General features: G+C 41.8%; 1 protein-coding gene and 1 long non-coding RNA gene across 2 annotated transcripts; one reads left to right on the top strand and one right to left on the bottom strand.

Moving 5' to 3' along the window:
• Positions 1-41670: 41670 nt before the first annotated feature.
• On the top strand, positions 41671-136894 carry NDST3 (N-deacetylase and N-sulfotransferase 3). Its single transcript, XM_069459083.1, has 13 exons — positions 41671-42651; positions 66093-66180; positions 69226-69380; positions 85462-85647; positions 90436-90564; positions 112370-112552; positions 114821-114917; positions 120229-120352; positions 123568-123742; positions 126609-126779; positions 128424-128533; positions 134743-134845; positions 136528-136894. Exons 1-13 carry the CDS (start codon positions 41671-41673, stop codon positions 136645-136647), a joined length of 2622 nt encoding a protein of 873 aa, XP_069315184.1. The 3' UTR covers positions 136648-136894.
• Positions 134064-138501, bottom strand: LOC138375484 (uncharacterized). The gene is made up of 4 exons (XR_011231523.1): positions 138366-138501; positions 136930-137022; positions 136235-136392; positions 134064-134406 (listed from the first exon to the last, which is right to left on the bottom strand). It is a non-coding gene; the product is annotated as an uncharacterized lncRNA (long non-coding RNA).
• Between the last annotated feature and the right edge of the window lie 5678 nt (positions 138502-144179).

The following is a 144179-nucleotide window of genomic DNA, read 5'->3' as shown; positions in this document are numbered from 1 at the left end:
GTGTGGTCTTACAACCAGATTTTAGTAATAATCTATAGAGGAGGAGAAGTACTGTGTCCACCTTTCAGGAAGTGTTCTCACTGGAAATTCGTGGCCGCCTTCTTGTTTTCACCCTGTTGTTGCACAGACGTAACCACACTCAGCAGCTGTGCCAGGTACCGCAAGGCCATCTTCGGGTTTGGTGATTCACTAGCAGGACTCGCCAGACCCAGAAAAGCTGTCATCGTGTGGTTTATTACAGCCAGAGGATACAGATGAGAACCAGCATAGAAAAGGGGCGGATAGGGTGAGTGTAGGAGCTACAGGGATGAGGTAGCTTGCTGTGGTCTCTTTTAAGGAGTGCAAATCTCCATCCTTTGGACTCTGCCCTCGTGACATAATGACTTCCCAAAGCCCCCACCTCCCAACGCCCGTCACCTTGGGGGTTTCACATGGAAATTTGGAAGTAATGCAAATATTCATACACAGCACTCAGCTTAAAGCTTGCAGATGAGTGATACAGAGGGAAGCTTTCTTCTGCAGAGCTGTAGGGCAGGGAGCGGCGTGCAGTGCAAAGCAGAGAGGAAGTGGGAGGCTCTTGGAAGAAATATTAAAGTATTAATGCCTCAAGCCTGAGGTAAGCTACTTGGAAACTATGAAATGAATTTGTTCAATCGGTTGGAAAAGAAACACATTTCTCCAGAATTCCTTTTGGGGAAAGCGTGGTATTCTATCCGAAGCAATTCCTCGGCTGATCCTTTGGAGTAGAAGCTCAGACCCTGGGGCGCCTACATGGAGGCAGATCGCCTGAGACAGGGGAAGCATTTGTTGTTCCTGGGAAGGAAGGTGGCAGAAGAAAGTGTGGAAAGTGGCTCTGAGAGATGATAAAGACCACAAGCTTCAAAATGAGACACGCGCACACACACTTTCATGTAGGTTGCTAAACTCACAACATGCTCGAAGTTAACAGCTGGTCCTCCAGGGACAGGAAGGGTAGCGCTCCGTGTGCACATCACATTGACATCGGTCCCCAAGGCAGGCAGGCCCTGAGTGGGGTGCAACAGAGGCAAAGGGAAACATAGGGAGCACTTTGCAGAAGCTGGAGGAAGAGCGCCATGCTGCCACAGGCCGAGAGCCAATGTCAAGTTCTGCCACGGCTGGGAGGGGAGGAATTTGCAGTGGTTGCCAGGCAACACCTGGATACCACCAACATCAGCAACATGGCAGCGGGGACGTCTCCGGTTTCCATCACTGGGACTTGTGGTTCATGTCAGCGTCCACACTCATTAATGCGACCCGCATCCCATTTGAATCCCATTTGCTTTGGATTCACTAAGCTTTCCGACCACTTTTGCTATTACCTTTTTAATCCTTTACAGCATAGAATACCCTTTGTCTTATGAAGGAACATTCATTTTTTTTTTCCCTTTTTTTTAAACACACGGCAGTTAGGCATACAGGGACATTCATTTTTATCATGTTCACAATGACCAGATCTACTCTAAGTACCTGGGGAGTACACTATTTTCATTGTTGGTGGTCGTTGTTATAGTCAATTTAATTTACAAGATGTTTGTGTATAGATTTGTTTTTCTACATGATACACAAGCACTGGAACTGATTAAATGACACAGTTGTTTGGGGATCATGTGTATGACAGCCAGTCTATGTTCTCCTGATCACTCTATTTAAATTGCAGCTGCCCAATTTCCAGCTCCGACTGTGTCATTCTCTGTCTCCTTTCCTTCTTTTTCCTTTTTTCTCCATTGCACTTATGACAAATGACATTCGATCTATTTTACTGATTTATTTATTGTGCATTGTCTGTCTCACTCCACCAGATACAGGCTCCATTTCAGGTAGAAAATTTTGCCTATTTTTCACTATTATATCTCCAGTGTTCAAAACAATGCCTTACATGTAGTATTTGTTCAAAAATATTTGATGAGTGAATGAATATTTGTTAAATATTATTTTCTAGTTAAAATATGATGTAGAAAGTTAAAAAAAGGAGAAACTCTGAAAATACAAAAGAAGTTTTAAGATTCCATGTCAGCAAAAGATCATCTTAACAAATATGTACCAAAGTTATGATCAATGGGTAGAAAGCTTATAGAATAGCATCACTGTCCCTACTTATCTTTAGAGATAGAAAAATGCTGAACTTGTCCAACACTGAAACAAATTTAGGGCACAAGACAGCTTGGCAAAAACATTCTGCAAATTCTTTTCTTATAAATAGTGCAAAGAATTGAGCTTAAAAAAAAAGTCTTTTTTTAAAATCACACACAAAGAAATGAGTTACAAAGGGTTGAAAATAGTGTCACTGTTTTTAAAATATATTTAGAAAGCTGATTCTTTCACATAAATTACATAGTAAGTGGAATGACTGTGCAAGTTCTAACGCAATTCTAAAAACAATGTCCATATTGTTCTTTAAGAAACAAGCACAGTCTCATTCAAATGACGGAATTTTATGCAAACCGAATACTTTAACAAAAAGATAAAAATACACTTTTTTTTTGCCAGGACACTCGTCTGGCATGTCTAAAAACACTTTGCGAAATAAGAGAACAAGATGACACAATCAGCTGCTTCTGAAGTGAACGTTTATGTCTAAAACACTATAACATTGTTTTGTTTAGTTAGAAAACTAAAACGCAGTGGTATTTTCCAAACTTTTATTCCAGCATCTTTAAAAAAAATAGTTTTACATAATAATAACAACACTCTACCGAGACACGAATATTATTACTACCATCAGCTTCCCATGCTAATACAGATAAAATAATGAAATACAGCCTTTCAAATTTGGAGCATCAATTATTAATATTATTTCTCAGTATTTTTTAAATGTCCTTAGACTTACGTAATGGGTACTTTTCAAACCATTTTCAAAATCTCTTATTTGTTCCTGGGCTCGAACAGCCTAATACGTAGGCAAAGTAGGGAATTGCTTAAGTGCCTGTGATTTGAAAAGTCTCAGAATTGCTCAGTAATCCCCACCTATACAGAAACTCTTATCTGTTAACCAAAGCTCTTTCAGTTGCAAGGCCCAGAAACTCAACTCACACCAACAGGGAAAAAACAAGGCTCACTGTCTCACATTAACCAGAATGTCCTGTGTGTGTGTTTCTCTCTCTCTCCCTCTCGTGTGGGGGGGGGGGGGCGGATAATCATTCCCACTTATTCCCTCTTCTCTCTCTCTTTTCCTTTCTTCTTCCCTGTATGCCTCGCTCCCTCCATATCCTAACAACATTTCAAATCTCAGGGAAAAATAAAATACTTTCAGGTTCATTAAAGATGTGAATTAAAACATGCTGGTACCTTTCCCCCTTAAGAGCAACCCTGGATGAAGTAGAGAGAGAAATAAGAGAAAAGTACAGGAAATCCCCAGGGGAAGAGGCTGTCTGAGTTGTGTTGAGAAGGGGCAGAAGAGCAGCTGCCTTCTGCTCCTGCCCCCTCCCCGCCCCCCCCCCCCCCCCCCCCCCCCCCCGCCGTCGCAGGAGAGCTCAGCAGACTCAGAGTGGCCACCAGGTAGGGGAGCCACAGGTAGGGCAGGGCAAGCAGGCGCCCCGCTGACAGTCTCTTTAATACACGGCACTTGGAAAACTGAATATATCCAGGTGCTGAAGAATGAAATTGGACCCTCATCTTACACCATACATGAAAATGAACTCAAAATGGATTAAATCTCCCATGTAAGACCCGAAGTTATAAAATGTAAACAAATATAAAACAAAACGTAGAGAAATAAATTTTGACCTCGGTCTCGGCTATGACTTTTTGAATATGACTCCAAAAAGCACAGGCAACAAAAGCAAAAATAAACCAGTGGGACTACATCTGGAGCCCCATGGAAAGCGTGGCCCTAGGGGCCGTCACCGCGCCTCCTTGCTGGGACCGATGGCCTCTGCTCTCTTTGGTCAGATGGTGCCTACGCGTCCTTCCTGGCATAGCTCCAGCATTATTTCCTCCAAGAAACTTTTCCCGATCTCTCTCACTAGGTCAAAGCCCCTAGAATAGTCTCTCCTGGTGCCTTGTACTACACATGTCGTGATCTCAGTTTCACATTTCTTAGTGAGACGACTTATTCCCATCTCTCCGCCGCACTAAAGTGTAAGCTCTACGAGGACAGACTGCCATCAACTGTGCTCCCACTTTTTCTCCTCCAGTCAGTAGAGGGCTTGGCACATAGTGGGCACTCGGTAAATCTTTGTTAAATTAATTAGCAATATTGACAGATCCATAGATCTGTATGATGAGATGGCACGGCATGAGTGGCGACCCCTTTGGATTTTAAAAATAAATGGTTTTAAGTCTTTGAATTAGTCCTTAAATAGATTTCTCCTCTTCTTTTAACTCAGCTTTCTTTTTCTGGTACCCGTAATAATTTTTTATTAGACATCTTGGGATTCATATTCTAAGTTTCTTATCTTTTCCCCATGCTGTTAGATCTCTTTGTATCTTGGGCTACTTTCTGGAAGATTTCTTTGAATTTATCTTAACAATATATTTTTTATTAGTTATGCATTTTTAGTATATAAGCATGCTCTGATTGTCCCAATGTGGGTTTTTTCACGGATAAACATTGTCTCCTTTCAAGTTTTCTTCTGCCCCTTGCATTGCCTCTGTTTTCTTTTAATTCCATTTCCCATTGATTTGCTTTTGGTTCCCGCATTTCATCTTGGAGGCTTCTCAAAAATGTTTAATGATTATTTTTGGTTTATTCATCTTTAAGAGAAACTAGCGGGCAGATTGGAAGTTCTGCATGAATAGGTACATTTTGTTTAGTGGAATCCTGCCAATTTGTTGAGATATCCCCAAATGTCAGTAGCCATCTGTCTTTCCTTGGGAGCTACACAATTTCTCCAAGGAAGAATCTGCTGAGTAAACTTTAATCTACCAGCAATTTTGTGTCAAGAGGCACAAATCCAAAAGGTACAATACAGCTGAATCATTCAGTGTGTGTGTTTCCACCAAGTCTCTTTTTGGTAGGGCAACTCTTGCTTATACTCTGCTATTCCTTCTGACCTCGGCCTGGAGTCTCTTGGTTTCATTTCCCCCAAGAAGAGACCTCCAGATTCCTGCCAAAGTCAGAGAGGGGCAGAAAAGTCTAACTGACCTTTGAGTTTCAAACATTCCTTTGTTTTCAGTCTTCAATTCGTGTCTTTAAGAATTTTCATTACAATTATTACCACTATCTTTTTGGGCAAAAAAAAAAAAAAAAAAAAAAAAAAAATGCTAAAGGAAGTGATTCTGTAACTTTTCTAACGACTTTATTCTGAGACTAAAAGTGCCTTTACAGTCAATAGTCATTCAGTGGCACTGTCCTCCCTATGGCTACAATGACTAGCTGTTAACACCCGGTATCCACAGAAGGTGGGTTGTTTCACATCTTTCCTTAGGTACTTCTTCTCTGACAGTAGGTACAATGTATGCATTTAGGTTTATGCGACCCGATAAGGAAAGCCACTGTAGCTAGGGTATTATTTTTTTTCTTTGAGAATCAACATGGACCACTGAGAAAAAAAATATCAGATTGGGAACAAAAAGACCTAAGTATTAATTCTCACTTTCTCAAAATTTTTAGCTCTGTGCCTTTAGACAGCTCCCTTAACTTTCCTGGGCAGTTTTTTTTTTTTTTTTTTTAATCTTTTTATTTGCTTTTTTTTTTTTTTATTCTTATTTCAGCCTATTGTGGGGCTACAAAAGTTTAGGTTAAGTATATTGCCCTTGTCCCCCCCCCCCCCCCCCCCGAGTCAGAGCTTCAAACGTGTCCATCCCCTAGACAGTGCGCATCGCACTCATTATGTATGTAGTTTTCTAATCTGTAAAATGGTGAGACTGGATTAGTGATCTCTAAGGTCCTTCCTGTTGTCAGCATCCTAGGATGGAGTACAGTGAGGTGACTGAGTAAACTGCAAGGAGACACTGGCATAGTGACCTCCGTGAAGTCATACAATGGGCACTGGTATCACCCCGTTTCCCAGATGGGGACATAAGGAGCCGCCAAGTGTCACAAAGACAGTAAGTGGCAAAACCAGCACTGCCAACCTCAAGCGTGATCTCCACATGTTACGCTGCTGTCCCTGCTGGCCAGGCTCTGGGCGTGAGCACACTCGCCTTGTAAACAGATACATCCGAGGAGTTTATTAAAGGCCAAAATTAACTAAGGGTTGAGAACCAGTAAGTACTGGATCCAGCGCTCCACAGTTCTTCATTCCCAGTATCACTTTTAGATTTCAGAAGTAATTTTCATTTCACAACTTAACTCGTCACATTTGACTACACTTCTGTGTTAGTAGAAGTCAAACCTACGTGTGTTACGTCTAATATTCCACAAGGTTCTGACTAGACTACATAGTTAATGCCAATGTCTAAAATGACGGTATCCCACAATTATTTTACAACTCTTCTGTATTTGGATTGGTCCACAAACTTGGAACACCAACTGACATTGAGGTTTGGTTTTCTATCCACACAAAGCAACACATCCTTCTCCTGTGTAATGTCCTAGTGTCCCAAACCTTAAAGGGACACGAACCACTCATCCGTCGGGAATCCCATATAGATCTGTAGTCCTTTCAGAAGTCTTGTCACAGTGATGGGTTCGTGTCCCTCCTTGTCTCGGATGACTCCCCTTCCTGGGGCAGAAAGATCACATCCTCGTTCCCTCTGCTACTCCCATTAGGCTTTAGAAGTTCACAGATAACCTTCTTGAACTGTCCGTGGTGAACATTCAGCGTAGCATCACCTTCTCTCCAAAGAGAAATGACCTCTGTCCTCAGAACAAAGCGCTCACGCCTAGAAATGAGTCACCGGAGAATGTGATCTTCCCCAAGAGTCTAAGCTGTCCATGTCACAGACGCGAATTGTCATCGAGAATTCACTGAAGCCAGCAGTACATTGAAACAGAGCACTTCATCCCACGCCCCCGTGAACAATTCCCAACCACAACTCAGATCCTTCAAACGTCATGTCTTTCCTACGAACAGAAAGTGGTAAATAAAATTATACAGTAAAATTTCAAATTTTCACCCTGTGAGATTACCTAACAATATAGCAAAGTTTTTGGCTTACAAAGACCGAACTGTCTAGAATGATGAGTGATAAAGTGACTTGAGACAGTCACTTAACAAAGCACCCAGGATCTGTTTCCGCCCAGTCTCTGCTGTTCCCCTGCGCGAAAGCCTCAGCCCCGGGCTCCACCCAGCCCCCGCAGTGCCCTCTGCGTCATGGCGGCAAAGTGCCTGGGGAGGGTGTGAAAGCCACGTCCTAGTGTCCCAGCAAAATCTCCTTCCACCTCGTTAGCGCCACCTGCCTTACTTGCCCATCCGCCAGCAGCTCTCTGCTGAGAGTAACGTGACCACTCCTGAAGTCAGTCCAACCCCATTCAAACCCTGTGGCTTTGGATGACTATTTCCCAAGCTATCGGTGACAGACCATTTGTGGGTCTATAGATGATAGACCATTTGTGGGCCATACACTCAATACAATGGGCTGCAAGAATAGACTCATGTAAAGACAAAGGAAAAAAAGAATAGACTAAAACAGAACAGAGATAGAAATATCAGAGTGCATAGCCATGAACAACATTTTTCGCTGAAGCTTGCTTAGTTTTTTTACATAAATGTATATATGATGGGTCGGGAGCGATGCAATTTTTTTTTTTTTCTATGAACTGTAGTGGAAAAGTGTGAAGGGCGGTACTTAGAGGAAGAGAAATTTGACTTCTCCCAAGAAAAATCAGGTGTCAGTTGGAAATGGGAATGAATGCTGGATAGCAGCCAAGAGATAAATATATACTTTATGGAATTTATTTGCTACCTATTGATTTATAATCTTTCTAATATGTAAATTATTTGCTTTTTTTTTTTTTCTCTTACTAAAGTTTGCCAGAGTAAGAGCAATAGCAGTTTGACAGATGTTTTCTGTGAGTTTGGGAAAGCAATATTTTTTAAAGGCCATTTAAATCTGTCATTTCTGGCATCTGGAGTAAGAGGTACGTTTCCCCAGGCAGCAGGACCTTCAGTTCTAAGGGCCTCCTACCTGCTCAAATACCAGGTGATTACTTAACAATCCTGGTCATTTTTATTCTTGGTGGTTATTTTGATTTTAATCTAGAGACTTCCCCACAACCAGTCTCTGGATAGTGTCTAAAAAATCATTAGGAGGCAGAATGCAGCTGGTTTGTTGGGGGGTTGGTAGGGGGAGGGGTGTCTACAAAAGGCCACAGACAGAGCTCAGGGCTGCAGGACATCAGAGGTCCAAGCAGACAGCAGTAGAGCTTGGTGGCCAATGTGTGGGATTATGGGAGTACAAACAAAGAAACTAAAGGACCAGGAAAATTATTAAGATGTCACTTAGATTATTAAGGCAGAAAGCACTTAATAAAACCAGGGCTCTCGAGGCACAGCTGTTGTCAGGAACCAGAAAAAAAGTCTTAACCTGCTCGAGGTCAGGGCAGACCTAGGAGAAAAGACCCCAGAGTATTGGACTAAGTATGTAATCTATTCCAGAACCTGTCTTAAAAAGTGAGCTCTGTGAGATTTCTGCTTCTGGGAATATAGACCATTAATTCTGGGGACTTCCAACTTTTAAAGAGAAGACAAATTTCGTGTAAAATTATCACATATTCAATGGTGGCTACCAATTCAAAACCGAGGAACTGTTCACTTTAAAGTTACAAGTTACAGGATTCAGCTGTATAGACTGCACATTCAAGAGCAGAAATTAAAAGAGGTTGTTACATCTAAAAAAAAAAATCAGTAAGTTGCATAGAAATAGATTCACTTTTCTAATATAAGGAAAAAATTACTTTTAAATTAGGATTACAAGAAAAAATACTTATATTTGTGGCAAATGTATAATTTGGCAAGGGAATATGAGATTATTATCAGTTGGTTACAGATATTTTTAATATAGCCGTTTAGGGTAAGTATATTTAACTAAAATAACTAGATAGTCAATAAAGATACTGCCCGTTAAGAAGTAACAAGAAATATCCGAGTCAGGTGAAAGATAAGGCCAGATCTGAAATCTGACAGTCAGCTCACAGAATATGGGTTATAGATTTTTCTAGAAGCTGTTCAAATCCACTATGGGCATAGAACGTTCTGGACCCGAAGAAAAGTGTCACGGACATCAGGTGCTCTCACTGTGTGTGACACTTAAGTCTGTCGCTCTTTCTAGTCAAACAAAGAACAACGAACACATTCCTCTGTCCTAGACATGGAAAACTAATTTTCTTTGAAAATGACTGAAATATTCTGAGATTAAACTTTTTCCTAAGTTTTGTATCATTTTCAGGTATGGTATAATATAAAAGTCATACACCAAGGAACGGAAGCTAAATGGAGCAGGGCATTCCCATAAGAACACTGACTGAGCCCCGGAGGATTTGCTTGTATATCAGATTATAATGCATTTCCACTGGCTCTGAGCTCACCACCATATTAAAATCAGATTGGACACCATCACCATCATTTCATGTCCCGCATTATTTTCTGAGTGGTACTGTCTTTTATCACAGAAATTGTTGACAACTCACCTTTGAAAAGATAGGATGCCGTTAAAAGAAATGTGATATAATGAAATATTAAAACTGTGAGCCAACGTGAGATGGTCACTTTGACAATGTCTGAGAGATATACACTGTGCTTCGTTCAATTTTGACACAAATTCCCTTTGAATTCGCCAGGGTACCCCGGGTGCCTCAGCTCCGAGTTTGGGAACTGTGGATTTTGACACTAATCTCTAAGGAGAAACACTGCAGGTTTCTGAGCAGAGGAACGACCTAACCAAAGCAATGTGATAAGACTTGTTGAAGATCGAAAGACAGATTAGGTTGAAAGATAAAAAAAAGAAGGCTAAAGCATAGAGACTCAGAATAAGGTATTTAATTTTGCTAAAATATTTTTTGTAATAATTGTTCTTCAGGATGTGTGAAAAATGCTCGTGAATGGAGTGCTTTGAGTTGATTGGCAAAAGTAGGGGCCTGGCATGAATGACAAAAAAAAAAAAAACAAACATCATGCAAGAAGCACTGTCTTGGGTTAGAGAATGTGACTTGGACAGAAGAAATATTAGAATGTAAATAACATTGCAAATCCCTCATTATCCTGAAAGTGCAAGAAAAGCCAGAGCTCAGCTTTCTGCAGCCTTCCCACGTGGAGTGCACATTTGCTGAATGAGCTAGATAGCACAGAAAGCGCCATTAAAAATAATGTCTCGAGAGCCAGTGTCATTTAGGGTACAGAAAGATGACCGGATTTCTGCTTTTCTGTATGATGCCCCCTTTTAAGAGGAACCATTTGCTCTAATACTGGCAGAATGTGCTAGACTCAGAGTTTCAGGCGGCCAGGGTCAGGGGGAGGGATGTCAGAGGGAATAGGGATGGCTGCTGCTTGCTTGGCTTTCAGGGGAAATTTGAGGCTTAAGAAATTTGTATAAAAGGATTTTTAGAAACGTAGCACTAAACTTAAATATGCTCTACAAATAAAATACCCTCTACGTTCTGTAGCTAAAAATACCTTTTAATAAGGATATTCAAGGATGATACCCTAAGAACAAAAAATAAAAATCAGTTTTACCAGAAAAAAACTGGAGACCAAGATTCAGGAAACGTGGTTCTAGAAGCAGCTCTGGGGCTTATACGCTGTCATCTCAGACAGATCACTTCGCTTTTTTTGAGTGTCATGCCTTTGTCTATAAAATAATAAAAGGATTTGTATTAGGACTAGAGGTCACAAACTGGCTGCTCTAGGCTGGCTATGACATGCAAACAACTGTATTTTGCTTGGTCCACTATGTTTTCATTCCTTTAGTTTGAATTAATTTTCAGTGCTATAAAGAGTTTTCACATAAAACTCTAGGTATCTGTCTGGCTTCTTTTGAACACTCATCCTAGGTTCTTCCTCGAAAATCAGCAAGACCGAGGTCACAGTTGCCCTCTTTGGAGAGGTCACACACTATAAATGGAACCCAAACATCGTTGTTTGATTATGCTGTTAGTCTGACCCTTGTAGGATTTGAGTTTATAACCCCTGATGTATGTGATTCCTGCTATATGGTTCGAACGTGTCCCCCAAAGTTCATCTGTTGAAAACTGAATCCGTAGGGCAACAGTGTTGGGAGGTGAGGCCTCATAACAGGGGATTATATTTTGGGTCCTCCGCCCTTAGGAATGGATTAATGCCGTTACTGAGGGGACGGGCTAGTCATCTCGAGAGTGGGCTTGTTATAAAAGCTAGTGAGACCCTCTACTGCTCTCTGCTCTTCCACACTCTCCTGCCCGTCCACCACGGGATGATGCAGCTTAAAAAGGCCTTTATAAGATTCAGGTCCCTCAACCTTGGACTCCCCAGTGACCAGACCGTAAGAAATTTTTCATTATAAATTACCCAGTCCGATATATTCTGTTATAGCAGCAAAACACAAACCAAGAGAATTCCTAAGCTCCCAAAATTTCAGGGTACCCTGAATGTACACCAAAAAGGCTGGAATGTGATTAGGTATGTTTGTGCATATATGTGCAGATTTATTTAATTCCGTAAGTAATTTATTATTTTGATTATATATCATTTTCTTGATCAGAAAATGTGGCATTGCTTTGCAATCTTTTCACTATAAAATTTAACTGCCTCTATGATTATGTATGTTTGCGTGTGATTTTGTTGTAAGCAAACACAGACATGTTTTGGAAATAGAATGAATTATAGGTATTTAAGTAGGTGAAATGCACAGAACTTGTTTTATGAGATAAGCAAACTTAAGTGATGTGCTGAATCACACGTATCTTCACAGTAAAGTCACTGAAACACCCCAATACCGCGTGTGTTTTATATAGTGCTCTGAATCCACGATGTTAAATATGAAGTGGATGGTGCTTGAGCTAGGAAATATAAGAAGGAATTATCTTTTCACGAATATTTCAGTAAATCATCAATAAACCATTAGCAATTAGCCACGAAAATGCTGTACACACATTTAAAACATTAACAGACATTTTCAAAGAAAAAAATGTATAATTTACATGTCTAAAACCGGTTATTTCTGCATTTTAGCTTTTATTCCAGGATATGTCCATATGGACTTAGATTTATAGTTGCGGTAATAGTGTACATAAAATTTTGATTTTTTGCTATTTAACCTGACATCACACTTTTCCGTGTTGAACCATTTTCATAATTTTTACTTAAAGACACTTTAATATGACATTACTCCTTGATTTAATTATTCTCATGCTTTTATATTAAATTTATTCTACCTTTTTATTATAATCATTGCTGTAATGAGCCCCTTTATATTCAAAGGTTTTTTTTTTTTTTTTTTTTTATCTGAAGAGTTTCTTTGGAGTAAATTACCAAGAGTGGAATCATAGAGTCAAAGACTATTAACTTTTCTGTGGTTTATGATATATAGCACCAAAGTGTTTTCCTAGAAGTATATGAATTCCCATTTAATCTCCCAGCTTTATTGGGAACTTGCCAGCATTAAGCTATTATCATTTTTAAAGTTGATGCTAATTTAAAAGTTGTTAAAATTACCCCATTATTGTTTAAATTTGCATTCCTTTGACTATTAGTAATGCCTAGATTTTACCATGGGACTTGGTTCACTGAATCAAGCAGTTAGATAATCAATTTTTATTTCCCTAAATGAAAAGAAGTGAGATGCTCTCGTAATGAGTACTAACACCATGGAAACGCTAGAAAAAGAGAAGAGATTGAGAAAGAACATCCTCAGATTATCCCAGTATGCAAGACTATAAACATAATCATTTGTCATGAAATAATCCATCCACATGGAATTATTTTCTAGAAGTGACTCCTGTAATGGGGCATTCAAATATTCTAACTACACCCAATGGTTAAATAACCCTTTGCTGCATAGTATTTTCATTTAGTCCTGAAATAGTTCCATATACTTGAATAACAGAAATAAGATCCATTTAAATTTCTTTCTTGCGGCTGCCTTAAATAAATAAAGTACCTTTTTATTCACTGGGTTCACAAAAACAAGGAAACAACTCAGAAAATTTTAATGCAGTTCCATTTAGAATAGCAACAAGCACAGAATATTATTAGAGGAGGGAGAACTACTAAGGATGAGATATTTTCATTTGCCCCCACAAAGCCCTTACTTTCTGCTTTTTCTTCATGTGCTATTGCAGTTAGATGACTCTTAATCTACTTAATTGCGGCTCTGTATATTATCTCTCTGATTTCAACAACATCTATTTAACTAATTTTAACTATCAGGACTTTATGAGAGGAGTGTATTCCCTCCAAATGAATTAGTCACAGTAAAAACTCTTTGTAACGCCCCCAAATTATTTTTCTGTCTAGTTTGCTTTAGCCAAAATAACAAATAATAAATATGATATACTTAAGATAAATGTCATGAAATTCAGTTGAAAAAATAACTACTCAAGTATTAATATTAGTTATTGAAATTTATTCTCCATTTTCTTTAAAATAGTGCTTTGAAATGGACTGATGATGATAAATATATCTTCATGATGCTGAAAAGGAGGTAAGTTTCTGCACTAAGTATGCAATTTGCAAAAACTGTTCTTTATTTTTGTTTGACTAAATTTCTACGTATTTTGTCAAATAAAACTTAATTGCATTTTGGGAGAATTGTCAGTTACAACAAAGCTAGTTCCTGTAATTTTGTACTGCAGGATATGTTTTCTAGAAAAGTTAACACAGTAAGTATTTTACATGCCTTTCTGAAGAATATTCTCCCCCAAAATGTTATCTAATCAGGGTCCCATTTCATCAGCTAACATTATTTACAGTTAAAGATTGAAAGTATTAATAATAACAGAGTAGTCCATAACAGACACAGAATGTATGTTTACTGAGGAAGGGAAGGAGAGAAGGAAGGGAAGGAGGGAGGGAAGGGTATTTCAATAAACATGAATTTTGTATACAATAGATTAAATGAATAAATCAAATTTAAAAATATAATACTATCCCAGATGTTGAAAAGCCTTTTTCTTTTGATTAAAAAGAAAAGTAAGTTAAGTTTTGAATAAAATGAGTCATCTTTAATGTGATAAATACAAGGTATCACAAAAAATTACCCAAATACCAAAGACATTCCCATTCACACTTGAAGGAAGTCAAGGTTGTTGCCTATTAACACTAAAAACCAATATTACCCTGAAATTTCTTTCTAGTGTCAAAAATAAAAAAGGAAACAACTTACATATATTTCAATTGGAAAAGAAAGATCAAAATTATTATTTTATTATATGATTGTTTGTCTAAGAAACTTAAAAGAATCAACTATGAAACTGTTAATTTAAAAATTCAACAAAGTGGCTAGATAAAAATGCACAGAATTCAATACTTTTACTGTTCATATTACAATACAGTAACAAATTATTTTAAAAGACCTCCATGGACAATAACAATAAGATATATGAAATGTGAAAACACAAGCCTAATCTGACAGACACGATATGAGCAACTGTACAGTTTTCTAGCAATGGAATATACACTACTTAAGTTTTGAAACAAGTAAGCCTTTCAGGATCGAAATTACTTAATTGTCTTTCCCATTTGACCTTTCAGCACATCAGCGGAATCAAACACGAAAAATCAAAGGACCTCCACAACCCTAAACTTAAAAGCATCAGGAAACAGATTATATGCAAACTATTTCCCCGAGGCTGAAAGTGAGATCACATACCCTTCTTTGGCTTCTTTAGAAGCTCTGGATTCTTTGCCCGGGCACTGTCTGATAAAACAGCAGTCAGACTATGAATGATAACACTCAACAGAGTGATAAATTGGAGCTAGCTGTCCATTAAGCCACAAGTTAGTGTGCATTTATGAAGTTGATGATAAATGACCCTTTTCTGTATTAATGCATTACTTTGTTCACTATAATTATTGATCCCTAAAAGCCATCCTTTGTGCCAAAGTGCTTTAACCAGAGTGCCTTAATACAAAGTTCAGTAGTGACCTCATAAAATGACACACACAGGCAAAAGAAATATAATTAGAGGAGTTAAGTCACAGAGCAAAAATCTGAATATGACTTACACCGTTGGAAATCTTTCAGCAGAAATCCCACGTGAACAAATAATCTAAAGCTTGTAAATACTGGGTTCTGTCCACAATGGAATACAAGCCAGATCTCCTGCAGGGGTACTGCAACGATCAGTCATATAGCAGACATCAGAAAGTAGGAAAAAACAATGGTAATACGTTAAAATACATTTTTAGTAGACCTCAGACCAAGCCCTGAAATACTGCAAATAATGAATTTCGAGGGGAAGAAAGTGTCCCTTCATGGTACAGTCATTCTTCTTTATCTGATCAGGTATGTGGCACACTCAAATATGCATAAATCATGCTGTGTTTGTTCCATTTATACTACGTGTGGCTTCATAGGACCACTTGGGACATGGTTGACATCAAAGAGAAGAAATGTTACAGCGGTTAGACAAGGAAAGGTTCTATTGTATTCTTTTGCTAAAGGCACAGAATTCACATCTACTATCTATGAGGAGGAACAAGTTGCAAATGACTGTTGGAATTAGAAAGATTAGATACGATGTAACTGGAAATTTCATGCTCAAAAAATACCTTACGCTAGTAGACAACATGGCTTGGTAAGCATTATGAAACAAAAGTGTTTCAAATTTCTAACTGTTTGAAATTTACCCCAAGTAATATTTTATTAGGTAATGTAACAGTAGAGACAAATTCAATTAATCATTTTTTATGGGAAAAAGTCTTGCAATCCCACCCCTTATATACAATCAGCTTATTATATATTAAATATTTTTTTAATTTGATGCTATAGCTTAAGTGTTTATCCTTGAGGTTTTTTGTTGTTCTTTTACTGTACTTCTGTCTTCTTGTCAAGGCATTTCTTGGAGATCTGTTTTAAAGCTCTTATGAGAAGTATTAGAAGGAAATATATTGTAGAAGGCACATGTTGAACAATATTGTGTGTCTCATAAAGAAGTCAAATAGATTGATGAACTCTTTTAAAAGGACACTTGGAAAAATTACCCCAACTCTGCTGCTTTTTTTCAGTGCTATCTATTGAAATTATTTATCCACTTTCACAAAAAGAATGCTTCTGACATCTAACCCTGTAACAACCCTAGAGTCACTTTTCTTTTTTAACGTTTGGTATAAGTCAATATTTAAGCAGTGATAAATGTACTCTGAAATGTCGGTAAGCATATTTAATATTCAGATTTAAGTTATTCGTTATTTTAGCTATGCATTTTAGGAGACAAGAAAAATCATTTCCTTCTGAATTGGTAGCCAGTGACTAAAGCTGAAATCTCAAATCTAACTCAAGATCCAGGTTCCAGGCCGGGGGAGTACCAGGCTGGCAGAGGCAAAAGGAAGATTAATTTCCACCCAGTGCTTCTTACAAATAGCAGGTCTACATATTCGACATTATTCCCAAGACAACACTAATTATACTCTTCCTTCTTCCTTCCACATAAAAGCCTCAGGCTGAATGTCCTGACGTTTTTATATTTCTCCCATTAATACAATGTTTGATGAAAAATTCCAGTCTGATCTCTCCAGTGTAATACCTTGGGCACATGAGCTATAGACATATTTGGGACGTGGGAACGGGAGAACTCACAGTACGATTGGTCCCAGGCCTTAGATGTTATCTCAGATAACCATGTAAATTAGACTTGATTGCAAATCTACATCTTCCTTTCTTCGTCGGCATTAAAAAATAAAATTCTTTCATACTGTAGTTTGTTTTTTTATCTTTACAAAGGAATTATGTGTTTTCCCCTTGCAATTCAGTCAGGATACTATGGGAGGAGAAAGAAAGATGTTAATAAGAAGTAGTAATATATTATTTTATTTTTATTTTTTTTTTTTTGAGACAGAGTCTCACTCTGTTGCCCAGGCTAGAGTGAGTGCCGTGGCGTCAGCCTAGCTCACAGCAACCTCAAACTCCTGAGCTCAAGTGATCCTCCTGTCTCAGCCTCCCGAGTAGCTGGGACTACAGGCATGCGCCACCATGCCCGGCTAATTTTTTCTATATATATTTTTAGCTGTCCATATAATTTCTTTCTATTTTTGGTAGAGGTGGGGTCTCGCTCTTGCTCAGGCTGGTCTCGAACTCCTGAGCTCAAACGATCCGCCCACCTCGGCCTCCCAGAGTGCTAGGATTACAGGCGTGAGCCACCGCGCCCGGCCATATTTTAAAAATCAAGTTAAAATGCTACTCAGGAATTTTATAAGAATCTGCTGCCCCTCTGAAGCGTGGGGCTCCTACAGGAGTGAAGATTCATCATCATCATCTCATTTTAGTACCTCACTGGATAGTTTCATTTTATTATTCTCTTCAGGGCTCTTCAATCATTCCAGTTTTATTTTCATGTTTTCCTTCAGCAACAAAATCTTGCCGAAATAAAACCCGACGGTGGAATCATTATAGGATTTGTTGGCAGCGTGATCGTTAAGATTGTATGAGCACCATCTTCATCTCCACGATATTTCCATTCTTCTTCTAAGGGCGTAGCATAACATTAGTATTATACCTTTTATGGGAAGAAATGTTTTTCTATATGTCCTAAAACAGGAGCCAGGGAAATCACGCAGCACGAAGTCCCTCTGAAATTTTAGGCCAAAGATAGCACACATTGGTAAACAAAAGATGGCTTCAAGCTCTATAAGATTCATAGTTAACTATATTTATAGATTATAGTTTTTTCATCTATAGAGGTGAGAGTAGCTTAAACAAAATAACGACCGTGCCCCGAAGTATGGCACTTAAGGACTAATGGAATCAAAAGAGCCAGGGAATAAAAAGATACTTAAAATTCCTAAATATTTGATGGCTTCACTTTATAGATAAGGAAAGTTTAGAAAGAAGAAATAGGAATAGAGGATCCTGACCTTCAGAGTGCATGGGTCTCACTGAAAGTGACTGGTAAAAATGCAGCCTTCCAATGTCCCATCAAAGATGCTAATTTAGTAAGTCTAGGCAGAATTTGGGGAAATCTGCCTTTTAACAAATATTCCCAATGACTCTGACTCAGAGAGTCTATCTGAGAAACACTTAAATAAACGGGTAGAACTCTGGTCCCTGGACTCCAAATTCAATACTGTTTCTGCCGCACTACAAGGTCTTTGACTTTTATGGATTTTTCAAACTCAATTTTAAACAAGGTGCTATTGAGCCTGCTACTTAAGTTAGACACATCAAAACTCCAAAGTGTCCACTGAGTTTCGACCATGACTCACAGTAACTAGTCACTAGAAATGTCATCCTCTCTTCCAGGGAGTACTTTCCTCCACCTATTTAATATGTAGCGATACAGCAGCACTCTGTTTCCGTATTACTGAGGTTCTGGCTACAGAGAGGAATCGCGAAGATCTGATTGGTCAGATCCGAGCCAAGATCCAGGTGAGGACTCAAAAGGTGACCCTTGGGCTAGAAGGGAACCAACGCGTGGTGGGGAGATTTACAAGGGTAGCATCACCTTGTACAAGAACTGCCCCGGGAACATGAGTGATTGGCAGCATTTGATTTAACAACATTAAATGGGCTCTGGTTAAAAAAAAAAAAAAAAATGTTGCACTTCTCTGAAATTGGAAATTATTCTTAAAATGGCAAATCACTGAAATCTTTTACATAGAAACTTAGAAACTAAAACTGCAGCAAAATGGAATCTGGAGTCCTACATCAAATGCATGAAGCAATTTGTCTATAAAGAGGAAAAAAAATAAATTTCCCACCTTCTACCAGCTTCCTACTTAACCTCCTAGGGGCAGAGCCTCCTCCTGCCCGTTCTACATGAATGAATCAGGAAAGCAACGAAATCTAAAATTGTGTGCAGAAAACACTGTAGAAAGTTTCTTTTATTTTCAAAGAGTGAGAGAAAAAGCAGAGTTGTTTCGCTTAGGATAATTATCAGCTGTTTGCAATTTAAATAAGCACAGAGCTTTTTATTCTTTACTTTAATTATCTGGCATGTTTTTAAAATGCCACACTACCCCAAATAAAAGTTCCTTTTCACAAGAACAAGAATGAGAGTAGTTTTTCCAAAGGAATGAAATGACCAAAGTTGGAGGCCTCATTTTACCACCAGTGTGAACCTCCAAGAGCCTCAGCTGCTTCACTTGTGCATGGAATCATCTAAGAGTTTAAGAATTGGATTATAAAGGTATTTGCAAACCATAAAGTCAACTTCTTTTTTCTTCTTGAGACAGGGTCTGGCCCTGGTTTCTCTCCTAGAGCACCATGGCATCATCATAGCTCACAGCAACCTGAAACTCCTGGGTTCAAGCCACCCCCTTGCTTCAGCCTCCCAAGTAGCTGCGACCACAGGCACACACCACCACACCCAGCTGAATTTTCTGCTAGCAAAAATCACAGCCTCTATGTACAAGTTTGAAAGTTCACTAATGATCCTCAGAACCATCATTGAATACAAAATAACCCAGATAACGTGGATACCTAAAATAAACTTCTACATCAATAGCCAAAGGCTGGAAATCTGGCTTCTTTCTATGCTTAGTTATTGAGGTCACATTTCTGAACATATAAATGAATGGTCTAAATTGACTTTTTAAAAAATATGGCCAAGTGTAGTGGCTCATGTCTGTAATCCAAGCACTTTAGGAGGCCAAGGCAGGAGGATTGCTTGAGGCCCGGAGTTTGAGACTAGCCTGGACAACATAGCAAGTCCCTATCTCAACAAAAAATAGAAAACTTAGCTGGGCATGGTGGCGCATGCCTGTAGTTCCAACTACTCTGGACGCTGAGGCAGGAGGATTGCTTAAGCCCAGAAGTTTTGAGGTTGCAGTGGGCTATGATGATGCCACTGCACTTCAGCATGGGAAGCAAAGCAAGACCCTGTCTCAAAAAAAAAAAAAAAAAAAAAAAAAATTAAAATGCTTAAATTTAATGAAAACAATGGATTAGACATTTTCTCTCTTTTATGCCACATGCTTGTTTGATTGGAGTTTTTACATTGCAGCCAGATGTTTTAAAGTAATTTTGTCAAAACCTTTGTCTTGTAGACATAGAACCCATGACATTTAAATGTCACAAATATTTGCTATCGAGGTCTTCATTTTCAAAACCTGACATCATAATACTAAAAAGAAGTACAGCAAAATGTTAATACTGGGTGTCTGAGTGTAAAGTAACGGGTAATATTTCTTCTTCCATAGACATTGTACTTTCCAAATCACCTATAATAAACATGAATTCTTATGACAGTGAACAGTAAAATAAAACAAACGCCAGTTAACAATATCGACTGCATTAAGGGATACAAAGTACAGAATAACAATGGTGGAAACAAGATAAATGCTTATGTTCAGATGAGTATCCCTCGGGAAATTAGATCTACTCCAGCTCAAGCGCCCGCCATCCTGAAGGTGACTCTCTACTTCTTGGTCCAATCAAATTGTAGCCGAGCTCTACGCAACAAGATGGCAGAAGACATAAAAAAGAAAGAGCGAGCAAAGAGCACGTGCCAGCTGTGTCTGAAGGAGTGTATCAGTTATCTACTGCTGCGTAACAAATGACCACAAACAGCAAAGTAAACAACAGACACTATCTCCTGGTTTCCAGGGCTCAGGAGTACAGACACAGTGTAGCGAGTTCTCTGCTTACGGTTTCACAGTGTTGCTATCAGGATGTGGACGGAACTGCATTCTTCTCTGGGAGGAGAATTCATTTCCAAGCTGACTCAAGTTATTAGCAGAATTCAGTTGTTGTGAGTGTGGGACCGAGGGCCTCAGCGTCTTGCTATTGGCTCCTGGCTATTGGGTGGCGGCTTCCCTGGCATCCTAGAAGTCACGGCTCCTAGAGGTTGTCCATATTTTTTCCTGCAGTTCTTTGCCACATGAGCTTCCCCAATGTGGCCACTTCCTTCATCAAGCCAGAAAGGGGCAGCCTCTGGAGCTAGTCTGTTAGCAAGAAGGACTCTCATGGAACACAACCACGTGAGTGACATTCCATCACTTGTGCCACATTCTGTTAGTTAGAAACAAGTCCCAGGTCCTGCCCACACTCAAAAGGGAGGGTGTTCTATTTTCCAAGGGCCTGAACGCCAGGGCATGGGGACCGTGGAGGGCCCTCTCGTGTCTGTCTGCCACTGGAAGGTTCCCAGAAACAATCCCACAGTCCTCCCTCTTACAGCCCCATCAGCTAGATCTGAGCCACACCTCGTTGGAAAATGTAGCCTTTCTTTCTGCATGGCCACGTGTCCAGCTACAAATGCCATTATCATGGAGTAAGGAGAGACTAAATATCCGAAGTCAGCTAGCAGACTTGCCTTCCAATCAGAGACATTCCAATCAGAACTTTTGTAGCAATGAAGTGAAAGGAGGAACATGGCAGTATTTGGTCTAGTGTAGAAGGTAGTCAAATGATGCTCTGTGATCATATCTACTAAATCTAATACTAAACGTAGTTGGATTAATGGAAGAATAGAGACTAAATTCCCTTAAAAGAAGAAGGAAGCTGGAATAGAAAATCATGTTCAATTCACTTTTGCACTAAAATTTCAGTCTCAGGTAAGTTCATTATATCTAATCTTATAGCTAATTTTTTATTCTTACCAACATGACCTGTTTGATAATACAACCTTTAAAAAATATATCTGTATATCCCTTTGCAAATTTCATAGCATTTTCCCACATATTTTATTCTCGATTCATCCCCCTGAAGGGTCCACTGCTCTCCTTGACCAAGCAAGGTCAAGTGGCAAGTGTGAAGCTAAGAAACTGCCAAGTGGGCGTAGCCAGAGTGGGGACCCAGGTCATCTATGTCCACATGGATTATATTATATTATGAAACTGATTTCATTTAAGAACAAAAATGTGAGTATATTAGGCATTTCAACAAACACTAGATGTTGGTCATGTGCCAGAAATGTGGCGATATCCAGATAATTAATGAATTTTTGTGTATGCGCTCTCTCTCGCTCTCTCTCTCTCTCTCTCTCTTCCTCCTCTCTGCTTGCTGTGTTTCATGTAGCCCCAACTGGAAGAACTGACAGAAAGAAAGAAAGGAGAGGAAGGTAAGAAAGGTCAGAGGGAGGAACAATTAATTACTAAAGGGTACTTAGTACCCTTTGAAAGGACTTCCACATTTGAACGAGTCACTGTGAAGAGAATTTTTTTACGTCAGGAAAATGATTCGTCACATAGTTAATCTAATCTTCAGGACAATAATTGTGTTGGCTCAGGTGGCTGCAGACACAGGAACCTTTCCGAGATAGATATTGCCGGAGCGTTGACATTAAACTCTTTCACTCATGGTCCCTGCCCATCACTGTGACCCCAGGGGCCTTTGTGGCTGGGGTTTTTTTTTCCCTAAAGGACAGCAACAGCAACAGGAAAGAAATTCGACTGGGCATCGTGATTCACTGACCCCAAACCTCCCCGACACCCCTGGCACTCCGACTCCCTGCACAGACCAGGGCAGGTCCCCGACACTTGCGTCCCCTGCATGTTTCACTGTCACCTACAATCGTAAGTGACAACTGTAAGTCATGCTGTAGTGACACTAACTGTGAACAACAGTTGTGCAGTAATAAAGCGAAAATCACCAGGCTGGGGACTCCTTTATATCCTTCTAGCTCATCACTGCATTTCTGCAGCACGTTACAGACACATACGTAGATACTTCGTGCATATTGCTTGACAGTATGAGATAAATTCATTGGAAAAGCATCACATATGATGAAATGAGTCTGTGTCGGAATAAAATTTCTGCCTTTCATCTTTTTTTCCCTTTTCTCTTTCCTCCCCAAACCACACCCAATCCACCTCAAAGGTCACCATCGGTATTTTTAGACTTTGGAACATTACTTACGCTTCCTAAGCCTGGTTTTCTCCTTCTGCCCCATTATAATTATACCCACTTTGTTGTGCTCTTTTATAGACTGGATAATGCAGCATATACAGAGCTGTGACACTTGACAAGGGCTTGTCATGTTCTGCCTCATTGTCATTCTGTTGCTATTATTGTGTAAGGTTCCATTATTGCTATTTGTCAAAATGGCTACGTTCTTAGGTAAATAACTGTATCAAACAGATACAGATGGATACGTATATGAAATGACCAGGACTTCAATAAATCTCATATATAGTTTATTACTTATAAAGCAGTACAAAATTAAACCGGTAGCAATCTTTTGGCATCCTTTGGCTTAAATTCTATCTGATACTGAAAAGTAACAGTTTTCTATACTGAACTACAGTTAAGGTTTTTCACAGGGACAGAAAACTGTTGCCCCCCGTGTAGTCAAGTTTAAATGAAAAATAACTGTTACCACTTCATACCCTTTAATCCAGGTTAAAATTTTTTGTTCACTGTAAATACAAAGCTGTTGTAAGTTGTGGAACTCTAGAGGGTTTCTACTAACATTTTACCCCTTCCCCAAAAAACAGAAAATTAAACTCTAATTGTATAACTTATCTATAACACCATAGGCACCTAACAGACTCTTTCAAAGATTAATTCTTAAATATATTTTACCTAAAGGGCTTAAGGAAAAGAAAATTTTAAGAGTCGGATTCATTTGTCCAGTCAATACTTATTTTCCAGAGGGCTGAGCTATATCCTGTGGAAGAAAAATAAAATGATAACGGATCCAATGATTAAAATGAGATTTTGGAGAAAATGATTTCGTGTTTGACCATTAGTTTCTGTAATGTCATTTCATTTAGGTGTATGTGTTTGATTTCAAGTGTGAGTTTTAAGAAAAATAAATAAGGGCATCTACTGCTGTCCTCCCAGAATGCAAAAGGTGCTGAGTAGTAGCTTAAATTCACTGCTGGGTGGTGAGTAGATTTCCATTGTCTATTTCTTCTGTTACTACCGAGGGCACCTGTTCATGTTTGAGGGAGGAAAAACCCAAATGCATAATTTTTCCCTCTTTCCAATTAAATTTCCATCTTTATACTCATACCTCTCTAATTCAAACGTATGGTGGAGAATTCAGTCCAAAAGCCTCAAGCCTAAGAATATTGAATTTGTCAATCCATGATGTACAGGGCAGCTCAATTTTCTCTGCTATTTCTCTTTTTTTCCTAACAACTTCTCCTATCACTATTTCAAAAACATACTTTCAAAGGAGCTAAACAAAATTAATTCATAGAACTCCTACTTCTTGAATATTTATTATTTTCTTTGATCTCTTGAAATCCAAGGATCGGATATAATGGAGAAACAGCATAGCAAGGTGGTAGGAAAAATATTCCGGGGTGTTTATGAAGCCTGTTTTCAGACAAATTGAGAGAGAAATCATCCATTTTATTCTCGAAATGAATCTCTCTTGTGCTACATGGCACGAGGCCAAGCTACGAAATGATGTTTTAATGTTGCAAGCAAGATCAAAGGAACACCTTAATGATATTTGGTCCTGCCTGAATATGATGAGATAGTTTTGAAGACTTACACAAATTGTTCTACAATCTGATGATTGCTCATATTTCCCCATTAAGATGGAACAAAACAACAGTAATTTCAATAGTTTATGCTAAACCTATAGATCAGAATATGGTTTTACTGCCAAATAGTTATCCCCCAATGCTTGTAACTAACTACCTACCTTATGATCAACACATGAGTTTAAACTAGTCTCACATAGGGGAAAAGCTATTTTTGAGGACAAAGCATTTAGAAATTAAACAGAAATTATAAAAAACAACTTGAAGAGGTGTTCTTTTCAACTAAGACATTTTGTTTTAATAAAGACAGGATAAAAATAAGGTTATTTCCTTCAGCAGGGAAATCATCAGCTATTATAATAAGAAAATAATTTCTTTCTCTTCAGTGTGTTTTAAATGACCATGCATGTACGAGGCACTGTACCTGGAACAGGGAAACCACAAAGTGAACAGTGGTGGACGCAGCCCTCAAGAGGGTAAGAGTTCAGCCTTTGTTCTCTGATTCCTATCCTTTCTGCTTTACTGTGCCAAAGGCCTCATATTTTTAAACAAGGCATTTTCTTTTCTTTGCTAGTTTACCTAATTGATTATATGGAAAACCAATGAAAATACTGAATTTACTGTATGTTTATTTTGACAAACAGAAAAGTAGTTTTGAAAACCAAATGTCTTATTAATACAAAGTGATAAATGTTTGTTTTTATAGACTCACATAAAGGCACACTCTGTGTGCTCAATAATGCTCGAATGCAGGGCCCTCCAGTGGGGTCTCAGATGGCGCCATGTGCATCCCCTGGGAACTTGTTGCCGTGGAGATTCTCAGGCCCTACCTGCCCATCTACTGAATCAGAACTCTGAGGGTGGGACCCGGCAATCTGTGATTCAATAAGCCTTCCGGTGATACTGATGCCCACCCATGCACACTAAAGTTTGCTCCAATCCGGTCCCTTAAACATTAAATTGGCATTTCATACAAATGAGACTTCCATACTACCAGTTCAATCCTGTTTACTTTGACAGGCAATGTCTGCAAGGAGACTTAGAAGTAGCTAAAATTCATCTTTCTGTGGCTTTTCAGCATCCTGATAACCTCTTCCACTTCCCTTCTTCCCAACCAATCATTTTGCTGAGATTTTGGTTTTGCTGTATTTTCACTTTAACGTCTCTTGAGACAGTCAAATTTGGAGTACATTTCCTTGGACTGAGTTAGCAGTTCCTAGGCACAATACGATTTCTGTTTAATCCTCACCCCGTTACCTTTAAACGGCTTAACAGTGTCATTAATGACTGTAAGCTAAAGCTGAAGATTTTTAAAGAAATTGTAATACTTAAACTTAATGGATGTTTCAGATCAGAAATACTGATGTGTCCTTTACAAATACTTGTATTTTTTTTACACTTGTCATAATAGAATAATATATGGCTTTAATTTAGACATTGAAAAATAGAAGAGAACTCTGAAAGTTGAAATGAGTTTCCCAAAAGTCTTTTGTTCATCAGCACCCTTCACACAGAAGCATGTAGGTGAAGGACAAAAACTCATCTAAAGATACAAATAACTTTTAATTTATATGAAGCATAAGTTATTAAATTTCTACATCACCATGAGTTGCTATTCAATGCCTTCTATCTAAATACAAAGATAAATTATATCAATATACAAAAGTGCATAGTTTTGTTCTTTTTTCTTCTTGTTAATGATTTCTGTCGGTATTTAATTTACAGGTAGATGCTTCCATTTGCATTTGAAGTTGGGAGTCTGATAAAAATATTTCATATTGTCTCAGGGCTTCTCAGAGGTTTGCAGAAGCCTGAGCCTCTTCCATGTTTTGAGATTCCCGGTATTAATGTAAGCAGTAATAACAGAAATGCCAAAGGTGGTTACAAAAACTGTGGTATAGCCCAAAAGTTTAAACTAAACCTAACCCACCTATCATATTAAAAAATATTGCATAAGCTCATTTGGAGATGTCTACATTTGAGGCCCTGGAACAGGTGGTCGGTCTCTCCACGTCTACCTGGGCACCACCACAGGTTTTTGTTATCTGTAACTAGTGTCAGACTAAATTGGAATATCTGAATATTCCCTGGCCTTCATGTCCCTGCGTTAGGGAAAGCAGAGAGGATGGGGGGGCTACATGGGGCAGTGGCTGACTGCCTGTCCGTCCTCTTCTTACCTCTCTGCTGGGTAAGTAGCCCAGGAATGAAAGGAAATATAGGCAACCTACTATGACACTGGCTTAAATGTCATATGTGCTCAAATGGGATCTTCTGGAACAGAGCTAAAAGATTTGACGACCCCTTGGGAAAAGATAGCATAGGCCTGAGCTGTTTGTGCGTCCAGGTGGATGGTTGGAAGCAACAGTAGCTAGAGAAGGTGGCAGCTCTCACTAAGTAATGGGAATCTCCGATCCAGCTCAGCTGAGGAGAACCTCAAAATACAGTTATCAAGGCACTATGTTATAGAAGAGCTTTTCTGTTCCGTTCCGTTTTATTTTGCTTTTGCTTTTGTGCGGGGAAGATAGGGAGGAAAAAAGAAAAAGAAAAAGTGAATGCCATTTCTGAACCTGCCTACATACCCTGAAACATTCAGGAATTTATGATTTGTGGATTTATGAGTCTTGTCCCTTCTCCGAAATCCTGTGGAAGAGCCTGACCTCCTATAACCTGTATGACCCTGGAATCATACATTACAGGCAGCTGAAGGGCAGCGCAAGTTCCCACTTTTCCTTTCTCAAGATTGTACTCCCAGAGCCATTTAACAGAAATTCAGTAATTTTTTGGTGACTAAAATGATGAATGTGTGGACGCTTGGAAGACAGGGCAGGCTCTCTGGCACAAGAGGTATTAATACAGAGAAATAAATGTAGGTCCTTAAAATTCCTGAAAGGCACAAGACTCGCAGGGGAGACTCCAACTAAAAAATAAAGTAAATAAAACCAATCTCATGCCTATCACCTAGCCAAAGAATTCTACCATCCTGACATCATTGTAGCTTCCAGAGGAGCAACTGGTTCAGTCACTTCTGTAGCCTGTTAAACATAGAACAAGGACATACAACTTCCTAGCTTTAAAAAAAAAAAAAAAAAAAAAAAATTCCAACTCAGGACGTTGGGATCTCACTGAAGGTCTCGCTGTAAGAATCTAAATGCTCTCATAAAGTCAATAAACAACCAAATGTTTTATTTCTGTATCGCTTGGGTCTCTTTCAGTTCCAAGGGACTGAAAATTCAACCCAAGCTTCCTTGAAGCCAAAGCGAATTTATTGATTCCTGCATGAAAACATGAATCAAGGTAGAACTTGTTTTAGTCACAGCTGGATCCGGAGCTCAGAAACCTCCATCTGGGCTCCAACTCCCGGGTCGTTTTCAGACGTGACACGGTGACAAAGCAGCCTTGGCCCCCATCTTCGTGACTCCAAGTCCAGGGTAGGAGGTGGCACTTCCTAAATAAGGGAGGCAAGACCAAAACCAGTCCCGGAGCCCTGCCTTGTTGTCCCCGATTGGCCAGACTGAGTCACAGACCCGCCACCCCGGCCGCCAGGGGGACGAGGCGCGACAGGCCCCGGCCCGGACCCGGTGCTGGGTCCACCGCGAGCGGGAACGAACGGGCCGCGCGGGGCGGCGCGGGGGTCGGTTCCCACCAAACAAACGGGATTTTGTCCCCAAGAGCCGATGCTGGGAAGCAAAACCACAGATGGCCACTGCGAGCTCGCATTCTCGGACCCCACTTACAACAGCTCTAACATACGTTGGTGGAAACAAGTGAGATTTAAAACAAACACCCTTCCCATCTGGGCTCTGATGAAACTACGGTTCTGGCGACCTCACACCTTGCATGCAAAGGTCTTCCCCCCGGTGGCTTCGGCGGGGCCCGGCAGGCGGCGGGGGCGCGACCGGGGACCCCGCCCCGCCTCGCCCGGGGGCGCGCGCCCGGCGACGCCCCCCGCGGGGCCCCGGCCCTGCCGCCTGGCGGGCGGGCGGCCGCGGCGATGCAGGCGGCTCCGGCTGCGGCTCCGGCTCCCGCCCCTTCCCCGGGCGCGCGCGGGCCGCGAGCGGGAGGCGGCGCCGCGGTGCGGGGTGCGCGGTGCGTCGAGTCCCCCGCGCGCTCGCGGCGCTCGCCCCGCAGCCGCTGCCGCCGGCCGCGTCCACGCGGACCCGGGCGCGCAGGGGAAGGGGGCCGCCCGCGCGTCGCCGTCGCCGGACCCCGGACCCCGCGTGGACCCGAGCGCCGCCCGCGGAGCCGCCGAGGCCGGACCGGGAGGGGCCGCCGCCGCCGCCGCCGCCGCCGCCGCCCAGGTAACCGCGGGGACCCGGCCGCGCGACCCCGCCCGGACCCTGCCGGGCCACGGGGACCCCACAGGCGGCGCCGCAGGCGGGACAAGTTCCGGTCGGGTTGGGCCCCGGAACTCGCCTCGTCTACCCAGCCCTTCTCCTCCGGTTTTAAATAAGTTCCTGTAGACAATGGGGAAAAACAGCCTCCCGGGCGACTGGGTTTGCGAATTAACCCTGAAAGTTTCTCCGGGTGTGGCCGTTTGCTTAGGCGACATCGACTCACCTGTTAGCCCTCCGGCCACTCGGAAAAGCGACATCTGAAATATTCTTGGAGGAACATGACAAGTTTGCCGTCGCGTTCGGGCATCGCGCTATTCATCAGCGTAGTTAGCATCTGCGTCCCCAAGCGGTCCCCAGCCGGGCCTGGGCGACAGGGCTTGCATGTGACACTCTTGCCCTCTAGTGCCTCGCCGGCTGGGTAGCAGGGGGACGGCCAATGTTAATAAAATGTTGCATAACAGGAGGGCGCTGGGCCCGGGCTTGGTGCTGCTGCCGCTTGTGAAGCCGAAGGGCCTGAGTCCATTGCAGCAGCGGCTGCCGTTTCAGCCTCTTTTCCATCCATCGAAACTTTCTCCAGCATTCTCAGCATTTTGAACTTTAATTCCAGGTAAGTGCATTTATTCATGTGCATTGCACATTAATGCCTCATGCATAGACAGAGGGGCTTTTAGGAAGACATAACAACTTGCACAATTAATGGAAGAATTAATTCCAGGATCGAACAAGTGCTCCCTTTTATTCTTGAAAAATAAAAAGAGCATCTTGATTAAATTCAGCGAAATGAAGGACTATCTTATCATTCGGGGAAAATTTTAAAGCTTCTTTTTTCCATAAGATTGAAGTATCAGGGAGATGACTTCTTGTAGTTAAGATCCTCGCGGACAACTTGTAATTATTCTGCAGTTGATTTCTTAAGCAGACCACGTCTGTTGCCCTGGCAGAATCCTGTAAGCAACATCAGAGATTTTAAAGTAACTACCTGCCCATCCATGCAGCAGTCGTCCAGGACAAAGCTTTCTGTTTGATGCAGTTTATTTTAGAAACATTATTTAAAATTATAGAATTAAAAACATTAACTGTAACTGGAAAGAAGTAATCAGCCTAAGTATTGAATGCTTTAAATTGAAAGAAAATAGATACATCTTCTATTTAATATATTCACCTGGGGGTTGCAGGAAAGAACCAAGTTGCATTCTTTAAGAGGTTTATCCATATCATTTTCCAAGTAGATATTTTTCTAATATCTGGATACTGTTTCAGCCTCAAAGTCATTGAAAGTTGGAACTATATCTATGTTCTTTACAAACATATTGGGATATAGCAACATAGATAATCTGGAAGAGTTTTGAAAAAAAAAAAAGCTTCGAAACAATGTAAACAGACGCATTCTTAATATTATATTAAAGTACAAATCAGATATGGAGACAGGCGTGAAACTGATCTCAGACCTACTCTTTTTTTGCCCTTAGAAAATATCATATTATCAACTCATGAACAATGCCATTCACCACCAGAGAGCAGAATGGTAGGGAAGAGAAACTCTCAAATGTCTGATATGCAGCTGAAGGAAATATCATATTTGAGAAGACGATTGCAAAAATATATTGGAAAGAGATTCCTTTTGAAAATAGTACTGAACGTATAAAGAGGCTTGCCCTCACAGTTCTTTCTCTAGTTAACACAGTGTCTGCCATCTCTATGACATGGTTATTGTTTTTCTTTATGGTCTAGATGGTAAGACACAAGACTTGTTTCTCTGCGTAAATAATTGTTAATTTTAAACTAGTAGCATCAGTTAATTCTCTTCGTTGTCTTTAAAATGAAGGATTCTCATGGTACTAAGATGTTTTACATAAAACAAAACTTTTGTCTCTATCTGGAGAGATTTGTTTTAGCTTAGTTTGAGTTATAGTATACCTTCTCTTTTAAGAAATTTTCTTGGCCGGGCGTGGTGGCTCATGCCTGTAATCCTAGCACTCTGGGAAGCCGAGGTGGGTGGATCACTCAAGGTCAGGAGTTCGAGACCAGCCTGAGCAAGAGTGAGACCCCCGTCTCTACTAAAAATAGAAAGAAATGATCTGGCCAACTAAAAATATATATAGAAAAAATTAGCCGGGCAGGTCTCTACTAAAAATAGAAAGAAATGATCTGGCCAACTAAAAATATATATAGAAAAAATTAGCCGGGCATGGTGGCACATGCCTGTAGTCCCAGCTACTTGGGAGGCTGAGGCAGGAGGATCGCTTAAGCCCAGGAGTTTGAGGTTGCTGTGAGCGAGGCTGACGCCACGGCGCTCACTCTAGCCCGGGCAACAGAGTGAGACTCTGCCTCAAAAAAATAAATAAATAAATAAATAAATTTTATTAAGAAAAGTATTATTCCTGGCCATTGCACCACATATAGAATAATTTTTGTTGTAACTGAAAGATTTGTTGAAAAAAATATAGTAGAAAAGATAACCAGACATTTGAGGTTCTTTTTCTGGACCGTATTTTCTGCTGAAGAAGTTATTACAAGCTAGAATCTAAATATTTCATGGTTGACTTGTCATTTCAAAAGTGTGAAACCATAAAGAAATTACAAATTTTTCTTTTCAGGGAATCTGATTATGTGACTTCCTTGAAACTTGATTGAGTGTTGGCTGCTCTTTGGAGATTAGGTCCAACTTCTAAACTTAAATCTGCATCTGTGGAGGTATAAAATATGTTTCTAAAAACTACATTTAAGTACTTTGTGATTTGTATGGACTGTAAAATTAAAGAAATAGAATTAAAGATAAAAACACTATTTTCAACTAGATGAATGCCTTGGATTTCTAATTGCTTAAGAGTTTAGACAATAGGGAAAATCAGTGTCAGTTTACTCTCCCTGTGCTCTGGCTAGAAATGAGCATTTGCATTGAAATGCATGAACTCTGAACACCTGTCCAGATTAGGGGACGCAGCCAGGCCACAAAAATAATGGCCTGCATTATACTGAAAGTTTGAACAATGTTCAAAATTATTTTATAACTGAAGTTTCTCGTAGCAAAGAACTGGTTTTATAATTTGTTGGTTTGTCTGTTTGTTTTGAATAAAAAACTATATCCTCAGGCACCTGGATATCCCAATAAGTGAATTATCCATTCATGCTACTCTAAACGTTTTTCGTAAATTTCATGTAAGTTACCTGACTGGGGGAAAAAAGTAGTCAGGCCCTACGATAATTAATTAATGTCCATAATAAACCATTTCACAACATCTCCTACAAATTACTGAGGGCTATAACTCTTGGTTACCTCTTGCCAAACGAGAGCTTAAGAAAATCAAATATTGTAGTCCTGTCCTAAAACGTTTAAGCATCTCAGTGATGAGTGTTCATTTCACATAGGTTGCATTTTTTTAGTCTGTTTGATTGCAGTGCTTGAAAATAACGTGAAGTAGACCTGGATTCTAGGCCTGGCTCTTCAGGGACAGGGGTGGCTGGGGCGGCTCCCTGGCTGGCTCTGGGGTTTGGTTTCCTCACCTGTGAGATGAGGATCTCAGAGACCATTTCCTGTCCTGTCTGTTGTCCAACCTTGTAGAAATTGCTCTGAAAGAGAGGACAGATACACATGAAAAACGCATTAGAGAATAAGACAAAACTTAACTTGTGGATACGTGCTATTGTCTAGGTTCTTACGAGTAAAAATGTAAGTGAGGCCGGGTGCGGCGGCTCACGCCTGTAATCCTAGCACTCTGGGAGGCCGAGGCAGGAGGATCGCTTGAGGTCAGGAGTTCGAGACCAGCCTGAGCAAGAGCAAGACCCCGTCTCTACTAAAAATAGAAAGACATTATCTGGCCAACTAAAAATATATATAGAAAAAATTAGCCGGGTGTGGTGGTACGTGCCCGTAGTCCCAGCTACTCGGGAGGCTGAGGCAGGAGGATCGCTTGAACCCAGGTTGCTGTGAGCGAAGCTGATGCCACAGCACTCTAGCCCGGGCAACAGAGCCAGACTGTGTCTCAAAAAAAAAAAAAAAAAAGTAGGTGATTAAAAATAACAATTAACACTCATAGAATAGTTACCTTGTACCAGGGACTGTTCTAAGCACTTTCCATATTGATTTATAGCTCATGTACTCTCTACAAAGATTATTGGAAGTGAATCCTATTCCCATTTCACAAATGAGGAAACTGAGGCACTGAAAGGTGACCGACCTGCCTCAGATCAGATCCCTGGCAAGCGGTGGGGTTGTACTCAGTTTGAGTCTGGCTCCGGTGCACATTTCTTTATTATATGGCGTTGTCTCTGTATAGGTTTTCAGATATTTATGGCTGATGCAGTGGAGGCTGTCCACTTCCAGCACTTGCATTCTCAGATGTGAAATAAGCATCCATTCACCCAAGAGGTATTTACTGGGCACCTACTTCTATGCCAGGCGTGAAGCAGTGCCCAGGACAATTAAATGTGATGCTGTCCCTAGCGAAGTATGCGCAGTCTAGTTTGGGTGATTTCTTTCCCCTCTGCTGATACCCTAGTTGGGTTGAATGTCACTTGTTCTAAAGGGTGCCCAAGGTAACAGAGGAAGAATTTATCTGGCTTCGTGGATGTACCATAACAGAGAGAGTAGTACTGTGAGTAGAAACAGGACCTCCAACCTCCGCAGGACTCCCCGTCATATTTCTCCATTGCTCCTTTCTGCGCTTTTTTCATCATCTTCTCCCTGCAGATTGGCTGCCTTTCCTTCTCTTGTTCCTGGAACTTGCCCTACTCCACAGCCAGACACTGTGCTGTGACTTTGCATCTCATGGCCAAGGCAACCAGGGAGAGGTTGGGTTAACACGCCGTTGTTCCCGCGATTCTGATGCAAGACAGAGATGCTAAGGCTCGTAGTAGATCCTCAAAGCTGCGCTGGCCGTAGTCATCACGCCCTGCTGTCAGGCAGCGATCGATGCCTACGTTCTGTGACTAGTTCAGTGTCAGAGTGCGGGCACCCTTAAGTCACACAGCCAGGACAAGCAGCCAACGGCAGTGGGGTGGTTTCTTCCCTTACCTCTCTGGATGGCGTAACATAATCTTTCCTTCGTAATTTGTAAATAGAAGAGGAAGGGAGCATCACAATAGGGACTCATTTTCCATCTAATCTACCAAACAAAGCTAAAGCCTCCAAGTGCAGCCTTTCTCCCTGCGTCCTTTAAACACTGCAATGGGGGGGGCAGAGTGTATTCTTGGTCGTCCTCCATGCAAATCAGCTTCTTTCCTACCACCGTAGAGATCAATTAACGGGACACGGTTTCACACATTCTTTCCCGAAGAAAGGCATGTTCTTTGTCAATTTTTAATATCACGAAATTACTTTTAGCAAATTCCTGTGGTGGTCTTGGAGGCCCACAAACGGATTTCGCAGCACTATAAAATATAGTTTCGTCATTCCTTCCTTTTTCGAGAAAGGGGAATATTGTCAAGATCTTTTAAATATCTTTCATTTATGGTAAAACCTGAAGCTCTTTGGTTATTAATACTCGTTTTCCAGATGGTAATCTTTTTTTTTCACATTTCTTACACTGCCAACTTGAACATGATTCTGTTTCCTTTGGAAATTGATTTTTTCCTTTGGGATGATGGTGGGTGTCAGTGGAAGAGAAAAGATAGGTCACGTTGACAAGTGAGCCCTTCGGCTTGCAGATCGTGCGATACTTGGCCAAGTTCACGTTTGCATGTATCGGGTTCGTCACGAGGCATATGGAATTGTCTGTGATCCCAACAGCTAATGTCTCCCTCTGCCTTTTGTTCGCGGTAAATAATTAGATCTAATTGCTAATGTTCCCTTGGTGGAATCTTTTTAAAAACAGATGCGTCGCAAAGCCATTCTGTTCGCACTGAATTCTGAAAAACCTCAGAATGGGAAAAACAGGTAGTTGAATAAAAGTCAGCGAAAGGCACAGTCTGGATGTGCTTGATGTATGACTCTGATCGAGATGGTCACCGCCATTCGCATTGTTTTGTTACCGCCTTGACTGTTTGAGGCCAATGTGACTGATGGAGGTATCTGCTCATGGAAGATGGTTTGACTTAAGTACTGCCCTAGTTTGTGAAGGCAGCTGCTATTTTTTTTTTTTTTTTTTTGAGACAGAGTCTCGCTCTGTCACCCCGGCTACAGTACAGTGGCTTCAGCCTCGCTCACAGCAACCTCAAACTCCTGGGCTCAAGCGATCCTCCTGCCTCAGCCTCCCGAGTAGCTGGGACTACAGACATGTGCCACCATGCCCGGCCTATTTTTTCTACATATATTTTTTTAGTTGTCCATATAGTTTCTTTCTATTTTTAGTAGAGACGGGGTCTGGCTCTTGCTCAGGCTGGTCTCGAACTCCTGACCTCGAGCGATCCTCCCACCTCGGCCTCCCAAAGTGCTGGGATGACAGGCATGAGCCACCGCGCTCAGCCTTTAAAGGCTTTTAATAGTTTCTTTCACAGTCCTCATTAAAACTCTAAGTTGGTACCACAGTATACCGTTCTCCTATGAGGAAACTGCAGTGTCTACAGGTGACAGCTACCCGGTGGCAATTCCCTGCTTGTTCCTAGTGGGGAAGGGATGTGTTACAGTTGTCTTCTCAGGCGTGTGGCATTTTTGATACAGGCTGTCAAAGTTCAAATTTCGGGTCAACCTGTACTCGCTGCGACGTCTTTTGCAGGTTACTCAGCCTCCAAAGGGTCCAGCACAGTGTTGGCACTTAGTGAACGTTGGCTGATGTTGCCTGTGTTGCAATTGTTGTTCTACCTTCCCACACGGTGGTATTTCCTTCACGGTGCCTTGTAGGAGATCCTGACCATGTGGTGATGTTTGTAACCGGTCCAACTTCGTAACGGTCCTGCTCCTAACTGTGTTTATTCCAGAATGCCTGCCTAAGTGGTTCATTGATTTTCTAAATTTCATACACGGTGTCTTAGCCATTTAGCATATGCCTCATTACAAGTGGAACGGGGAAGAGAATTCAACCACAACCATCAGCTCTCTACCGTTCGTAAAGACAGCTGTGTCCGGGGAACTTGGTGACATGCAGGCCACTGTGCTTGTCCTTTAGTTACTCAGAGCACCCTGACCGTGCAAAAGTCTGTAATTGTCAATGTGTTTTTGTAAAAGCGCTTCAAAAACACAATCATCACTATACCGACGTGTCTATCGGTTGATCTTGTTGGCCTTTATAAATGTCTTTACCCTGTTTCTCATTTGAAAGATTACTGGGAAAAACGTGAGCCCTGTACCCTTAGAAATTTCAGTCTTACAAAGAAGAGAGACCTTGGAATATGGCTACTAGTGTTAATATTTAGTAAGAGTCGTGCTAAAGTCTCCAAGGGGGGCCCAGGTCTAGAGGTGGGAAGGTAGCGTTGGTCAGGAAAGGCTTTTCTGGGGAATTGGTTTCAGGCAGCATGTTGAGGTTTACCTGCAACCCACCAATTTCAAAGACTTCCTTGACTCTTTTATGTGTCTACATCCAGCAATTTTGTAGAACTTTGTGATTTTGCTGTCTCACCATGCGTGATCTAGTTGCTCTGCCTAACTGAGTCTGAAGGGGGTATGGCCAGCTCAAGCCAGTTGCCACCTTAAGCTTTGTGTCTCTATTACCGGCACCTGTATCTTCCAGTCCCCCTACCTGCCGCCTCCCCCAACCATAATTAACAGTAAGCGTGTCCTTTTCTGCTTTCTCCCCAAATGTCTCTCCATTTCCATTTTCCCTGGCAACCCTCCAAGTCTGGACTCCCCACCATGCCAGGAGGATGAGGGGAGCAGCAGCCTCTTGGCTGGGACGGCTTCGCTCTGACAATGTGACACACGCTCTCCGTTCGCATGAACACTCGCTGTCTGTTCTGGGTGTCGCCGCCACACGATCATCTGTAAACAGTGTTTGTATCAACTTTCTCTGTTCCAATACATCCAGCGTCCTCTGTTTCTAGGTTGACACATCCATGCTTCACGATCACTTCCAAGGACACGCACTAATCTGCAACACTATCTCAACCAAATATTGTTTCCATCTTCAACCCACAGTGTCTTGTAATTAGTTTAATTTCACTGGGAGGGAAACACATTGTAACCATTTCATTGTTTCAGCCTGGCGGGGGATTTCTGCCTGGCCTCTTGTCCCACCCTCGTATCTGCGCCCAGGCCATTATGCCTTGTCCCCCTCAAGCACCGTGGCTCTTAGAATCTGGCACTGAGTTTCCTAAACTTCATCAGTCTGTCTGTCTTCTGAAATCTGTGACAGATATCGTCTGTGTAGCATCAATCTCTGTTTATGTGCAACATAGTGTTGGCTGTTGTTTCACAAGTCTTATTTCGCTCAGTAGAATTCATCCTTCCAAAGAAAAGAATCATTCCTACGATTACTTCTGTGCTGCCCCCAAGCACATGGCGCTGCACTAATCTCACAGGTGTTCCATGAATACCTGATGACCGATTGCACAATGATTAATTGATAGATACTTTTCTGTGGGTGAAGGTTTACTATCTACCATAGATATCACAATATTAGATGTATTCCATGCTGGGATGCTATGATTCTATTAGCTTGGCATTTAATGCAACAGAAGTGAAGTCCAGCAAATGTATGAGAAATTATAATCGTATTTATAGTCATGTGTAACCTTAAAAAAATGAGTTGGGACATTAGAAGAGACTAGAAGTGTCCAATTAACCTACAGGCATCATGTGCCGTTGTATTTAGCTAATTCTAAAAACAGTCATTGAGTACTTACTCTGCTTCTGGCACCAGGGGCGCAGTGAGAGACAGAAGAGGCCAGCTCTACCTTCTTGGAGCGGCTAGTCATACAGGGAGGCTGACTGTAAACATAATTTTAATTATAATGGTGGCGTTAAGTACAAAGGAGAGGTGCTTTTCGCAATGACTCTGTGCACCTGCGGAGTGGAGGGACAGAGAAGGCATCACAGGGGACTGAGTGGCTGAGTTTCAGGGTTTCATTCCGCACGCCTGTCTGTCCTGGTGATGCCCCACCGGTGACGGTCCCCGAAGGCTGTACCTTTGCCTCTACCTGCTGCGGCAGTGCCACCCGCTCCCTGCAGGAGAAGGAGCGACAGCCACAGTTCGGGCCGTCCTCGGGTTTTCAGAGCCACCAGAAACATGGCAGCTGTCTCTGCATGAGGTTGCAATGTGAACAGCAAGTTCTGAGCGTGCCCGCCAGAGACTGGAGTTGGTCACGGTAAAGTGAGATGTGGAAAAGGTTTGCAGAAAATGGGAGAATCTTCACGTATCCCTTTGAATATGTTAGCCCAAATCCTCACGGACATACGCTGGAATTTTCTTTGCCTTCGGGAGGAAACTTGAAGAGTTTAATGGAAAAGAAATGTCCTTCAGTATTTTGTACCTGCCAACAGAAAGGGTAGCTTTGATGGGTTGCTCCTATCTGTCCTGCACCGTGAGAGCAAACCCTCCTCACCACTCCGCCCCGTCACAGATAAGAATCGTATAAGTTACACGCCTTTCCCTCTCGACAAAGGGAATCCACTGTAAAATGCTGCTATCTGAAATGGAAAATGCGGCAACACATTTTATAGCCAGTCAAAAACACTTCTCAGCTCAAATGAAACATAGAAAGGGGAAGGTGTGAGGCTTTGCGTCCTGCTGGTATATTCCAGAATAGCACAGTCGTAAACATGTACATAGCTTTAAAAGTGCAGTTACTTATCGAACTCAATTAACTATAGCTACAATGGAAACTGTCGTCCAGGTAATTTTATATTTGCTTACATTACGCCTAGACCTATGCTAGAATGTTTCCAAGGGCAGGATACATTGTTTATGTTAGATTTATTTCAGAGCATCTCAGATCACTTGGTGGCGTTTATCTGGCACAGGTGCCACAGACCTCACGTGGCATATCAAGCTCTCTTCCTCCTTTACGCACAGTGTTCCTCAGACTTGTCCCCTCCCCACGTTCTGCCTTAACTGTGATCATTAACGGTTCGTGACTAAATGGTCGGAAATGAGCCCGCACTGGATTACTCAGCTCTCTGAGATTGCTCTGCGATCTCCTCCACGATGTTGATTAATTCTTGTTCTAGAACAACCTTACTCTCACGTTCTTCCCTAATCAGGAAAGTAGAGTGTCTCCTCTCTGGGTCTGTTTTATGCCACTATGACAGAATCCCACGGGCTGGATAATTTTAAACAGTGGAAATGTGTGTGGCTCACAGCTCTGGGGGCTGGGAAGCCTGAGAGCAGGTGCAGCCTCTGCTGGGGGCCGCCTTGCTGCGTCGTCCCACGGTGGGGAGGGTTGGAGGGCAAAAGAGCATCCCCAAAAGAGCAAGAGAGCAAGAGTGGACCGAGTTCACTTTTGCAACGAGCCCACTCTTGAGATAACTTACCCACTCCCTCAATGATGGATATCAGTTCACTCACCGGGGCACGAGGCCCCCCCAGCACCACTGTGCTGAGGATCAAGTCCCCAACACGTGAACTTCGGGGGACACAGTCAAGCCGTAGCCTCGCCCTGGGAGGCTTTCTCAGCCATGAAGTTCTGTGTTATCAAATCTTTCCGGCCAGGCACGGTGGCTCACGCCTGTCATCCTAGCACTCTGGGAGGCCGAGGCGGGAGGATGGCTCGAGGTCAAGAGTTCGAGACCAGCCTGAGCAAGAGCGAGATCCCGTCTCTACTAAAAAAATAGAAAGAAATTAGCTGGATAGCTAAAAATATATATAGGGGAAAAAAATGAGCCAGGCATGGTGGCACATGCCTGTAGTCCCAGCCACTCGGGAGGCTGAGGCAGGAAGATCGCTTGAGCCCAGGAGTCTGAGGTTGCTGTGAGCGAGGCTGACGCCACGGCACTCTAGCCCGGGCGACAGAGCGAGACTCTGTCTCAAAAAAAAAAAAAAAAAAAAAAAAAACTTTCCATAATCTGGGTTACCCATATGGAGTCACATTTATTTTTTACGTATCCCTAAGTCTTTCCTTGCACTCGTCATCCTTGTCTCTTGGCCAGTAGTGTGCTCACCTCTGTAACATCTCCTTTATCCCAAATGTCTATTCAGATCACCCTCAACCGTCAAGTGTCTGCCCTAGTCCCACCCCCGACTCCTGGTGACACATTTCACAGATCCCCCCCTCCCCCGCCCGCTTGCCATGGGCTCTTTCTCCTCCCACCCTGTTGCTGTCATTGTCGCTAATCCACAGCTCACACATTGTCATCATTCTCATCACTGTCCCTACTAAACACGACTCAGAAACTTTAAAAGAAAGTCGCTATGCTGAACATTTGTATTTTACCTGGAAGGGTAGCCGTGCCGTAAATCTGTGAGTGAATGACATAGCCACCCTTAAATATTTGAATGAATAAACTATACTATATAATTTATGGGACAAAAGCGTCATTTGCCCTGTAAATAGAATAAATATCTTGTAAATATTTTGCAGTTCTATTCCAGAATATATTATTCATAAAGATAGACACATTATTCAAAATATTGTTCAGTGCATATTTCACAGGTGAATATCATAGAATTGGAGATCCAGAATGTTCTGGGTGCTCATTGATTCTAACCTCGTCATTTGACTTGAAAGGTACACGGACACAAATGGCACAATAAGAGTCAGAGGCGCAAAATACCCCACTGTTATGGCAAACATCAAATACGATATTTTGCAGCAATGCTCTTATCTTACCGGCTAGCTCTTAGCCTGCCTTCTGGACAAGAACAAGACCTGTCTTAATTTTTTTTTATATATTCCATGATATTTCTTTGCAAAGTGCCAGGACTGTAAGACTCTAAAAAACTTTTGCTCCAAGAAGCACAGGTTTCTTTCGTATTATTTTTCAAAGTCACTGAATTTTCAAATGGTACTGAGACTTGAAAGGAATTTGAAATTATTGCATAACAAGGGTTAGCTTGAAGTCTCAGTTGTTTTCACTGTGTTTTTTCAGAACACTTTTAGAGTACTTTCTTGTATAATGATTGAGCTCTTCCCAGAAAGCAGAAACAGAATGGTACAGAAAGTAAATCGTAGGTTAATACGCTCTTCCCCAAAAGTGCATTGTGCCCTGTGGCCTCGTGCCAGAGCTGGAGGAACCAAGGAAAGGATTTTACGCCTCATGTTCTTCTTACTACATGACTGTTTAGATTTTTGAAAACCCTGTAAATATACAGTTCTAACATAATCCGTTGGGTGGCAGAACCATTTGTGCTTTTTTTTTTTTTTTGAGACAGAGTCTCGCTCTATTGCCCGGGCGTCAACCTAGCTCACAGCAACCTCAAACTCCTGGGCTCAAGCGATCCTCCTGCCTCAGCCTCCCAAGTAGCTGGGACTACAGGCATGCGCCACCATGCCCATCTAATTTTTTCTATATATATTTTTAGCTGTCCATATAATTTCTTTCTATTTTTAGTAGAGACAGGGTCTTGCTCTTGCTCAGGCTGGTCTCGAACTCCTGACCTCGAGCGATCCTCCTGCCTCGGTCTCCCAGAGTGCTGGGATGACAGGCGTGAGCCACCACGCTTGGCCTATATTATCCACAGAGTTTGATGCAAAGCTCAGTGAGTACAATGAAATTCCTTGTTAGACCGATGTCTTGTCTGCACTAGGGGTAGAGACCAGCATTCAGGGGAACCTCTCCCTCATTTTGTCCTTCCGTGTCCTTGTTCAGAGCCGGGAGAAGGAAAGGGGGTGTCTCGGACTGACCACACACCTGGTCATCTGCCTCGTAGTCTAAGGGTCTGCCGCTTGCGCCCATAGCAGCAAGATCAGAACTCGGTCATTTTAATGCTGCCGACTAAATGTTTTATGTTCTCTTCTATTTTGCAGACTGTATTTTCTGCCAGTCCTGATCAAGTGATACCCATGTGCTGCAATGGTGACATAAACTGTTGACTGAGACTGGGAAGGTCGCTGAAAAACCTTACTTTCTCGTGCTTTTTTATGGTGCTTCTGTTGGGACCGTCCGGGAACGTGCACACAGCATGAGTTTTATCATGAAACTTCACAGACACTTTCAAAGGACGGTTCTCCTGCTCGCCACGTTCTGCACGGTGACCATCGTCATTTCCGCCTACTACCTGTACAGCGGCTACAAACGGGAGAGCGAGCTCTCCGAGCCGGCGTCGGAGGTGGACTGCGGTGACCTCCAGCCCCTGCCTTACAGACTGCTGGAAGTGAGAACGATGAAGCTTCTTGAGGCCCCCAGGACGGACCCCACAGTGCTGGTGTTCGTGGAGAGCCAGTATTCATCCCTGGGTCAAGACATCATCACGATCCTGGAATCCAGCCGATTCCCGTATCACGTCGAAATTGCCCCTGGCAAGGGAGATCTCCCGGCCCTTACAGACAAAAATAAAGGCAAATATGTTCTCATCATTTATGAGAACATTTTAAAGTATGTAAATATGGACTCCTGGAATCGAAGCCTTTTAGATAAATACTGTGTGGAATATGGCGTAGGAGTCATTGGATTCCACAGAACTGGTGAGAAGAATCTACAGAGCTTCCAGTTGAAAGGGTTCCCTCTCTCCATTTATGGAAACCTCGCCGTGAAAGATTGTTGTGTTAACCCTCATTCCCCGTTGCTTCGCGTGACCAGATCGTCTAAGCTTGAGAAAGGTTCTTTGCCTGGAACCGACTGGACGGTTTTTCAGATTAATCACTCCGCCTACCAACCAGTTCTATTTGCCAAAGTGAAGACCCCCGAAAACCTTTTTCCTCCAGGCTCCAAAGGTGCTTTTTATGCCACTATCATACATGACCTGGGGCTTCACGATGGAATTCAGCGAGTTCTTTTTGGCAACAACTTGAACTTCTGGTTGCACAAACTCATCTTCATAGATGCCATCTCCTTCTTGTCAGGGAAGAGGCTGGCATTGTCCTTGGACAGGTACATCCTTGTGGACATCGATGACATATTTGTGGGAAAGGAGGGCACGAGAATGAACACCAACGATGTAAAGGTGAGGCTCTATTCTCTCAAAGTTTCAAAGTTTAATTTGTCTCGCCGTAGGGCTACCAACTATCTAGTTTATGCTAGGACGAAGGAGTTTCCCAGGACATGGGGCTTTTATTTTATCAGCAAAGTCAGGCAAGCATCTCTCACCATAGATTGACTAAGTAGATAATATGTTTCTTTCTGAATCAAAAAAAATAAATGAAGATTTTACTAAAAGATTGAATGTAGCAGGATCCAAAAATGGCTTTCTACAGAGTAGAAATTATTTGTTTAGCTATGTTTCAGAAACTATCTACCTTAGGAAACTATTACTAATCTAAGACTTGGTTCATTTAAACGTGAAATTAAAGTGAATTTGTCTTAATGATAATAAATACTCCCACAGATTTTCAAGAATTACAGATCTCTTAAGAAGCAAGTTCAGATATTTTTGGAAGTCAAATATGCAACTCATTTTCTCTTACCATGTTTTTCTGAAACTCTGAAAATTAGCATTACTAAATAGGGTGAGCTATTACTGTGTAAGCATATTTATTCACATATAAACATAAGGATTTAACTTGATTTCAGTGCACATTTCTGGCACATACATGAAGCTCATCGTGCTACATTTAAGTTGCATTACATTTCTTTTTTTTTTTTTTTTTTTTTGAGACAGAGTCTCACTCTGCTGCCCGGGCTAGAGTGCCGTGGCATCAGCTTAGCTCACAGCAACCTCAGACTCCTCGGCTTAAGCAATCCTCCTGCCTCAGCCTCCCGAGTAGCTGGGACTATAGGCATGCGCCACTATGCCCAGCTAATTTTTCTATATATATTTTTAGTTGTCCATATAATTTCTTTCTATTTTTAGTAGAGACGGGGTCTTGCTCTTGCTCAGGCTGGTCTCAAACTCCTGACCTTGAGCGATCCACCCGCCTCGGCCTCCCAGAGTGCTGCGATGACAGGCGTGAGCCACCGCGCCTGGCCTGCATTACATTTCTTACTGTGTAAAACTGCTGCCCTTAAACAGAAGATAATTATTTGAAGATAGTTTGTTATTATTATGAATTGATTGTGTTACATAAACAACTGGTTGTTCAATATTAATGAAGTTTAAAATTAAAATTATATACATTTGTCTTAGTTTCCCACTCAGAATGCCAGAGGATTTCTCATAGAAGTGAGACTTTTGATATATAATTTTTTATTCTCTACGTAGAGACTTTGACCTTTTGGTAGAATATCTAGAACTAAGTCAGATGGCAAAAAATATATCTGGAAAACTGTGTTCTTCTCTCTAGTCACCAAGCATCTGGCAAATAATAGTAATGTTCATCACACTAGTTAAATGAGCTAAGAATACCAGAAGAACCATTAAATGTTACTGTAAGAGAGTGTGACGACTAACAAGAAAAGAAACTCTCATAGTCTTGGCATTATTTTAGTCTTTTCCTTTTAGCTCAATGGAAATTAGTTAATAAAGAAGTTGTATTGGCCGGGCGCGGTGGCTCACGCCTGTAATCCTAGCACTCTGGGAGGCCGAGGTGGGCGGATCGTTTGAGCTCAGGAGTTCGAGACCAGCCTGAGCAAGAGCGAGACCCCATCTCTACTAAAAATAGAAAGAAATTATATGGACAGCTAAAAAAAATATATATATAGAAAAAATTAGCCGGGCATGGTGGTGCATGCCTGTAGTCCCAGCTACTCGGGAGGCTGAGACAGGAGGATCGCTTGAGCTCAGGAGTTTGAGGTTGCTGTGAGCTAGGGTGACGCCACGGCACTCACTCTAGCCTGGGCAACAGAGTGAGACTCTGTCAAAAAAAAAAAAAAAAAAAAAGGAAGTTGTATTTAAGTTTTCACTAAGTCTTTTGAAATTTAGTTTTGAAAGTGTAGCTAGATTAAAACCCAGCTGGTACTTTAAGCATTTATTATGTGCTTGAAGATTATAAACAATACATAATTCTCCTTCTAATTTTTCTATTTTAAATTATTATGATAAAATGTTTTCTCTCTCTCTCTCTCTCTATATATATATATACATATATAATATTTCTGATGTAAAATTCTTTAAAACTGCCAGATGTATGTATTTGTTACGGCATTTCAAAACATGCTAGATAAATCTCTGAGTTTTCTGTACAACGCTCCGCCCATACCTCATATCCCTTAATATTATACAAAACATAAAGTGCCTTTTGTGTCCTAGAGGTTAAGCCATGTTTTTAGGGGTACCAAAAATGGAAAGGCTTACTGAACATATTCAAGAAGAATGTAGCATGCATACTTTATGAATTGCTAATATTTAGATAGGAATATGTTTTCTAAAGCCTTTCAAAAAGTGTGTTTTGAATTATCTGAGTTTTTAAACTGCTTCTAAATTACATCTGTGATTGCGTCTCAAAACACTAATTGGCTGCGATCAGTTGCCCTGAGAGTACAAACATTCATTCATTGATTCCGTCACTAGTTATTAAGTGTGTCCTGCGTGTGAAGCACTTATGGGGCTTTATAGATGGCGTCACCAACCATGGTCCCATCCTTTAGGAGAGGGGATGAGGAGAGGGTGTCCGAGGAAGCCACCCTGCACTGCACGTGGACATCTGCCACCCTGGACATGGCCAAGCACAGGCCAGGCGCAGAGGCGGGCACTTGGAATGCAAAGATAAATAACGTGCCTTGTGGGGGAGATAAATAGGTAGGTGGCTGGCAGCTTGGTGGGTGCAATAGCCAAGGTGTCCGTGCGGATTTATGTAAGTAACGCTGTGGAAACCACTGTCACGCGTGCTGTGTGCTAGACACGGTTAGGCACGTGGGACAGCGTGAAGCTGAGACCAGAGGGATGCTAGGATTCGGGAGGCCATGCAGCGATTCAGGCAAAAGACGGTAAATTTCTTGAAACTAGAAAATTGGAGGAAGGATGGAGAAGAAAGGACCATTTAAGAACTATTTAGGAGGTGAAATGGAACAGCTTAGTAATTGGCTATGTGGACATAAAGACCGTAACCAAGGATGACATTAGGGTTTTCAGCTGAATGCTCGGTGATGCCAGCCAACAGCAAAGAGCAAGAGGGTCGCAGTGCAGGTCGTTAGAGGTCGTGACACAGATTTTGGTTTTATTGAAGTGCACTGGGAGGTACAGGCGTGTCCCAGGCAGTTGGCTCCCGGGAGAAGTCTAGGTGGGAAATATGGATTTCCAAGTCAGCATCCAGCAGGGAATAGCTCCCAGCACGAAAGTGCGTGAGATCAGCCAGGGAGGGGATTTTTGTAGAGTAATAAAATATCACTCTACAAAAAGAGTGAGAAAATCAAAAATCACATTGACTGTTACTTGCAAAATTATCTTTTTTTTTTTTTTTTTTGAGACACAGTCTCACTCTGTTGCCCAGGCTAGAGTGCCGTGGCGTCAGCCTTGCTCACAGCAACCTCAGACTCCTGGGCTCAAGCGATCCTCCTGCCTCAGCCTCCCGAGTAGCTGGGACTACAGGCACCATGCCCGGCTAATTTTTTCTATATATTTTTTTAATTCTCCAGCTAATTTCCTTCTAATTTTTTAGTAGAGATGGGATCTCGCTCTTGCTCAGGCTGGTCTCAAACTCCTGAGCTCAAGCGATCCTCCCACCTCAGCCTCCTAGAGTGGCAAAATTAGAAGGATAATACACAACATAAATTTTAACTACTAATCACTGCATATGTGTTAGCATTTTCCTTATGTTGAACAGAAAATGTATTCCCTTATTTAATGGGAAGATTAGAATTAGCAGTGAACTATCAGCTTTACCTATGTAACTGTTGATTAATATGAACACATTTTACAGAGCTTCAGAGCTACCAAAAAAAAAAAAATTGACATGGCACAAAATGTATGAATCTTTGTACCAGAAAAAGACCAAAAGAAAAAAAAGAGAAAAATCCCAAAACAGACCTAAGTTGGTGTCTTCGTTCGTGTGGGAGTATTCAAACTACAGGCCATAGCTCTTAAAGAACCAAAGAAGAAAATAGCTTAGACAATTAAACTATTCTTCAAAAACGGCAGAATTAATTTCAGTTCACTTGAAGTTAGAAGAAGGGGTGTGTGTGTGTATTTCATTGGACTTTGGACCAGTTTTGTGATGTTCAAAAATGTAAGTTCCTAGTACTCTTGGACCGATCCTTAAATTTCCTGAGACTAAGCCTACAGAACGGGGTTTTGGAAAGGAAAGTGATATTTCTACCATTAAGAAAAGCTTCCGCCATTAAAGCGTTTTAGTTTTACATGAAAAAACTTCTTGACCCAAAGAACATTAACTACCTGTATTGTCTTTTAGAAGCATTAATTCACTCTTGGCCTGAGATCCATTGTACCTTTATACTTAACGGTTTCATGTAACATCTGTGTCCCAAGACAGATGAAAAGTCGAATGGGAAAATTCTGGACAAAGTGGTCTTTTAGGGTTTTATGTATCCCTCTCTCCCTCTGTCCCTCTCTTTCTTCTCTTTCTGTGACAGGCACACGTTGCATGTCTAGCTTTGACACCCTTCCTGACACCTGTCTTAACTTGCGTGTTTGTGGATTAGCCCTTTAAAAAAAAAAATCTACATTGTTAACGTGGTCTCTTGAGAGAGGACAGCTCTTAAATCAATGTCGTTGAGAGACTTTGTCATTATTTCCGTCTGGAACTGAAGATCCCAGGGCTCCTGGGGGAAAGTGTGAGAATAGAAGTAGGAAGCCATAAAGCTGTGAGGAATAAGTGTCATCGAGCTCGGAAGACAAACGTGGCTGGCTTTGCAGTCTGAGGGGGCTGGCCCGGGGGCTCCACGTCACCCTCCCTGGGGACGTTCACCCCCCGCCCCTCCAGCTAAGGTCAAGCCAGAGGCTTCATAAAATCATTGCAAAAGACCTTACCATGTCAAATGCTCGGGAGCAAGGAAGACCACCACAATGCATTGTTTTGTCGTAAGTACAAATAGGAGGGCCGACAGTTCTCCATCCACACGCTCTGCGTGGACCCCAGGGCCAGTACACGATTATTCTGTGCACCCCAAGTTACGCTGTCGAGATCATCACGCTAGCCAATCTTGGAAGGGCTCAACTCTCCAAAAGTCTTTACCACTTTACTACTGTTCTCCTCACCGGGAAATGAAACTTTGCTGGCATGTATATGATCAAATCATTAATTTAGCTTTCTGAATCAGCAGTAGTTAATTGGGGGAAATTAAATTATTATGCTCTTAAACTCTTCATATCCCTGACACTCTGAAGTGTGTGGGCAAACGCTGGTAGGCGAGTAACCCTCTCTTCGCTTAGGTAGCTTACAAAATTTAGCTCTCCAGAGATTGCTCAGTTGGAACAGAGGTGTAGCTATCATCGACTCACTACTTGAGTGGTTTCTAATGTCATGTTTCTAATAGACAATTAGAGACAATGTTAAAAGCCAGTTTAAAAGCGCTGGTTAGCATTTTCATTGTCACCGTTTTCATTATACTTCTTTTGTCTTTCTGTTTTATTCTTTTTGACTTATCTTGTGTTTCTGAGTCTACCTCAGCTTAGGTGCCCTTGCTTTATTGTATTGGTCTTTTCCTCTTTGGAATTCCTATTCTAATTATGCCATTCTAAAAACACAAAGGAATTCTATTCAATCTGTTTATACCCCCTCTCTTTAGCCATCCTGCTTGGAATCTCTGGTGTCTGTTAGTCCACTAGGACTCCTTTTCTCCCCCTTCGTACTTACATCTTTATTTTTATATCACTACCTTTCTCTGCTTTTTTTTTTTCTGTTAACTATATACACTGAGTAGAATGAGCTTACTAAAAAAAAGAAAAAAAAAAACATTGCATGTAAAAATTAAGCCAACTGGCTAGGATGTTGAACAATGATGATCTATCCAAAAAATAGTAATCAGTCATTCACTGTTCTTTATCTTGGATTAAATAATTCATATAACACCAGAACAACATATAACAGAGCCACTCCTCATCTGAGAATCCTAAGAGACAAGGTACTTGAGTTCACATAGAAAGACAACTTACTTGATCTTCTTGACTAAAAGGATTTGAGTGGTTTTGACAATAAACTGTTCAAAGATTAGAGCTGCTGTCAGAGTAGTTAATAGCTGTACCCTGCCAGACTTGAATTTCTGAATATGCTGAAAAATACCTTTAGGAAATTTTGTGTAACATTGTAACAAAAATTACTTGACAGTATTTTCAAAAGAAAGAAGGCATCCTAATGAAAACCCCTTTTCACTCTAGTGTAATTGCTTTAACAAAATAGATTAATAGTGAAAGAATTTTTGCATAATTGGCAAATCTGCAGAAATGCAACAAACATTTAAAGGATGTAAAGGAAGAAAACATCTTCACAATTATTTCTTCTTTTTTTCTTCTTTTTTCTTTTTAAACGTTTTAAAATTATTTTCTATTAGTACACAATATGTATACATACTTAGGGGGTACATGTGATATTTTGTTACCTACATACACTGTGTAATGATCCAGTCAGGGCATGGGCATCGTCACTGCTTTGACTGAGGACACATGAACAAGGGAAAAGGAAGGGTGTATTTTTCACGCCTGCTATTATTTAAAGTACTTAGAACAGTGTCTGTCTGATGGTGTGAGTCACTATTAAGGAGGGGTGGGGACCAGGAGTTCTTTTTTGTGCTTGTTGGGTCTGTGACACCTTCCCATGTCCCAGTGGAGATGTGCGGGCAGTCAGGTATTCAAGCCCAGAGGTCAGGAGGAAGTCACAAGGGAAGATGTAAATTAGGAACTCGTTAGCCTGTCGATAGCGGGTAAAGTCCTGGCGCTGGACGAAGTCACCCAGGAAAAGAGGGCAGGGAAGAGAGCAAAGGAGGACCAGCCCTGGGGCGCGTCACCTGACGTTAAGGTCACGGCGCGGACATACTCAGATGTCACAGAAATGCCTTGAGAGTGAATGAATTCTTGATCGCACTCTTTATTTTTAGGGAGCGTCCTGGTCCTAAGTTAATTCCTGTAAGTCTCACGTGAAGTTCTGGGCCACAAGCTGCCCTCTGTTCTCCATTTCACATACGTGCTTTCCCATCAGATTGTAGGTTTCTCATGGTGACATCATGTGCCATGATTCTTTTCATGTCCTTCACTGTGCCTAGCACAGAGTGATACACGTAGGCTGCCTCAGTAAATGTCTGTTGGGATAATGACGTCAAGAAATTATGATGGGCCGGGCGCGGTGGCTCACGCCTGTCATCCTAGCACTCTGGGAGGCCGAGGCGGGAGGATCGCTTGAGGTCAGGAGTTCAAGACCAGCCTGAGCAAGAGCGAGACCGCGTCTCTACTAAAAATAGAAAGAAATTATATGGACAACTAAAAATATATATAGAAAAAATTAGCCGGGCATGGTGGCACATGCCTATAGTCCCAGCTACTTGGGAGGCTGAGGCAGGAGGATCGCTTAAGCCCAGGAGTTTGAGGTTGCTGTGAGCGAGGCTGACGCCACGGCACTCTAGCCCGGGCAACAGAGCCAGACTCTGTCTCAAAAAAAAAAAAAAAGAAATTATGATGAATATTCTGTCCTTTCCATGGCACCATATGAAGGACTAGCTACTGAGGATGTGAATTATTTTGCTTTAGGGAAGATTATAAACTGAACATAGTTTATTGGGGGAAAATGTGACCCCTTTGGAAAACCAAAGATGAATCCAGGCTCATAAATGAACTTACCTTGCTAGAACCCAGCTTTCTCTACTGCAGAAGGAACAGACGTAAAGTGAAAAGACAATGAGGCTTTAGACTTGGGCAAATTTGTGCCCAAATCTCAGACCCATACGAGTTGTGAAACCTGAACAAGTTACTTAACTCATTTGGACCTGTCTTCTCATCTTTGAAATGGGGGTGATGCTAATACCTACCCCATGAGGTCTGAAGGGTCTAAATGAGTTTGTGCCTGGCATGAATTGGACACCCACACGTTGATTTCCTTATCTCTCCTGCAAAATACACTGCATCTTATGAGAGGTTTGCTGCACTTCTGCGTCCATTGTTCTAAGTAAATAGACCATAATTATGTACATTTCAGTTTGTTTTTAAAATGATACATACAGTGCAATTGGTAGATTGTGTGTGTTAGAGAGAGAGAGAGAGAGAAAGAGAGAGAAATCTGTAGATACAAAAATACATTTTACTATAAAAATGTACTGTTTAGTTTTACATAAATAAATTTACTTCTTTCTAAATGAAAATGTATGTGTGACAGTATCTTTCACATGTAACAGGAGGGATTTGTTACACTGTGGCGATTTGTTGCTTTTAAACAGACTTAGCAACATCCAGAGGCAAGACTGTGATGGGCTCATTATTTCCTGCCCCTCCAGAGGATGAACTGTGTTAATTAAGCACATTTAAAGTGGAAAAAAAAATGGCTCTGCTGTGTCCCTGTGAAGCTACTGTCTCTTTACTTACTGATGCTTGTTGCAATTTATTAACTGTGAATTATACCTCACAGGAAAGTAACCCTTCTTTCCTCACCCGATTTGTCAGGTAGAGAAGTTGGGTAAAGTTACAAACCAGCCAATTGCCTTCCTGAGAATACAGATACGAAACAATTTTCTGCAGCATCGAACCTCAGAAGACTTTAACAGCTTTTGTGAATCTAGTACCGATGCTCATTTCCAAGCCTGGAGCAAACATATAAATAATGTTCAGCACAATGTACCTGTCTTTAGAAAGCTGTTTACAGCCGTGTATATTTATTAGTTTTCCGTGATTTCAAGCAATATTTTTTTCTCTACCCTCTCCTTTTGTTGTTGCACGCACACACTCAAATTCCTATCACAAAGTCTCTCTGGTACATCATAAAACACAGCCTCAGGGGGGATTATTTTTCCCGCTTATATTTTTGTGCCCTTGCTTCGGATAGTACCAGGATCCAGTAAACTGGATCTTTTTCTGTCCGTGGATATTTGCAAGTTGTCAAGAACTGTGTGGAGTCTTGAGATTTCACCTGCAAACTAAGAAGTCAGCCTGCCAGAGTTAGAGTTGCCTGGGTGCCGGCAGAAGGGGCAACACTCCCGGGTCAGGGAGGGGGACTGGATTACTCACAGCAATAGCAGTAATCAGAGTCTCAGCCTTGGAACTGGTTCTCCAGTTCCAGATCCTATAGGGTGATGTGAGGAGGGCCAGATGGTACCTACACATACAGTGGGTTGCTTTGGAGGAGAGAGACCCTAAATTTAGGGAACCCAGGTCGTCTATAATGGGCAGTAAGCTTGAATGCCTTTGCCCCAGAGGTAAATATTGTCTTTTTTATTCTGGAAAATAAGCTAACTTGCCCTTTGTTCGAAAGAAAGATGCTCTCTCTATATTTCAAGGCTGTTTGTAAATATCCTTGAAAAGACAGCACATAACAAAGGCACTCGGTGCTTTTGCTCACAAAGAGGTGCAGAAAGGCAAGAGTATCATGAATTGTGCACCAACACCACTGAAGCTTTTTCTTAATGGATGTGTGTTACAGTTTGATAATATTTTCAATGCACCTTGGGTGCGCTGGTTTGCCTTTTGTTGGTATAGAAGCATTTATCAGGAAAGGGTAGGGATAAAAGGAAGTAGTATTTTGAAGACCCTATTGTGTGTTTTAAGTTGATTATTTGACCTGGTGCTCGCATGCATTATTTCATTCTTAGGAGCATTCTTGCAAAGGAGGCACTGTTTTCTAAAAGAGTAGATGGAGATTTCAGACACTGCTGAAGGTCCTGCTGTGTGTAAATGAAAGAGCAGGAGTCAAATCCCATCCGACTTTGTGCCCGTTCAATTTTTAACCATTTAATTTTATTTTCCTTAACCATGAACCAGGCGGTTGGGAGTTACATGGCCTGAGTCTGACTGTGCGCGTGGCTCTCCCATGAGCCTCTCTGAAAGCCCACGTGGGGGCTCAACCGCAATGTAGATTTAAGCCGGTGACATGATACCTTGGGTTGTCCTCGGTCACCTTCCAGAACCTGTTGTACTTCCTCGTGCTTTTGCAGTCGGGGTGCTCTGAAGTTCTAATTGGCAGATTTGCAGGGCATTCCCTGTCCCCCAGATGTGGCAGTCGCTGGGGTGCCCGCCTTGTCCCCAGGAGGGACGGTGTCCCTCACTAGCTACCTAAGGAATCCAGGCACCTACCCTGGTTCAAGTTGATCGCTCTTGATTTTAGCAATAATTTTATATGTACCCCCCCCCGGGTTTGTTTTTGTTTGTTTGGTTGGTTTTTTTTTGTTTTGTTTTGTGTTTTTCTTTGCCCCATTTAAAATTTGCAGGGGGAAAAAAACAACAGATATGTAACATAGTCTCATGAGAAAACCCCAACACAGAGCCATGAAATGAAGAATTTCACGCTGTCAACCCATTTAGGTTTTCCTAGGAGTTCGATTACTGCGTTGGCTTTTATCCATTCCTCTGAGACTTACTGAGACGATCCGCTGTCACTGGCAGCTACGCGGCCACGTGGCCACACTGTTACTCCGCATTTATCTGGAATCCTTTCAAGGGTTCAGCAGAGGTTTTTATTCTGTTCCGTGCCACTACCATTGTAGGGCAGCTTTGCTGTTTGACCCGAACGTGGTGCGAGTAGGCTGTTCTCACAGGGACATACCCCTCCCCTGCGGCTGTGTCTGAAAAACTCTGCGACTTTCTCGTGGCTTTTTCACACCCCTGACTTCTGTGTCCCCTTCATACAATGCACTTAATATTTCAACGTTAGCCTCTTGCAATCAAGTCTCATTCCTGGAGCTCATTTAAACTCTGAGCTGTCTTCAATTTATGAGGACTTTGAGAAATTTCTCTTTGCATTGAGTTATAAAATGAAGACGAAGGCTCAAACAAGGTAGTAAAATCTTTTCAGAATTTGCCTTGGTTTCATTGATATGATCCAGATCCTCAGGCGTACATCTCCTTAGAAACCTTCCTTGTAATGGGTTTTTTTTTTTTTCAGTACCCCTGACATCTTAAAACTGAGTCATCCAGACACCACCCACCCGCCCTCTGACACCTGCTTCCCGATGGAAAGAGGCATTTGTGTACATGAGTCACCACCTCCTGCCGCCTTCCCGGGATTACGTAAAAGCAATCTGCCAGCCAGCTTGGCCTGAGGACAGGAAATCGCAGCTAGTGTCAGAGTGAAAGTCATTCTTGCATGTTGGAGGATCACAATGGACACTTTCGGACACGATCAATGAGGAACTAATAAACCGCTATGCTTTCACTGCTTTGGATAAGCTTCTTGGCCTAATAATTCTAAATCCATCTTAAATCCCTTTTTTTTTGGTGATAGAAAAATGAAAGACTAATTTATATGCAGGAAAGATTATACATGTATTAGAGGAGAGGATGTGGATTAAGAAACAAACATCGTATTAGCGAAACACATTATCTTTCCACGCTAATACAAAAACATTAGCGTGGAAAGCTAGTTAAAGGGCAGAGCTTATAGCAAGGAAGTGGTTTTTCATTTTACTTCCTCAAAAAAGAAAAAAAGAAGGAAAAGTGGTTTTATTTTCTAAAATAAATGAATTGAAAGACTTCTCTCTATATTATACAGAGAATATATTGGTCAAGATATTTTTAGTTTTCTTGTTTCTAGATGAGGCAGTGTAGACCATATGGAAATGTAGGTTTAAAGCCCCTCTCCTGCCTTTTATTTAGTGTGCGGGTTTAAGTAAAGTTCTTAACATGTCTGAACTGCAGTTTCCTTCAATGTAAAGTGGTAAAATAGTGCAGACCGTTTCTCTCTCGAGTTGAGGATCAAATGAAATGATATGTGAAAACTTTTTGAGGCTTATAAGCAATAATGCAAACATAAAGTGATGTTATTTTGATCTCAAAATCAGAATTGGGGCATTTCAGTATCTTCTGTCATTATTCTCTTGGTGGCACAAAATGTCATGCTCCACGGAGGTGACGTGGAGAACCCAGTCACCGTGTCTTTCTGCAAGACCCTCTCGAGCTCTGGCCTTTCCTCGGTGTGGCTGTGTCCCCCCAGGTGGCCATGGCCTTGCTAGACCTCCAGGGACACAGGGAAGGCTCAACTCTTTGTAGCTGGTACAGAGGATCAGGAAGGTGCCACGTATGTGACATTCCTTTCCTTCCCGTCAGCCCACCCACCCACACATGCACGGATTCGTGGAGCCTCAAAGAAAGTTCCGTTGTGTTTCTCCAGACACCCTGCCGTGATCTCTCTGAGTGGTAGGGTTTCCCTCAGCTGTGGGTCTTCCTAATCAGTTCCAGACTATCCTAGGAATTTGGGCGTGACACAAATGGTCACTGCCCGTTGGAATTGGAATTTTAGCTGCTGACACGGAGCTTCCCCGGTGTTCACACCTGACATGTGCGATGGCGGACGGGGGGTGACAGGGTGTGTGTCTGAAATGCACAAATCGTCCTCAGAATGACAGATTTTTAAAGCTTCCCTTCTCATTTGCATACAAGGCTTTCTCTCTCTGTGACAAAGGACAACGCTCAGAGGACAATAGAAGTAAATAAAAGTGTGCACTCAGGCCAAATACAGAATTATTGCACTTCTCCCCGGGAGAGACGGTTCCAAGCCCAGAAGCCTAGATTTTAATGCACACAAGGTTGACCCTACCAGTTCTCAGCTGGGATAGGTTTCCCCAAGTAGATAGAACCTGTGGATGTTGTCAGACTCCATTGGAAACCCTCTCTCGTAACAAGGAAACTCAACAGATGAGATATGTTAGAGGAGAGTTATAATGTTACATCATTTTTTTTCTTTGATCGGTTTCAGTTCTCATCTTTGTTCAGAGTGAAGTTGAAAATAAATGGAACAGTTGGCAATACCTTGGTGACCAACTTGAGTTTTCTGTGAAAGTGTTAATACCAGTCAGGTAACAGGACAGACAGACATCTAGGCAAATTTAACTCCTATTTGGAATTTGTGATACTGGAAACATTTGTGGAAAAGGAACATGTTTAAAGTCTTTTGAAAGTTTCTTAATCAGTCTTGACTTCCTCTAAATCATTGCTCTATACTTAATATAGAAATGAACAAAATGAACTCCTAAAGATACATGATTTTGGAAATAAATTAAAGATTTATAAATTCTCTCTTCCTTAGTTATGGGTCATATGTTATGTTCTTCACGGGTATGCAGACAGGAATATAGAACTTATGGAACCTAGACAATTTGTATCATTGACGACATTTTAATTGTAGTCTTTTTTTTTTTTTTTTGGAAGTTATCTTTGTAAAGAAAAAATAATTTTCTCATTAGGGAATAAGCATTATCCTAAAGTCCCTCTGGAGTAGCTAAGAGGTCATTGATTTACATCTGAACTGGGTCACGAGAGCAAATGACTCTTTGGTGGCCTAATAGAATAGAATAATGACATCTTTCCCAGTTTTGGAGTCACCTTACCAATTAAAACTCAAAATTTAAATCAAGCATATGACTTTTTTTACTTAAAAAATTTTACAGGGGTACAAATGTTTAGGTTACATAGATGGCATTTGTGCTGCCTGAGTTGGAGCGACAAGCATACCCATCCCGGACAGTGCACACCACACCGGTTAGGTGTGAATACACCCATCCTCTCCTCCCCCTCCCACCTACCCGATCCCCGATGAACGTTACTTTCAAATGTGCACATCAGTGTTGATCAATGACTACCAAGTAGATGATGAGTACATGTGGTGCTTGTTTTTCCATTCTTGGGATACTTCACTTAGAATGGGCTCCAGCTCCATCCAGGTTAATACAAGAGGTGCTAGATCACCATTGTTTTTTGTTTCTGAGTAGTAATCCATGGTATACACACACCACATTTTATTAATCCACTCATGTATTGATGGGCGCTTGAGTTGTTTCCACATCTTTGCAGTTGTGAATTGTGCTGCTATAAACATTTGAGTGCAGATATCTTTATCATAGAATGTCTTTTTTTCTTTTGGGTAGATGCCCACTAGTGGGATTTGTGGATCAAATGGTCGTTCTATTTTTAGTTCTTTGAGGTATCTCCATATTACTTTCCACAGAGGTTGTACTAGTTTGCAGTCCCACCAGAAGTGCATGAGTGTTTGTATCTCTATGCATCCATGCCAACATTTGTTGTTTTGAGATTTTTGATAAAAGCCATTCTCGCTGGAGTTGAGTGATATCGCATTGTGGTTTTGATTTGCATTTCCCTGATGATTAGAGATGTTGAACATTTTTTCATATGTTTCTCAGCCATTGGCCTATTTTCTTTTGAAGAGTTTCTGTTCATGACCTTTGCCCACTTTTTAGGGGGTTATTGGATTTTTTTCTTACTGATTGTCCTGAGTTCTATATAGATTCTAGTTATTAGTCCTCTGTCGAATGTATAGCATGCAAATATTTTCTCCCATTCTGTAGGTTGTCTGTAAGCTCTAATGGTAGTTTATTTGGTTGTGCAGAAGCTTTTTAATTTGATCAGGTCCCATTTATTTATTTTTGTTGGTGGTGTGATTGCTTTTGGGGTATTCTTCATAAATTCTTTGCCTCAATCATTCATCACATAACTTATTATTTCATGTTTTTTTCCTGTCTATAAGAGTTTTTCCAACATTCTCTTCTAATGGTTTCCTGCCGTAGGTTTAAGTCTGTTATTCATCATGAGTTGATTTTTGTGAGAGGTGAGAGGTGTGGATCCTGTTTTCAGTCTTCTACATGTGGCTTTCCAATTTTCCCAGCACCATTTATTAAATAGGAATTCTTTTCCCCAGTGTACATTCTTGTCTGCTTTGTCAAAAATCAGATGGCTAAATGAGGATGGTTTTATGTCTGGGTTCTCAGTCTTCATCCATTGGTCTATGCTTCTGTTCTTGTGCCAGTACCATGCTGTTTTGGTTACTATAGCCTTGTAGTATAGCTTGAAGTCTGGTAAATTGTTGCCGCCCAGTCTGTTCTTTTTGCTTAAGGTTACTTTGGCTATATGGGGTCTTTTCTGGTTCCATACAAAGTGTAGAATTATTTTTTCTAGATCCGTGAAAAATGATGTTGATATTTTAATGGGGATTGCATTGAATCTCTAGATCACTTTGGGTAGTATAGACATTTTAACAATGTTGATTCTGCCGATCCCTGAGCATTGTTTTCCATCTGTTTGCATCCTCTGTTATTTCCTTCGTCAGTATTTTATAATTCAACCTGTAGAGGTTCTTCACCTCCTTAGTTAAATATATTGCTAGGCATTTTATTTTCTTTGTTGCTATTGTGAAAGGTATTGAATCTTTGATTTGGTTCTCAGTTTGACTGTTGTTGGTGTATATGGATGCTACTGATTTGTGTACATTGATTTTGTAACCTGATACTTTGCTGAACTTATTTACCAATTCCAGTAGTTTCTTGGCAGAATCTTTGGGGTTTTCTAGATACAAGATTATATCATCTGCAAAGAGTGATAGTTTGATCTCTTCTGCCCCTATTTGGATACCGTTGATTTCTTTCTCTTATCTGATTGCTCTGGCTAGGACTTCCAGCACTATATTGGATAGAAGTGGTGATAGAGGGCAACCTTGTCTGGGACCAGTTCTAAGCAAGAATATTTTCAATTTTTCCCCATTCAGTATGATGTGGGCTGTGGGTTTGTCATATATGGATCTTATAATATTGAGGTAAGCACCATCTATAATTATTTTGTTAAGCATTCTTATTATAAAAGGGTGTTGAATTTTGTCAAATGCTTTTTTTGCATCTATTGAGAGGACCATGTGGTCTTTGTTTTTACTTCTATTTATGTGATGAATTACATTTATGGATTTGCATATGTTGAACCATCCCTGTATCTCTGGGATGAAGCCCACTTGATCGTGATGGATTATTTTTTTGATGAGCAGCTGAATTCCATTTGCTAGGATTTTATTGAGAATTTTTGCATCTATATTCATGAGGAATATTGGTCTGTGGTTTTCTTTTTCTGTGTGTCCTTTCCTGGCTTTGGAATCAGGGTGATGTTGGCTTCATAAAATGTGTTGGGGAGGATTCCTTCCTTCTCAATGTTGTGGAATAATTTCAGCAGGATAGGCACTAGTTCTTCTTTATAGGTCTGGTAGAATTTGGGTGTGAAACCATCTGGTCCGGGAATTTTTTTTAAGGAAGATTTCTTATTACTACTTCAATTTCAGTACTTCACAGTGGTCTGTTCAGGAATTCTGTGTCTTCCTGATTGAGCCTAGGGAGGCTGTGTGTTTCTAAGAATTTGTCTATTTCCTCCTCTTTTTCAAATTTATGTGCATAAAGATTTTTATAGTATACAGAGATGATATTTTGTATTTCTGTGGTATCCATTGTAATCTCTCCATTTTCATTCCTAATTGAGCTTATTTGAGTCCTTTCTTTTCTGCTTCTGGTTAATCTAGTGAGAGGTGTGTCAATGTTTACCTTTTCAAAGAACCAACTTTTTGTTTTAGTGATCTTCCGTATAGTTCTTTTATTGTCAATTTCATTTAGTTCTGCCCTGATCTTCATTATTTTTTTCTTCTGCTAAGTTTGAGATTGGTTTTCTCATCTTTTTCCAGATCTTTGAGACGATTCATTAGATTGTTGATTTGTGATCTTTCTGTCTTTTGGATATAGGCATTTTATGGCTATGAATTTTCTTCCCAGGACTGCTTTAGCTATATGCCACAGATTTTGATAACCTATGCCCCCATTATCATTTAGTTCAAAAAATCTTTTGGTTTCCATCTTAATTTCCTCCTTGATTTGCCAGTCATTCAGCAGTAGGTTATTTAGTTCACATGACTTTGTGTAGAGATGAGTGTTTCTGTTGGAGTTGATTTCTACTTTTATGCCACTGTGGTCTGAAAAGATGCATGGTATAATTTCTATTTTTTTTTTAATTTGTTGAGGCATGATTTGTGGCCTAGCACGTGATCAATCTTGGAGAATGTCACATGAGCTGAAGAGAAGAATGTATACTTGGTCGTTTTGGGGTAGAATGTTCTGAAAATGTCTGTTTGGTCCGTAGGTTCTAGGGTTCTATTTAAGTCCTTTGTTTCCTTGTTTATTTTCTGTTTGGAGGATCTGTCCAATCCTGTCAGCTTGGTGTTGAAGTCCTCCACTATTATGGTGCTACTGTCTTTCGTTTTGTTTAGATCAAGTAGGATTTGCTTTATGAATCTGGACGCTTCTATGTTAGGTGTGTGGATATTTAAGACTGTTATGTCTTCTTGTTGAATTGTTCCCTTTACCATTATATAATGACTGTCTTTGTCTTTCATTACTTTTGTGGATTTGACAACTAAGTTATCTGATATGAGCATTGCTAACACCAGCTTTCTTTTGGTTTCCATTAGCATGGAATATTGTTTTCCATACCTTCACCTTGAGTCTGGATGTGTCCTTCTGTGTTAGATGTGTTTTCTAGAGACAGCACATACTTGGCTTGTGTATATTTATCCACTTGGCCAACCATGTCTCTTCAGTGGGCAGTTCAAGCCATTCACATTTATTGTTAAAGAATTGATAAGTGGGGTGGATTTCTGATCATCCTGTTAGGTTGAACTTTGTTGCTTTGTTTTATCTCTTGAGCCACTGGGGTATCTGGCCTTTGATCTTTAGCTTTTGGGTGATTTTACATTGGTAAGTGTTTACTGTGCTGATCTGTGAATAATGCATTTTTGAGTAGTTCCTGGAGGGCAGGTCTTGTCTTGGTGCATTCCCTCAGTGTTTGCTTGTCCGAGAAATACTCTATTTCCCCTTCATATATGAAATTCAGTTTTGTAGGATACAAAATTCTAGGCTGGGCATTATTCTGTTTGAGAAGACTGAGAATGAGGCCCCAATCCCTTCTGGCTTATAGGGTCTCAGTTGAAAAGTTGGCAGTTAGTCTAATGGGTTTTCCTTTGTAAGTTACCTGCTGCTCATAGGAGTGTCTCTGTCATGTTTATTTTGGCCATTCTGATGACTATGTGTCGTAGTGTATTTGTCTTTGCAATGAATCTCCTGAGAGTCCTATGAGCTTCTTATGCCTGGATGTCTAAATTTCTAGCAAGGCCAGGGAAATTTTCCTCAATTATTCACTCAAATATATTATTCAACCCTTGTGTATTTTCTTCTTCGCCCTCAGGGATGCCTATGATTCTTATGCTAGGCCTCTTTACGTAATCCAATATTTCTTGTAAGCCTTGGTTATTCCTCATATATTTCTGCTCTGTCTCTGTGACCTATTTGTTTAATCAGAAGTTGTTCTCTTCAAGCTCTGAGATTCTTTCTTCTGCCTGATCTAACCTGTTCTTAAGGCTTTCCACTGTTTTGTAATTCCTTGAATGAATCTTTCATTTCCAGAAGTTCTGTTTGATTTTTCTTTAATAGCTCAATTTCGTTAGTGAATTTTTCATTGATTTGCTGCATTGTTTTAATGGTTTCTTTGTGTTGGGTTTCTATTTTATCTTGTATTTCATTAAGCTTTCTCACAATCCACGTTCAAAATTCTTCCTCTGTCATTTCAACATTCCGCTTTTGGTTGGTATCCATGGCTGGGGAGCTGGTGTTCCCTTTTGGCGATGACCTTTCTCTCTGATTCTTCATAATTCCAGAGCTCTTTCACTCGTTCCTTCTCATCTGGAGCAGATATTGCTTCTGACTCGTGGATTTACTTTTGTTTAAATAATGGCACACCCAGATTAATTTCTAAGCCAGTAGGAGGTGCTTGTGGGTGAGAATCAACCACACCCTCTATGATTGAGTCAGTAAATGCTGTAACGGGTGTGCAAATTGACCTCCTTGTCAGTATATGCTGTTTGCTGGAGGGAACAAGCTGCACTGTTTTTCGCTCCTGTGACCAGCTCTAGTTCTGCTGGAGAAGCCCTCTCCTGCCCTTGGTGGTAGGTGCGGCCCTGGTACTTCCAGGTGAGTCTTTTACTCACCACCACAGCAGAGGCAGGTGAGGGAATGAGGGTGGGCGGCATTAGGTTGGGTGAACCTGTCCTTCCAGCCCCACAAGTGCTGGAAGGGGTATGCAGAGGTTAAAAGGACCGTTCCCCACCTCAGGGCTAAGCCGGACAGGAGTGGCCCAAGTGGCCCCAGGTAGCCAGAGGATCTGCGTGTGGAGGTGGGACTATCTGAGACCCGCAGTCTGGTGGTCTGGAGCAGGTCTCACTCCTTTCAACCCTCCCCTATTTCTCAGTTTCTCCCCGCCCTCTGCCTGCAGGCAAGACCTCAAGTCAGCCAAGCTGTTCAATGACTGTGATGCAGGCAGGGAGGTTCCCTGGTCAGTGTCCCGGCCTGAGCTGGGAGCGCAGCCCTCCCGTGGGAGGACGGGTGCCCCCCTAGCTCACCATAGCTAGGACCCACACTGCTCTCTCCCCCTTGTTCTGCCCCCACAGGCACCCGCACCTTGCCAGACTAAGTCACAGATATCCCCTCTGTGGCCCTGGGCGACGTGGCCGAGACTCGGATGTAGGGGATCGAGCCCACCCCCAGGACCCCGGGGACCCATCCCTGACCAAGCCAGGGAGAAGAACGCTGGTCCCGTGACCCCCATGGGGTGCCCGGATGGTTCCATGTCCCTCTGCCTCCGGGCCTGTCTTGTTCTAATGGGGCTGCCAGCTAAGCGGCAGCAGGGAGGGGCTGGCGAGCAGGGGGCGTGCGGTGCAATCACCCCTCAGTCCACTGCAGGACCCCAAAAGGGAAGTTCTGAGCTCCGCTCCCTGTGGGAGCCTCTGTATGGCTGCTCAGTAATCTCTCTGTAGCCATGGGAGGCGGGGGAGGGGAGGAAAAGAGTCTGGGTAGAACAAAGTCCACCCTCTGGTTGTCTCCAAGCCTCTCTGTGGGATGCAGTCCACCCGGAATGACCAGGCTCTGAAGTCACGCGGAACACCCCGGACCCACCGCACGCCTGTGGCTCCTGCAGTCCGGGTTGGAGCTGAGACGTGTCTGGGTGGGGCCGCACAGGCCGAAGCCCCCAGGACAGGACTGGGGTGCGCTGTCATTGCAGAAGCAGCAGGGTGCTGAGGTCTGACTCGGTCAGTGGGATGGGGGGGTGCCCTCGGGGGGACAGGGAGCCTGGTGTCCTCGCTGGCGGCAGCAGGCTCTGGCCTCGCGTGCGTGGCAGACTGTCCGGTTGCGCAGGAGCACGCAGATGTCAGGCCGACCTGACCCGAAGGACAAATTCAGGGTTCAGGAGGGAGGAGACTGCTGGGATCTCGATGGGGGCTCTGGTGGGTGACCTGGTACCTGCCTGGTGAGTCCCAGGGCCCCACAGTTGCGGGTCAGCCGGGCAGAGAACGTGGCTCCCTTTCCCCTCTCCGCCTCCAAGGGTGGGCACGAGAGCCCTGGGCCGGGGGCGGTGCAGTCGGAAACCTGGTCCACCGAGCAGGACCTCCGACCTGGGGGCCCTACGGCTGGCGGAGACCGGCCCTGGAGCGCGGGAACTGGGGCCAGCCAGGCGGGCGACGGACAGGCCACAGACTGTTTCCTCGGCACCGGGTCCCGCGGGTTCACATCCGCAGGGCAGAGGTCGGGCTGTCTCGGTCCCGCCCCCAGTGGGCGGTCCCGTGGGCAGAGCCACGCCCACATCCCCTCCCCTGCGCCGCGCCCGCCGACCGCCAGGGGGCGCCGTCCCCCGGCTCCTGCGCCGCAGGAAGTGGCTGCTCAGCCCCCTCTGTCCGCCGGAAGTCGCTGCTCAGCCCCGGCCCTCCCAGCCCGGTGGGTCTCGGCACGGCGCACCCGAGAGGCCAGTGTGGCTCCGCCGCGTCCTCCCCACGGAGCTGCGTCCCGGCGGCCTCGCACGGGCCTCAGGTGGGTCCCTGTGGGGGCGGGTCCCCCTCCGGGTCCTGTTGTCGCGCGCCGTGGCCCTCCCTGCTCTGTTCTCGGTGGCCTTTCTCCCACTTCCGGTTTTTGTGACTGTATCGCTCCGTCGTCACCTTCTTTCCTGCGCTGCGTGTCCCACGTGTCCCACGACGCCCTGGCATGTCGTCGTCCGCGCTCGTGACCTCCTTCCCGGGGAGCGGCGAGCTGGAGGCGCCGCTTGTCCGCCCTTTTCTCCTGCAAACGTGTAATTTATTATCAGAAATAATACTGGGAATGCTCTGAGGTCACCAAGAAAACAAATGTGATCTTAGATACGCAGTTTAATTATTTCAAAGACTACAACTTTGAAATTTATGTTTCACCTGTGTATATACGAGCCCCTCGCATCAATTTCACATAACGTCTGGTGTCCGTTCCCAACTTGTTCCCAAATGAAAGGTCTGCGACCAGGTATTTTATAACAGGTGATAAATTTAGAACGGGGAGGGCTTCGTGAAACCAGGAGCGCATTATTGATCTTGAGTAGATTGAAAAGTAGGACATAAACTTTGAGAACAAGGTGAAAGCCGAGGTGATGACTATGAAAGAAAGTCTAGTAAAAGAAGAATAGTCTGGAAAACGTACTCCATCCTGGGGGTCAGTGTCACCCCTGTCGTGACTCAAAGAGCACACGTGATAGGAAAAGGCACAAAGGGTTGGAGGACCAGCAGGAAAAGACCACCTGCCACCCGCCACGAGTGATTAAAGCTCCTCGCCCACCCGGCAACCATGGCAAGGGACGAGCTGATCCTCATGATGTTGTCTTACGATGCCCCTTAATTCCCGATTAGGATTAGGCAGCGGTTTAAACACCTGCACCTGTACCTACACCTACCTAATGTGCACAGCCCTGCCGACCGGGCTGGGAGGGCCTTGAGCAAGTCTGCATATGATCCTACTTTGTTCACAAAAGGGTGAATGTCACATATTTTAAACAGCACGTTAAGGTTCGAGAGCAACTAAAATTTAACGTTTGGTTCTGCTTTGGGAAATCTGTTTTTGAGGCATGTATGAACAGTTGAGAGGCTCATTCCAACATGGAATGGACGGCCCAGGCACGGTCCAGTCCAGGGCGGGACTTTGACGTGTTGTCCCCTGTCCTGGGCTCCTGGCTTGGAGGAATCGCAAGCCTTGGCCCACGGCTTGGCGAGATGACAGACACTCAGCAAGTCTGCGTGAAGAATTCATTGCGATGAAGTTTAAGGGTGCAAAGCAAAAGTACATTTCCTAAGCGGAAATGGGTCCATCTCCGTGAGTGGAGAAGACCTTAATTCTTTTCTTAACGTGTCTGTCTCTTTAGTAAATTTTTCATTCATTTCCTGCATTGTTTTACTGGTTTCTCTGAGTTGGTTTTCCATTTTCTTTTGGATTTCATTGAGCTTCCTTACAATCCGTATTTGGAATTCTTTGTCTGTCATTTGAATGTTTTCATTTTGTTTGATATTCATTGCTAGAGAGTTGGTGTTCCCTTTTGGGGGGAGTCCTTTCACTCTGATTTTTCCTACTTCTGGAGTTCCTTCTCATCTGGAGCAGCGGTTGCTTCTTGGTTTTGGATTTTCTGTTTTCATGGGGCCTTTTCCCCCCCCCCCTCACTCATAAGGGTGGGTCTGTAGCATATGTTGGGTAAGACCCTTTGGCTTTACTTGTGGGTGCTTTGATGGTGGTCTAGATTCTGCATGGATGCCTTGTTATAGATACCCTTAGTGCGGTGGTTTTCTCAGATGCTAGTTGTTTGTAGGCTGTAGCAGTGGCGAGCTGTGTGTGTGGGCAGATTCCCTGCCTTTCTTTGATGAGGGAGGATGGAGGTCTTTGGAATCCTTTCTCTTTCCCGGGCCCTGTGGTCGTCTTCTTTTTTTTGAGACAGAGTCTTGCTCTATTGCCCAGGCTAGAGTGCCGTGGCATCAGCCTAGCTCACAGCAGCCTCACACTCCTGGGTTCAAGTGATCCTCCTGCCTCAGCCTCCCGAGTAGCTGGGACTACAGGCATGTGCCACCATGCCCGGCTAATTTTTTTCTATATATATTTTTAGCCGTCCAGATCATTTCTTTCTTTTTTCAGTAGAGACGGGATCTCGCTCTTGCTCAGGCTGGTCTCGAACTCCTGACCTCGAGCGATCCTCCCGCCTCGGCCTCCCAGAGTGCTAGGATGACAGGCGTCAGCCACCGCACCCGGCCCCTGTTTTTTTAATGAAAGGGAAAATGAGAGATCTACTTTACCAGGGTACCCGCTTTTGAATAACAATCACTGTCATCTGGGAATCTCAGATTTGTATTTTGAAGACCGAAGACCTATCTGAGAAATAACAATGTGTCTTTCAAAGTATGATCTTGCATAGCTTCGCTTTGAATGAGGGTCCTTTTGACCCTTGGTGATCTGTGTCCCTGACAGGTAAAAAGGGATGTCCTTTATGTACTAGACACTGGCTCCTTTGACACATGCAAAATAAACTCTTTTAACTTCCTTTTTCTAGATGACACTTTGTGCTGATTTATTGCAAGCCAAAGGATAAATATATGTTTGTATTTTATGTAATCTTGAAAGTCTCCCTCTAGTTTTAAAGTGACAAAGAAACTACTTTGCATCATTTAATTTTCTCACTTATAAAGGAGTGATTTTATCCTCTGAACACAAGAGAAAAGTATCTTTTTAAAACTGTTCAATGTCATTCTTTACCTCATATATTTTTTACATTCTATGTTTCAGGCCCTGCTTGATACTCAGAATCTTTTGCGCGCACAAATCACAAATTTTACCTTCAACCTGGGATTTTCAGGGAAATTTTACCACACAGGTAAGAAAAGGGGATTAACGGTTTTTATAAGGCCTTTCTGACCACTCTATATACAATTACACACCCCTCCCACCTTCCTGCATTCCCTATGTCCCTCCCCTACTTTTTCTTCATATCATTCAACTCCATTTATTGCATGCTGTTTTTTAAAATTTGGAAAGTGTTGATGGTTTGAAAGTTTATGGAATTATCTAATGGACTTACATTTTTATTGAACTGTAATTTACATATCTAAAAGTGCATAAATATTAATGGTAAGTGTGATGTGCAGTGAGTTTTCACAAAGTTTACAGAGCTGTGTAACCTACAGGCAGATCAAGAAAGAGGCCAGGTGCAGAGGCTCATGCCTGTAATCTCAGCACTTTGAGAGGCCAAGGAGGGAGGATCACTTGAGGCCAGGAGTTCGAGACCAGCCTGGGCAACATAGCAAGACTCTGCGCAAAAGAATTTTTAAAAAAAGAAAGAACGAGTGTCCTACCAGATCCCCCCTCCTTGGGCCCCTCACAGTCACTGGCTTCCTTCAGAGAAAACCATGTCCTGGCTTCTAATCTCATGACTCAGTTTTGCCTGGCTTTGAGATGTCTGTAAAAGAGCTCGCACGATATGGACTCATCCGTTTCCAGCTTGTTTGGTTCAACATTATTTTGATTTCATAGATATTACTGTTATAGGTTGTAGTTCTTTCATTTTTATTGCTGTATACTATTCCACTGTTTGACCATACAAAATTTCTTTATCCGTTCCATTCTACTGAGGTGGTTGAGTTGTTTCCAGTCTTTGGCTTATTTTGCGTAGTTCTAAACTTTATAGTTTTTAGACTTATTCCATATGATTTATTTTTATTTATTTATTTATTTTTTCTTCAAAATATTACAGGGGTACTAATGTTTTTGGTCACATGTGTTGATTTCGTTATGCTTGAGTCGAGGTTATAAGCATGCCCATCACCCAGACAGTGTTCATTGTACCGTTAGGTAGGTTTTCACCCACCCCCTCTCCCCACTCCCTCTGCTTAATTTCCTCTGAGTTTTACTTCCCGTAGGATTTTTTTGTGTGCAGTAGTAAATGGTGTCTTTTTTTTTTTTTTCATTTTCTATTCCTTTGTTGATGACATATAAAAATAAAATTGATTTTGTGTATTGATCTTATATCCAGCAACTTTATTACAGTCAGTTGTTAATTCTATAGTTTAAATCGTTTGGATTCTCTCCCAGTACAATCATATAATTTTGAATAGTGGCAATTTTATTTCTTCCTTTCCAAGCCTTATAAATTTTGTTTCCTTTTTTTTGCTGATTGCACTGGCTCAGATCTCCGGGACAGTATTAAATAAAGGCAGTTCTGGTGTCATTCCTGTCTTGCTCCTGACCCCAGGGGGAAATCTTTCAGTAGATTTGTTCCTGTTCTCAAGGGGAATTTTGTCAATAGACTATTTTGTAGCTACTCTTCCTTAGCTTAAGGAAGCTCCTTTCTATTCCTAGATTACTAAGTTTTATCATGAGTCAGTGTTGAAGGCACTCTGTTGTTATTTATCTGCTGTCTCTCTTCCGTCGCTAAAATGAGCACTTCACGAGGATTTTACTGCCGCAACATCAGCAACTAGAACAATGTCTGCTTAAAAGTGAATTAATGAACAAATGATTTAGTGAAAATAAAACCATCTTTATTTTAACTGTCAGTATTTACATGGAACAAGGTCAGAGAATAGGCCGGGCACAGTGGCTCACGCCTGTCATCCCAGCACTCTGGGAGGCCGAGGTGGGAGGATGGCTCGAGGTCAGGAGTTCGAGACCAGCCTGAGCAAGAGTGAGACCCTGTCTCTACTAAAAATAGAAAGAAATTAACTGGCCAACTAAAAATATATATAGAAAAAATTAGCTGGGCATGGTGGCACATGCCTGTAGTCCCAGCTACTCAGGAGGCTGAGGCAGGAGGGTCACTTGAGCCCAGGAGTTTGAGGTTGCTGTGAGCGAGGCTGACACCACGGCACTCTAGCCCGGGTAACAGAGCGAGACTCTGTCTCAAAAAAAAAAAAAGGTCAGAGAATAAAATTTGACCGTGTTGTGTTGTGAAAAGAAATCACTGTAAATATTGAGAATAATTAAAAAGTTTCTTTCCCAAAAATAATTAACATGATCTAATATATTTTGACTTGCCTGAGGATAACTGAACACAGTTTCATCAATTTCATGATGGAATGAATCAGTTGCATTTTTAGAAGTTTTTTAAAAAAAAAAAAAAAATTACATATAATGGTATATCCATATAATGGAATACTCTGCCATCATTAAAAAGACAGAAGCAATTTTGAATGTTACTGATAAGGAACGAACTCTTGAGAAATACTTGAAAAATCAAGGTACAGTACAGTGATTAGAACATGCTACCATTTCTACAAAAATAAAGGAGGGGTGAAATCTACACAACTCTGGATATAGTAGTCTTCTTAACTTATTTTATAGCTTAGAAAACTGAGTTATAGAGTATTTAAGTAATTTGCCACCGTCACATGGCTTGTAATACAGATTGGATAGCTCTGAAAGGATTCCTGAGAGTGAGACCCACCCCGCCTGGCTGTTTGTGGAGCCTTAATTCTGTTTCTGGCCAGTGATGCCGAGCTGTCTCTCCGCGTCGTTGTGCATTTCCACGCGACACAGTCTCAGCATGCACGGCACAGCCCAGTAGACAGGGACTTTGGTGTGACCATTAACTAAAGGGGACTAAGGCAACTGAGGCAGCTTAAAGCAGTTCAAACCGGTCTTAAGAGTTACAACGTCTGGGCAAAAGGAGCTACTTACAAACACCCTGTGTGCTTTGTGTCGCCGTCAGCGTTTTTGTTTTGATCTGTAGCTTCAAATTCAGAAGAAACCTGCACAAGTTCTGTTCACTGTTAAAAGTCAGGGCTGGGGAACTTGGACCCTCCCCTCGTACGTGTGTAAGACGGTACGAATGATGCCTTCTGAACACGTGTGTCAGAGCAGACAGATAGGTAACGGACAGATGAGTGCAACAGGAACTAACTGAACGATCTTTCCCCCCCTACAGGAACTGCAGAGGAAGATGAAGGGGACGACTGTCTCTTGGGGTCCGTGGAGGAGTTCTGGTGGTTTCCACACATGTGGAGCCACATGCAGCCCCACCTCTTCCACAACGAGTCGTCTCTGGTGGAGCAGATGATTCTCAACAAGAAATTCGCCTTAGTAAGTAACTCACGAGTGTCTACCGATTAGGAAAATGACAAGGTTTTTATATGAAAAAGCTCTTTGAGGCTTTGGGCAGCTTTTCTACATGATCACTAAGAAGATCTTGGTGTCGCAGCCTTTCAGGGTGTGGCTCTTGAGTTTGTGTGGGGTGCTTGTCACCACACTTAATGCTTTGAGGGACTTGACAAGCTATGGATTCGGTATGCTATTAGGGTCGGAGCGCCTAATTCATGGCTCCTGGCTGGGAGAGCTTCCTGCTACACTGGGAGGCAGAACTAAGCACCTTAAGAAATTCTCCAGCAAAATGAAATATTCTGAGACCTAGCGCCAAACCATGTGAACACAAAACCCACAGTTCAAAGAAGTGGCTGTCATTGGGAATGGCCAGGGACGTGTTCTCACGGAAGTGGGATTTTAACTTCCATCTCCTCCTCAAAATGAACAGCCTGCTGCAAGCACACCTTTGCCAGGCACTGGTATTTTGTTACGAAAGCAAGGATGGTGCTCCTCCGTGTCAGTATTGTGAAGATGGTTTGATAGTGTTTACCAACTTCTATGAGATGGAGACTTATCTTTTTCCCAAAAAATATAAACAGGAATAGTAAACAGCATATGAAACCGGGTAAACACTGCCACAATTTGTAATGAAGAGTTCTAAAAGTCCTACGCAGTGCAGCAGACGTTAATTCTGTCATCTTCAGAAGTCTAAGACTGCTGATATTATCAGTGTTAATCAGCAAGAGATGATGGGGGGGGTTACTTTGTAGTTTCTTTCCAATCTGTGGAGGAAAAAACCTGTGAGAAAAAAAAAATGTGTATGTCCAGTAAAAATAAAAAAAGCACCAGCAAAAGATAAAATACTGAGAAGTGAGGAGAGAGGTTTTTGCTGTTACTGCCGTTGTTGTTTTGGTGGCCTTCAAAAAAATTGCGTTTCAAAGCAGGTTTAATTAAAGACATGACATTCACTGTTAGGTTCTGTTACTACTTGAGTAAATGAGTCAGTGAATGCCAGTCTTATGTTTATATTTTTAAAAACTGTAAATACTTGAAAGTACGTCTAATAAGAACAGGTACGCACAGGAGCTATACACATTTTTTAGAATTCTCAACTAAAAACATGGTGCATGAAAGACTAATTCAGAATCACAATCTGGTCCTTCGTAACCTCCTAACTTAAGTGCCAAGAAAAGGAGATTTCTTAGGAGTGTCATTCGTAACTACATGTTGCCAACCCAAATTATGGTCCTGGAAGCAGTGGAGAACAATCATACGGGACCTTCAGAAATGAGATCAAGTTTATTCTTTAATATTTAATCAAATACAGGACTAGTCAATATTTTTTTTGGGGGGGGGTGGTCAGGAGAGGACAGACAAGAAAAAAGACTGAGTCCAAAACCAGTCCCTGCCCAGCCTTGACAGTATGAAGGAGAATCCTATGCAGAGCATTTGGGAACAGTGACTAGCACATAGCTGTCTCGATAGATGGCAGCCATTGTTTTTATTATCATTATATTTAGTATTACAAAACTGCCATCTTCAATTTTTGCCTGGACTAGAGTGCCGTGGCATGAGCCTAGCTCACAGCAACCTCAAACTTCTGGGCTGAAGCGATCCTCCTGCCTCAGCCTCCCGAGTAGCTGGGACTACAGGCATGCGCCACCATGCCCAGCTAATTTTTTCTATATATATTTTTAGTTGTCCAGATAATTTCTGTCTATTTTTAGTAGAGACGAGGTCTCGCTCATTGCTCAGGCTGGTCTCGAACTCCTGACCTTGAGCGATCCACCCGCCTCGGCCTCCCAGAGTGCTAGGATTACAGGCGTGAGCCACCGCGCCCGGCCTTACAGCACAGTTTGAAATATCTATTATACAGTTTTTAAAATAGGACAAAGTATCATTAGAAAAGTAAAATATTCTATTTGAACCACAGAAAAGTCCTCAATAGCATATACTCTTAATGGAAGAATTGGACCTAAATTTTAGGAAATGGTGGCAGTTGAATTTTTAATAAAATAATTAGTAGGGTTTTTTATCACAGAATTCTTTGCCAATATCAGGTGATAACTTAACACTGTTATAGACAATACTATTAAAGGTAGCAGGAGTAGAACAGGGTCCCCGATAACGGAAAACCTTGCTGAGGATTGTGCTGGCTATTGCATTATCGTCATTCTTCCAAGCAGTGTCTTTTTCACCCTTTTCCAAGTTCAGCAGAACCTGCTGATTCACATCAGCCGGAATGTCTATTGTCAGTTGTGAAACTTTTTAGATTAGTGAGCGTGTTAACTTTTCCAATATAAAACTAAAGATTATAGTATCAAAATGTAATTTAAAATATATTGAAAGACTCGCTGGCTTAAGGAACATATGATAATCTTTTAATCAGTTTGCTTGCCAGCTAGAGAATGAAGGAATACTATCCCTTTTATTTCAGGGAAGCACTTTATAAAAACGCATGTTAGATTTTCGTTCTGTTGATACTGGATACAAAGTATGGTTCTAGCGGTCCTGGGAGAAGTAGAGAGTTCGGGTCAGGATGCAGGGGCGACCCTGGGCCAATTCTGGCATCATCCAGGCAGCACCGTTTGAGAGAGACGTTGGCCACTGTGCAGAGCAAGATGACCACGACGGTGAGGTCTGTAACTGGCTTCAAAACATGAATGGCTGAAGGGACTTCAAGCAGGCAAATGATAGAAGAAAAGATGAAGGGATATGTTATCGAGGCTAATATTCAAGTTACGAGGGCTGGTACGGCCGTGGCAGATATCGCAATACTGAAATGTGACAATACTGTGCCCTTAAGCCCACGGCCACCTCAGCTCCCCCACCGCGATGTCCCAGATCTCCTGACTCCTCAGCAACTAGGTGAGCCCGGCCCGGAAGCTTCTCGAGCACCAGCCCCGGCTCTGCAGCTGGCCGCAGTCTGCCTGGTCCGGGGCCTGGCGCGCTGCTTGGGAAATAAAATATTTTAAGTATCGTTCCTGAATATAATGAAACTACCTTATGATTTAGAAAGGACTGGAATCAGTGTATTTAGAAAGAAAGACCATGGGCAAGAGAGTGCAGTGCTGTACCTTTAAGTAGCGTTCTAATCCACGTCAGTTCGCGTGCAGAGTGGTGCGTGGTATCTACCTAATAGTAGGTGTTCAATACATGTTTGTTAGATGAAAATATAAGTAGATATTTCTTGTAGCTCTTGAGAGTCTATCATCACTGTCTTAAATGTAGATTTCCATATTATTCAGATATGGTAAATGCAACAGATCAGGAGACAACTGTCATTAAAAGGATGGTTTGTTACTCACAGTCCCTAAGAGGAGGGGGCTTGTCCCATCATGCAGGGTCACCTGCAGAAGCATCAGGGTTGTTCAGAAAGCAGAGGACGCAAGGGGAAAACATGGGCTTGGCTGTGTGTGTCTGCAGGAAAGCAGGCCTGGGACTGCCTGTTGGGAATGATTTCAGTGAGCTCTGAGGTCTGGGACGTGGCCCTGGGGCCATCAGAGCAGACTCAGTTGCTCGGCGGCCTGTGAGAGTCTGATAAAGAAGGGGCGAAGGGTAGGAGCTCTGAGGTGGTTGTTTTGCATTTGAAGAGTGTGCTCTCTGGAAGGTGTCTGCCGTCTCTGGGAATGGCCAGCCCTGGGAGAGGCCGTCTGTCCAGGGTCAGCGAGGCTCCAGGTATCCAAGGGTCAGAAATACAAAACGGAAAAAGGGGCGATTGATACATTCACATATGCCTTGATCCAGGTTATGTGCCTTGAAGCGTTCCACAGATTTCAAACACCCTCGAATCCCAGTTGCCGGATCTGTGCGCTTTCTAACTTGCCTTTCCCCTTCCCAGTGTACGTCGCCTTAATCTGAACATTCGAGTCCACCGATGTGATCTTACTAGAACAGAAAACAGTGAAATATTTTTCCTTCACATGCTCTTTATTTCTATCAGTGTAGCCAAAGATCACATTAATTTTTTGAAACCGTAATATCACACCTGTGTCTGTCACACCTCCTGTCCGTGAGCTGCTTATTCAGCCTTCACGTTATTTATTTTCATCCAGTCGATTCTGTAAACTAAATGCTAGGCTTGAGATTACAGTTGTCCCTTTAATAAAGTGTCATATTTGTTATATGTTCAGTGTTTGAGTATATCATCATGCTTCTAAAGATTGATTCTGTTATTTAACATGCTTTATAGCTTTCCCACCTTCATGTTTTCCCCATACTTTACAAGTATAAAATACTTACAAAATATAAGTATTTATGACTTTTGTATCTGGCGTCATTAGTAAAGCTGAACATAGTATCCTAGGTAGAGATTCGTGATAGAGCAATACAGTCTCCATTCCAAGTTAACATAGGCCCAGCAATCATCATTATTTCAAAATAGTTGGTTAATTAACTACAAATCTCTTTAACTCAAGTAATAGCCATGAGGATGGCATAAAGTATGTCAGGGATCTTGCTGAAATCAAGAATCAATATGGGCCGGGCGCGGTGGCTCACGCCTGTAATCCTAGCACTCTGGGAGGCCGAGGCGGGTGGATCGCTCAAGGTCAGGAGTTCGAGACCAGCCTGAGCGAGACCCCATCTCTACTAAAAATAGAAAGACATTATATGGACAACTAAAAATCTATGTAGAAAAAATTAGCCGGGCATAGTGGCGCATGCCTGTAGTCCCAGCTACTCGGGAGGCTGAGGCAGTAGGATCGCTTAAGCCGAGGAGTCTGAGGTTGCTGTGAGCTAAGCTGACGCCACGGCACTCACTCTAGCCTGGGCAACAAAGTGAGACTCTGTCTCAACAAAAAAAAAAAAAAAAAGAATCAATATGTACGTGGCATTTTTCTGATTCCAATTTAGAACTTTTATTTTAAAAGGAATTTATAAAGTATTAAAACATATTAATAGTAGTTCCTCACAGTTATTGCTTTCTTCTTTATTACTTCTCAACAACCTGTTACGTAATCCTTTCTAGAACTGCATGGGGTTGACACTAAGCTCATTGATACAGTTTCCAAAATGCTGTCATTCTCTATATTGGAACGTTTGACAGGTTTTCAACTCCTGTATCCTATTCCTTGTTTCTCTGCGATTATTAAAAGTGTTTGCACATCAGTTCTTTATTTTTTTAATTTCCTTAAAATGTGCTCTCCTGAGCCTGGAAAACAATGAAATAATTTATTTTATTATAGTTTATGGTTTAGTTTATTGTCTCTTCATCTAATTTTGTTTATGTCACCATAAATATTTTGAAAATTGTCCTCTCTGATGGAGAAAATAAAAGCAGTGTATATATTGGTAGAAGCAGAGTAGATAAGCAGATATTTCTACTTTTTTATTCTATCATCGTTTAAAGTATTTCAGACTCCCCCCATTTGTGAATATGCTATAATATTGATTATTTATCTTTTATTGATCAGTCATTTTCAATTAGTAATTTCTGGAAAATAAACTTATCCTGAGATTTAGCCTCTTTGGGATTATTTTTGTATCTTTTTTATTTGTTTTGTTTTGTCAGTTGATTTCTGTCCTTTGTTAGGTACACTTCCTTTCACCTCTTGCATGTGTTTTAAATTCCAGTATATACTAGAGCCCCATATTGAACCTTTATCATGTGGCTGGAACACTTATTAATTTAATAAACTTACTTAATTCTCTTAGTGATCTCACTTAATTTTCATCACAACCCTCCTGCCACCAGCCCCGTTTTATGAATGACGGAGATGGTATCTGGAGAGGGTAAGGAATTTCCCTAGACCACACGGCGAAGTCACACATCCGGCACTTGAATTTAGAGCTTTCTGACTGTTAACTACTATTGTAAACAGATGTTTTCTTCCTTGTTTCAAATAATTATAATCTTTACAAGGAATTACATTTTTTTTGAATTCCGTATCCTTTAGATATATTCCCTTGGTATATTCCTGGCAATTGTTTCACAACTCTTTTTTTCCTCCGAATATTTTAAAATCTACTTTCCCGAGTTGAAATATCATACCTTATTATCTTCAGAGTTCCCTGTTTTCAGTATTTTGAACTCCAAGATGAAGTTGTCACCTCCTGCCCAGCGTCCTGGGACGTCCACGCAGCGGGCAGAATCAGCGCAGCAGAGCCTGAGTGTTGGGGATGTTGACAGGCAGGGACAGATCGGAGGCAAACAGACCCATGGGATTACATTGGGTTAACACAGAAGAGGAAATAAAGGCCAGCTCTAACTAGACCAGGGGACGTGGGGTCCCGAGGGACAGAGATGTGAAAACCATTTCTGTCACAGATTCATTAGGGCTTTTTATTGAATGGGTGATGAGGAAGCAAAAGGAAATAACAGGTCAAAGATAACATCCAGGTTTAGGCCTCCCACTTGGGTATCTCTGTGTACTTATTTAAAGGCCTTGCAGATACGAACTGCTGCTTTTTCTGTAGAAGTTCTATATTTTACCTGCGTACAGATACCCCCGTGCCGCCCATATCAACAGTGGTACAGAATTTATTCTCATTTAGATATGTCATTAAACTTTTGAAAGTGGTTCTGATGATTCCAGGAACTTAGAATCCTTTTCTTTGTAAATTTCTTTCCAGATTACCTTTTTTCCATCCCATGGGAAGACCTCACACGCTCTCCCTCTGACAACATAGAGAGTATAGAAAAGTATTCCTCAATTCCTTTCCCTTTTCCTCTAACAGAAATACTAGATTTCATCTTCGGCACACATATCTGGTGACTTAAACCGATTTCTTAAAAAGAAAGATAAATTCAGCACATGTACTACATGAAAATGATCCCTTACGGTCCAAATTTATGTGGACACAGAATGAACTAAAAGCCTTTGCGAATCCTTCTAGAAACTCCCGCTGGTGGGCTGGAGTCGGACGCGGGTATGAGGCAGGGCGGGTCTGTTTCCAGATCCAGGCACGCTGCTCCTGAATTCTGACCGTTCCTGTCTTTCATGCCTTACATTTGCTTGAATGGAGGGGGACCTTGTGTGCTGAGGGGTTGTCATGATCGTAGCGGAGAGAGAGGTGATGGCAGAAGAGGAGACGAGAGTCAGTTCTGCACCAGCGCCAGCCTTGGGTCTACTGTGGCATTTCCCTGTCTCCCACTCCGCGTTCCCACTCGCTCAGCAATTTCTGTCGGTTTTTTTCTTTTGTGCCATCTCCTGCTCCTTTTCAAAATTTTCCATCCCCGCTTCACTTCCAATTTTCCCATCCCACACCTAGAGGGTTGCAGCAGCCTCCAAACTCCCCGCCCAGTTCTGCATCGTTTTCCTGTGATTTGTGCTCGCATCAGGGAACACTGTGGAACTTGAAGTTCTGCTTCTGTTCCCCCGAACCGGAATGAAACCGAGCCTTGCCTTTCAGTTAGAAGATTCTTGACTCTCCCGGGACATGTAAGAAGAGAAATGGTGGAGCTCCAGATATTCACCAGACGTACTTAGTGCTTTGCATGCGTCCTTCATGGATCCTCACAGCCACCTGTGAGGTTGGTGTTTCTTGCATTGAACACGCAGAAACCAATGCTCAGAGAGCTTATGTAATTTTCCTAAGATCACACAGCCAGTGAAGACTGGAGAAGGGATTTTATCCCAGGTCTGAACTCCAAAGCCATGTGACAACCGTGGTTTGTATAACTGAAAGTCGCCATGCCATTGACACTGTTACCAGTTACTGTTACACAAACCTCATGATCAGAATTTTATTATTTTCTTAAAGAGTTATATTTTTAAACAAATTCAGAATACAAATCTGATTTTTTTTTTACCATGTTTTTCTCCTAAATAGCTGTTTATGTGATTTACATAATTTGTCATGTTTATGCAACACAAGCAACACTGTCCTGGTGGCTTTTATAAATACTCGAGGGCATGCAACAGTTATAACAAACAAAGGTCAATGTCAACTTTTTATTTCAGGAATATTAAACTTCATTCAAAATTAGTACTATGCAGACTTAAAGATTCGTAGTCTAATCAACCTTGTACATTTTCAGAGAGATCAGGTGTGTTTGCAAAGCACTCTGGGACTTGGAGGCTGTCCCTGAATTGTTTGTGGCTCTGTTAACTCTCGGAGACCCCAAAGGTCTCTATAAAACTCATTGCTTCAAACTGAGAAAGATGGAAGATGCCAAACCCTCCAATTCCTCTGTTATGAATCCAGATAATTTTATTTTCAGTTATTTTGCTACAGCATAAAATATAAGGCTTTATAAATGTTCTTTTTTTTTTTTTTTTTTTTTTTACATTTCTTAAAACCTCTTTTTGTGTTTACTGGAAGACATCCCAGCAATTCAAAGCTATCAACCTGGCCTGTGCGAAGTACAAGTGTTTACATCATTATTCTGAGTATTTTCACAAAAGCACATCCCTTGGTGGTGTGTTTCTTTATGAGACACTCAAAAAAGGTATGACACTTCAGAAATTCTAGAGGGAACTCTAAGAGAGGAAAACAACATGCTCAGTTAAATGGAAATGTACTTGAAATAAATTACATAATTACTAGGGGAGACTGGGAGAAAATCTGTCACTCTCCCCCAAACAGTTCTTTTCTTAGAGGTTACAAGTAAAAAACGAAGGTTACAGCTGAGTATGCAAACCTTTCTCAGTATCGGTACTGAGCTTTTAGCTTGGCTTTTGGTTCTGGAATTTTTTAATACATTTGGCTTGTAAAATGTCATCCAAGCTTGTCAAATAATTCCGCTCTCAACTTGGGTAGTACTTGAAGGGGAATATGTGATATCAAGGAAGGCGTTTTGCTGATGTCATTGCTACAGCCGTATCAAATTTATGGCATTAATATTTACCCCCTACTTTACACATACTATAAATTACTTTTTCCGGAAGAAATGTATATGGTTAGTAAAATGTTTTTTAGATGCAATTGGTAATGATAGTGTATCTTCTTTGAGCAACGTCTGCGCTGAAATAAGCATTCTGAGTTGCCTGGCTGTAGGAATGATGGCGGAAGGATTGTCTTCTTGTTTTGGTGGTTAATGTTTCAGAAAGAAAAAGAACAATTACATGATGGGTCTTCCTGGCATCCACGTTCATCCTGAGGCATCGTGTTAGCGTAAACTCAGATACAGTTTCGGGACCCACCATGAATAGCAGAGACACTCTTACCACTCAGGAATTCCAAGGACTTAGGAATCATCTCCCAGGAGCCAAGGATGAGGATGACCAGCCAGATTCTTCATTATGGAACAGCTGCCAACAGAGGATGATTTGAAACTCTTAAACTGAATGTATTAAAAACAACATGATCGTCATAGAAGCTTTTCTCATACCAGCCAGAGAACAGAAATTTATATTGTGAATCAAAGAGCACCATGGAAGAAAACTAGAGAGAGATCCAGTGGCCAAATCTGTAAATACTAACCAAATTTATGTAAATGTGTCTATCATGTTTTAGGAGATTATTACCTCCTTAAATATGAGGAAAGAAAAGTGTACATGTTTAGATTAGATCACGGCTTTAAAATAGCGCCTTCAGATTTAATATCTGAATATAAGATCATCTCTAAAACCGCAAAGATAATGCCAAAGAAACATAGAATTATAAATCTGAATCTCAGTGACGACTTGCACGACCCCTTTATCTCACAACTTTAAAAAAATGAAACATGAGATTCCTATTCTAAAGTAATGATTTCTTTCAAGATTTTTCATTTCAAACCATACCAGAATTAGCATCATTTATCAAACAGGAACATATGCTAATGTTTGACGGGTCTTAATGTCAGTGCAAGACCTGACTTCCTCATCCAAAAGATCCAGACTTGCCTGGGTTTGTCCGAGGTTAAGAAGGACGTCAGCGTCCTTTGGACAGTGACTTGACATACGCTGGACTCTCCTGCCAACGGTCACTGCCATTCTTACTCTCTCAGTCACAGCAGCTGCTGCAGGGCACCGTCCCCAGGGGCCAGAGACCCCACAGGTTCCTATGAGCTAAAAGTTTGTGTCGCTCGTCAGTCTCACCTTAGGAAAAGAAATTGTCTTTAGAAGTTTTAAAAGGCTTCTCATATTCAAAGAGTTTCATAAATTTATTTTCTTCATATATTATATATTTGCATGTATGTGTCTGTGTGTGTATATATATGTGCACGTGCCTTTTATGTTAAAAGGTTCTGCGTTCGTTTTCCAAACAGAAAAAGGTGGGAAGTGGTCAGAATCACGCTCCTATTATCTGGGAAAATGTATTCTTTTCTTTGCAAAATAGTGTCTTAAATAGCTACCATATTTAAGGAAGCCACAGGTTTGGTTTTTTTGTTTGTTTTTTTTTTTACCCATGGTTTTTTAAAAAGCCACTTAAAAATCTAGAAAAAAAATTTTTCTCTAGAAACAACTTCAGAATATACCGCCACCTAAGAATACAGGGAAACTTTATCTTAAACTAATATAAATTGTAAATATTAAATTCTCGATACTATGAGATAGTTAACCAAAGCACAAACATCTATATACTGAGGAAATTCAACGTTCCAACCAAAATAAACTGCAGAAAAGCATTTGGAAGTATTTCCCAATTGTGTTGTAATAAGTTTTAGATTTTTTTTCCACTGTAGAGTGCAGAATGTCTGCTTGTAGGGTTTTCTGTAAATTACATTGGTTTGCATACTTGCTAATCTGCAAAATATAAAAATACACAATGGGACTTCTAGCCATTAATAGAAATTATAGTGCTTCTGTTCAGAAAGATTGAAACAGAGACAAAAACAAAAAGTAAGGTACCATTCTTAATTACTAGCAAGAGTCTAAATAAAGAAATATCATCAAAGACAGGAATAGACAGTTATTTCTTCAGTAATGAAGTTAATTGTGTTGCTCAGATACCTAAATGCTGGGGTTTTTTTTTCTTTTAGTTTTTCGGGAATTTTTTCTAAAGACTACAGCATCATTTTTTGCTTGGTAAAACTGTAGTATCTTGGCCGGGCGCGGTGGCTCACGCCTGTAATCCTAGCTCTCTGGGAGGCCGAGGTGGGCGGATCGTTTGAGCTCAGGAGTTCGAGACCAGCCTGAGCAAGAGCGAGACCCCATCTCTACTAAAAATAGAAAGAAATTATATGGACAGCTAAAAATATATATAGAAAAAATTAGCCGGGCATGGTGGCGCATGCCTGTAGTCCCAGCTACTCGGGAGGCTGAGACAGGAGGATCGCTTGAGCTCAGGAGTTTGAGGTTGCTGTGAGCTAGGCTGACGCCACGGCACTCACTCTAGCCTGGGCAACAGAGTGAGACTCTGTCTCAAAAAAAAAAAAAAAAAAAAAACAAAACTGTAGTATCTTCACATTCTCCACTTGGAAATATTTGAATGTGTAATTTAGGCAAATCTTGCAAATTTTTAATTTTATACACTATAACTTAAATATATAAATTCATAGTAATAAATGTGTCTGAACTGGAATAATAATTTTTAACTACAGTCTCAAAGTGTTTTCAAGTACCGTTTATATAGGTATTGAAGTTTCCCTGTGAGTAGCCATATGTTCATTTGTCAAATGAGCTGACAGTTTGAGATAACTCAGAAAGTGACAGCGGGAGGGATGGAGAAAGTCAGAATCGGCCTGGGTACCTCTTCACTAATACTTGCTGAGTGAGTGCTCGCTGTCGGCCAGGCACTGGGCGCATCGCAGGGGATGAAACAAAACCTAGACCTCGTGGAGCTTACTGTTCAAGGAGGAAGAGAGACATGATGTAAATAATTATGCAGAGAGATACGTGCTTACAAACTACGCTGTGCACTGTGAAAAACAAAAGAAAGCCACTAAGGGATGTCTTAATGTGGCTTCATTTAGATTGAGACTGCTCCGTACAGCCTTCTCTGAAGATAGGACAGAATAAATTACCTACGAGAGGTGTCAGATTTACCCAGGGGACACGCTGGAGTAGGGACATTTCAGGTGGAGCAAACCACATGTGGGAAGACGCTGAGGTAGGCAAGCACTCGATGAGTCTCAGAGAAAGGTCAGTGTGACTCAAATGCAGTGGAGGGTGGAGGTTGGTGCAAAACGAAGCTAGACAGAGAAGCAAGGAGCAGATCGTGCAGAGCTGGTGATCGTGCTAAGAATTTGTATCGTAAGTGCAAGAGGGAACCAAAGAAGCATTTTGAGTAGAAAGTCACATAACCGCATTGGTGTCTGAAATATTGCTGTGGCTGCCGTGTAGGGAATAGACTGGAAGAGGCAAGAGAAGGAACGGGAGACCATGCCAGGAGGCCATGAGATACAGTGGTGGATCGGACCGGAGTGATGATCGTAGGATTGGAGAAAAGTGGATAAATTAAGGTATATACTGAAGGTAGCACTAGGGACACGATAATGGACTGGATTTAGGAGAGAATGAGGACACAGGAGATGTCAAGAACATTTGCCTTGTTGGTTGGTTGGTTGATAGTGTCGTTTAATGACACGGAGGAGCCCTACAGAATGAGCAAAGCTGGGGGGCTGAGATGTGGAGATCACAGCTTCAAGTAAGAGACTAATTAATTCCATTTGCATTCCAAGTATTTAATTTACGTTTTATAGTAACACAGCCACACTCCTCAAACTTTTCAGACCATGTCTTCCCCTAGGAAAATCTTGACATAGATTGCAGAGTTCCTGGATTTCAGCTGCTGCTTTCAATCAAGGATCTATGAAAAGAATAATGAGAATTAACTTTTCAGCTAGACTTTTTGCCCTAGATTATAAAATAATATGTGCTGAATCTCAAATTGAATAATCTGGAAGAGAGTAATCAGCCAAGAATTTAGCATTATGGCTGAATTTTTTAAAACATGATTGTCTTAGGTTAATACTAGAGGTGCTAGTTTGCCATTTTTGATGGCTGAGTAGAACTCCATGGTATACATATACCACATTTTATTAATCCACTCATGTATTATTGATGGACACTTGAGTTGTTTCCACATCTTTGCAATTGTGAATTGTGCTGCTGTAAACATTCGAGTGCAGATGTGTTTTTTATAGAATGTATTTTTTTCCTTTGGGTAGATGCCCAGTAGTGGGATTGCTGGATCAAAAGGTAGTTTTACTTTTAGTTCTTTGAGGTATCTCCATACCCCTTTCCATAGAGGTTGTACTAGTTTGCGGTCCCACCATTCTTCTAAGTGAAGTATCACAAGAATGGAAAAACAAACACCATATATACTCACTATTAAATTAGAACTAATCATCAACACCTATGTACACATACGGAAATAACATTCATCAGAAATCGTGCAGGAGAGAGGGGGGAGGTAGGGATGGGGAAATTCACACCTAACGGGTACAATGCAGACTATCTGGGGAATGGGCACATTTATAACTATAACTCAAATGGCACAAAAGCAATTTATGTAACCAAAACATTTATAGCCCCATAATATTCTGAAATTTAAAAAAAAAGCCATCTACATACTAGCAGATTTGCCTCTAACATTTGCAGTTCCCAGCAAGAAAACAAACAGAGATCTACACACAATATGTTTAAATATCTACAGGTTATGAGTTAAGGTAACAAACTATTAAGTAAAATATGTTCTATCTGTTAAGGACAAGTAAAAATTAAAAAAAAAAAAAAAATGGCAGTCTGCCTTCCAGATCATACTGCCGACAATCCTCGCCCAAACTTCTCTCTGCAGTAAGATTCCAGGTGTTCTCTCTGGCATTGTATGCAAATTTGGGAGCAAATTTATGTTGCCTTTGTCTAAAACTCATTTAAAAGAGACATCCTACTAACTCGGTGATCCACAGGCTGGAACCGCGTGGCAGTGGCTGAGAGCGTATAGACATATCAGGAGGGCAGCCTAGCGTGGGGTAGAAGTCAGGGTTTCCCACAGAAGCCTCCTGAGAAAGAATCCCAAGATCTACAGTGGAAGTAGAAACAAACAATGTATCTCTTTTAGGCCAATAGTTTTATAATTTCCACATTATAGTAGAGTAATAGGATCATAGCATATAGAAACAATGGAGTAATTGACAATAAGAATAAAAAATATTCATTAAATGTATATCATGTTTCAGGAACTGCACTGAATGCTTTTGCTGCATTTTTATACTATTTAATTTCCTCCAAACTCCTTTGAGTTAAATACTTCCATGACCCGCATTTTAGAGAACAGGACGAAAGGCTTGGACCTCGTAAGTCATTGCTGACTCCGGAAGTGGAGTTTCCCACCACGAGGCCACACGGCACCAGCACACAGATAAAAGATGAAACTAAAAAGCCCCAACATTTCTTTAGAGTTAAAGCTAGAAAGAAAAACAAAAACTGTGTATGCATTGGTTGCCAAATGTTTTTAAATAATCCAAAATAAGGAAAATGTCTCTGCTGTGCTGGACCATCCTTTTATCACAGGGGGTCCCCAAGACAGAGCTGATCACTTGCAGGCAGTTAAACCTGCTGTGAGCTTTTGATCTGCACAGTTTCTTTTTTTTTTTTGAGACAGAATCTCACTCTGTTGCCTGGGCTAGAGTGCCGTGGCGTCAGCCTAGCTCACAGCAACCTCAAACTCCTGGGCTCAAGTGATCCTCCTGCCTCAGCCTCCCGAGTAGCTGGGACTACGGGCATGCGCCACCATGCCCGGCTAATTTTTTGTACATATTTTTAGTTGTCCAGCTAATTTCTTTCTATTTTTAGTAGAGGCGGGGTCTTGCTCTTGCTCAGGCTGGTCCCGAACTCCTGACCTCGAGCGATCCTCCCGCCCCGGCTTCCCAGAGTGCTAGGATTACAGGCGTGAGCCACCACTCCTGGCCTGCACAGTTTCTTACAAATCTGCAGATACTGGAATTTGATAATGTGGCTCCTATCATTGTGAATTTCATCCATCCTTCTTCCCATGCTCTTCAGAACACCGTTAGCCTGTCATTGTTCACCTTTTTTATTTCCGTGACTGCAGTTCATTTGGTCTTGATGACTGCACCCTTATTCTTAAACCCTCAGATGAGCACTTCCCTGATCTTTTCTAACACAAATTATGTATTGACACATGAGTCTTAGTGGGAAAAAATTGCTTTAGTTTGAGTTTTTAAAAACTAGCAAAAAAAAAAAAAAGCAATGAAATATCTCAGTTCAGTTTTTAGTGGTGTTCTAAATGATCTGATAATTTGTACGGAGGATGCAAGTAAAATGAAGAACATTAGACTTTCCTGCTCACCTTCCAGAAATGCAGGTCGGGTCTCCTCCATTCCCATCCCACCCATTCTCTTTCTCACGGCAGCAATGTGGTGGCTCCATCTTTAGCATCCTCGACGACAGCCGGCTGAACTGAGTTTTGAACCTTAAACAGTTGATGAGACAAGAAGAAAATGGCACTGCAGTTGAGGACGGTGTGTGCAGTGTACAGCAGGGGCAGGAAGAACATCACCAAAACTGGGGTGGGGGCGTGAATGCTGATAGGGGATGAGGCTACGGAGGTGGGCAGGGACCAACTTTTGAGGGCTTTTTATGCCATCTGGAGGAATCTGAGCAGGTGCTTAGGTAATGGCAAACCACTGGCAACCTGTTTTCCTCCGGTATCCAGGTACTTCCTACGCTTCCTTCTCCTCCTGTCATTGAGGTTGGAAGACAAAGCCGGTCATACCTCTTTAACTTTTTCCATGTCCGTTCCATCCGTCTCGCAGCCTGATTCTCTGGTTCTGTGTGTGTGAAATTGCTCTTTGGCAGAAGAAAACCATGACTGATACAAAGGAAGCCTATCTGAGTGGAAGACTTTTTTTAAGCAATTGAAAAATACAAACAAAAATTTAAAAAAACATTCAGGAGAGGCTGGGTGCGGTGGCTCACACCTGTAATCCTAGCACTCTGGGAGGCTGAGGCAGGAGGATCGCTTGAGCCCAGGAGTTTGAGGTTGCTGTGAGCTGGGCTGATGCCACGGCACTCTAGCCCGGGCAACAAAGTGAGACTTGGTCTCAAAAAAAAAAAAAAAAAAAAACGGTGGCTGGCTACCAGGCTTCACCAAGTCTAGAGGTCTTAATATTAATCACTTTAATTTGATCATACAATTAAGTAATGATGGGTTTAAATGTATTTATGGTGCAATTTGAAAATCCTGGGGTAAAAATAGATTCAAGATGAATCATCACGCGTCCTAATTAACGTTTGCTTGGCCCTAGGAGCACGGCATTCCTACAGACATGGGCTACGCGGTGTCCCCTCATCACTCGGGCGTCTACCCTGTCCACGTTCAGCTCTACGAGGCCTGGAAGAAGGTCTGGAACATTAAAATCACCAGCACTGAAGAGTATCCACATCTGAAACCAGCCAGATACCGGAGGGGCTTCATCCACAAGAACATCATGGTGAGTTTCCTCCGGTCTGCATGGGCGAGCGTGCAGCTAATTCTGCCAGATTGACAGTCCTCCTTTGAAGGAAGAAAAAGCAAGAACAAATGCTACGCGCATAGCTGTAGGGAAGGCCGCATGCTGCAGGGAGCATATTTGTCATATCTAAGCAGAGGATGTTTTAATTAAAGTCACTTCTATTCTTCAAATATAACTAAAAAAAAATTTTTTTTTTTTTTTTTTTTTTTTACTGACACTACTGCTGGTAAGCAGGCACGGATGTTAAAACACTAAGAAAATATTACATCTAACTTGAAGATAATTTTTAGTAACCATCATTCCTTTGAAGTTATTTAGTATGTAAAACTAACACCAACTCTCCCTCTGTTAACCTTTCACAAGGCAGTCAAACTGTGTTCTTCTCTTTACCATGCTAAGCTAAAAAAAAAAAACTCAACTATTTGCAGTGAGAAGCCATATGCGAAGTCCTGCATAATCATTAACGGATAATAATAGGAAGTGTATATGACAGATGATGTTAATTAAATCATTTATTGCCATAGCCTAAGTCTCGGTCGCCAGGGTTTCTCTGTTTTGTTTTTCACACAGTGGCAAATGTATATTGTCAAAATATGTACCTTTGTGAGACCTCTCAAAGTACGTAATTAAATCCCATTTTTTTCCCCAAACCAGAAGATCCAAAGAAAGTGTGGTGAAGCTAGGAATGAGCCTCCTGATTTAGACTCTCACGCTGGCAAGCGACACCACGACAAAGAACACTAAGTGGTGAGCCGCCATCACGCTCTGTCAGACTGGCGTGTCTGAAGCGATGTCTGTCCTGTAGAATTAGGTATAGCTGACTTCTTTTCAGACCGTTTTCCAATGTCTGCAAAAATGACAGAGTGGATAATGACATTTAACTTGGATCAACTCCCATCTCGACTTTTCTCTCAATCAAAACTGTTATAAACACTAGATGGGGACATGCTGGCCACATTTTGTCGCAGTCGGCCCTTCCTATGTGCTGCAAATGAATTCGCTGCTCCTCAAGCTGCCAGCCTTCTGACCAGAGAGTTTAGGAAATCTGGAACCAGACAAGGCTGCCACTGTCCCCATTACTTTTCAACATAGTATTGGAAGTCCTTGCGAGAGCTATCAGGCAAGAGAGCAGAATCATGGGAGTCCAAATAGGGAAAGGAGAGATCAAACTCTCACTCTTTGCTGATGATATGATGTTATACCTGGAAAACCCCAAGGATTCAACCGAGAGACTCCTGGAATTGATGAATTCAGTAAAGTCTCAGGTTACAAAATCAATACACACAAATCAGAGGCATTCATATATGCCAATAACAGTCAAACGGAGAACCAAATTAAGGACTCAATACCCTTCAAAATAGCAACAAAGAAAATAAAATACCTAGGAATATATTTAAAGAGATAAAGGACCTCTATAGGGAGAACTACGAAACACTGAGGAAAATCTAGGTTATAGTTTTAATTTCTCCTGAAAACCCATTCTATCTAGATGATAAATGCATGAATCCTGCAGGCAGTCAAGGCTGTAACGGACGTCCTGTTTGGTGGAACCACAGAACCCTGTGGTTCTCCTGCCGCAGTCCGGGGGAACTCTCTGTATTTGGTCTGTGGGCTCTTGGATGAGCATTTCCAAGTGGGAAACGTTCCGCAGACAGTTGATTACGCAATGAGAGAAGACAGGGCTAGAAGCCACCCGGATAGAGAAGCAGGTTGAGACCACAGGAGCCGGTATGTCCTCCTAGGGAGAGACTGCAAGGAAAAAAGCAGGGAATTGAGGAGCAAACCTTAGGTCACTCTCATATTTTGTTGTACGAGATGAGGGAAAATTTTTTTGGATGATTCGTTCACCAACCAAACTCAAAAGACCATTCTCTTCCCTTCAGACCAGCTATTAATCGTGCCATTCTTATTTCAGCTCTGCAATTCAAACATCACACTGACCCCCACCCCTCCACTTCCAATCAGTCTCTACATTTCATCACTAATTTCTTTGTAGCTTCTTATTTCCTTTCCCGTAGGCGCCATCTTGCTTCTCTGCCGTAATTTTCATGTGTTCACTGTGGCGCCGGTTTCCACTTTGTCTGTTCACAGCTTCTATCCCCTCCCCACTGCACAGACAGAGCCAACTTTCTAGTCTTTCCAAATCCCTGCCTTCGTCCTAGCCTTCCCAACTTTGGTTAGTTCCAGTGGTTTCCACACCCCTTAATGTGCTCTTGGGAGACCTGAAAACAGCCTGGATCTTTCTAGCTTCTCTTTCCCTGGAGCTCACACAGACTCACTCCAGCCAAAAGGGCCATAATAGTTTCACGCCCCCTGGGGTGGTCCTCGTACTCACAGCGGGAGTGACCACCCGGCACTTCCTCTCCACTGTGTTCAAATTCAGATAATTTAGGGAAGAGACAAAACTCAAATGTCTTTTCACGTCTCTCTCCATTTTGCGTAGAATCAGCACGAGCAATTAAGTTCCAAGGATGGCTCTGTACATATCCCATCATTTTCCCAGCGAGATACTCAAACTGAACCCTGAAAGTGATTCAGAGTCACACACGTTGCAAATGTGACGGTGACCTGACCCTGAACACATGTGGGCATTTTATTATTTGGGTTTTGGGTCTTTCTCCTTCCCCTGATACATCTCACATCCTTCAAGAGTAGAAAACAGACATCTTTGTGTTTTTTCCCCTGAACTAGCATGGAACTAGCATGTAGAACGAGACTCTGTGCTATGCGTTAGCATAGAGCCCATGACTAGCTCCACTAGCATAGAACTAACTCTATGCCATGGGCTAGCACAGAGTTTAGAATAAGTATTTGTTAAATAAATGAATAAATGTTACATAAATCATTTCTTCCAAATGCTTTCCAAATTCCAAATTCTATTATTAATTTCTAAAAACATTACATTTCTAAAAATTGTTAGGGACTATATTTAATTCAGTTAGAGTATGTTTGCATTTAGTTCTTTTCTGTCGTCGATTTTCTGCACAGCATTATGAGACTACATAGTGCTTTTACACACAGACATCACCACAGCTAATACTCTGCGCCGTCAACTAAAGTGCTTGTAACTATTTCATCAAGATAAAATAGCTCCTAAGGATATAATTTTTTAACAATTTACCAAAACAAATAGGATATATGGAGTTTCGACTTGCAGCAAAATGAGGTGTATTGATTGAGCTGAGAATTATGTTTTCTAAGAAAACTTTCCAAGGGCAAGATTAAAATTTATTACACTACAATTCAAACAAAAGAAAAAAGAACTAGTATGTGTACAGAGGGCTGCAAAACATGGAAAGTTCTGGACAGGTAACACTTCGAAGGTATTTACTGAACCCAATGCGTCTTGAAGGTCCAGGGAGTAAAAATAAAGATGGATTTGCTTGGGACAGTAGCAGAAGACCTGCCTGTGCAAGATTCTGGCACATTCGTGGCTCTCTGAAGTACATTCATTAATTTGCTGCTACTGCAAGTGGGTGGTGACAAACACAGGTCACCGCGAACTCATTACGTAAGATTTAGATGAAGACTTTACCGTCTTGCACAGCCTTCGTTCCCACCTTCTTTTATAATTACATTCCTATTTTGCCAGGAAAGCTATAAAAATTTGAAAAAACGTCCTTGTCATCAATGTGCGTAATCGAAGAAAACAATAGATTCCATATAGAAAGGATGAAAGGAATGCCTTTTACTGAGTGACCCTTTGTCGTTTTGTTTGTTGCACTTTCTAAAAAATGCTTATCAAATGGATAATCTCTTTCTCACTTTTGGACCTGGCAGGCTTCACACTTAGAAGCCGGGCCAGCTACTGTGGCCTCTCAGACTACAGCAGACACTGTGATTTGTGTCTCAGATGTTTGTTGTGATTTAAAATGTCATTTCCTAAGAAGCACATTAAGTTGTTAATTGACTTCATTTTCTAATGAATGTATAGAATTTGGCAGAAAGTGTTATTCTTTGTATTTTTGCCTACTAGGATGACAATGTAGCACAGACAGTTCCAATATATATTTATATATATATATTTATACATATATATTTATATAAATATATATATTTTTATATATATATATATATATATATATATTTTTTTTTTTTTTTTTTTTTTTTTTTTTTTCTGAGACAGAGTCTTGCTCTGTTGCCCGGGCTAGAGTGAGTGCCATGGCGTCAGCCTAGCTCACAGCAACCTCCAACTCCTGGGCTCAAGCGATCCTCCTGCCTCAGCCTCCCGAGTAGCTGGGACTACAGGCATGCGCCACCATGCCCGGCTAATTTTTTCTATATATATATTTTAGTTGGCCAGATAATTTCTTTCTATTCTTAGTAGAGACGGGGTCTCGCTCTTGCTCAGGCTGGTCTCGAACTCTTGAGCTCAAACAATCCACCCGCCTCGGCCTCCCAGAATGCTAGGATTACAGGCGTGAGCCACCGCGCCCGGCCCAGTTCCAATATTTTTAAAGTCTCATTTTTGCTTTATTATTTTTCCTATAATAGGCTTTATAATAGAAGTACTGACTTCATGATTTAAAGCAGGTAAGTAGCTAGAGCAATTCAAAGCCTCTTTAAAGTATTTCTTCCGCTTTCTTCACTACTCCTTCTATGCTAATATCACCCCATCTTTCCTAGAGTGTGAATTACTGCCCTGGCCCTAGTTAGAGCTGAATAATGACACCAGCTTGTGTAATACCTTCTGCAAGAATAAAGCTAAGTTTCAACAAATAATTGATTGAAAGGAGCTTTTTCCTTACTGATTGATTTTTCCTTCAGGTTCTTCCAAGACAAACCTGTGGGCTTTTCACGCACACGATTTTCTACAAAGAATACCCAGGAGGCCCCAAAGAGCTGGACAAGAGCATCCAAGGAGGTGAACTTTTCTTCACTGTGGTCCTCAACCCAGTAAGTACTTTGAACTAGAACTATTCTCCAGATGAATAAGGAACAAGGGTGGAGTCAGTGACAATTACCCTGACAAAGAGGCTTGGGACTGGGCGGCCATCAGCCAAGTCCGTAGGAACCTCTGGCTCTAAAACAGTAGCAGAATCCGAATGGCACCGCGTCTGGACAGTAGCAATGACATGAGAAACTTACGGCAGAACCAGGGAAGTGTTCCAGCAGGTTCTCCTCTGCACCGCAAAGGGATCAGAGTTTAGAGGTTCTTGCTTTTATGGAGAATAAGATTTTTCACCTATAAAACCCTCCTATTTCCACTAGGGACCAGTATTTTTCATCGAGGCCACCATTACCTCTGTTCTTTTCTTTTTTCCTATTTGAAGTTCATGTGTAATCAAAGCAGCAGAGGAGTGAGCTAAGCAAATATAGTCACATTTTCTACATTTCTGGTAAACCCTGTCTTACTGGGGCCCAGCCTGAGGCAGAGCAGCTATTTAACGGGGTACCTGCCCCTTTGCTTCTCAATACCTGGGTGTCAGCTCCATCGTGAACCGTTTGCACATGTTTCTGCTTGAGGCAAGTATTAGGAAGTTGTGGAGAGAAAGAACTAATTGAAGTAAGCAGTATAAGGAAAAGGAGGGATTTTATTTCCCTTCGGAAATCACTAACGTGAAAACTAAAGCTAAGTTTGTTTATCAGGAGGTGTATGGGTTCGCCCCTGGCATTAGCAACATTCACGATGGAAAAATGCAATTATTTCCAAATGTGAAAAAATTTCTAACTGTAAAAAAACTTGAATAAGATAGGGACAAGCAGAACACAATTTGAAAAGGCCCTTTCTTGACCTTAAGTTTACAGGCCCTGTAAATAAAACTTACAGATACTGTTCATCCTCTACTTGTATTCAAGTGGACATATTTAATTCTGCCTGAGTTCATCTACTCTTCCCACTTTTTTAGCTACTAGAAAATGGGATAGAAGTAAGGGGTAACTCATCTTTGGGTAAAATCTGCATATGTATTCAAAAATCAGGATGCTTTGGAGTGCTGTGGCATTTGGCCTTGGGATGTTTATCAATCTTTAGATCCTCAAAATACAAATAACTCTTACTTAGACATCAGAAATAATCTGATAGGCCGGGTGCAGTGACTCACACCTGTAATCCTAGCACTCTGGGAGGCCGAGGCGGGTGGATCGTTTGAGCTCAGGAGTTCGAGACCAGCCTGAGCAACAGCGAGACCCTGTCTCTACTAAAACAGAAAGAAATTATCTAGCCAGCTAAAAATATATAGAGAAAAAATTAGCTGGGCATGGTGGCACATGCCTGTAGTCCCAGCTACTTGGGAGGCTGAGGCAGGAGGATTGCTTGAGTCCAGGAGTTTGAGGTTGCTGTGAGCTAGGTTGATGCCATGGCACTCCAGCCAGGGCAACAGAGTGAGACTCTGTCTCAAAAAAAGAAAAAAAAAAAAAAGATTAGGAACAAGGCAAGAATGCCCACTCTCATCATTTTTATTAAACATCGTCCTGGAAGGACCAACCAGAGCAATTAGGCAAGAAAAAGAAAGGAAAGGCATCCAAGTCCTAAAGGAAGAAGTAAAATTATCTCTTTGCATATGACATGATCTTTTGTGTAGAAAACCCTAAAGATTTCACACACACACACACACACACACACACACGTAAAAAATAATAAAAACCTACTAGAATTAATAAAGGTCCAGGATACAAAAGCAACATACAAAAATAAGCTGCATTTCACTAACACCAAACTACCTTAAAAGAAATTAAGAAAACAGTCCCATTTACAATAGCATAAAATAGAATAAAATACTTAGACATAAACTTAACCAAGACAGTGAAGACTTATACACTAAAAACTGCAAAATATTACGAAAAGAAATTAAATAAGATACAAATAAATAAAAAGGTATCCTGTGTTTATAGATTAGAAGAGTAATATTGTTAAAACATCCATGCTACCGAAAGTAATCTACACATTCAATGCAATCCCTATCAAAATCCCAGTGGCACTTTTTTACAGAAATAGAAAAAACAATCCTAAAATTTATGTGGAACCACAAAGGACCCCAAATAGCCAAAACAATATTGAGACAGAAGAACAAAGCTGGAGGCATCACATGACCTAATTTCAAAATATATTACAAAGCTACAGTAACTAAAACAGTATGGTACTGTCATGAAGGTAGACATATAGACCAATGAAACAGAATAGGGAGCCCAGAAATAAATTCCTGCAAATATGGCCCATTGGTCTTTATCAAGTGTGCCAAGAATACACAATGGGGAAAGGACAGTCTCTTCAATAAATGGTGTTGAGAAAACTAAATATCCACATACAAAAGATTGAAAATGGACGCTTATCATATACCGTACAAAAAAATCAATTTAAAATGGATTAAAGACTTAAATGTAAGACATGACACTGTAAAACTTTGAGATAAAAACATAAGGAAAAAGCTTCGTTATGTTGGCAACAATTTCTTGAACATGACAGCGAAATCACATACAACATAGGCAAAAATAGACAAGTAGGACTACATCAAATTGAAAAGCTGCCACAGATCAAAGGAAATAATAAACAGAGGGATTGCAACCTATAGGATGGCAGAAAATACTTGCAAACTGCATGTGTAATAAGGAGTTAATATCCAAAATATAAAAGGAACCCTTAACACTGTGTAGCAAAAAAAACAAATAATGCAATTAAAATAGATTGTGTATTTAAAACTGGAATAGATATTTCTCCAAGAAGACATACAGATGGCCAACAGGTATATGAAAAGAAACTATAGGCCAATATCCATGATAAACATAGATGGAAAAATTCACTAATCATCAGGGAAATGCAAATCAAAACCACAATGACGTATCACTTCAAACCTGTTAGAATAGCTATTAACAAAAATTAGATAGAGATATAGGTACAGATATAGACATAGATGATATAGACAGATATAGATACAGATAACAAGTGCTGGCAAGGATGTGGAGAAATTGGAACCCTCCTGCACAGTTGGTGGGAATGTAAAATGGTGCAGCTGCTATGGAAAACAGTATGGAAGTTCCTCAAGAAATTAAAAATAGAGCCACCATATGATTCACCAATCCCACTTCTGGGTATGTATCCAAAAGAATTGAAATCAGGATCTTGAAGAGATATTTGCCCGCCAGTGTTCACGGCAGCATTAGTCACAATAGCCGAGATGTGGAAACAACCCAAATGTCCATCAACAGATAAGTGGATCAAGAAGATGTGGTGTGTACATGCAACGGAATGTTATTCAGCCTTTAACAAATAATCTTGCCATATGTGACAACATGGATTAACCTTGAGGCCATTATTCTAAATGAAGGAAGCCAGTCAGAGAAGGACAAATACCACATGATTCCACTTACATGAGGGACCTGGAACAGTCAAACTAGCAGGAGCAGAGCTGGTGGCTGCCAGCTCGGAGGAGAGGGAAAGGGGGAGTTGGTGTTCAAAGGCTATAAGTGTTCAGTTCTGCAAGATGAGAAAGTTCTAGAGATCTGCTGGACGGCACTGCACTCACAGTTAACAATACCCTACAGTTTTCCAAAATGAGCGGGTTCCACGCCTTTCCTTCCAAACAGTGAACCCTGTGCTCAGTAGCGTTGGTTGGTAAAGTTAGGACGTCAGGAGCTCACGGCTGGATACGGGGCCAGTGAGAAGTGTAGGTCCTGGGACAACAAAGGAAAGACAAGCGCATTTCAGTTCTCCTCTTGAGTTTACTCTGAGCTTTCAATGTCCTCTTTTGCAAAGTTCAGTAATACAAGTCTCTCTTATTAGAAATTATATATTTAGTAGACATTAGAAATAAAGGTTTCAAAAAGTATTAGCAGGCCATCTGAATGCTCACCGCGGTTGGCATCAGTAAAGTGAACAAACCCCAGGTGAGTTATCCATACACAGTAAAACAAAGGGCCGAGGCCTTCAATTGGAGTGAACAGGACAAAGGCCAGGGAGGCTTGGCGAGGTGTCCTTTGTAGTAAAAGGGTGATTCTGAGATTGCTGTTTTCCGACTTGGCCAAAACCTTTGTATCCTTTAATATTATGATTCTACTTCCAGAGATCTATCTAAGGAAAGAGTACTAAATATGGAAAAAAGTGTAATTATAATGGGAAAAGAAAATGGAAGCAAACATTCCAACAAAAATACTGAACTCTACACAAAGTTGTGGAAATTAAACAACTTACTGCTAATGATACTTAGATCAAGAAGGAAATTAAGATAAGATGGAAATCAAAAGATTCTTCGAAGTAAATGACATAAAAGACACAAGTTACCAGAATCTGTGGGTTTCTACAAAAGCAGTCCTCAGAGGAAAATTGGTAGCCTTAAATGCCTGCGTCCAAAAGACAGCAAGATCACAAATCAACAATCTAATGAATTGTCTCAAGGAATTGGAAAAGGAAGAGCAAACCAATCCCAAACCCGGCAGAAGAAAAGAAGTAACTAAGGTCAGAACAGAACTAAATGAAATCAGTTCCAAAAGAATTATATAGCAGGTTAATAAAACACAAAGTTGGTTTTGTGAAAAGATAAACAACATAGGCCTCTCACTAGATTAACCAGAGACAGAAAAGAAAGGACCCTGATAAAGTCAATCAGAAATGACAAAGGAGATACTACAACTGATACCATGGGGAAACAAAGTATCGTCTCTGAATACTATAAAAGTCTCTCTGCACGTAAATGTGACAACATTGAGGAAGTGGAAAAATTCCTGGAAACACACAACCCTCCTAAGTTCAATCAGAAACAAAGAAAGAACTGAACAGACCAGTATCAAGTAACAAAATTGAAGCAGCAATAAAAATCTTCCAACCAAAGAAGTCTCAGACCAGATGGTTTCACAGACAAATTTTGCCAGACCTACAAAGAACTGGTACCTATATACTGCAGGAGTTATTTCATAAAATCAAGAAGGAAGGAACCCTCCCCAACTCGTTCTATGAATTCAATATCACCTTGATACCAAAGCCAGGAAAGAACAAAACAAAAAAATGGAAACTACAGACCAGTATCCCCTATGCATATAGATGCAAAAATTCTCAATGAGATCCTAGCAAACCAAATTCAGCAAAAAAAATAACCCACCAGCACCAAGTGGACTTCATCCTAGACATGCAAGGATGGTTCAACATGAACAAATCTATAAATGGAATTCACCACATAAATAGAAGGAAAAATAAAGACCACATGATCCTCTCAATAGGCACAGAAAAAGCATTTGACAAACTCAGCACCCTTTTATGATAAGTAGTCTTAACAATATAGGTATAGATAGAATATATTAATACCTCAAAATTATAAAAGCCATATATGACAAACTCACATCCAACATCATACTAAACAGGGAAAAATTGAAAGCATTCCCACTTAGAACTGCAACCAGACAAGGTTGCCCAGGTAGAAGAGACAGAGGGACTCTCATTTGTACCAGGCAATGTGCTACATGCTCTTATACATGACCTTATTAAATTCTCACAACTCTATGCGGCTTTATACGTACTGTCTTTTTTTTTTTTTTTTTTTTCTTTTTGAGACAGAGTCTTGCTCTGTTGCCCGGGCTAGAGTGCCGTGGGGTCAGCCTCGCTCACAGCAACCTCCAACTCCTGGGCTCAAGCGATCCTCCTGCCTCAGCCTCCCGAGTAGCTGGGACTACAGGCATGCACCACCATGCCCAGCTAATTTTTTCTATACATATTTTTTAGTTGGCCAGATAATTTCTTTCTGTTTTTAGCAGAGACAGGGTCTCGCTCTTGCTCAGGCTGGTCTCGAACTCCTGACCTTGAGCAGTCCGCCCGCCTCGGCCTCCCTGGGTGCTGGGATCACCGGCGTGAGCCACCGCGCCCGGCCTCTATGTACTGTCTTATTTGTCCCTTAACGGCAATTCTGCGCAGCATTTTATAGAGGAGGACTCCGAGGTTCAAAGAGGTTAGTTACATCACTTAACCAAAGGAAAACAAGTAAGAGACAGGTCCGCCTTCTTCCCACTGTCACTGTGCTTTGTTGACGGAATATCCCTGGCCCACACCCATAGCCCTGCGTGGCCTCATTTTTAAACAGAAGTCAGCTGCGCACACTTCTTATTCTGGGTTCTTACCCTGAAGGACATATTAACATTATACACAAACGTTAGAATATGAGAGAAAGGAAAGAAAGAATGCCAGAGAGCAAATAGCACTGGGGAAATGAAAACTGACAAAAGAGTAAACCAAAAAAAGAAAAAGCAGCCCAGGAACTCAAAAAGCAGCGGTATTGCGGTGTGGAACTATTTTATGGCACAACACAACGCTCTACAATGCTGAGGTGACCATTATACTCAATACTTTCTTTCCCCGCGTGCTCTGTAGTCTAGGAGGAATGTAACACATAAAAATCACTTTGCACAGAGGCGCGCTTTCCTGCAAGGACTCTGGGTGGATGAGGCTTTGTTTGTTTTTGTAATTCGTGAGAATCCAGTGGAAGACTTACAAACACAAGCCGATTCCTAAACTGAAGCCCTTCAAGACAGGCGGCGTCCAGCTTCAGAACTCCACTGTTGCGTATCTACCTAAGAGCTGAAGAGCAGACGTAGAGCTACTTGGTTATGGATACGCTTTGAAACATTTTGCAAGAGCAACTTAAAAATGGCACTGCAGCCTCCACGGAAGCTCTCTGTGCTACTGTGGTTTCAATTGAGGCTGCGCTTTGTATAAACATACTTTTTGTGGTTTAACTTCGGGCTGTTCTCTGCGGTCTTCCCAGAGCATGGGAGTGCGTCAGAAACACAGCTTCGCCTCCTGCGTGGGCTGCAAACTTAACTGCAAAGTTTGGAGACCGTCTCAGAGAGCTCGTTGCCATATGTTAGACTCAACTTGATATGAAAAAATCCTATCAGTTTCCAGTTTCCCAGAGCATAGGAAGGGAAAAAAAAAAAAGGAGCTCAGGCTGTATAAATATAAAAAGCATCTGTCTGCACAGGAAATTCTACTCTGTTATTTTGCAAATGATCCCTACTTATATTTACAAGAGAAATCAGATCTGGTGAACTATATAGGAAGTAACGCACTATTTTGTTCAAGATTTGGAAATATACGTTCGTAATTCTGTGCAGCTGGCTGGACTGGGAACGAACTATCGTGGTGCAGAGATCTCAACACTGCTGCTCAGCACGGTCCTAAGCATTTGTGCTTCCAAGTAAAAGGTGGTGGAATGTTTTGACAGCACGCTGCTAACTCAGACATTTCTATCCGCTGTAACTTTTGTGCTTAAATGCGCCCACCGCCATTTCCAACTCAGGAAGGCTCACGAGCACTCACAAAGCGTTTGGCACTTTTCACTCTGATTTTTTATTCCTCCTCGACTCTGAGCCTCGAAAGAATTCTCTCCATCGTGGCTCACCCAGGAGTGAGTCCCTGAGTTAATCTGCAGTAGCCCTTTTAAGAATCCCTTTCTGGGACTTCCTTCTCGCCTCTTTCCCCATTGTCACCTACCATTGTGTCACCTCTTTTGCTCTGCACCACACTGCCGTGCTAAAAGCCATCCCTCCCCTTCACGTTTCATGACCCTGCTGAGATTAACAACGGAAACACCAGCAGGACCCTGATCACTCACGGTCTGCAGAGACGGCACACCACCTTTCTAATATCCTGGGTGTCACCAGCGGATGTCACTGCTGTCAAAGTGACTGTAACCCTCTGGCTTGCGTCAGTTCCAGCTCCACTGTTTATCTTGATTTCATTGATTGCTGTCTTGCCTCGCAAAGGAACCTAGAGACTTTTTCCAACAGAATTTTTCTTTTTCATTTACTAGCCTATGCATACCAGTATTCCCAGCTAAACTCCCTTTACCTGGAAAAACATTGATTTTTTTCTTCCAATTTCTTTTCTCTTTCCCACCTTTATCTTGCCTAGTTTTTACTCATTTTCATTCTTTTAGTAACTTGAGGATGCTTTTGCTTCCAGTTCCATTTATTCTCATTCCTTTCTCTAATATTGTATAAATAGCACATGTTAATGATTATTAGTCATCTAATAATTGTTAGTCATCTCCAAGCGATGCCCACATTTACTAGCTTCTCTGGTTTAAACATTGCTGCCCCATCTATGCCCATTATTTAGGAGACACGGCTTTGGGATAGTGTCTTTTCTCCCCCTATCTTATCACAAAAGAATTGAAATGGTTTTTCTAAATGAAAATTATACCCACCTGTGTTACCTCGCGCACTGGGAGGCCCGAGCCCCGGGCCCTCCTTGACAGAGGGTGAGTCTGAACCACATCCCTGTTGTGTGGTTTGCGGCCGCCTGTCCTGAGCGGGTGTAGACACACCAAGCTGCTCTCTCGGCCGGGCCTGTGCTGGAAAGAGCTCGACACCCACGAAAACAGGCATTTCCACTGTGAGTCAGAAAGTCTCTGGGGGAGAGACTCGACACGAATGTGTGTTCTCAGTGTGGCATTGTTCTCCCGTGTTGACACTCGTCTGTCTTGTCCTCTGTGCCAAATTCCAGGTGATTGGAGACCGATTAGCCGGTCTGTGCTTCCCTCACTCCGTTTTGGCCTCCGCATGGCACGTTGTTACAGCCAAAGTGAGGCAGAAAATGCAAATGTGTATCATTATGTTTTATTAGAATTGGTAAAAAGTTTGTCATGTAAAAAGCTGAAATTTTTGGCAATTTTTTATGGTATACCTCTGAAATATTTAACTATTTTGATTAAAATTATTTAATTATCCTAGTTACTATTATTGAGTTTAAGTTAAAAAAAAAAAAAAACAACCTGTGAGCAAATCTATCCCCTACATATTTTGTCATGCTCCATCCATACATTTAACATTATAAATTCTCTTAAGTGTTTCTTCTTACTTTCCATAGTGCCTTTGCTTTTTTGTTGTAGTTTTTTTTTGTTTGTTTTGTTTTGTTTTTTTTTTTTTTTTGAGACAGAGTCTCACTCTGTTGCCCGGGCTAGAGTGCCATGGCATCAGCCTCGCTCACAGCAACCTCAACCTCCTGGGCTCAAGCGATCCTCCTGCCTCAGCCTCCTGTGGGAGTAGCTGGGACTACAGGCATGCGCCACCAAGCCCAGCTAATTTTTTTTCTATATATTTTTTAGTTGTCCAGATAATTTCTTTCTATTTTTAGTAGAGACGAGGTCTCGCTCTTGCTCAGGCTGGTCTCGAACTCCTGACCTCAAGTGATCCTCCCGCCTCGGCCTCCCAGAGTGCTGGGATTACAGGCGTGAGCCGCCGTGCCCGGCCTCATAGTGCCTTTGTAACATTATATTCAGATAGAGTCTTCTCTGCCACAAGCAACAAGAATATTGTTCCTGTCAGCAGCATCTCTGGTGTCCCACGAACAAGGTGTGGCACCTCCACTCCCAAACCCCTCGCTGTGACACCAGAAGTTGAGAGTGGCGGAAAACATTTATAAAGGAAGATTATAGACTTACAAAATAGAAATTTGTGGAAAACCTGTGCTGAGTAGTACGGTGCCGTGTTATAGCATGAAGCAGAGGACTGTGGATTTGTGTGTTTTAAGCAGAGAGAGAATTTAAGAAATCCTGTTTGGGCAATATATTAATTGTCATCTCAGTTTCACCAGTGGGCCGCCTCTACACCTGGAGATTTATTGTCTTACCCAAAGTTTCTCAAGTGATATCATAGTAAAAACAAAAAACTTTTTTCAAACTTAAAGAGTTTTATATAAACTCCCACGGAACAAATATTTAAACACTTAGAGGAAATTGGCTCTAAAGCTGCAAGCAACGAGGGCAAGAGACTCCTGCCCTCTCCCCCCGTCACCAGCTACCTGTCCACCCTCCTTAGCCAGGTGAATGTTCTTACCCAGCAGTCAGTACTCCTTAGCACTGGTGTTTAATGAAACCTCTTATAAAAATCTTCGCAGTTCTTTCAGGAGTCTAATGTGTCCAACGCTTGCCTGATTGTGATAATAATATTCAAGCAAAGATTCTTAGAAATTTTTCTTTAAGTCACTGTGAACTTTTGACACTTTGTCGAGACTGAATCTACACTTCAGATTTCATGACCTCATTAATCCTCCCTGTCCCTCTGCCGTGCAGTTGGGGTTGGCTGCTACTAACGTGGGAGGGTTGACATTTTTAAAAAAGAAACATTTATAAACTCACGTTCTTTCTAACAAGCTGCTTATCCAGTTCCTAAGATATTTTACTTTTAGAAAGTATAACTCCCCTTTGCAAACAGTCTGACTTATAGATTGGTTTATCTATAAATACATTATTTTAAAAGACTTATAATTGAAAGCAAAGGTAACAAATTATGAACCACATTTGGGTCTCCCACTACAAATACAGTTTTCAGTCGATATCTGGTGTAGTTACGATCTTTTGTGAATCTATTACCTTTCGTCCCCTGAGTTAGAAACACCTGTCACGGTGGTGTTCTTGCTACAGCTAAAACTGCCCTCCGATGCCAGCAGCTTCGGCAGTAGGTGGTGACTCCTAAAGGTTTGAAATGTTTTATATTTCTGGTCTTTCCCCATCTCTGCAGAATTGCCTTTCTAGGTATCTTGCTCTTAATTAAGTCTTTATACGGTGTCTTAGCTGACTTTTGTATCGGGTCAGTTTTCTCCTCCCTGCGAAACCCCGGGAGGACTGCTTGACTTACGTTCTCTTTGTGCTGAACTTTATTCCTTAAAATGTCTTATTTCAATCAAAACAGAGGTGGCTTGCCCAGGCCCAGCTGAGCCCTGAGAGTTTTCTTTCTCAGAAAGGTACAATTACCCTTTGTTAATACCTGGCGAGCACTTTATTTTTTAGTGTTGTTCTTTCCTGTCCTTGGAGTTTTTATTCTCTGCTTAAAGAGCTGGGTTCCTGTATTAGATGGGTACTCCCAAAATCTTCCATTTCACAAGCCACTTTATTAGAGGGGCAGTCTTAAATAAACACAATTGTAAATGTTTCTGAATTTTTAGAAAATGATAACAATTAGTCATTAGCTTTTAAAAACATAGCATTTCTTAATTCACAAAATAAATGAACTTGTTTGGTATGTTGATCCTCCCACACCGGAGGGAATTCAGCCTTATGAGCAAATACAATTAAACTGAAACGTCCTGGTGATGGAGCTGATCTTCGTGAATTCCTAAATTAAACTCGGGCCAGGCGCGGTGGCTCATTCCTGTAATCCCAGCACTCTGGGAGGCTGAGGCGGGAGGATCGCTCGAGGTCAGGAGTTCGAGACCAGCCTGAGCAAGAGCCAGACCCCGTCTGTACTAAAAATAGAAAGAAATTATATGGACAGCTAAAAATGTATATATAGAAAAATTAGCCGGCATGGTGGCACATGCCTGTAGTCCCAGCTACTCGGGAGGCTGAGGCAGGAGGATCGCTTGAGCCCAGGAGTTTGAGGTTGCTGTGAGTGAGGCTGATGCCACGGCACTCTAGCCCGGGTAACAGAATGAGACTGTGTCTCAAATAAATAAATAAATTTAGCTCATTCGCACGTGAGCCAAAATCCCATTTTCATGTCCATCCATTTTCTTGAAGGAATTTTTTTTAATTCTGTCAGATTTTTGAAATTAAATTCAACGTGCTTTTTTTTTTAATTCAGGATATTATGGGGGTACAGACATTTTGGGTACATGAAATGCATTTGCCTTGCTCAAGCCAGGGCCACAAGCGTGTCCCTCCCCCATACAGTGCGCCCCATCTCCATTAGCTGTGGGTTTACCCACCCCACCCTCTCTACCCCCTACCCACTCACCCCCCACCTGACCGGAACCCAGTGAATATTCCTACTATGTGAGCACCTTAGTGTTCACCTTAGTGAGCACCTTAGTGTTCACCTTAGTGAGCACCTTAGTGTTGATCAGTTAGTACCAGTTCGGTGGCGAGTACATGTGGTGCTTGTTTTTCCATCCTTGTAATACCTCACTTCGCAGGATAGACTCAAACTCTATCCAGGATAAGACAAGAGGTGCTAGATCACCATTGTTTTTTGTGGTTGAGTAGTACTCCATGTGGTATACATATACCATATTTTATTAATCCACTCATGGATTGATGGGCATTTGGGTTGTTTCTACATCTTTCCAATTGTGAATTGTGCTGCTATAAACATTCTAGTACCGATGTCTTTATTATAGAACGACTTTTTTTCCTTTCGATAGATGCCTAGTAGTGGGATTGCTGGGTCAAATGGTGATTCTATTTTTAGCTCTTTGAGATATCTCCAAATTACTTTCCACAGGGGTTGTACTAATTTGCAGTCCCAGCACCAGTGTAAGAATGTTCCAGTCTCTCCACATCCACGCCAGCATTTGTTGTTTTGGGACTTTTTGATAGAGACCATTCTCACTGGAGTCAGGTGACATCTCATTATAGTTTTGATTTGCATTTCCCTAATGATTAGAGATCTTGAGCACTTTTTTATATGTCTGCTGGCCATTAATCTGTCTTCTTTTGAAAAGTTTCTGTTCATGTCCTTCGCCCGTTTATTGATGGGGTTGTTTGATTTTTTTTCTTGTTAATGTTTCTGAGTTCTATATAGATTCTTGTTATCGGATGTGTAGAAAGCAAATATTTTCTCCCATTCTGTAGGCTGTTTATTTGCTCTAATGATAGCTTCCTTGGCTGTGCAGAAGCTTTTTAATTTGAGCAGGTCCCATTTGTTTATTTTTATAGCTGCTGTGATTGCTTTGGGGTCTTCTTCATAAATTCTTTACCTAGGCCAGTGTCTAAAAGAGTCTTCCATGCATTTTCTTCCAGAATTCTTAAGGTTTCACGCCTCAGGTTTAAGTCTGTCATCCAACATGGGTTGATTTTTGTGAGAGGTGAGAGGTGGGGATCCAGTTTCAGTCTTCTGCATGTGGACATCCAGTTTTCCCAGCACCACTTATTGAAGAGAGATTCTTTTCTCCAATGTATACTTCTGTCTACTTTGTCAAAGATTAGATGACAGTATGAGAATGGCTTTATATCTGGGATCTCCGTCCCATTCCAAAGGTCTATGTCTCTATTCTTGTGCCAGTACCATGCTGTTTTGGTTACTATAGCCTCGTAGTAAAGATTGAAGTCTGGCAGACTGATGCCTCCCAATTTGTTCTTTTTACTTAAGATTTCACTGGCTATACAAGGTCTTCTCTGGTTCCAGACGAAGCATAGAATTATTTTTTCTAAATCTGTAAAGAATGATGGTGGAATTTTGGTAGGGATTGCATTGATTCTGTAGATCATGTTAGATAGAATGGACATTTTAACAATATTGATTCTACCAATCCATGAGCATGTTAGGGATTTCCATCTGTGCACACCATCTACAATTTCTTTTCTAGTGTTTTGTAGTTCTCCCTATAAATATCTCTCACCTCCTTTGTTAGATATATTCCTAAATATTTAATTTTCTTTGGTGCTATTGTGAAAGGTGTTGTGTCTTTGATTTGATTTTCGGCTTGACTGTTATTGGCATATAAGAATGCCACTGATTTTTTTTTTTTTGAGACAGAGTCTCACTCTGTTGCCCGGGCTAGAGTGAGTGCCGTGGCTTCAGCCTAGCTCACAGCAACCTCAAACTCCTGGGCTCAAGCGATCCTCCTGCCTCAGCCTCCCGAGTAGCTGGGACTACAGGCATGCACCACCATGCCCGGCTAATTTTTTGTATATATATATTTTAGTTGTCCATATAATTTCTTTCTATTTTTAGTAGAGACGGGGTCTCACTCTTGCTCAGGCTGGTCTCGAACTCCTGACCTCGAGCGATCCACCCGCCTCGGCCTCCCAGAGTGCTAGGATTACAGGCGTGAGCCACCGCGCCCGGCCAATGCCACTGATTTATGTGCGTTAATTTTGTATCCTGAGACTTTACTGAATTCGTTTATCAATTCCAGGACTCTCTTGGCTGAATCCTTGGGTACATTAAACATTTTTAGAGATATGTAATTTAATTCTCCTTCTCATCTTCATTATGTTGTGGAGGCAGTGCTTTAAAACTAAGAAGCAAATGTTTTATGCTAGAAAACAAAAATGTTTTCACTACAAAATTGAATATAACCTTTGTGCTACGTCGCTGCTTTAAAAAGTATTTCTCTTAATTAATCATTTTTAGATCTCTCATGAGCTGTAACTGTATTCATTATTCTGTCACTTTGTGAGTCTAACAGAACAAGAACAGCTGTTGTCTGGTCTCTAAATAACTGCAACAGAGTCTTTCAGAGTGAGGTAGAGACAATATCAGAAAAGCCAGAGCAAGGTACACAATGCAAAATTCATCAGAAATCGGTGATCTGAGAGTTGGAGACATTCTCATGGCGTCTAAATATTCGTTCGGCAGCTAAAGTAATAGCAATGCATTAGGCCAATAGAATTACTTCTGACACCTAACAGAAATGTTAATTTATCTTCAATCATTAGCTTGTAATAAAAGGGCTGAACTTGCAGTTCTGAATGTATAGCCAAAAAAATTAAATGAGAGACATAATGTTATAAAAAAGAAAAACGGCTCCCAGCTAAATTGCTTTAAATTACATTGACCTCATCACTGTACCTTTGAAACTGTCCCTAATTGAGAGCAATTGATTTACCTTCCAGCTTCTCTTGAAAGCCTGTCAGATCCCAAATTCCAAATGTTAAGAGCCCTTTGACAAATCATTCTGCAGTTGAGCTTTCCTTTGAGATTCTTAAATGATGACTAACGCACAACCCATGTAGAAAAACACTACTCAATGAATTTAAACCTTAAAAATTAAAGTGACATCTTTTTCCCCCCATTGGAGAAGGTGATAAAATTAATGAAAGTAATTTTTAGCATAACACAGTTATAATAGCACAAAAATATGAAAAGATGTTAGACACCACAGTGAGCTGTGAGAGGAACCACTATGCTAAAACTTCAAATGTCTCACCCACATCCAGGATAAAAGGTCAAGTTGCTGGAAATTAAGGAGAATTTGGGAAGATTTCTGCAAGAAGCCGTGCTGTGCTATGATTTATAAGACATTACTCTCTAGCCATTAAAATATACATATCTACCTTTTAAAAGCATTTTTAACAATGTAGTAAAATGCTAAAGATATATTACTAAGCAGCAAACACTATGTGCCAAGTCATACCATACTTGAACATAAACATACAAGATTTTATATAAGAAACAATTTATATTAATATATAATTAAGTATATATATTTATATAATTTATACACATAAATTATATATAAGATTTTATATTTTAAAACAATTGGTGGTAATTTTTTGGTATTTTTTCTTTTTTTAATTTTATATATTTTTTTACCTTTCATGTGCAATTTTTAAAAGCAGAAAGACCACCAGTAATGAGGTAGACTTCAATTCGATTCAACAAACATCGGTAACCTATCATGCAATTAAATTGAGTTTAACAGACAGTTCTTTAATGAACCATACACGTGACTGTAGACACAATGAAGATTACACTATAGTCTCTGCTCCTGGTGAGCTCATAGTTTAGCAAGAGGAAAATATGAGAAGTCAAGACGACTTATTCCAGCAGTTGTTACAAGACAGCATGATGTACAAAGAGTTCAACTTAGCCACGCTTGAAGTGAGATGGCCATGGGACCCTCAGGTAGAAATGTCAACTAAACAGATGTTCACGTAGAAAATTTAGAAGAAAGATACAAATGTTGCTTTGAGACTTGGGGATCATTGTGGCGATTCCACCTAGGGACAGCAGGTAAAGAATAAAACCCTGGGAAACACCAGCTGTTTAAAGGTAACGCAGAGAAAGAGGAATCAGGGAAAGATGTATAGATGAAGGAAAACTAGGAGAAGACAGTTTCCAAACAGTCTAGAGAGGAGAAAATCTGAAGTGTGGTCAACTGTGTCACATGGAGCAGGTGGTGACCATTAATGGGATGACTGCCGGGTATCCATGGGATCGTGTAGCTAAGAGGCCATTGCTCGCCTTTGAGAACCATTGTCAGAAGAATGGTGGGGACAAAACCCAGAGTGGAAAGGACTGAAACGTGAACGGAGGTGAAGGGTAAAGATGGCGCCCATGCTCTGTTCTTTTGAAGACCTTGGCTGGGTGGGACGGTGGCTGGAAAAGATAAAATCTCAAGAGATGGCCGGAGATGAGAGAGCCTCGGACACGTTTTCAGGCATTAGGGAAGGACCAGTAGGGAGAACTGGAAATGGGGGAAAACAGGAATGAGTGGCAGAGTCAGCTCTCTTGGGAGTTGGGAGCAGGTGGGAAGAAAGGCGCTGGGAGACGCATTGGTCTTGAACACAAAATGGCGCACCTCGGCCTGACACTGCTGGTGTCAGGAGGAATTTTAAGAAGACAAATGTGCATGGAGACGGGTGAGGACTTGAAGCGTCCCTGCCTGGTGACCATTACTCCCTGCGAATCGTGGGACGCTTAGCTGGGGACATCAGGGACAGTGGAAACTAAGCAGAGGCCTCCAGGGAGGGATGAAAGTCTGCACTAGCTGCTGGGATGACAAAGCATGAATACGGAGACTATCCCATAGCGCGGAGGGTTGGCCCGAGCTTGAGGACCATATGCCTGTGCGGTATGAATAGCTCCCATCGTGTGTTTTCCCTGAGCCGTGCCCAACAGCCCATGTGTGGGAGTGAGGTAATTAAATGGAAAAACCGATCCAAAGTCTCGGATTCGCAGAACATTGAAAGCAGATGATTTAGGTATCTGAGGGCGAAGGTAGGAGAGAAGTTCCACCCACTGACGAAAGAATCCGCCTAGTAGAGGAAGTGATTGGAACACTTATAGATACCGAAAAAACGGGAGGGTTCGGAGGGTGGGAGTCCGTGCTGATCAGGCTGATCAGCTGCTAGAAGGAAGCTTAAGCCGCACGTGAGAAATATTCTCTCTCCAAAATAACAACATGCTGAAGAAAACAAATAGCTATTATTTATTAAGCAATTACTATGTGACAAGGCAGTGCTTTGAGGTTTTCTTTTTCCGTTTAATTGCAATGACAACCCTGTGAGATAGTTACTATTATTAAGTCCTTTTTTTTTCTTTTAAATAAGTAATTAATTTAAAGTACTAAGAGCTTAAATAACTCGCTAAGATTACAGAGCCAGTGGATGGCACAGCCCCCCTCCTTAACTAGTAATCCTGTGCAGGCCAGAGTCAAAGACATGAAGACATAGAGTTTATTTACAAAGAAAGGAGGTTTCACAGGAAACAGAGGGAGTGGACAGGAGGAAAATACGTGGAGGCTGGGGAGGAGGCCGAGTTTGGGGAGAGGAGGACAGAGTGAACGGGACAAAGTGAGAGACAGGAATAGATCGTTGAGGAGGTCCACAGTTTTAATGATGCTAAAAGATTACCAGAATGAAAGGCACTGGAAAAACAGCTGACCCTAGTTTCTCAACTTTACGAATAAGAGACTTTTCTGCTTGTTTTCCAGAATGAGATGTGCTCATGTGATAGAGCACAATCGTAGTGAAGGAATTTTTCACGATGATAAAAATGAAACTCCCAGAGTTTGGTCACTGCCCCATAAAAAAAATTAACTGATTTCATTATTTTTTTCCCTAAAGAATATTTCTGGTCTGGAGATCTAAGTCAAAGGAGGAAGAAGGAACAGGAATTAAATTACAGTATATTTGTCCTTCGCCACCCAGCCCTTAAAATGCCGTGAAATAAAGTAAAAAAAAGGAACATGAAAGGCAGCCTTTGAAATAGAGAAGTTATAAAATATTATGCATCTGAGAGGTGATGGGGAAATGGGGAATTTTGCTTCAGTACAGAACAGGGTCGAGGGGAATTGGGGGCCAGTTGCACACGTCTGTGTGAACCAGGTCTTGTCTTAGCAATCTCCGTGCCTCTCCACACAGTGGTCGGCCACACAGAAGCCCCCCGAAGACATGGCCAAGGGCATTTACCAAGTTGGTTTTTGGACTAGGGACAGCACTAAAGTCTAGGACATGGAAATCTATTTATGAACTTAACAAGGCATGCTTGTTTTTAAGACATCTTCAAAAGGACCACTGCAGAAGCACCAATGGCTTTGGTGACCTGAATCGTTTCTGTGGGAATAAATCTATACATTTTTATGGGAAATAAACACTTCCCCGGGAAAACTGAGTCCAGCCAGTTTTCCTCGGATCATATTCCAGCATCAGGCCTGCGCTGGCTCATTCTCCGAAATGCAGGTACCAGACCTGGAAGTCAGATCTCCGAGTGTAAGTCCCATCCCGGTGATCGGAACTTTCAGCAACTTTCAGCAACTTCCTAATGGATTTGCATGTGTGCGACAGCTTTTGAGTCTCCGGCCACCCGGCGGGGTTCCAGAACAAAACAGAACCGGCTGGCTGAGAGCCAGGGCGGGGAGAGCTATTTCCTCACTGTGAACTCTTCTCTCCCTTTGGAATTCTGAATCTTCTCGTGAGCAAAGCTTAGAAGAGTGAGCCCCGTTTTGACATCTGCAACCTCAGCATGGGTTTGAACCAAGCACCATGGCCATGAAATAGTTGATAGTAAATAAAACACATTCTTCACATCCCTGTTCCTTCTCCCCTGCCCCGACCTCTCGAAAGAAAGAGAGCAGTTTCTGTCTTGTCAACAGCTTTCGCACCGGGACCCGTGTCCTGTCCCTTCTCAGAACACGCATCCCCACACCTGGAACTTCACAGATGTGCACGGTTGACGCCGGCAAGCACAGATACAGCTTCTCATGTTGTTCTCCTAGTTATGCCGTTATGAATAGTGTCTGTTTCATTTCTCATAAATAGTAGTGTGTGCAGTATTTAGCATTTCCCTTTTCCCTTTCACAGAAAAAAAAATCCCAGATAAGTATCTTGTTGTACATATATGTGTCTATCAAGCTAGAAGGAATATTTTTCAACCGTTAAATCCAGTAAACTTCGTGCCTTTGGCAGAGTTTTCAAGAGCTCGTTAGTCGTTTTGGTAACAACTAATTACTCCTAGCGTGTTTATAGTAAAAAAATTTTAATAAGTGCAATTGTAACTTCGTTTGACATTTTCCTTCTTATGGGAATCTCTGAGTGTGATAAAAATAATTTTTTGACCCATTCTATCTTTTTAAAAAAAACCAAAAATAAAACCTCAGTTGTGAAACACTCCTAAAATGATAAAAGTATCATCTTTAGGAAAAGATGAATATCGACCTTCCCTGAACTGGTGGTAGCCTTTTCAAGCTTTGTTTGTTTGTTTGTTTGTTTCTATGCTGAAACTGTAGTCAGGTGAGGAATTTCCAGGAAGTACAGTGATGTTATGAATTCATAGGTTAGAACACAGGTAAGGAATAAATGCTGTTTGGAAAGCAAGCTAAGGTTTTGACCAAAACATTCTTGTTATGTATCTGTTCTCACCAATCCTGTTGCTTATTGTGCTTACCTTCCCAACTAAAAAAGAAAAAAGAAAACTTGGAGACAGTACATGTTCAGCAAAAGATATGCAATATTCCATGTCTAGAGAGAACACTGTGATGCGTTAAAAAAAGTATAAAATGAAATTGAAGTGTTCAATATTCTGACAAATTATACTGCCTTTATGGCCTTGGATTTCTTTAGGAGCACAAAACAAATCCCAGGCTTGAGTCCAAAGTCTAAAAGGGTCAGAAGGGTAATATGCATTAGAAAAGTATCACTTTCAAACAGTTCCCTCACTTAATGGTGAACTTTGCCTTATGATAAAGTGGGAATACAAAAATAGAATTGAAAACCTGGGAGAGGTTCCATGCTTGGAGGCTAAGTAGCTTTTCTTTTATAGGACTAAGTTCAACACCTTGTAAGTATCCGCTTAATTCTTGCAAATCACGTTCAATTTCGTCAAAGTAAGTAGCTCATAACTCATTTTGGTTTGCCTGTGTCTTTATCAGAGTAGCATTTTTTTTTTTTTTTACTTTCTGTAGTCATGCAGGTAGAAAAGTAGCTCTCTGCCTTGTTACAGAACAAAATGTGTTCTGAGATTAAAAAGTGAATTCAGAGGGAATTCAAATGTATTAGTGTCACGAAGTCATGTAATATCTCTAAGTTTCCCATTTTCTGTCCAATGCAGATATTATTCAAGTGAAATATGACACTTATAGATGTATTGATATATCTTTCATAAAAATAAAGGAAGAAATTTGAAACAGTGGCTAATGAGGTTAAAAGTACATTTATTTTTTAACTTGTATTTAAAAATTGTTGAAGAGAAGGGCAACTTGGAATTATCATTGCGTTATTTGTTATTAAGCTACATTGAAAAATGTGGCTTACAAAACAAATGAGTAAACGCTTGCTCTAACAGACATTGGAAAAGAACTTTCAAATTTAAAAATGATTTTCATAAGCTTCTCAATCGCCTAACATTTTATAAATTTTGAAGGAGAAAAGGGATTTAGAAAGTCACAGAATTAAAGCTACTACCAATAAAAAGAAGTTTAAATGTTAAAAGTCTCACTTTTTAGAAAGACCCAAAATGGTAAAAGTCTTACTTAACAATTCCATGGCCACATCAGTCTGCGGGTACAGAGAGCTATTTAAAGTCACCCTGAAAGTATTTTGCTTGCAAAAGTTCTGAGATTTAATATATAACCAGGCAGAGTGAATAGAAACACAATGGAATATTCTTGATCACAGGTGAAGCTTTCCATGTGAAAGCCTGAAAGATTTGCTCTAGAATATAGGATATTACTATTTCTTCTTATTCATAGCTGTAATTACATTTTTTCTTATTTGTCATATCAAATCTTAATATAACTTTTTCTCTCATCTCTGCCACTTCACCTCAATGAATCTTCTTGACTGTGTCTTTCAGTTTCTTAATGAATGACCTATTATATTCATTGTCGTGACAATAACAATAACCATTGTTACTGTTCATTCACACGACATTAGATATTTTGGGAAAGTGCTATTATCACATGAGTTATTTTTATGATCTTTATAGCAGCATAAATGTCACAGTGGTTCTCTTTGACATTGAAAATCTGATGATCTCATGCAAAATTCTTTCTATTTGTCAACAACTAATCAACAATGTTATTTGCATTCTCTTAAAGCGGTAGCATTAAAAATACCCATTCTACATCTATGTCCCAGACCAATTGAATCAAATCTACAGAATTCGAATTTATTTTATGAAAAGGTCCCCACATTTGCTGTGATTTTTTTTTCAATACATGGATTCAGTCTAGGTCAGCCGCCTCCACTGGAAGAGTCAATTTTATCTAGCCCAGCATTGAACATTTTCCTTAAAGAGGTATTTTATACTGGGAATAATGGACCACAGAATATGAAAAAGGGTTTGAGAGTGTTATTGATGGAAAATAGTTAATAGTTATTTTAGTAAAACTCAGGCATCAGCCTGTTGTCATTATAGCCTCTAAGAAATGCAAATTAGAGAACATTCAGTTGATGCTAATAACAATTCATTGATTTCTTATACTCCTTAATTTGAAGTTCTACGGTCTAAACCGAATTAAGTAGCCTGAAATTACAAAATCTCAACCTCCTGGAATCCTGCTTTAAATGATTAATAGTCCACATATCATGAGGCCATTAGATGTTGACATCTAGGATTTGTCATTCAAGTATATGGCAGCTATTAGATGTTGAACTCATTTTTTTTGTTATGAAATGTGTTCAATTGAAGAAAAAATGCTCATCAAGTCTTGCTGACAAAAAATCCGTATGCATCAATATAACGAGAGTTTTGGAGACATCCAAAATCCAAAAACATGCCGTCAATTGAAACCCCGTGCAAAGACTAAAGGAAAAAAATCCAGCGTTGCTGGATTACACTGCCCTCTAGTGTTAAGTGACTGGCGTTTACACCGAGCGTCATTTGCCTTTTTCAGATCAGCATCTTCATGACCCACTTGTCCAACTACGGGAACGACCGGCTGGGCTCGTACACGTTTGTGAATCTGGCCAACTTCGTGCAGAGCTGGACCAACCTGCGCCTGCAGACTCTGCCCCCGATGCAGCTGGCCCGCAAGTACTTTGAGCTCTTTCCTGATCAGAAAGACCCTCTCTGGCAGGTAAGATGGGTCCAGTGACTGGTGTGAACAGTTAAATACAGAAACCTCTTTGATAGTTCCGTGACACAATCCAGACCTGAAAAGGAAAGGCATCTGAGAAACAGCTGTACGTTTTGGAAACACCCGTGCGTCTGAGACAGCGCTTCCTCCTGACTTGCAGTCTCGCCTTGTTGCTGCGTGTCGAGCCAGGTTCTCTGTTCCCGCGCCCGTCAGAAGGGTTTGCGTTTTGAAAGCTCAGCGAGGGATGCAGAGAATGTAACTCGCGATCGGGAGCGAGAGATCGATTTCAGGTGGCAACAGCTCAAGAGTAAGAAGGTGGCGAGGGGGCAGGTGGCCGGAGGGGTGGCCTGGAACACAGCCCCGTGTCCCTGATGGCTCTGAGAAGGGTTCAGAAGTGACTTCTGCCTTCTGAAACGGGGGGTACACCAGCAGCCACAGGACGTGGGCAGCTTTCAGACGCACTAATGGGGACTACTTGGACATGGGGGTCAGTGTTCCATAGGAAAATCCCTGAGCTTCCTAAGAGAAAATATCGCACTAATAGGACATATTCAAACTGTTCTAGGAGTGACTGACATTTCAAAGCATAGACTCATGTGGCATAGAACTGCAGGAAATTGCTTTGAATTTCAGTTGGCAGCTCCCTGATCTGTGGAAACTAGTAATTTTAGCAAACGGTTACATGGTGCTGACTATGTGTCAGACTGGGCACTTCACATGTGTTATCTGATTCCTCACAACTACCCCATGTGGTAGGTACAGTTATTATTTGCATTTTACAGATGAGGAAACCGAGGCACAGAAAGGCTGAGTCAGTTACGCAAGGTCACCCAGCTAGAGTGTCACAGAGTAGAGTCGGTTCTAGGCCCGTCCGGCCCCAGAGGCTGTGCTCCTAATCCCTGTGCCAAATGCTGCCAGAGGTACAGCCCCCGCTGCTGCTAAAGCAGTCGCAGTCTTCAGCAGCAGAGCTCAGCAAATCTCACAGACCGAAGCTGTGGTCAGCTCCGAACTCGACAGTCAGCTCACCCGGCTTTGAACTGTGTGCTCGTTACCTCCTGAGCGCGGATCGGCAGCTCCGAGAAGAAAGTAGCTGCACATCTAGCAGGTTAAGGCCGGTGGTCGGTGACCTACGACTGCGTATCACTTTTCCGTTGTCACAATAAGCGTCTTTTCATCTCCACCACTGTGAAACATCACCACGTTAGCCCCTGAAAAGATATGGAACTTGCCCGCTAATTGAACACCTTATTTTTAAACTGAAATCATTATTATTTCAGCTGACAAGTCTATAATGATTTTTTTCCAGAACAGCAGCCAAAAAGAATATCCTCACTTTTGTCGCAACATCTGCAGCTTACTAAAATAAGCAGGGTTATTTAACTTCACATTTCTGCAGCAGTAATTGAATAGAAATAGGAAACATTCCTGTCTGCCTGCCCATTCCCGAAATCATATTAAAGGATACTTTAATCCTTCCCCCTTTTCCGTATAATACATACTTTGCAGTTAAAACAAAGGGTGTTCTGGATATGTCTTGCACGGTGGGTGTTGGTGTGAAGTGTTATAGACCAAAAGCAGAATCCCTAAAGCAGTAATTCACCTTTATTGTTACCCTTTTGCTAAAATTTAGCACTTTTTAGCATCATACTCTTGTAAAGTTACACTTTTAGATACACATTCAGGGACCTTTGAAGGCAGCTGAAAGGAATATGCTGTCTCTTTGGTATTATTACGGCCAGATCTCTTTCCCTCTGAAGCACAGCAGGAGAGCTCACGGTTACTTAGAATACAAATATGACACCTCATATTCCAGTTATTTATTGAATACTGGGGATGTATCTTCTTTTAGGTTAGCAGGAAGCAGAGTCTCTGCCCCACAAGCTCACTATTAAAGAAAAAGAAAAGGAAAAAATTAAGACATAGAAACTGCCAGTAGCAAAAGTATATGTATAAAATATAGCAAAATATATGTATAAAACTCTCAGTGCTATGGGGCTGTTTACCCAGAGTGGAAATATCTCCCCTCCTCCACCTGCTCAGCAGACTCTCAACTTCTGCATGGAAAGGAGTTATTCACAGCTTTTGTGATGCCACTTTGGGGCTTTCATTCTTAAAAAAAAAAAAAAAAAACAGCCTCGTCCTCCCCGCCCCCCCCCCCCCCCGTCCCCCGTTGTGTCCTAGGATATCAGTTAAGGACAGAAATTGGAAAAGATGGCACACAGTGGACACACACACACAACTCTATCTCTGTATTCTTCTCCCACTTAGAATCCTTGTGATGACAAACGCCACAGAGACATTTGGTCTAAAGAAAAAACCTGTGATCGCTTACCAAAATTCCTGGTAATAGGACCTCAGAAAACTGGTGAGAGCTTTTTGTGTTATGATTAACCAAACAGCGTAAAAATCTTGATGAACAGACAACGAGTTCTTGTCACAATGAGTTCGTAAACTTCCTATAAATGCCGATGGATGAATAACATGCTTTTCTCGGACAGAATCTTTATTTAGCGCAATAATGTACTTAAATGCTTGTCAAAGTGTTTTTTAAAGTGAAAAGAATTAAATAGATGTCACACAGTTTGAATATCCAGCAGCCAATTCAGTAGCACATGTTATTTTGTTTCCAAAGGTCTTTTTTTCCCCTAAATGAATTTCATCTGTGTATTTTTTAATTGAATTTTGAAATATTTTTTTTTAATTGACACATAATTGAACATATTTATGGATTTCATAGTGATGTTTCAATACATATAATGTATAGCCGTCACATCAGAGTAATTAAGCACATTCATCATCTAAACATTTATCATTTCTTTGTGTTGGGAAGATCGAGGGGACGTCCATTTTTCTTCCAAGACTTAAGAAATTTTCTGCTATTATGTCATTAAACATGTTTTCTACATCTTTTTCCTTTTCTTCTCCTTCTGGAATGCCCATGACATGAATATTTTGTATTCTTAATGGTATCCCATAAACCCTGTAGGCTTTCTTCATTCTTTTACATTCGTTTTTCTTTGTTATTATTTCAGAAGACCTGTCTTCAAGTACAGAAATTCTTTCTTCTGCTTGATCTAGTTTAGTCTGTTAAGTTCTCAGTTGTATTTTTTATTTCATTCATTGAATTCTTTGGGTCTAGGATTTCCTTTTTTTTTTTTTAATCTATCTCTGTTGAATTTCTCATTTATATGATGAATTGTTCCCCTGATTTTATTGAGTTGTCTATCTGTATTCTTTTGCATCTCACTGATTTCCTTAAAAACATTATTTGGAATTCTTTTTCTGCCATTTCATATATTTCCTTTTGATTAGGATCTGTTAGTGGGGAATTATTGGGGAAAACCTTTGGTGGTGTAATATTTCCTTGCTTTTTCACGTTTTACGTGTTCCTATGTTGATCTCTGTGCACCTGGTGGAGAAGTCACCTCTTCCAATTTTATGGAGTAGGTTTCATAGGGAAGGACTTTTTCTTATGAATGGGTTTTTAGGTTTTGGTTTGGTGGGTGCATTGACTTTGGTTCTAAGTGGGTGCAGTAGTCTCTGTGTAGCTTCTTCAGTTGTAATCCACATTAGTGATGTTTGCAAGTGTCTCAGTGGCCTAGGCTAAGCAAGTTTATGGTGTAGTGGTGTGACTTTGCCAGGGGTGGGTGTGGTGACCTGTTTCTCAGGTTAGGGGGTGCATGTGTGCACATGATGGGTCCGCCAACTTGGGGACTGGCTTGCTAGGGTTGGGGCCACAGGGCTTGACTCTGCCCAGGAGCGTGAACACACAGTTGCTCAGCCAGCCTGGGGGCATGCCTGCCAGGAGCAGCCTGCGGGGCTGTTTCTCAGACCCAGGATGTGGGCACACGGCTGCCCGGCTGGCCCGGGGGTGTGTCTACCAGGGGTTGCCCACGAGGCTGCTTCTGAGGCCTGGGGTGTGGGCACAGGGCTGCTTGCTTGGCCTGGGGTGTGCTTTCTAGGGGCAGCCCGGGGGGCTGTTTCTTGGGTTTGGAACACATTTTCCATAAAAGTAGTTCACTTAGGTTGCCATCTTCCTGATAGAGTGTATCTGTAAACTATTTCTTACAGAGATGACTGTTTTTTTTAAAGTCTAAAAGATGTTTGACAAGCAGAATTCCTAGACATAAACAAAACTTTGTGCCAAGGAAGGTATTTATTCACACCCAGGAGAAATCTTTTTCACTTTTTTTAAATTGGTGTGCAATTTTTCTCTCAAGAACTTCTGTTTCTGTAAGAATTGGTATTAAAATGAAGCCCAGTGGAAGCTTTAAAATGCCAGACATTCATGCTGTTACCTGCGTGATAAATCATTAGCAGCCCTTGGATTCTGGCGTCCCAGAGAACAGCCGTTTCAATCATATTATTTGCTATGGGGAATAAATACATTCCGTTTCCTCGTCTCTCTAGAAATAACTGAGTAGAATTCTATACAATGTACGTAGGGAGTTTAGTCTATTCATTTTTTCCTTAGTTCCATTTGCAGGTATCAATCTGAAAACAATAACAAATATGACAGATACTTTTCTTGCCCTTATTTATTTCACTCGTCCTCATCTATCTCAAGTCAAAAGGCAACTAGGAAAACCTTTAAACTGAAGTGTCCTCAGTGACTTCCCACCGTCATCCCAGAACTGTGTCCTTCCGGGTCACATGTGACAGCTTGGCATTTCAGTCTGCTGCAGAAAGCCCTGCGGGACAGACTTCCTCTCGTGTTGGACTGGATGGACAGACAGTTCAATATGATGATTAGGTGGCAGAATTAGTACTTGTCATCTTAAACTCAATTGGGTTTCCAAATATTGGTTACAATTTGATATGACATTGACCTTTGGAAGAGAACTTTTGTAGAAATTGATTTTTTCCTAGTTTTATTGAGGTATATTGACATACAGTAAAATTCACCCATTTTAAATGTACAATTTAATGAATTTTGGATATCGTACATAGTTGTATAACCACGACCATTGATACATTCAAGACACAGAACAGCTGTTACCCTAAAAATGTTTCTCCACGGCCCTTTGCAGTCGTCCCCAACCCCCGCCCCAGGCCTGGCCATAGGCCACCACTTTCTGCCACTGTAATTCTGCCTTTTCTAGAATTTCATGTAAATGGAAGGACGTAGTATGTAATCTTTTGTGTTTGACTTCTTGCACTTAGCGCATAATACTTCTGAGATTCATCCATGCTGTCGTGTATCTCAATATTTTGTGAAATTGATTTTTTTAATTAGACAAAAATATCTTCTCATATCAGTTATATGAGAATTAAATAGCTTCATTTTAACTATAGTTTTGTCCAAAGTATTTTTCTGGATAGTTTTGCAGAGACTTCTAGTTGTCTGGATATTCAAATATTTTTGCATGTTGAGACTGACAAAAATATAAAAACTGAAGCTTTATTGGATGGTTACTTAAATGTGTGTCTATGATTATGTAGTTGAATTACCACTGAAAAAATATACATACAGACAGAATTCAGAAACCACAACTTAACAGTTTTTTGACCAGTGGTAACTTACATTTATGTCTTTTACTGACTATGCAAAGTAATCATATTACATCCATATTTTGTTTTTGTCTAATTAATTCTGGTCATGGAAGCCTATTAACCAGCCTGAGCAACATAGCAAGACCCCACCTCTACAAAAAATAGAAAAGTTAGCCAGGCGTAGTGGCGCCTTCATGTGGTCCCAGCTACTTGGGAGGCTGAGGCAGGAGGATTGCAGTATCAGCAAGAAAACTCTTGATCCTAGAATTTACCTGACTCCAAAGAACATGCTCTTTCCAGTGTACTGTGGATTTCAAGTACTAGAGCACATTGTTTCACACTTCTTCTAAGACAGCGATTCCCAAAGGATAGTGATGAATGAGAAATTCTGGGATGGAGCCCAGCTGTCCGTGTTTTAACAAGCCCTCCAGGTAACTCTGACGTGTGCTAAAGTTTGAGGACCACGGTTGCAAGTCAAGCTTGCGAAGAACATTTTTACTTTGCATATCATAGATTCCTACGTTTCATTCTCTGTAGTAATCTATGATTGTAGATAGAGTGTTCGCTTTTTTTTTTTTTTTGACAGAGTCTCACTCTGTTGCCCAGGCTAGAGTGCCGTGGCGTCAGCCTCGCTCACAGCAACCTCAAACTCCTGGGCTCAAGCAATCCTCCTGCCTCAGCCTCTCGAGCAGCTGGGACTGCAGGCATGCGCCACCATGCCCAGCTAATTTTTCTATAAATATATTTTTAGCTGTCCATATAATTTCTTTCTATTTTTACTAGAGACGGGGTCTTGCTCTTGCTCAGGCTGGTCTCGAACTCCTGACCTTGAGCGATCCTCCCACCTCGGCCTCCCAGAGTGCTGGGATCACAGGCGTGAGCCACTGCGCCCAGCCGAGTGTTCGTTCTTGAGCTCAGATGTCATCTAGGAACACTGCCTCTTTCAACTTTTAGACAATATTGCTGTTGATAGAGTTACTTTAACTATTTTTCTGTTGTATAGGTACGGTAGATTTCATCATGATACTAAAGAAAGCTTATCAGAGATATCAGAAAATTCAAAACTTTGTACAAATGGCAATACAGTATTATTATAAGAAAAATTAGAATAATAATTTCTCCAAGTGAGAGAAAAAGTATAAGGCCACGTGTGATTACTGGTGCCAGCTATTGATCTGGAATGCAATTAACAGGTCCCGCCCCGCAGATTGTATAATAGTGTAAATGACATCAGAGCAGAGAGATAGAAACCAGAGGGTGTGTTTCTCTCTAGGAGTACTGAATACATAGAGGTATTTTTACATTATGATCTTATAAACACAGTCACAGTTGCAAGTGTGTGGTTAAATCTTTAACAAACTGAACCCAAACTGCCTTACTTTTTCTTGCAGCAGTGTCACTAAACTGCACCTTTTACCTCCTAATTTAGGTTTACAAAACACTAATTTTATAGTTTATGACGTTGCTCGCTTTTTAAAAAAAATCACCACCTTACTCCCAAGTAGTCACAGATCTATATGGCTCCCTGGGAGAAGCCATCCTCTTTCCAATAAAATGCGCATTTTATAAAGTATGTCACTAAGGACATACTTTTTTCAAATTTGGCAATTTAAACAATTTTTGACTACCTTTTATTCACATGTAAGTGCATTCACACTGAAGCAAACTTGTTGAAAGATTCAATTCTGTCTTGAGTTGAACTGGCTTCCCTGGGCCTCAGGAAGAACTTTATAGGGGAACGCAAGTCCCCGTTTGGTAACGTGTAATATGTGAATATATATGAATGTGTACATTTCATTTATGTGGGACTTCCTTAACGTCAAAATGTCTTCAGGTCCATTATGTCTTTTCATGCTCAGAGAAAACCTACAAGATAAGCAAGGCAGGTCATTTCCCGTTAGGAGAGCGGAGATGAAGAGAAGCTAAAAGGCAAGGTCGCAGAGCTGAGACCAACGGCCAGGTCTCTCTGTCCCCACCGCGGGCCTCTCCTACCCCTCACCGCCCCCCCGTTGTAGAATCTGCTGCTTTTAGAAAGCTCGTTATCTGTTCAGTTTAATTCAAGGAGTACTTACAGTGAATCTGATGGAATCATTGTAATAGTTACTTTATTAATGACTGTGAAGTGCTAATGGCAGGAAACTGTTTCTGTGTCATTAATTTGTAAACCTCTGTTGTCTTTCCAGGTACCACTGCTTTGTACCTGTTCCTGGTTATGCATCCCTCCATCCTTAGTAACTCCCCCAGCCCCAAAACCTTTGAGGAGGTACAGTTCTTTAATAGAAATAACTACCACAGGGGGATTGATTGGTAAGATGGGTTATTAGTATAAATCTCAAAAGTCTATGTACTGTGCACAGTGTAAACATAGCACTAATATTTAGTAACAGAATAAGTCTGTAGCCACAAATGTGAGTTACCCTCTGTGCCTCGGAAATTGACTGAATAACGTGGAAAAGCTCAGAAATGACTTATAACAAACTCTTCTCGGGTTATGAAGGGACTTCTTGACTCAAGAGGCCCACGTGTAATTTCAGTTGGCATTTATTATCTTTGTTGGTAATTACAGATGCGAAGTCAGAGAAATAGGATAGTAGCCAGGACGTTGATTCTTCTCTACTCACAAGAAAACACTTTCATGTCTTTCTCTTCTTGTGCACTTTTCATTAAGTGATGCGATAGCCCACATGTATATATAATTTTCTATTTTACTTTGATATAAAGGACAAAAACTAAGTAACTAGAACTAGAAATGTGTGTATATTTCAGGAATAATCAAAGCTATAAAAAAGCTATCAACAATATACAAAATTTAATTTTTTGCCTTTGAGTTGAAATTAGAAATATATCAACCATCTGAAGAAACGTTAAAAAGTAAAAATGTCAGATATACACAAGATATAATAATGTAGAAACAGACGGTACAAACTAACATGTTACTCATAAAATGTATCTAGAGGTCTTGCTATTAAGGTATAATACTGGGCAGAGAGTGGTATAAAAGTGGAATGCTTACAGTAATTCTAGAGCATAAACATTTTGCATGTATTTTAGCATAAAGAATCACATATGTTAACCTCTGTTGTCAAATTGCATGATCTCAATTTCGTATCAGCTCCCTCAAAAGTTGCTTGTGAATAGTCCAAATGGAAAGAAGAAGAGATGGACTGAATGTAAATCGAGTTTACACTGAGCACCTACTAGGATTTACATATATTCTAATTGTTATATATTTCACTGCCAGTTCTTCAGTACAGGGTTTGATATTGATTAACTGTGTGGCGCTAAATAACAGCTGGGAATATGAAGAAACCATCAACGATTTCAGCTACTTTTTGACCACTGACTCAAATGAGTATGCAGTTCATTTTCTCTAAATGTGAGCCTATCTGGGGAGCTTCCAGGTCCCACCCTGGAAATACGAACCTGAATTCCTTTTGTTTACTTGTTTATTCATCAAACATTTTTCAAGTGCCTACCAGCCAGCCAGCAGCCGCCATGACACAGATACACAGGCGAACAAGGACTGGACCTGCCTTCGCTGAGCCTCTGGGGCCAGGACAGATCAACACACTGCAGGGCCAAGATCCAGACCTGCTTGAGGTCTTCAAAACCTAAACTGTTCCAGATATGAAAGACTTTTAGGAAAATGGGGTGGATTTTAGAGGCTAAAACCTATGCCCTTTGTGTGTGTGTGTGTGTGTGTGTGTGTGTGTGGTTTTTGGAGCCTTTTTCAGAGCAAGCAAGCTTGAGACAATCCTGGACCAAATAGGATGCCACCAGTGACCAGACATTCAGGGTAACCTGAGCACCCCTGGAACCAGCGTGAGCTTCTAAACAAGGGCCGTAAAATTCAGCACTTTCTATAAATAGAACGCACACCAGAACAGGTAGCAGAGCAAACTTTCCTAAAACTTTTGTATAGCTCTCTCCCCCTGAGAGGGTGCCAGAATTACCCATCACCCACAAGGCAACTCCCAGAAAACAGAAAAGGATTTCTTTGCTGCTCTGCATCTCAAGGCATCACCTCATTGCACCAGCTAAACTCTGCAGTGTGTTGACGACTGGATCCTGCCGGAAGCTTCCTCGTGCGAGGTGACAGGATCTGGCCGTTGAAAGTCTGTGACTGTCTCGTGTGATCTTTCAGTCAGAAGAAAACAGCGCACCGTAAAAAGAAGTCATTGCCTGGCTGCTAGTGACTCTCGTGTCCAGTAATTATTGAACCACCTTGTCTGGGAAGCCCCGAGTCGTGGTGGCTTAGGAATTGGCAGTGGGGGCTGGGGCCATCATGATAAAATGTGAACATCCCTACGAGTTAGATTCTCATAGCCTCTCTAAAAAAGCCCTTTTCTTCCAGAAGGCATCCCTGAGTGCTTCAGAAATATCTTACCATTACGTGCTACGTTAGTTATATCTGACAACTTTTGTAAAGGAGGAACATTAAACAAAATCCTACATTTCAGCCCTTGAGCCTAAGGGGTCCCTGCCTTTACCCCCCTGGTGATGTGAATTTTCACTTAAGGATCCAGGACCCAACCTTGGGATTTCCTACCTGGAAATATGTGTATGCTTTTTAGACTTTTCTTACAATTATTCTGAAGAAGGATATAAGTGATTGTATATGGAAAAAATTCAGCCAATAGGCAGTATTTATACCAGATACGTTCTGCACTTTGACACTGTGTGGTTAAACAGAACATCACCACAACACGTTAGTGGGAATGAAATTCTGCTGGTGGTAAACCAGACATGTTTTGTCTACATCCTCTTAAGATGTCTTTGGGCCGGGCGCGGTGGCTCACGCCTGTAATCCTAGCACTCTGGGAGGCCGAGGTGGGCGGATCGTTTGAGCTCAGGAGTTCGAGACCAGCCTGAGCAAGAGCGAGACCCCATCTCTACTAAAAATAGAAAGAAATTATATGGACAGCTAAAAATATATATAGAAAAAATTAGCCGGGCATGGCGGTGCATGCCTGTAGTCCCAGCTACTCGGGAGGCTGAGGCAGGAGGATCGCTTGAGCTCAGGAGTTTGAGGTTGCTGTGAGCTAGGCTGACGCCACGGCACTCACTCTAGCCTGGGCAACAGAGTGAGACTCTGTCTCAAAAAAAAAAAAAAAAAAAGATGTCTTTGAACTGAACATAGATTAATAATTTGTTTTGCTCAAATTTTCTTTTCCAGTACTTCCATTTTTCTCTGTACAGTATTTCTGCATTTAGATACATTTTATATATAGTTAGGCTATTGCTGCAGTTAGATCACTCTGTGTCTGTGTTTCTGTTCTCTCTGTATCTTTTTTCCTGATATTAAGCAAAAGAAAAAGAAAATGTATTTAGAAAAACATCTTCCAACTCCATTATCAGTGTTCTGGCTATTTCCCCCTGCTAACAAAGAGGGACGAATGCCCCAAGGAGAAGGTGGTTTTGTTTAGGAGACACATGAATTTGGGGGATGCCTTTAACATCTTCAGTCACCAGGGTATGAGCGTAACCAGGGTCTTGTTGTGAGGAAAATATTCCTGTTCTAGGTATATGGATTTCTTCCCAGTCCCATCAAATGTCACCACCGACTTCCTGTTTGAGAAGAGCGCCAACTACTTCCACTCCGAGGAAGCCCCCAAAAGAGCAGCCTCTCTGGTCCCCAAAGCCAAGATCATCACCATTCTTATCGACCCCTCAGACCGGGCCTACTCCTGGTACCAGGTGAGGCAGATACAGGCAGAATCCAACAGGTAGAGGGGGGTCCGCACAGGGGAGGATGGCTTTTAGCAACAGTCCCCACCTCAGGTTCTAACAAAAGAGGAGATTTGCTACTTGTTTGATATTTACAGAAAAATGGATACATTTTTCTTTATTTTCATGGAGAAACTTTCTCCATTAAGTTTTTGTTCATTTTTAATCAATTTGTTTAATAAAATTTATTAATGTAATTAAGAAATTAAAATATAACAAAATATTATGTGCATATATATATATCTGTGCTTCTACACATCTGCATTTTAAAAGTAAATGTTATAATAATTTAAAATGATTATTTTTCATCCTAGTCCATGTGTATTCTATAAAGGGCCGAACTGCAAAAATGTGGCAACTCTCCCTTTATATTTTGAAAGAAGCCAGAGATGACATGTCAATGAATGAACATGGCTATGTTCCAGTGAAACTGTATTCATAAAAACAGGTGGGAGGCCACAGATTGCTGGCCCCGACTATAATAGAGTTTAAATAACTTTTGTATAAAAAAAAAAAACCACTCAGTGGCAAAGCAGATATAAGAGTTCTTCATCCCTGAAAGCCCAACCTGTCTGCACCTGCTCTAAGCCTCCTCCTCATCTACTCATTGCCATTGTGTTTCTGATGTTGGTTAGTTACAATCACTTTGAAATAATTTAACAGACGCTAGTAATAATGTTTATATATCAATATATTTAACAGACGCTAGTAATAATACTTATATATCAGATACATTTTACTTTAATATATCATGAAAAACGATAGCTAGGAAAAGAAGTTGAAACCTGTCCCGGTGATATTTTAATCACCAAGTGGAACAGTTCAATAAAAAGCAGCCAAAATTATACATAAAAGTGTAACAAAATTAACAGAGTCAGTGTTTTTAGTTCTGGGACGCTTAGTTATCATTTCTCTGTTTTGTAACTTAAAAAACAACACTTTCCTACTGTTCATCTATTCATAAACAATTTAAATGAGTACCATGTCCCAAATATTAAGTGTGATTTGCAAATAAGCCGATCAATGCGGACGCTACACTTGAGACTGCGTTCAGTCTAGTTGGAGAAATGTGTTTAAATAAGCACATAAATCAGAAAGTGGTGCGTGGTGGGCAGACGCAGAGCGAGAAAGCCCATCTGATAAAGGCCCCGGGGAGAGGCAGCTTCCTAACCGGCTGCCCCAGAGGAGCCCAGACACCGGAACCGCCGGGCATTTCCCTGGAGGAGGGAAGGATCTGTAAGGGGGGAAGTTTAGGTAAAATCAAAACGAAGAATTGTTTTGATGGGGGCAAGGCAGAGCTGTGTGTAAAGGAGTCATCAGCAGGTGGGGGCTGAAAAACAGACTGAGGGTCCTATTTCCTCGGGAACTTTAAAGTTAAGATAATGAGGAATGTCGTGTAAATCGTCTGAAATCTGCAGGTGGGTTGGATACGAGGCTACTTCTCGGTGCTAAAGTGACCCACATAGCTCACACCCTCCAGGCAGGAGTGGGATGTTCCAGTCTCCCTGCTGATGACTTTAAACAGCTCAGTCCTTGACAGTTAGGATGTCAGAGAATAAACTCCCCCAGCTCTGAGTCCTTTTGTTATTTAACAAGAGCAGCTTTTCCAGGTTCCCAAGAGGAGGGACAGACTGTCAGGGAAGGTCGTACGAAGCCGAAGCCGACGAAATCCTAGAGAGGCAAACCGATGATAACCTGCCTAACAGGGTGTAGACACACCCTCCAAAGCCAAGATCCAGAGAATTCCACAGTTCCATACCAATCATTCGTGCAGAACCTGGAACCATCTTTTAAATCAAAATATACGGCAAATTGCAAACTGACCAATTTGTGTTTGCACCTTTTACCTTTTCCACAAGGTATCTGGAGAAAAAAGAAATAAACCTTAATTGACTCAGGAAGAAGAAAATTGGAGCTTGGCAACCACTTAGCCCCTGAAAAATAGAGAATTTACAGAAAAAGAGGGTTTTCAGGCTGCAGGTTAACAGTGTCCTAAATATCACAAACAGGTCACGGTGGCAAAACGCAGGCTTTAACAAAGTCTAGTAGCGTTTGGGGTGCAGTAATTTGACACTCAATCGTAGAAAATTTGCTATTCAACCAGATGTAGTAAACATCCACAAACCCACCACTAAGCCTGAATATTTATTGGTCAATCTAAGGAAAAGGTGATTTCCTCGAGCCCCCGGGCCCACGCCGGAGCCTTTAGGAAGCACTTTCCTACTTGGACTGCTGCTTTCTGCATCTTCTGCACAATAAACGACGGATTCACCGCAAAGGTGACCATTAAATAAAACACTATCGGCTTTCAGATGCCAGGTGATGTACGATAAAAGCTGTGGATTTCAGATAACGTACACGTCAGAGTTTTTAGTAGTTTCTGCATTTAAAATAGCTGATAGAGCTTTTCTAATCTAAGACTGCGCTACGAGATAGAGCAGAATTATTTGGCAGAATTAGCAGCGTGCTTGTGTATCACGGATATTTGCTGGACGGGATAAATGGTTTGCTTATGGGCTGCAAAGGGGACATTAAAAAGTTTCCTTCCAGAATAAAAGACACCAAGGAAACAACTCAGTAAAGCTGGCTAAGGAATCCTATCGACAAGAATTCAACTTCTACCAAATAAGTTCTCAAACGTTTACTGTCATGGGGGCCATAACTTTAAATCCTGATGCTCCAAGCAAACATTTTCATCCTTTCTTAATTTTAAAATAAATATGTCTTCAGCAGTGGGGCGGTCTTTGCTTTAGCTTTGAGCTGCCTCCTGAGGATTGATTGGTCCTTACTCATGCCTGTGGTTCGGGTTGTTTAACGACCCGCCTTTCCCTCTTAGCATCAGCGCTCGCACGAGGACCCCGCGGCTCTGCGGTTCAGCTTCTACGAAGTGATCTCGGCCGGGCCCCGGGCGCCCTGGGAGCTGCGGGCCCTGCAGAAACGCTGCCTGGTGCCCGGCTGGTACGCCAGCCACATCGAGAGGTGGCTCGTCCACTTCCCCCCGTTTCAGGTACGGAGCCGTGGTGACTTGCATGACGTGACAGTCCCATTCACTGACGACTCTGCCGCAAGGATGAAGTTTTTACTCCTTAAAACGTTTACTAGCTTTTACTCTTTCGTTGCAAAAAACGGAACTGTGGCAGAGAAAAATAAAACAGGCAGAGGTAGAAAACTGTTTAATTTTCTGTCTAAGAGTATTTGAGGCCAATTCTCCCTGCTCTGTTTTCTAGCGTGCACCTTCCCTGACTGTAAAGAGCTTCAAAAGCCTTAGGTCCCTGGTTCTTCTTCTGAGATGAATAAAGCTCGAAAGAGAAGCTCGTAGCCAAACCAGACAACTCTGTTTTGCTTAATTAAGTACCATTATTCCCCTTCTTCTTTTTCTTTTTCTTTTTTTTTTGAGACAGAGTCTCACTCTCTTGCCTGGGCTAGAGTGCCGTGCCATCAGCCTTGCTCACAGCAACCTCAAACTCCTGGGCTCAAGCGATCCTCCTGCCTCAGCCTCCCGAGTAGCTGGGACTCCCGAGTAGCTGCCACCGCGCCCAGCTCATTTTTTCTATATATATTTTTAGTTGTCCAGCTAATTTCTTTCTATTTTTAGTAGAGCTGGGGTCTGGCTCTTGCTCAGGCTGGTCTCAAACTCCTGACCTCGAGTGATCCTCCCGCCTCGGCATTATTCCCCTTTGGGACCCCCTTGTGCTGTGTTCGTCTCAGTCCTCTTGCTTCTCTCTGTGCCTGGCATTGACCCAGAGCACAAGGCCAGCCCCTCACTGGTCGCTTACGCAGCCCAGGGTCGGACTGGGGGTGCCTGTGCGCCTAGAACCGTGCTGTCCGGTGTTGTAGCCAGCACCATGTATGGCTATTTAAATTTATATTAAATAAAATTAAAAATTCAGTTCCTCGATTGCATTAGCCGCATTTCAAGTGCTGGGTGGCTGCTGGGTGTTGACCCCGGCAGCTGTGGAGCGTGTCCGTGACCACACAGGGCCCGTGGCCCAGGGCTGGGCCGGATGCCAGAGGGATATTGGAGAAGAGGTGTGGGCAGGGGCCGCCCTGCAGGCTCTGGGGTGTCTGTCGTGGCCCCTGTCGCAGCGTCGTGCTGGGCCCGGCCTCACCTAGTGACAGGCACATTCTCCCCGTGGCCTCCTGAGTAGTTCTGTCCCTGTTCGGGTCCTCTGGGAGCCTCACCTTCTCCCGCACGTGGTTATCCAAGTATTTCTTCAAATCTCTTAGTGCTGCTGCCGCACGGACCCTGCAGGGTGCGTCCTGGGACGTGTCACACCTGGGCCGAGTGCACCTTCCTCCTCCTCTTCCTCTTCCTCCACCGCACTGCTCCCCAGCCCGGGGACGGAGCCACTGCTCTACTTCCAAACTCGGTTTCCATGTGTGATTTCCTGTCCCCTCAGCTGCCTTTTCTGTCTCCTCATGTTTACAGGACTTCTCAGATTGCAAAAGGATGCACGCAATTGGCACGATTGATTTCCTGTTCCGGGTCGGGAGTGAGGGGGACCTGTTCACGCCTAACGACCCTGCGAATCCCCCCCCCCACCCGGGACGGCGTCTCCCACTGGAAGACAGAAATTGTTCACTATACAGTTAACAGGTCGTTTTCAACGTGCACTGGGTTATTTTTTTGTTTGTTTCTTTGGTAATTTAGTTGCTGATTATTGATGGGCAACAGCTAAGAACTGACCCTGCTACAGTGATGGATGAAGTCCAGAAGTTTCTAGGAGTCTCTCCTCATTATAACTACTCGGAAGCTTTAACGTAAGTTTATATTCTAATTACTTCATTGAAATTTCAGGAGAGCACTTGTTTTAAAGAAATTATAGTTTGGTGATGTAATTTTTAGGGTTAGCTTTTCTTCATATACTGATTATCTTTCAGTTTGACATTAACCACTTGGGAAGGAACATTTCAACAATATGCCAGAGAAATGGCCTAAATTCTCTGTCGATTCCTAATTGTGCAAAGATGTAGGTACGATGGGGAAAAAAAAAAACAAAAAACACCAAATTAATTGTGCAAAGATTTCTCTTGAAAGGAAATTGAGAAACAAAACAGTTGTGAGTCTTTAACAACTAACCTTAACAGAGGAAGTAGGAACAGGTGATGAACTCGGGAGTTTAGGGGCTCACTCTTCTCTCTCTGTGCAATTTTTAGAAACAATGTCATACAGCAAAAAAAAAGCCCACTGGGTGACTGAGTCACAGAGACATCCGTGCTCTTAAACACACTGCCAGTTTTCGCTTGTCTGTCCTTACCCGCTGTGAGTGTGGTCCTCAAGAGGCCCCGGCGGTTACAGCGCTGGTTTGGTTTGTTGGTCCGTTTGTGTGGCTTTTGCTGGTTTCCTCTGATTTTCTCAGGCAGCTGAGTCCCCAGGGCTGGGACCAGCAGGGAGAGGCTGGAGGGACCCAGGGTTCAAAGAGGCTCTCGCCGTCAGGCCTCGCACACCACGCGCCTCTCTTACCGCACCCCGGCTCTGACTCCAGGCTTCACGCGGTGTTGTCCAGTAAGGCCTCCAGCGCGCTCTGCCCAGCACTCGGATCTATGAAGGTTGTGTGTATCAGATTTGTAAAGGTTCTAGAACAACTGGAAGGCACTGAGTCGAATGCACCACAGACCTGACTCTCACTATAAAAATTTTTTTTTTTTTTTGTTTGAGACAGAGTGTCACTTTGTTGCCCTGGCTAGAGTGCCATGGCGTCAGCCTAGCTCACAGCAACCTCAAACTCCTGGGCTCAAGCGATCCTCCTGCCTCAGCCTCCCGAGTAGCCGGGACTACAGGCATGCGCCACCATGCCCGGCTAATTTTTTTTCTATATATATTTTAGTTGGCCAGATAATTTCTTTCTATTTTTAGTAGAGACGGGGTCTTGCTCTTGCTCAGGCTGGTCTCGAACTCCTGACCTTGAGCGATCCACCCGCTTCGGCCTCCCAGAGTGCTAGGATTACAGGCGTGAGCCACCGCGCCCGGCCAAAAAATTTTTTTAATCTCAGGATTATGGGCTGAGCCTTAAAGAAACTGAAAAAGACTGTATCATGCCATTCTTCCATTGTAGTTTTTAGTATAAAAGCTCAGTTCCATAGATCAACTGGTTTTTCCTTTTTGTTTTTTTGTTTGTTTGTTTGTTTGTTTGTTTGTTTTGTACTCCTTATCCTATTTCCATTCAGAAAGTGAAAGGCAGGCTTCCTTTACCTGTCGGCATCCCTGACGGTAAAGACTGGCAGGAAAACGTCAAATGCTACTCATGTCTTGTGCCAATCGCACGCAGAGGCGCGTGAGAGGGACGCTTTGGTTTGGAGGATGAGGGAGCAGGTGGAACTCGGCAGTTTGGAGCTTCCTTGCAGAGAGCCGTTCTCTTTGCTCTCGTCATGAACCTCCCGGGCCTGTTTTCTGTGCTCAGAGCTGCTGGGTTTCGAGAGCTTGGTTCAAGCAGCAGCGCAGACACACGAGCCTCGGGCGTTCAGCACTCGGCTTAACCTTAGGGAAAGCGGAATGGGTTTAGTCTGCAGTTAGAAATTCAGGTCCACTTTCTGTCTTTTTAAGTATCCCTGAGAAGAGAAAGCTTTTATTTTCTAAACAGTTTTCTCCTTCATGCGGGCTTCTCTTTGGGTCTCTTTTATCGCGTGTAGAGCAAAGCACTGTATTTCAGAAGAAAGAAAAGTACAGTCTTCTAGAAAGACAGAATCTGTGTTTCTTACGGAACGGCCCTTGGCCGGCGTGGAGTGTGTGTGACCGTCCGCACCCCGCTCAGCGGCGAGCTCGCCTTCGTCCCCACGGCTGAGAAAAGGTGGCGTCAACTTCAGAGAGTGTCAGAGCAACGTGCCACATACAAAGGACTGGGGGTCACTTTGTACCCGGGCTGCATCTGCTACAATTGCCCATTATGTGATTCTCTGACCCGGCTGGGGGCTCAGTGGGAGAAGCAGGGAGGTAAGATCCGTGCGGTTTCTGGGCCAGCCGGGCTGCCCGCACGCCGGCTGTGCTGGTAGGGAGATGCGTTTCCACTCAGCCTCTTTCACATTCTCTTGTCAGTCATCAGTCGGCCTGACACACCTTGCAGAACCGGAGTGCACGTGTCGTGGGGTGTTTGGAGGTTCCGTGTCACGGTCTTAGGTCCAAACTGATCTTCCTTCACCCCCGGCCCTTGGCAGTTACTTATCTGAACTCTGACCTCACAACTGAGTCACTCTTGTTAGAGTAATGGCACTTTCCGGAGTGCTTGGCCAATGCTGGAAATGATTAGAGGTACCAGTATAGCCTCAGAAATGCCACGTATGCTAGTGGGCAAGAGATCCTTTGTATACTTTGTTATTACTTCTTCTTTTCCTGCTAGTGATAGTGAAGACCGTCTCTTTGGGGCTTAAAAATAATTTTTTTTTTTTTCATTTAAAGTTCTCTAAGGATGTATTAAACTGCAAACCAGTATGAATTCTCAGCTAGCCACATAAATTCAGTGCTTTGCACACAGTAGAGTGAATGAATGGAACAAGGTCTACACAAAAGTTTTTTGGGGGGGGTGGGAGGACTTTATTTTTTTTATTCTTATTTCAGCATATTGTGGGGGTATGAAAGTTTAGGTTACGTATATTGCCCTTGTCCCCCACCCCCCCGAGTCAGAGCTTCAAGCGTGTCCATCCCCCAGACAGTGCGCATCGCACTCATTATGTATGTATACACCCATCCCCTCCCCCCACCCATATCTGCCCGACATCCGATCAGTGTCATTCCTAAATGTGCACTTAGGTGATGATCAGTGAAACCAATTTGATGGTGAGTACATGTGGTGCTTATTTTTCCATTCTTGGGATTCTTCACTTAGTAGAATGGGTTCCAGCTCTATCCAGGAGAACATACGAGATTCTATATCCCCATTATTGCTTATAGCTGAGTAATATTCCATGGTATACATGTACCACATTTTATTAATCCACTCATGGATTGCTGGGCACTTGGGGTTGTTTCCGCATCTTTGCAATTGTGAATTGTGCTACTATAAACATTCTAGTGCAGATGTCTTTTTTATAGAATGTCTTTTGTTCTTTTGGGTAGATGCCCAGTAATGAGATTGCTGGATCAAATGGTAGGTCTACTTGTATCTGTTTAAGGAATCTCCATATTGCTTTCCACAGGGGTTGCACTAGTTTGCAGTCCCACCAGCAGTGTATGAGTGTTCCTGTCTCTCCACATCCATGCCAATATTTATTGTTATGGGAGTTTTTGATAAAGGCCATTCTCACTGGTGATAAGTGATATCTCATTGTGGTTTTGATTTGCATTTCCCTGATGATTAGAGATGTTGAGCATTTTTTCATAGGTTTGTTGGCCATTGTTCTGTCTTCTTTTGAAAAGTTTCTGTTCGTGTCCTTTGCCCACTTTTTGATAGGGTTTGATTTTTCTTGCTGATTTTCCTGAGCTCTAAATAGATTCTAGTCATCGGGCCTTTATTGGATGTGTAGCATGCGAATATTTTCTCCCTTTCTGTAGGTTGTCTGTTTGCTCTCATGACAGTTTCTTTGGCTGTGCAGAAGCTTTTTAATTTGATCAGGTCCCATTTATTTATTTTTGTTGTTGCTGTGATTGCCTTTGGGGTCTCCTTCATAAATTCTTTGCCTAGGCCAATGTCATTACTGAGTTTTTCCCACATTTTCTTCTAGAATTCTAATAGTTTTGCACCTGAGGTTTAAGTCTCTTATCCACCGTGATTTGATTTTTGTGAGAGGTGAAAGCTGTGGGTCCTGTTTCAGTCTCCTACATGTGGCTATCCAGTTTTCCCAGCACCATTTATTGAACAAGGAATCTTTTCCCTAGTGTATGTTTTTGTCTGCTTTGTCAAAGATTAGATGGCTATATGAGGATGGTTTTATATCTGGATTCTCAGTTCTGTTCCACTGGTCTGTGTCCCTGCACTTGTGCCAATACCAAGCAGTTTTAATAACCACACCCTTGTAGTATAGTTTGAATACAAAAACTTTCTATGTGTTTTTCCCTCTGTTTTCCTCCCAGAATTTTTATTAGTTTTAGCACTTAAATTTAGGTCAATAATCCATTTCAAGTTAATTTTTATATACAGTGTGAGGTGTTTAAGGGTTAATGTTCACTTTTCTCTTATAGATATCCAATTTTTCTTGTGCAATCTGTATGAAAAACTAATCCTTTCCCATTGAATTACCTTGGCTCCTATTTTTTGAAAATCAGTTGACCATAGACGTATAGGTCTATTTCTGCACTCTTTATTTTGTTCCATTGGTCCACTGATGCCAGAACCACATTGCCTTGATTACAGAAAATCTTGAAATCAAATAGTATAAGATCTCCAACTTTGCTCTTTGTTTTGAAAGTTAGGACCTTCTAAATTTCCATGCACATTTTTGAATCATTTTTAATTTCTACTAAAAAAAAGAGTCTACTGGAGTTTTGATTGGAATCACACTGAATCTATAGATAGATTTGGATGGAGAGAGTTGATATTCTACAAATATTTAGTCTTCTGAGAGATTTGATAGATTTTGATAGACTTAAGGGTACAGGTGGGTTTTGGTGACATGGATGAATTGCAGAGAAGTGATATCTGTTTTTTTAGCGTACCCATCGCCGAATAGTGCACACTGCGCCTGATAGGTAGTTTTTCTTCCCTCACCCCCTTTGCAGTCTCCCCCCTTCTAAGTCTCCAGTGTCCACTGTACCAGTCTGTACACCTGCATGCCTTGTGGCTTAGCTCCCACTTGTGAGTGAGAACATGTGGTATTTGGTTTTCCATTCCTGTTTGGAGAGGTAGCATTCTGAGAAATAAGTGATAATTCTTTCTAATGGAGAAGAAGATGTGGCAATAGAGTTACTGAATAACAAAAGCAATGTGGAAGAATTATCACTTATTGTTGTTTTTTGGTTTTGGGGTCTCGCTTTGTTGCCCAGGCTGCTGTCCAACTTCCTGCCCTCAAGCAATCCTCCCTCTTTGGCCTCCCAAAGTGCTAGGATTACAGGCATGAGCCACTGCACCCAGCCAGAATTATCATTTCTGACAATTACTTTCACTTTTATATCTAAGCATGGAAATAACTGCTTTGTTTATAACACAAAATAGACCTAGAGACCAGTGAAAGACAAAAGGCCCTGACTCTAGAGTCGGGAAGCTTAGACTCGAGTTATGACCTGAATACTGAAAAAGTATATGGTCTAAGATAAATAAACCTTGACAGACATTTTCTTCTTTTTCATTTTTTTATTCAGCTAATATTTGATAAATGTTTACAAGAGGCAAACACTATGCAAAGTGCCATAAAATGGGAAGAATACTACACATGATATCCCTTCAGAGGTTATAATGAAAACTCAAATGAGAAACTTATATGAAATATTCTGGTAAACTAAAACATAAAATTTGATGTGCTTCTATTATTTTATTATAGTTATGGCATCAAAATTCCATTTATGGGTTCTGTTACTTTAATACAGAGCTCATGCCAAAAGAAGAAAGTAGCTCTGGAAGAAAAATAGATTATAGACAGAAAATCCTAAAAGTAACCGCTCCATGGCCCACCAAAACCCTTTCTCTTCCATTGTCCTGTAGGTTGTAAGATCTAAGTACCATGTAAATCCATAGACGTAGATGAAGACTGACTTTTCATTTTAAACCCTGCAAAGGAAAACAGTGGACTTGAAACTTATGAATTTTTTCCTTCTAGATGAAGAGGTAGTTTTGTTATCTTCTATTAATAGGAGAACTTCCACTGGAAATTTTCCTATCAGAAATCTGGCAAACTCACAAATATAACAGATGGACTGAGAATTCAGAAGTATGCCAAAAGACTTTATGCCAAGAGATGTAGTATAAAAACAAAACAAAAAAAGTTTCTCTGGTTATAGATTGATATCACTGATATCCAAATAAAAATGTTTATGTATTGGTCATTATATCTTATGAATTGATTGGAAAATAATTTGTGGATTTTTTGTATCTTTATTTTTCTAGGTTTGATTCACATAAAGGTTTCTGGTGTCAGTTATTGGAAGAAGGTAAAACAAAATGCCTTGGAAAAAGCAAAGGAAGAAAATACCCTCCAATGGATGCTGATGTAAGTACAGAGCTTAAAAATACAAACTAAATAAGCAGAATGATAAAAAAAAAAAAAAAAGAATGTCATAACTGCTTTCTTAGAAAACTAAAGTCAAAATTCAGCCTAAAGTCAAATTAAAAGTGACATTTTGATTTTAGTACATGTAGACTGCTTGTTTTGATTTTTCCAATGATATATTATTACCTATCATGCAAGAACAAAGTAAAACAATAGAATTTGACATTTTGAATAAAAACAAAAAGATAACATCTCATTCCAAAAAGAATGATACCTGCACAGACATTTGAGCATAAATGTTAACAGAAACCGAGACAGAAAATATATCAATTGGAAAGTGAAAACAGGACCAAAAGATTTCCATTTTGTTTCACTGCCTACGTCACTCTGTAGTAGGAAGTGTGGCCTGGGTAATGATATTAATTACTAATACAATATGCTCAGCTCTCAACTGTTAATATGCTAATGCAATTAAAGAATTGATATATTTCCCACACATCTAACCTACTGGCAGATAACTTAGGCTTTGGGGCAGGGGGACATGCACAGTGTGGCTAGATGTGGTATGCATCTAGCCCCTCATGGTGGTTCTGTTCAGGATAGTGACGTGGCGATCACTTAATGCCGCATTTTCTCAGTTTGTACACCCTGTATTTTGACTTTAGTGCTTATTTCATATATATTAAGATTCATTAATATTTTTATTTCATATTCAGTCCAGTTAGTATATAGTTTGGATAAAAGAATGTAGGGTAGATTATGACTTATAATTTTTTTAGATCTCATAAATTAAAATAATCATTTGGGTTTTTCCCCCCACAATGTTTAATACATTATGTTAACTGGTCTGAGAATCCTAAGGTGGACTGAACTGATTTGCATACTTTTCTCTAACAAGACTTTCCGGGCCACTTTTTGTGCCGGGCCTGATGGTGACAGGTCTCGTCCTCCATGGGCTGATGCTAAAATTCTGTAGGGAAGGCCTGGAGGAGGGCGCTGTCGTTTTGATAAGTTGCATTCTCAGAACTCCAGCTTTCATTGGTTGATTATTAAAATATACCTTCGGCACACTATGAAAACAATCCCAACCCATTAAAAGAAACTAAAGTGCACTTTCTAGTGTATTTTAAGAAAGTAACATAAAATATATCATTTTCATTTATGTCAAAGCTATTTCCCTACATATTTATCAAAGCTGAAATGTTTTTAATAGACACTGAAGCACATCTTTCTTAACACTTCATTTTTTTAACTCTGGTCCAACATAGACATACTGAGACATAATGCCAAATTTGGTGGTAGAGAAGGGTAAGAAAAACACAACTTTTCAGAATATCAAGTCTTCTAGATCTCTTAACAAGGTCATGGTGTGCTACATCTTGGGTTTACCTGAGGGAGTGAAGTGCTGGTTCTGTGCAGTAGAGTCCAGAGAGGAGGAAATAAAACCGTGCGGGGCCGGGTGGGGCCGGCGGGGCTGTGCCCATGCGGTTCGTCCCCTCCTCGTACAGAACATGCCTAGGACCTTCAGCACAACATCCCAGGGTGACCTAAACAAACAGTGCACACGCTCACCGTCAGCTTTAACCCAGAGATGGCATTCTCGATACTGACTTAAGTCAGAGTCTGTGAAACCTACTTCAATAAACAATGAAATGTGCTTTTATCTCCCCCGCCCCGCGCAGAGCAGAGCATTCCTGTCCAGCTACTACCGAGAGCACAACGTGGAGCTCTCCAAGCTGCTGCACAGGCTGGGGCAGCCGCTGCCGTCCTGGCTCAGGCAGGAGCTGCAGAAGGTGAGATAGCACCGACAGAAACTTCTGGAGACTTCAGCTGCCAACGTAAAACACACCTTTTCCAAAGCTTCCAGAAGCTGTTGAAAATATACCTCTTCACATGAGAAAAAAGAACAAACTTCCTTCCATGTGCTGGCATGTGGATGATTAGAAAAAAAGCAAAAGTACGTTACAAGCCTTGAGGCCTATGGTCTTTCTCCTAACCCATACCTGAGCCCGTGGGGTATCGCAGGCTACTGTGCACTCATGTATAGTAAATGCAGACCTGTCCCCTTTCGTAGTAACACTTACCCTTTCATGTAGCCACTAAGAGTGTGTCTCTGTAGACTTTTAGACTGCTGTTTGCCTGTACAATGTTTTCCTATTCTTTGATTCTATGAAGTCCTACAAAACAAGAAGCAAAATAAACATCACGATGTAGCATAAAATGTCAAAAGCATAACACTCATGAAAAATGCTTGCCAAAATTCAAATCCACTGGAGTGTTTAGAAATAACTGTAAATTATAATTTGTGCTAGATCAGGGAGTGGAAAAGTTATACATGAGCTTTATCTGCATCAAAAAAAAAGATAAGTGCTATAGCAAAAAAAAAAAAAAGTGATTTGTCATAGTCTAGTGCATTTATGTAAAGATTACTAACTCTTCTGTCATAATGTAACTGTTATACTAAAATATATATTGTAAAACTGTCAGATGGTAAAAGGAAACACATCGAATATGCCAAAAGAGTAAATAATTATGTAAAGTGTACTGACTAAATTCTCTAAAAGAGAGAACATCACTGAGAACTCCATGTCCACTTGCTGCAAATCTGTTCCAGTAGTCCTCACAGTGCTACAGAAATGCATGCACAGAATCTAAAGTATGTGTCATCTCCAGAACCAGATTGACTTAAATGTGAATAGTTTTTTTTTTAATGTCCCCCAGAGCAAAATCTAGTAAATGAAAACTAAGGATAGTTTCCCTAGATGATGTGTTTAGGCTATTTACATTTAAATTATTGAAAAACAACATTTTTTTCCAGGTAGTTCAAAATAAAATTATGTAACGAGATTTATAACAAAAAAACTAATATATGATTTGTAATCCAATATTTACAATGATACTTTTGATACAAGGCAGAGAAACACTAGCATATTTTTAAATATTTCACACATCACTCTAATGGACGATAACAAAACATTTAAATGTGTGGATTACCTATTAAATTAAAGCAGAAAGTACAACGATGAGCAAAGCATGGCTCTTGAAATAGATTTCCACTTAAATTTTAAGTGATACACATGACTAATAAAGTATTCAAAAAAGAAAAGTAAAGGGAACTCATACTTATTTTCCTGTTAACATTTACTTAATTTTCAGATGTACTCCATGGTACGCATTTGAAAATTAAATAAATTCCCTGGTATAATTATAAGCCTTTATAAAATGTTATCACAGGTATGATTAGAAAAACAAAATATGCAAGGAAAATCTCTAGCAAAAATATTGTCATTACAATGTGTAAAACTATCAGTTACTCATTAGACAGCAAATTGTGAGATCCTTCCACTTATTATTATATAAAATCTTTAAGGTACATTATAATTACTAAGTAAATGTTCTTTTAAAGTTTTATGTACCCAAAGGATACACTAATTTTTAAACAAACTATTAGCAGAAAGAATTGGAGAAAGAACCAGGTTTTAAGACCCCCGACTGCAAAAGCAGAGTCACTTGGACACACCTGGTAAACTGAGTCTGCAGGCTCCCCGGCTGCCTCTGTGAAGCCACACTCGCCAAACATGCCAGGAGAGTTATCACAGTCTTGCGTCGCCGCCAATTTGAGAAAACTGGGTTAAGAGGTCAAACACAGAGTAGGCTCCAGCAGTTATATACAGTGTCATACTTTCATTTGGCAACATTTATGCTGATTTGAAAAATGTAAAAACTGAGACATTGATGCTTTACTGGCGAGACGGCCATTTGAACTTCTAAGCCAAGCTGCTAATGGCATCGTTCTGTCCAGGTAAACTGAGGTGACTGAACAGCTCACCCTTTAAGATAAATGTCAGAAACATGCTTGATGCCTGTGTAAACAGAGGAAAACAGGAAGAGAAAACACCAAACTGTCATTCACAAGTGCAGGCTCAGAGCAGCAAATGTGTGAAAGGATATGTGACCACTCGACCGTGTCTAGAAGCTGGCGTCACCTTCTAGGGGACACGCCTCCTCTCCACGCTGTGGCCTCCAGCGGTGACCATACTGTTCTGCAAGAAACATAAATACACACGAGAAAAGAATGAGCGACGACGTGATTGAAAACTAGCTTTGTACAGAATTCCCCGTTTCATTGCTTAAAATATGACACTTCCTCAGGAAGAAATGAAATGGTTATTTCAATGTTTATAGCTATGATATTCTTGTCATTCACATTGAATGAAAATTACTGGAAACATTTTTTTCTCTGAGTTTTTTAAAATAAAAAACCTGGATATAATTCTAATAGTAGCATGGTACCTCGTATGGACGACAATAAACTCTGATAAGAAAATGAAGACTTTGGGACTGATGATTTTTGGGTGGTAAGTCGGTATTTGGTGGTTTTTGCCTGGGGGTAAGTGGGAGGTGGTTCTAGAACAGAGATAGGCTGACAGGGCTCAGAGTGGACAGATGGACAGAAAGCTTCCAGGCGGGAAATTAGCAAGTTGTATGTGGTATGTAAGTTTTATACACATACACACACACACACACACATATGTAACGAGGGGGTGGGGTAGAGAGAAAGTAACCATTCACAGATCCTTCTCCTACATTTGACTGTGCTTGTAGTTTTTTAGTTCTACCAGATGTAAAGCGAGCGCCTGGGTCACCCTGGGACCCTAGCGTGAGCGCACAAGAGACCACACGACTGAACAGACTCGAGACCCCCGAGTCTGCCCACAAACGGGCCCCCTACTTTCTTTAACGTTTTAAAAGGTATCAGTCTCTCCTTTATAAAAATCTAGCAAAACAAACAATCTCTGCAAAACAGGGGGGGTGATGGGGTAAAGTGGGACATTTATCTTCATTCTCCACCAATGTTCTTGCCTCCATGCCGATCCCTCTGCTTTCTAGGCAGATTTTGTTAGGTTGCAGCCCCTCCCCCGCCCCCCTGCCCGGTCGGGGTGCCCCAGCTGAGCTCCCCACAGCCCCCCGACACAGCCCCCGCTCGAGCCGGGCCGTCTCCTCTCACCTTCTGCCATCACACTGGGAGTCACACCCCCGGCTCCCCTGGTTCTCGGGCCTTCGGCGGCCGTAGACTGAATTGTAAGACACCAGCGACCCCGCCCCGTCCCCGGCTTGCAGACGGCAGACCTGGGCCTCCCCAGCCCGTGTGAGCACGGAGGCAAAACCCCGCATCATAAATCACATGTGTGTCTCCCGTGGACTCTGTTTCTCTAATCGACCCTGACTAACGCACACGGTGTGACACTGGTTCCAACCCCAAGAAAATCTAGAATCTACTCTCACCTGTGGCCAAGGGTACCGAACAGAACTTGGGGGCCACGTCCCCCCACCCGGTGCTACTGCTAGTTCTTTCCATTTATTGTCCCCAATTTCTTGTCCATAAAAGTTCTCTGCATATTCAGTGCTCATAACAGATGTTATAAACTAAAATTTATTCACTTACTTGTTAGTATATTAAATTCATTTTTTAACCTTCCTGTGTACCACCTTCTGTTAATCCTGAAACTATGCTAATCTTTAGTTTCTATCACTGCTCAGTCTATTCCCAAAAGTTAGAAACACAAAAATTAACTAGTCACTAAAATTAGGACTAGCAGCGTGCTCATCCTCCCCTTTGGAGCGTTTCTTAGAGAAAGAGAAACCGTGAAGAGCGTGAGTAAGAAAAGACTTTCACTTGCTGGATCCCAGTCAACTATCTCGTGTGCCACAGCGGGGTCCTCTGGATACACAGAACCAGGGGGAGATGCACATACGTGTGTGTGTGTGTCTCTGTGCGTGTGGGGCTGTGTGTTTGTGTGTGTGTATATATTTGTGTGTATGTGTATCTCTGTATATGTATGTGTGTATATGTGTGTGTGTTTGTATGTCTCTGTGTATATATGTTTGTATGTGTGCCTCTGTGTGTATATATGTGTGTGCATATGTGTGTATATGTGTGTTTGTACGTGTGTCTCTGTGTGTGTATATATTTGTGTGTCTCTGTGTATGTGTGTATATATGTGTGTATATGTGTGTTTGTATGTGTCTCTCTGTGTATATGTGTATGTGTGTCTCTGTGTATATATGTGTGTGTATATATGTGTGTCTGTGTCTATATATGTGTTTGTATGTGTCTGTGTGTATATGTGTGTGTTTGTATGTGTGTCTCTCTGTATATATGTGTGTGTATATGTGTGTGTCTATGTGTCTGTATGTGTGTATATACACACACTCATTACAAGGTGCTGAATCACGTGATTTCAGAGGCTGAGAAGGCCCAGGACGACCCGGCACCTGCCGGCTGGACAGTCCCAGGACCCGAGAGCCGAGGGGACAGACTGTGGCCTGAGAGCCGCAGGCACCGAGGACGGGAGCTCCGTGTTGGCCGCGCAGCCAGACGGAGTCAGTTCGACCTTCGTCCACCTTTCAGCCGCATTCTGGCCCTTGGTGGCCGGGTGACGCCCTCCAACCCCGGGGAAGGCATCCGCCTGCTCTCCTCGGGCTGCCAATTCACACGTAATGTCATCAAGACGCACGCCCACGGCCACACCCAGAGATAAGGCTCAACCCGCTATCCCGCACCCTGCGGCCCAGCCAGCCCGGACACATAAGATTAGGCACCACGCTCACTCAGCAATCCCTTCCGAGGAATTCAAAGCAAATTTCACAAATTAAACACTCCCAGCATAAAATCTCCCAGATCCTGTTAGAAAGTGCGTATCTGCCCAGACTTCACCATGCAGAAAACTGAATGAAAATGTGAGATATTTCCAAAGCCCGCGGCATCTGTGACAAATCTCACCTAAAGCCGTCTCCATCGGGCGGCTTCTTGGTGACAAGGGAATAAACGCAGCGTCTGAAACGCCTGCGTCCGCGTTCCTGCCTCCAAAGGGCCCTACTTCACATCCGTAGCTGAAACGGACACCAGCCTGGCTCTTAAACGTGACACACAATTTATGCAGCTGGACCAGAGAAGACGAGTCTCCTTTCTCTCTTTGGTACAGAATGTTCTGAATCCCGATTTCCTTCAGCTTCAGCCACGTTTAACAGAAACGCCAGCTTAACGTGCAACACACTCCTCGGGCTTTCGTGCGTCATTTCGGAACCTACTGGACGCCCTTCGAGGCAAACACGACTTCTAAAAGCCCACAAAACAAACCGACTACCAAAAAATAAAATTCGCTTCACACAGAAATAAACTGACAAACTTACAATTTCAAAAACAATAAAAAGCTGTGAAAATATAACTGATAAATTCTGCCTCCCACCTAGGATCAACCTGATAATACCGTATTGTTCACATCCCCAGTGAACTACAGGGATGTCCTCGGTATGAGGAGAACAGCAAAGAGGAGAGAGTGGACTGCAGTCCAACGTCTGCTCTTAACTAACACTGGGCAGGTGACTCTGGTGGCCTCCGGTTTCCCACCTGTCCATGAAGACAAACGTGATCACGGGTGAAGAGAGGCCACCACCGCTCCTGTTGGCTGACGGTGGGCTCACAGCAGTTATTCCCACGCCTGCCTCTCACCCACTCCGCCCCAGGGGAGCAGCCGTGAATCACGCTGGGATCTACATATAAAGAACAGGCCCCCGTCTGTTCTTGGCCTGTGTTAACTTTAGCAGAAATGGACATTTGGGTACATCACATAAATCCACAAACACGACCAAAAGAGCCAAAAGCAAAACCAAAACCAGAAACGTGTGCCCTAAAACGAGGAAGATGAGCAAGAGTGTAAGTGGGGAACAATAATGTAAACGAGTTAATGTCTCCTCCTCCCTGTGGGAGCCAACAGACACGGCTTGCAGGGGACAAACCGAGAAATCAAGGGAAAGGGGTGACTGGACTCACGGAGGTAACTGGCAGGGCTTAGGGCGTGAGTGAGTTACCCTTGGTGAGCGGGACTAGCGCGTGGGACCGGGGAGATATACTTGGGTTTTTGCATGTATCACTGTATAGCAAGAACCATTTATCATTTAAAAAACTAAGTCTGTAAATGTTTAGCACCAACGGTGTCCAGACGGAGGGGCACGGCAGCAAGAGGTCTAAGCATCAGACGTGGGACATCCGGGACTGACTGACAGGGAGGTGTCCCAGCACTGCGGGACAGCAGTTCCCAAAGCACAGCCTGTGCACCCCTGGCAGACCGGAGTCCCCTTCCCGGAGTCTGCGAGGTCAAAGCTATTTCCATGTTCCTAACGAAACTATGTCACTACACGCCTTTGTCACCGTGCGGGTGTCTCAGGGTGCCGGAGCACCGGTGCTGGTGCTGGTGCTGCGACACGCAACCGAGCCGTGCCGAGAGTCACTGTGCTCCTCGTCACACGCTCCGTTGCTCAAAACGTCAGTGTCACATAGGAGCGTCTCTGACAGCTGTAAAAAGCGTATGACTCCATTTGGACCCTCGAGCGTGCATCTCGTTCCTACTCCGCGGGACCGAGTGTGAGGGGCAGGACGGTTGTCCCGGGCAAAAGCACTCGAGCAGCCGTTTGCGACGCGAGTGGAACCAGCCGTTTACTTGTGGAGCATCGTGTTTACCTGGAAGAGTGACGGACAAGGAGCTACGGTTACACAGACCTGAGCCGCCGGCAAACGTCTTCTTGAAAAAGAACAAAGTGAGCCTGTCACTTCAGAGAAAACAGTTGACGGTATTTGTTGCCAATGATAAAATTTGAGCTTTCGAGTGAAGATGAGAATTTTGTGACGTGTGTCAGCCGCCGTGAACTTGACGGCAGACTCATGTTGCAAGGCCTCTCTGATGACCTTGGTGGCGATATTAACACGTTATTTTCTAATATTATACGATAAAACGTGTCAATGTTTTAGAGATCTGTATCCCTCTGTAAACCATTTGCAAAGTAACCACGGCAGTCACCGATCGTTATACATGGTACCATCGTTATAATGGTCGAAGATCCATTCTTGGGGCAAGATAAACCGGTAGATCTTAACCCAGCGGAGTATGAACAGTTCAATGATTTGGTTTGAGATTCCACATTGCAAATATCCTATTAAAAAAATAGGGGAATGGGGTGGAGGGGCGGAGTGAAGCAAGATGCCCAACAGAAACCCCCAGCAGCCCTCCCTCTGCAGGAACACCAAGTTCAACAACTATCTGAGCAAGAAGAACTGAAAATCAGGTGAGCGATGGGTCGCACTGCCTGGTTTTAACATCGTATCAAGGAACAGGCACTGAGGAGGGCAGGAGAGACAAGTCTGCCCGCACAGGCCACCCCTGTCCCGTCCCCGGGCAGTGCCCCGTCACTGTGCCGAGCAGAGAGAGGCCCTGTGTGCCCAGGGCAGGGAGAGGGAAGTGACTGCGGGGCTTTGCGTTGAAGCTCAGGGCCGCCC

This window comes from Eulemur rufifrons, chromosome 26 (assembly GCF_041146395.1).
Source record: "Eulemur rufifrons isolate Redbay chromosome 26, OSU_ERuf_1, whole genome shotgun sequence".
Classification (NCBI taxonomy): domain Eukaryota; kingdom Metazoa; phylum Chordata; class Mammalia; order Primates; family Lemuridae; genus Eulemur; species Eulemur rufifrons.
The sequence above is the reverse complement of the archived record's forward strand: the minus strand, read 5'-3'. Positions and strand labels throughout refer to the sequence as shown.

Bases quoted from the DNA above. Each gene is read 5' to 3' on its own strand.
- NDST3 (XM_069459083.1), top strand. From the start codon at position 41,671: ATGAGTTTTATCATGAAACTTCACAGACACTTTCAAAGGACGGTTCTC. The intron at 123,743-126,608 runs GTGAGGCAGATA...TTTCCCTCTTAG, and splicing joins GGGCCTACTCCTGGTACCAG to CATCAGCGCTCGCACGAGGA. The intron at 134,846-136,527 runs GTAAGTACAGAG...CGCCCCGCGCAG, and splicing joins ACCCTCCAATGGATGCTGAT to AGCAGAGCATTCCTGTCCAG.